The following is a 144,179-nucleotide window of genomic DNA, read 5'->3' on the forward strand; positions in this document are numbered from 1 at the left end:
TTCCACTACATCGACTGGCGCTTACTGTGCGGGTCATAGGTAAAAATCCATGTCTCATCACATGTTACAACAGATTTCAACGAATTTTATAAGAAACTTGATGTTTATTCGCTGTTCGGTATTTACGTCAGATATTTTTCCGGCAGAATGCAGTTGCACGTGTTCACTAAATAACGCAATACTTCCAAATGGTATGACCGATTTAATCGAAATTTGCAACATGGATAGAGGAAGTATTTGGGATGATGCCACAAAAACAATTGTTGCCAATTCCATTGTTTCTTCAAGATACACATCGAGTCTCATTTCTTTTGGGTCACATCTCGTATACCTGAGTATGTCCTCCAAGAGAGCTAACCCGATTAAAAAGTTGTTTGAAATCAGACTCCTAAGTCGTCTCTAAGTTCTTGGAAAAGTATCTCGAATATTACCTTTAGAAACTATGCTAGGCCAAAAAGATTAACGCGCCACTTCCTTAATTCCTCTGAAGAAAAAGCCGGGATATTAAAGATATTCGCCTAACTTATTAAACTGGTCCTTTCGACCTTCTCAGAACCTCAAATAGTCTAATGAGACGTTCACCAAGAAGAAGAGACCAGATTTCTGCTATTTCTAGTGAAAAGACCTCGTTCTGGGCTAAAATTAAGTCTAACTCCTTTAATTTTTATCCGATTTTGCTGAATATTGAACTTAAAATAGTTTTTATTTATATCTTGAAATGTGTGAAGTTTCAAGGCTCTATCTATGATGATTCTCGAGAAAAGTGCATTATATGAATCGAAGTATAGTCTCCGCTCGGCTGCGCCTCGCTCAGGCAACTAAATGAGACGCAACGCAATTATCCTAACGAAATGTGACGCGATAAAACTCAACGAGTCGCGACAAAGGGCGACGAACGCAATTATTCTAAGCGCACGGAATCTAACGGACTTAACTACACGCGACGCGACTTATTCTTACGCACGAATCGATCTGTATCGACGACCGTCTAGAGAAAGAAGGTGAGAACTAGCGCGACAAACTACGAAATGTCCGATACAACAAACATGTATTTTTGATCTGCTCCCGTGGTCACGGGATCATGGTCATGAGAATACGAAATCGAGACGTGGGAGGGCACAATATTGGCGCGAGACAAGGTAAAAACTAAATTGCGGCTTACGTGGTACCAATCCCCCGGGCCAGGTTCAGTGTCCCGCCGAGTGTGGCTTTTAGAAAGATCGAGAAGCGATCTTTCTGTTTCACGATACTTCCGGAATTTCCCCCAATTAACCTAATCTAATTACTAAGTAGCGCTCAACGCCGACACTCCAGTCACCTTTTACAGAACCGGCCGGTGATTGGCACGTCCGGTGATCGACAACCCACGGTACGTTATTCTCGATTTCGTATTCTTTACAACGATATAAGGTGCGGGGCTTACCGAGATGTCCGGGATTGGGCAACTATTTGCAAGTGGCAGCGGTAGGTCTTGCGATTAAAACTCTGACTATTTCGAAAAACACTTAGCGGGGCAAATGCCGAATACAGAATGTTGAACCGCAACCCCTTATGCCGGTATTCGGACACCTCGTGATCACCCCCACCCTAGGCCGAAGTCTCCGTCTTCTCGCGAAGGCATCTTCGGCAGGACCTCTTCCTGCTCCGCGGCCTCTCTTGGTCTATTGCAGGGTCCAAGCGGGGAAGCGGCAGGGTAGCGGTGCGTTCCCTCGCCGTACGTTGTTCCTTCCCTGGTGGTGACGTCATTCCCCGGTGATACATACAAAATAAAGCGGCGGCAGATTTTGTTCGTACGATATTACGTGCGCTTCGTTCTCTTTCTAGACGGTTTTTGCCCCTTATCTAGTACCTGTCCGGTCCTCCGGGGAGGTTCCTTGTGACGGGTATAAAATACCACGTCACAACCTATTGGTCCCCGTTGTCGTCACGCCTAATAAGCGAAAGCTGATTGGACCGTGACGTCGACACTTACCGCGGATTCCCGAATTCAGGTGATCGCCCGACTCTCGCAAATAGAACAAAAGCAACCGTTGTCGATACAAGACGTGTCAACCCGAACAGTAACCACACGTTGCGCGAAAACGAACTCTCCTTTTCCAGTATATTTTTTCTATTACTTCTTCGTATCGTCGTCGTCCAAGTGTGCATGTGGTGTGTTAATTTCGTTTTGTGTATTACGTGTAATAAACAGTGCAAAATTCATTCGAACGGGTTACTTAAGACCCCCCCGTTTCCCGAGTTCATTTCACCGATTACCGAACAAAAGGAAACGTACGACACTCACAAATGAAGCTCCTATGTACAATGTAATTAAACTTATCACTATTTTATACAAAAATATAATACAGTTTCTCAATTTCTTTGCACTTTACTTTCGATACTACTGTGAACGCGCGGCAAGTCGAAACGTTTTCTCGTTAAGATTTTCAAGACGTCCTGGTCTCATGCTAGCTCGTACTAGAGTGCCGGTGGAGTCTTCAAAAAGGGCAAACGGTTCGCCGACAAATCGCCTTGTCCTTCTCGAATATTCTACGACAAATTCACAAGTGTATCACGCCTACGACATACATACGAACTTCATATGTCGGGTAAGTGCGACAGAGAATTCGATGAGATGTCCGTGAGCATGAGTGCGACGCCGCATGTTGATGTTATTCTTTCGTATTCGAATTGGCTCGCGTCGTAGCACGTAGTAACAAATAGTCTAATTATACTAGGGGGCGATGCCCCCTGGCCGCTTCGCGGCCCAACCCCCCGTGGCGCTTCGCGCCTATTTCGTGTGAATACGCTTCTAAAGTGACATGGTGAGTGGACCTTGGACTGTGGAGTAGAAGGGGTAGCGATCCGCGTTACAGCGTTACGCATGACACCGTTACCTTATGATTTTATACTATAGAGTAAGATTAGAGATTTCCGAAGGGCCTATACGCCGCAAGGCCAAGTGGCTAATTGTCGCGACCAGTTCGCTGCTGATTTGATTGGCAGATGACGTGACGTTACGGGTCCTTCAACGAATCCGCAAAACTACATTTAACATCTTTTTTGATGAATAGGAAAATTATTTTCCATTCAAGATCAGTAAGGTTGATTTCTCAATAATTATTGTAAGCACTGCATGTATGAGCGTAACACGGTTGTAATCACCTACACAAAAAACGTTTGTAGCCAATGCTGGTCTTGTATTTCTACGGCCGAATAGTCTTAAATTCAAAGACTTACGAACCTCGTTTATTTGTTAAAGAAATTAATTTAAAAAAATAAATTAATTTAAAATTCTAGAATTTATGTAGGAATGGATCGGAGGGACGGTCAAATTAAGATGGCTCACTTTTAACAAGAAATGAATTTAATATAACGAATATGAATATTGAGGACAATAAATCTGATAGCTCTTTACAGGAACGCGTCCGAAACAGGTCTGTTCTTGTCGTAGATCGCCTTTTTAGCCATGCACACTCTTTTGTCAATTTCACGCGTTCTTTTGCACACGCACACATACTCACTCGCAGTCGTTCGTACTCTCTCTCTCTCACACACTTCCACGTATACTCTCTTTCGCCCTCTCATTCGCACGTTCATCCATGTCGCGTTCCCTCATTTATGTGGCATTAATAAACTAATTTAGTATGGAACAGTTCCTCTCTAATTTGATTCAACATCTATGTTTACGGCCTTTTCAGTTAGGGTATACACTGACGCCCAATATCAGATCGCATAATTGGGGAGCCCGTTGTACACTGGTTACTAAGCGACCCAACGATATCAGAATCAGAAAAACAGCATACATCTAACAGGATAACAAATTAACAGTGATTCTAATTATTAAATGCAATTACTGAACTGTCATCCAAAACACACGGGCTTCAGGGACCAAACCGCTCAAATGAGGAGCCTGCAATTCGCTGGCTACGAAACTACCCAGAGCGAACTCCGAGAATCTGACGGCGCGTTAGCAGTCCGATGAAAAATCAAGTGTAACGACTCTGGAACCTAAGTTCAGATAGTTACTAGCGCTAAGAAGGTAAAGAGCGGCTTTTACCAATTAAACGACTCGTTTTGGAAAATAACTAAATCTAAAGATTGTGGGATTCGTGTGGTGTGCGGTTAAGGAGTGAAATCCACAGGCCAATATCTTTCAACAATAAGGGTTTATTCAATAAAATAACGAAGATGATGAATTTAACAGATAACAAGTAACAAATAACAAAATATGAAAAGTATACTGGTTTGATTAAAGAAACTAGAATAGACTTGATATAATATTAATAATAGAAATAACAGAACTTGGCAAATTAAGCAATACGTAATAGATAATTATGAATCTAACTAAATGACTCTCGCTAGGTAATACTTTATATTAGATCGTACCTAAGTCTGTTTTCGGATGAAGCTAACTTCGCTTTTATATAATTAATTGAATTCAATATTCTATATTATTCAGTTCTCGTCTCGAACGCTATCGCAATTACAAAGTTTATATTGATTAATACGTTTATAATTTATATAATGAAAAGTCTTTTACGAAATTATTAATACTAGCGCGTGATAGTCTACCGCAGCGAGGAACACGACCTAAGTGTGATTCTCTAAGTGTACCTAAATACGCTTTCGCAAAGTTAGACAGATTAATGATTTTATCTGATATCTAACGCGGTGTAGTCGACTACTGAGATTACGCTGATGACAGAACAATATTCTTTTATTAATTCAAGTTCAAAATTTGTTTGAATCTAAATGAATTATTACCTCGGAACAGTTACTCTTTTAGTCTGGCTCGACAACTAATTGTCCATGACCCTTTTTGTCAAAACGAACACTGACAGCCAAAACCAGATCGCTTAATTGGGGAGCCTGCGTTAGCTAGCTACTAGAACGACCCAACGATACAGGAAAAGGGTGAACAGTATAAGTTGACAGGGTAGCAAATCAATTGATTCTAATATAAAATCGTAATTGCTGAACTGCCACCCAAAAAACACGGGCTTCAGAGACCAAGCCGCTCAAATGGGGAGCCTGCGTTAGCTAGCTACGAAACGACCCAGAGCGAGCTCCGAGAATCTGATGGCGCGTTAGCAATCCGATGTAAAATCAAATATGAGTAGCTGAGAGCTATCCTTTCGATATCTTAGCCTTTCTTGGCGCAAAGTATAGCACTCTCCTAGCGGAGTTTCAGATACGAGACCATTTGAATGGGGAGCCTGCGTTAGCTAGCTACTAGAACGACCCACGACCAAGTATCCAAATGGCGTATACCCGCTTTACCAGTCAAGTATTAAGAATCGTTGCGGCTCTTCACAGCGAAAACTGTTCCGGTTATACTTATCTGAAGACTTCTAGCTGGCTCGACTTCGAAAACTGTTCTGCGATTTTGGCGAGCTCCGCTCGGCCTTTTATACTCGCCAGCCTGGCGAATTCTCGGAAAACCCCCATAACATCGAAATATATAATTGTCTTATAAATTCGTAATTAGACATTAATTGTACAAACGAACGGTTTAATTACATTATTAATATCGCATTCTACATAATGATTTATATTCCTGATATAAAAATAGTAATTTAATAGTGTTTTAATGAAATTGCATTTTCTATCTCTTTCTATGTACTACGCACGACTTCTATACGGATCGGAGCTAAATGTATAAGCATAGGATGCTTCTAGAACATTCCATTGAATAATATTATAATTTACAACATATATTGCAATAAACTAACGTTTGACTTTAATTCTGGATAACATAATATTAGTACGCTTGATATGTAGTAACTGATTTGTTTAGCTAATAGTTTTTGATAATTAATAATATCGCAATTGTAAAATGTATTTCTATCCTTCTCTAAGTAACGCTAGAATTCCAGGAAATTCGGGGCTAGCTTCGCGGCACGTAGGCACATAGCATTGCGGAATACATTTATTACAATAGCCTATAAAATAATACATTAACTTGTTTTAAATAAATTAACTTAACATTTGATTAATTTAATGAAACATATTACTCTTTTTAAATTAGAAACATAAAATAATTATTAAAATTAAGAATATTGATATACGAGGTGTGACACAAAAGTAACGAGACTAGTCCAATAAATCATTGTACCTGCAGACTCAGTTCTCCGTGACATTATCACCTTCAAAGTAGTCCCCTTCAGCATTCACACACTTTTGCATTTGGTGCTGCCATTGCTGGTAACAATTCTGGAACGAGGTTTTTGGAAGTCCCTTTAGGAGATTCTCCGTTTCTGCCTGAACCTCTTTAACTGAGGTGAAATGAGTTCCCATTAAGCAAAATTTAACTTTAGGAAATAAAGAAAAGTCTCATGGAGCCAAATCAGGTGAATAAGGAGGATGCCCCATCACAGTAATATTTTTACTGGTCAGAAACTACTTGGCAGACAGTGCCGTGTGAGCGGATGCATTGTCCTGGTGCAACGACCATCCATCGCTTCATAACTGTGGCCTTTCTTTCCAAATTTTTTCACTAAATCTTTTTAGGACTTTAATGTAATAGTGTTGGTTAACAGTCTGACCACTGGGAAACCACTCAATTATTACAATTCCATTAATGCGGAATTTTGATTTTGACGTGCGTGCTTTTTTGGGTTTTGGGGATCCTGGAGACTTCCACTCCATTGACTGGCGCTTACATTCTGGGTCATAGGTAAAAATCCAAGTCTCATCACGTTACAAAAGATTTCAACAAATTTTACAAAAAACTTGATGTTTATATGCTGTTCGACTTTTACATTAGACATTTTTCCGGCATAATGCAGTTGCACGTGTTCACTAAATAACGCAATACTTCCAAATGGTATGACCGATTCAATCGAAATTGGCAACATGGATAGAGGAGGTATGTGGGATGATGCCACAAAAAGCAATTGCTGCCAATTCCATTGTTTTTTCAAGCTACAGACCTAGTCTCGTTACTTTTGTGTCACACCTCGTATATATATATCTAATGATTACCGACTGTCAAAGCTAAATACACAGGATAACTAATATATAATGTACCGTCGGTAACAGTTTATTATTGTCGGTAACTAAACTATTGGTGGGTAATTGAATTGAGCACAGAACTGTCATGTTGGTGATGAAAAGTAAAAAAAACTCTTCCAGGGATGTTACACAAGTATGAGTAGCTGAGAGCTCTCGATTTAATGTCTTGTCCTTTCTTGGCACTAATTGTAAGTATAGCACTCTCCCGACGGAGTTTCAGATATAAGATCGCTTGAATGGGGAGCCTGCTGGTTTGTCGGTTAGGTTTGTCGGTGAATCGTTTGCCTTTTTTGAAGATTCCGCCAGCGCTTTAGTACGAGCTAGCGTGAGATCAGGACGTCCTGAAAACTTTAACGTGCGCGTTTACGGCAGAATAGAAATCAAAGTGTGATTTCTGTCGTGGAGTTGAATTACATATATTCTTGTATAAATTAGTGATAGGTTCAATTATGTTGTGTATAAAAATTCGTTTGTGAATGTCGTGTGTCTCACTTTGTACATAAATCAAGTCGTGTTCGTGTCTAAAATTTAATGTACTCAAGTTGCCATTCTCAGACTTAAACGAGAACATATAGCGATTAACAAATGCATTAACCCCCGTCTACGATAAATGATTAAAACATGTAGAAATAATTTATATCAGACTCACTTATTATATGAAAACAATCTTACTCAGTAAAAGTGTGTCCTTGTGCCTAGGTTGTTCTATCGAATTTGACCCTTCGTAAAAAAGAAACACTGCGTAACAGTTGTCGCGGCTAGGTCAATGAACTCACTTTATTTCACGTTTCATTACCACTTTTCATTGTAACAATTTTATTCAGTAATCGGTGAAAGAGACTCGGGAACACAGGGCTTGAACAACTCATTCGAATAAATTTGACACTGTTTATTCATATTTCGTGATCACTTTTTCCGACGAGTTTTCTCGAGTCGGTTGATCGATTCTCGGATCGCTAATTCTATCCTAGCGAGGATACGGAGCACAGGATGTTTAGGCAGAGTCACGTGAAGTTGTTAAAATAAAATAAAAGATATAACTTTAAATGTTCACAAAATGGTTTATTTAACACTTCACTCGCACGCTCACCCCGGGACAATGGACAATTATAACGATAATGCAACTGGTTGAAATAATCGGAAAAACGGTTGAAATTTAGGTTGCAATTCGCTAATACGTTTGCTTTCGCTGAAGGTTCACAAAGATCTGAATTTTAAAATCGGAACGGCAATCGTTTGAACAATCGATCCGATCGATGGCGTTGCGATAGGGCTAATCCCGTGCGGGAGGGATTAGTGCCTGTACGCAGCGACGTAATACGGCACAGAAGTGCCGCGGTCTATTATTATTATCTTTATTTCGGAACACTCTCGTTTTTTATTCAACAAATTCGAGTGCAGCAGGTTTTTTTACTAACCGAAAAGTTTCGAACTGACTGACTTTGCACTCGAACTGATCGCAGCGCCACGTGTACCACCGGTGGTACACGATGTGATAACTGCTCTAAACAAGAGAACTACTTATGTATTGATGATATAATGAAATATTGTGTAATAATATATCGATCTTTAGTCAAAATATCAAATGGCCTGAACGACAAGTCAGGCAAAAATGGCTTGGCACGGAACGTGTTAATCGTCCCCCAACATGAATTAATCCGTCCGCGTCAATATATACATTCAGCGATATAAGCGCGCTGTTTCGAGGAAGCGACTGGGTGTTTTGTAAACATTGCAATTCATTCAAGAAGAGGCTACGCTGAATGTATTTCAACCAGAATAGATGGGCTTGTTGTATCTCACACGGATTTAACACACCACTATCACCTTTACCATGAATGGAATCACGTGAGACAATCGTCAGCTTTGGGAGCGAGGACAGTCGCCTTAATCTGGTGATAAATCTGAAAATATATGCGGTGACTCGTATTAATTTTGTCCAATTGGAATATCGGTCGGCAAGATCCCATGCTGGTACGGGGGCTGCCATATTTACAGGGAAAGAACGCTCTTCCAGCGAGGTGGACGCGATCACGGAGGTATCATGTGGCCAGTCAGCTGACGAAAGTTTGAGCCACAACGGACCAGTTCACCAAATGGACTGGAAACCTAATTGTTCGCAATTTAATCCTCGAAATGAGCAGTCCGCTGGGTTGTCATCAGTAGTCACGTGGTGCCATTTTACATTCGGTATATTGGTTTGTATCTCGGCAACCCTGTTAGCGACGAACGTTTTCCAACGGGATGGGAGCTGACATACCCAAGCTAAAACTATTGTAGAGTCTGTCCAACAATAACTAGTTACTGATTGAAGTGCGAGCGTCGATTTGACAAACACAAGAAGACGCGATAACAATACAGCGGCGCATAACTCAAGTCGAGGGATACTTATAGATTTAAGCAATGCAACTTTAGATTTTGCTGTTAAAAGCGATATTGTGACGTCTCCTGATAATGTTATAGTTTTTAAATAAACAACGGCAGCATAAGCAGAAGATGAGGCATCTGCGAAACCGTGTAATTCGTATGACTTCACGTACGACCCGTAATTTACCCATCGTGGTAGTGAAAGTTGGCGTAAACAGGGGAGTTGTTTATAATACGAAATCCATTCATCAAGGATCGCATTTGGAATGTTTACGTCCCAGTCACACTTAAAGTGCCACAAATGTTGCATGAGAATCTTCCCTTTAATAACCACAGGAGTGACCCAACCCAATGGATCAAAAAATTTAGCGATAGTGGATAAAATGGTGCGCTTCGTTTGAGGCACGTTTTCCCCAATAATGATATTGAACTGGAAAGAGTCGACGTTAGGGTTCCAGGACACTCCTAATACCTTTAATTCAGGTTGCAGAGGTTTGTTTGGTTGCAATGTTTTAGTGCTGGTGACGCTGTGGTCATTTGGATTAATGTTGGATAATAGTGCAGGAGTGTTACTTGCCCATTTGCGAAGGGTGAATACTGCACGATTCAGGAGCGAAATCAACTGTTTTCGAGTTTGTCGAGCGAGGTCGACATCGTCAGCACCAAAGACACAGTCATCGACATAAATTTGATTTTGTAAGACGGGCACTGCCAATGGATAATGATTTCCGTCATCCTCTGCAAGCTATCGAAGTATGCGGAGTGCGAGGTAAGGAGCGGGAGCAGTCCCATACGTAACAGTGCGAAGACCAAAGTGATGGAGAGGTTATTGCGGAGATGCACGCCAAACTATACGTTGGTAATCGATGTCGCAATTGTCAACAAGGATTTGGCGGTACATTTTTTCAATCTCCGCAAGGAAAACGTAGCGATGTAATCGCCATTGTAATATGACTGCGGGCAAGTCTAATTGAAGTTTTTGACCGGTAAACAAGTGGCCATTGAGAGACGTACCGTTAGAGGTAGAGCTTAAAAAAACACCTAGGCATAATAATTGCAATACTTATTTACAAAGATACCGTAACTTTTGTAATTTGAGGAAAAAACGCCGCTTTTTGACGTTTTGTTACATCAATATTAGGCATAAAATAAAACATTTAATCAAAAACTGATATACCCATCTTAAAGGATACATTCTCCGCTGTCTGGAACCGTATTTACAATTTTGTAACGTCCCTGGTTCTTGAACCTGGTATTTTACAGCGCTTATGAAGCAAAGAGCGGCTTTTGCCTATTAAGCGACTCGTTTTTACTATAACTAATTCTAAAAGAATGCGGGATCGTGGTGGCGTGTGGTTAAAGAGTGAAATCTACAGGTTAATACCTTTCATTAATTAGGTTTATTCAAATAATGATGAGAAAAAGAGTTATAATTAACAATTACTTTAGTAAATATAAAAATGTATATGTGACTGAATTCTATAAGCAAATTGGAGTATAATAGACTTGTTATTGACGCAAATCGCAGAACGGTAGCTAACTACTTCAATTACGTGATTTTATAATGGTATACGCAACGCAAAAATATAACGCAATTTAATAATGGATCTAGATCCTAACAAAACTGACAGAACAATAGTTGGTTAATTACAAAAACTCTAAAATTTGTATTAAACGTGGAACAGTTACTCTTTGTTTGACTCTAAACTAATTAGTTCATGGCCCTTTTTGTCAGAGCACAAATCGACACCCAAAACCTGATCGCTTAATTGAGGAGCCTGCGTTAGCTGGCTACTAGAACTACCCAACGATGCAAGAATCAAGTGACCGACGTGTGACCAACAGGGTAGCAAATAAAAATGACTCAACTTTAATTATTTATTGAAATTACTGAAACGCCACCCAAAAGACACGGGCTTCAGAGACCAAGCCGCTCAATGATGGGGAGCCTGCGTTAGCTGGCTACGAAACTACCCAGAGCGAACTCCGAGAATCTGACGGCGAATTAGTAATTCAGGAAAATAAGAAATATGTATGAATGACTGGCGAGCTCTCGTTGATGTCTTAGTTTCTTCTGGGGCTGAGCATAGCACTCTCCTTACGGAGTTTCAGATACAAGACCGTTTGAACGGGGAGCCTGCGTTAGCTGGCTACTAGAACTACCCAACGATCGAGTATCCAAATGGCTGATACCCACTGTCCAGTCAAAACTAAGAATCTTATAGGCTCTTACCAGTTAAAACTGCTCCAGTTAGTCGCTTCCTAAGAGGTCCGGGACGTAGTACTTCCAAGATTGTTCTGCGCTCGCAGCCGCTGCTGCACGCCCTTTTATACCCAGAGAATTGTGGGTTTTTTCCGCTCAAAAAGTATTATTATTTTATTACGCTTTATTTAGTAGCAAATATATATTAGTTTGATTAATAAAAATACGCTTTGATTTATTATTAATTAGTTTTTCACAAGTTTTCTCGTTAAATCGTATTTTTAATAATTTTTAGATACGCAAATTATAAGTGTTTTAATAGAAGAAATAATTAATCGCAAACAATACATAAAATAATAGCTAAAAATATAACGTAATTTATAATGAGTGAATAATAAATAATATATATAATATAAACATTTAAATAATAATTTATAATAACTGTGTTTCGAAGTATATCTTCTGTCTCTTTCTAACTAACGCGCGCGCCATCGATCGGTGATCTATTCTAAACAATGTTGCACGCGTGAGCTAACCCCATCCCATTACCATGCGAATTTTTATGACGCGGTCGGTAATTTGCGGTCGGTAATACAATAGAAAAAGATATTAGAATTAAAATGCTTCTCTGTTTATCGGCTGGATGATGTACCCGGGGATGTTACAATTTCTGTTCGATCGTGGGTTCATGGGATAATGACTACCAAAGAAAAAAGCATCATTTCGGCTTTAGTAGCTCATAACTTTGCGACCGATCGTCGAAACGAACTTTATGGACGTGTAAATTATAGGGGAAGGAACAGGGAACAGTAATCTAGAAGTACCATTAATCAAAAAAATTTTTCTGTGTCTACAAACCTTAAAAAAAAAGAAAAAAATTCTAAAATTTTTTCATCGCGATTTTTGTATCTTTTGTTAATGATAATAGGCTCAAAAACTTTTTGAGATAAAGGTGCGAAAACTAGAGACCTGAAGCTTCAAAATGACTATTCTGGATGTCTTCTACGATGAATATCAACGGAGGCAGAGCAATTTTTCTGTTCCCTTAATTTTTTTGACTAGTGTATTTCGTTGAATATCGAATGTGTCACTTCAAAGGTGATTTTTGGAGTGAACCGACATCTGACGAAATATTGGATGTCAATCGAGGTGCCGTAATGGGTACCATACTGACGGGGACCGGATATACGCAATTAGAAGAATCGTTAGTGTTTCGTATTGTAACCGGCGAGCGCAGGCGGCCCTGAGTCGTCCAGTTTTCTGTGTGTGCGTGGTAATATTCAGTGTCGTTAAGTGTTAAGATTAAATTTAGTTAAGATAAACTATCGAGTTCAGCTCATTGAAGGAACCCTCACTAGTCCTGCATTCCCAAACAGTTAGCTGCAATAGATGTAAAATGCATGAATAAAAATACGTTTGCCAAATGCCAAGATGAAATGTGCGAAGCTTTAGCCGCCGCTGCAGAGAAAGAAATGCAGGAGGCTGCTAAAGTGGAAAGACAATTGGCAATTGCAAGAGATGATGTCACTGACGGTATTCCATATATACCTGTGATAACAGACGGTTCCTGGATGAAAAGATCGTACCGCAGTGGCGGTTCCCGGGGGTTCTCCATCTGGGGCGGCTATTATCATGGGTTATCATACGAGAAAAGTTTTATTTGTCAGCCTGCGAAACAATTATTGTTGTATTTGCGCACGCGCTAGTGAATTAAATGTTCCGGTACGCGAATACAAATGTTACAAAAACTGGGAAACTAATCACAGTTCCACCAGTATGGAAAGTGACATCATCCTCGAAGGCTTTCGTTGCAGCTTAGAAATGTAAAAAGGGTGACTGTCATATTTGATGTTTTCCGTATAATAATAGTACAATTTTCGGAACCCACACTAAACAAACACATAATCACACAAGCACCACGATTGTCCAGTCCTTAGTATCGAAACGTTAAAAATATCCACCTTTTTTCCACATCAATTCGTTTACGAAAGTTCCTCACCATGTACACATGACACATTATGCGCGATGAGTAATTCAAAGAAAAGAATCAGTTATTGCAAGATGTATTATTGCGATCGCACAACACGTATCGATAATATTAAATTTACTATAATGTTTGAAATGTGCACCATTCTCTTCTAAGCGCACCCGTTCGATTATCGACAACCAACTGACGTTTTGTGCAGAATTTTAGAAACAAAGAACTCGCATTGGTATTGTCTTCCCACTATACCCCCCACCCCCCTCAGGCTGATCATGTTACATTTCTCGACGAGCGAGCTTTTTAGGTTATTGTGGAATCTTTTTCTCGTTGAGAGGGGGTTACTGTTTTGCTTTTCTTTTGTTGATGTTTATTCGTTCTGAGACTATTGTAAAACGTTCGGTCAAAATACGCATCTGTGCATATTCGTTAAAAGTAATTCGTGTCGTAAAGATAAATTTTTCGACGCATAAAAATAAATTAAGTAAATTTAATATTGTCGGTAATACGTGTTGTGCGATCGCAATAATACATCTTGCAATAACTGATTCTTTTCTTTGAATTACTCATCGCGCATAATGTGTCATGTGTATGTCACGCCAGATAACAACGTCAACCCAAACTCAACAAGATAATTCACAAACGATAAATCCAAAACTTCCAAAAACACATGATTCATTCCATAACCTCCAAAACTACATGATTCACAACAAATAAGCCAATAACCCCGAAAACAACTGACTCACTCAATGCATTATATATAATCCCCGCCTTTGACAAAATAAAGTAGTTCTTCCCCAACTTTCAAAACCGAAGCTCTGACTCTCAGTTACTCGACGCGTATCCTAAAAAATCGAAAGTTAACTTCAGAAACCGTAGATACGGTTGTACTAGTTAATTTATTTCAACCACGGAAATACTCCCGTGACATTTTTGGCGATCCTGCCAGGATACGTGTACGATCTGGATTCGAGGACGATTCAGCTGGACGGTCTCTGAGGATTCCTAAACCACTGAAGGACTGCGTGTGCCAGTATCTCGAACGACATCGTGGAGAACCAGGTAAATAATTTCCTGAAATATCGGGAACCATTACCAATCCTATCTTCGAGCAACGAGACCATATTCTGTGCACCAATTAACATGGCAAGAGCAACTTCTCCTTCTCGTGTTAATATGGAGCAAATGATGACTAAAATGTTTCAACGACTGGAAGAACTCACCATTACGGTTAACAATTTAACAGCTTCGAATGAAAGTCGCGTAAAAGAAATCGAAACATTAGCCAAACTAGTTCATAAAAAACCAGTGATTGTTACCGATGACACTTCATCTGGAACGAGAACGGGAGTACAACCAGACTACTCTAGAACGTCAAGGGACGGAAGACCTGCGGCTCCTTCGGACTCTGAGGACGACGAAGAGATACCCGAAAGGCAATCACGGGGAAATCCACGAGGATGTAAGGCCACCGACGCTTTGCAAATGATCAAACCCCTCCGAGGAAAAGATGACTGCGGAGTTGAAGAATTCATCGAATCGGTACGTTTCGCAAAAAACAACTGCAAGGAGCCTGAAATACTGTTGCAAATGATTAAGGTGAGTAAAATAACTGATCATGCCGAAAGAAGCATCAGATATTCACCGATGGCAACATATGAAGAGCTCTTCGAGACGCTTAGGAGACAAGTGCAAACTCCCCAAACAGTAGGAGGATGTAGGCGACAACTCCAGATGATCAGGCAAGGAAACACCGAAAGTGTACAATCCTACAGTTTAAGATTTAAACAAACACTCAGCGAACTAAAATATGCTATCCAAGCGAAACGTACAGGAATTGCGAGAAGAATAGCATTAGAAGAGGAAGAAGAGGAAGCGGTACGGACGTTCTGCATGAACCTAAGAAGAGAGATAGGACAACTGGTGTTACCATCAAAACCCAGAACACTGCACGAAGCCCAGGAAGAAGCGATAGATCGAGAACTGTGGATTAAAGAAGCCTACAAGTTACAGCAAAGAAGTGAGCAGCCCAGGCCAAGACCTACCAGTCAACCACAACCAGCATCATTTAGACAGCTAAGTAACATGCCTCTAATCGATAGAACACAATTAAAATGTGAACACTGTGGGAAAATTGGACACAACAGACAAAACTGCTATCAGTTGAAGTCGAACCAAAATTTTCGCATAAGCCAAACAGGGAAAATACCACCACGGATAAACAACACCTTAGAAGAAATCAGCCAAGAAGAATCAATTATACCCCAGGAGAATTACAACACATCAGAATCACCCTACGAGGAATGTCAAGAGGAGGAAAACTACTGGTCGACACTGGAGCAGGAACAAACTTAATTAAAAAATCTTTTGCCGAAACAGTCCGATTAATCAAACCCAGACACATCATCCTAGGTAGAGACAAACATACGATCAACCAATCCGCTATCTTAAGTATTCATAACGTAGATCATGAGTTTCTTGTTATCCCCGATAATTTCCCCCTCATTGAAGATGGACTAATAGGGTTACCTTTCTTACAGAAATACGAATATAAAATAACAAATGATAAATTGACACTTAACAATATTCCCATAAACTTAAATTTTTCAAAAAACATCGAGACACTTACACCAGGGAACTATACGATAAAAATCTGCAACATCAACAATGAACCTACTACAGTTTGCTTCTTCAATACTGGTGAGCAAGAAATCTATACAGTTAATAAAATTGAAAACGAAAATAATTTAGAACGAATCCATGAAATTGCAAAAAGGTTACGCCTTGACCATATAGATCCTCAATATAGAGAACCCATTTCAAAAATTGTTAGCATATATCAGGACATATTCTCACTAGATACCGAAGACCTTCCTTGTTCACCTATCACTAAACATGAAATCATCCTAAAAACCAATAAACCCATAAACATAAAATCCTATAAACCCCCAGAATGTCATAAACAAGAGATACAGAGGCAGGTTAATGAAATGTTACAAAAAGGTATAATAGAACATTCAGATTCTCCATATAATGCACCGGTTTGGGTAGTACCAAAGAAAATAGACGCTTCAGGAAAACGAAAGTGGAGAATAGTAATAGACTTTAGGAAACTTAACGAACAGACCGATCAAGACGCATATCCATTACCTGATACTGAAGACATAATATTACATTTAGGCAACGCAAAGTTCTTTTCCGCATTGGATCTTTCATCGGGATTTCATCAAATACCGATGGAAGAAACAAGCAAAAAATACACTGCTTTTTCAACCCCTGAAGGACACTTTCAATACAGACGCATGCCCTTTGGATTAAAAAATGCACCTGCACCCTTTCAAAGAATGATGGATACAGCCTTACGCGGACTAATAGGAAAATATTGTTTTGTATATTTAGATGATATAATAATATTCGGACAGACTATACAGGAACATAATCAAAATTTAGCTACGGTATTCCAGAGGATTAGAGAAAAAGGCCTGAAATTGCAAGTAGACAAATGTGAATTTTTGAAACCAGAGTTAGAATATTTAGGACACATAGTCACAAAAGACGGAATCAAACCTAACCCCAAAAAAATAGAATCAATTAAAAACTTTAAAAGACCCCAAACACCTACTCAAATAAAATCATTTCTCGGGCTAGTAGGATATTATCGAAAATTTATTAAAAACTTTTCAAAATTAGCTAAACCACTTACGGACTTAATAAAAAAAGACACTGAATTTCACTGGACTGACAAACAAGAGGACAGTTTCAATACACTCAAAAACAAATTAACCCATGAACCTATATTAGCATATCCAGATTTTAACAAGACCTTCACATTAACCACTGACGCTTCAAACGAAGGATTAGGCGGTGTACTTTCGCAAGATGGAAAACCTTGTAATTTCATTTCGAGAACCTTAAATTCAGCGGAGAAAAATTACTCAACTACTGAAAAAGAATTGTTAGCAATAGTTTGGGCAATTAAAAGATTAAGACAATATTTACTAGGACGAAAATTCATAATTCAAACTGACCACCAAGCATTAAAATGGTTACATAATATAAAAGACCCATCTTCACGACTTATGCGTTGGAGATTAAGGTTAGAAGAATATGAGTACGAAATAGAGTATAAAAAGGGAAAAGACAATGTAGTAGCAGACGCACTTTCAAGATTACATCCCACTAAACCAATAATCACTTCTGACATTAAAATCTTACCAGACGGTAGTATGATAGAAACAATACCTCAAGAACTTATATCTTCCCCAGAACATGAATTAGGCGACTTAAACACCTTCGATAACATTGACAAAAGCCTAACACGACAACACCCGGACGATGAAAAATTTGTAAAAGAATACTACTCTTGGAAAAATTCAAAAGGAAACATAAATTTCAAAACAGTACCTAACCGAAGTAACTTCACACAAGTAAATAAAGATATGTTAGGATCTTTTGACATATTCAGGTGGTTACATAACTTAAAACATTTATTAGAATTAGAAGATTCAGACAAATTAAGAATAGGAATTTGCGATCCATTATTCACAAATACAGAAAAGTTAGAATTAAAACTAATGATCAAATTCTTATGTGAAAAGGAACACCCGGAGAAGAAAATAATCTTAGCAGAAAATGAAATTAGGGAATACACTGAACAGGAAAGAAATGACATAATTAGGGAAGCACACAATGGAAACACTAGTATGCACTTAGGCGAAAATAAAACTAGAGAGAGAATTAGGGAAAACCACTATTGGAGTAGTATAGATAGAGATGTAGAAAACTTTATAAAAACCTGTCCAATCTGTCAAAAATATAAATTAACACGAATTAGACCTAAAGAAAATGCAGTAATAACAGATACCCCTTTAGAACCAAACGAGAAAATAGCTATGGATATAATAGGCCCTTTTCCTAGAACTCGACAAGGAAACATTTTCATATTGTCAATTCAGGACATGCTAACCAAATACCTCATCCTTATTCCTTTAAAAAACCAAAGAGCCGAATCTATCATTAATAACCTGCTAGAGCACTATATTTATATATTCTCTTCCCCGAAACACATCCTAACGGATCAAGGACAAAACTTTGTATGCAAGTTAATGGAAACATTCGAACAAGCTTTTAAGATCAAACATATTAAAACCACTAGTTTCCATCCTCAAAGTAACGGAGCATTAGAACGAACGCATTCAACTGTAAAAGATTTGTTGCGAACTTGTATCAGCGAAAAGCAAAACGAATGGGACGAAAATTTAAATTTAATTTGTATGGGTTATAATACAGCTATTCACGAATCTACTGGTTACACACCATTTGAATTAACATTCGGACACAGAGCTAATATGCCTTCAGCAATTTCAAACACTACTAACATTACTAAACAAGAACTATTTAAACTTTGGAAAAAACGACACGATAGTTATTTGAAAAATGCACAAATTTTCATAGAACGTAGCAAAAGAAGAAATAAAGAAACACAGGATAAAAAGATTAAAATTTCTTCAATTCTTAAGGACGGTGATTTAGTTTTACTACATAACGATCATAAGAAACATAAACTCGATCAAGAATGGCTAGGACCCGCTAGAATAACTAAAAGCTGTCCACCAAATTATGAAATTCTATTTGAAGATACTAATTATAAAACTAAAGTGCATGGTAACAGATTAAAATTGTATAATTCTATTTCAGATACTAACGCTGGAAACAATTAACACTTTAGAAGTTAAGGAAATCGGGAATAATAACATAATATCAGAAAATTTAGGAACTTGTAAATTATACTACGATTCCATTAAACTTAACTTTATAATAGATCCTAGAAAACATTTCGACACTGTAAATGTTATACAAAACGAAATTAATCGACTCGAAAACTTTTGTAACACTCAGAAAGAATGCACTCTTAGCAAACATACACTCGCTAATTTAAGACACCGAATTTATAAAATTAGGAAAATTAACAACCTAACTAAAGTGGCATTACATTATAGATTTAAGAGAGGACTTTTAAATATATTAGGATCAGTATCTAAAACTCTATTTGGAACTTTAGATGAAAACGATTTACAATTAATAAACCAAAATATCGATAAATTATTTGATAGTCAAAATAACCTTACACAGGTAATCGCGAAACAAAACATGATTATTAAAGGTTTAACAGAAAACGAATCATTGAACACTATCGTAGAAAATATGAACAAAAACGCGGAAATCTTGTATAGAAATAAAAACCAAATAGCTTTTAACACTCATGTAATATTATTAGAAAGTTTATTAGAAGATATGACGTTGGAAACCAAAACTATGTATAATGGAATAATGTTAGGAAAAAAAGGAATAATCGATACAACCCTCTTGAATATTACTCAATTTATAGAAAGTTACAATAAAATCATAGATGCGAACTTGATCCACACTGAAATCAAAGGAACATTAGACAATTTTCAGTTATTGATTGATATCAGTACGCTCACATTAGTAATTCATGATCACAAGATTATATACCAAATAGAAATACCAATACTAGAAAATAACGAATGGAAAATTGTAAAATATCATTCCATCCCAGTAAAACAAAACCAAGTATTCACAGCAAAATTGTTAACCTACTCCTTAGTATTGATAAATCAGGAACAGTTTATGGTTATAGACAATGAATATTTGAGCCAAAATTGTAGAAACACACCGCTAGAACAAATTTGTAAAAGAACACAACCAATACACATCAACAACCCGGAAAATTGTAAAGAAAAATGTACAGTCGCAGTATTTAAAATTGAAACCATTGCTTTCATACCTTTGCAAGGACAAAATCAATATATTGCTATTCCAAGACAAGAAACTACTATTGATGCCTTATGCAAAACCAATAACAGAATAGTTATAAAAGGACCTTCAATACTCTCTAGTAGAGAAGACTGCACACTTTTCTATGGTACCGAAATCATGAAAATAGGAGGAACAGCAAAAGAAGTTAACATCACACTATCACAACAGAATTCTACTACAAACATAGACCTTAGCGACATTGCTTTATATGAACAACATATTCCTTCAATCCCTAAAATAACTAGAAATTTGAACGAATATAGAACCGATCTAAACCATTTAAAAAATACTTTAAGCGCACTTCGAATTCAACACAGAATACACACTACTGCTGCTATTGCATATAACATACTCACAATATTAGGATGGGTAGCACTCGGAGCGATAACCTTGTATACATTAAACAAAATAGGAATTTTCTCTATATGTACTGCTCTGATACCAAAACCTTTGTGCTTCAAAATTTGTTGTAATGAAGTACAAGTAAATAATTCGAACAACCCTGAAATCTCAACCGACCACAATGAGTCATCAACTGAGACACATCCACCCAGCAACAACGAAGCCAGGCAAAAGAACTTTGAACTCACACCACTACGCCAATACCGAAAGAAGAAAGTTGGATTCAGTCAACCATAGGAATTTGGAGACCAAATTCACTCTAAGAAAGGGGGTGTCACGCCAGATAACAACGTCAACCCAAACTCAACAAGATAATTCACAAACGATAAATCCAAAACTTCCAAAAACACATGATTCATTCCATAACCTCCAAAACTACATGATTCACAACAAATAAGCCAATAACCCCGAAAACAACTGACTCACTCAATGCATTATATATAATCCCCGCCTTTGACAAAATAAAGTAGTTCTTCCCCAACTTTCAAAACCGAAGCTCTGACTCTCAGTTACTCGACGCGTATCCTAAAAAATCGAAAGTTAACTTCAGAAACCGTAGATACGGTTGTACTAGTTAATTTATTTCAACCACGGAAATACTCCCGTGACATGTACATGGTGAGGAACTTTCGTAAACGAATTGATGTGGAAAAAAGGTGGATATTTTTAACGTTTCGATACTAAGGACTGGACAATCGTGGTGCTTGTGTGATTGTGTGTTTGTTTAGTGTGGGTTCCGAAAATTGTACTATTATTATACGGAAAACATCAAATATGACAGTCACCCTTTTTACTTGACAATCCCATAGAGCGGGTATCGATATGCTCTTGTGGATTTTAGCGAGTAAATAGGTTTCTTGTCATACGACGATGTACTTCAAAATTAATGAGGAATTCTCGCATCGTAAATTCACTCATGAGGTAAGCGTCCGAGTATTCTTTCATTTTATGTCGTTAAACAAATAATCATTTTTTTGAATTACCTAAAGAAACTGCGCTTGATCTTTACCTTTATTTTCGCTTAATCCGTACAATTAGTTTCGTTAATAAATTTATACTTATTAATAGTTGTGAATTTTATAACTACTTACCGGCTGACGTATTACCGATGATGGTAACTATGTTACCGATATCGCGGGCCTTGTTTGTTCACGACCAGGGTCAATCGTCACGCTTGCACCCGTCGCTCTCGCATCTGAGCGCGCGCTATTCTCGCGCTCTGATTGGTCAATGTTTTTCATTAATAATTCAAAAACTAAGCTTTAACCAACATTTTGGTAAAGGCAAAAGTTGTTCAGAATCACCCCAGCTACCACCCCCTAAAATTATGCCCACCAGTAGCCGAACACCCTGTATAACGCGGGGTCCGCATGCAAACTCGCAGTGGCATTATACACGTCGAACGCTGTTGACTGCATCGAATTTTTCGAAAATTTGTTGCAGAAGGGATATCACGTCGTGCAAAAGTCTTATAAAAAATATTCTTTACCCTCCTTTAATTAACCAGTCTTGCAATTAAGTGGGGTAAAGAAAAAGAGATTTTAGCACGACAAGAATTGGAGGAGATTTTAGGAATCAATATCAATGAGTGCGGATTATTCATTGATTCTGAATTCCCATATTTTGGTGCGTCGCCTGATGGCATTGTTGGAGAGGATACAATCGTCGAAATTAAATGCCCTTATGCAGCACGACAAATGTCTCCAACCGATGCAATAATAAATAAAGTCGGAGAAATGTATCGAATTTTTAGTAAAAACAATGACACCCTCATGAATGAAAAGCACGGGTATTATTATCAAATTTAAGGGCAACTGCACATTACGCGACAAAAATATTGTATCTTTGCGATATGGACGCCTTTCGAAATCAAGCACACAATTGTTGAGAGTGATGATACATTTTGGCAAATGAAAATGTTATCACCGCTTAAACAATTCTATGAGGAGTGCTTGGTTCCCGAACTAATTGATAGCAGAGCGACAAGAAACATGCCAATTCGGGAGTCGCAATTCTGTCTTAATGTACAGCGAGCGACTAAAAAAAGGAAATTGAACGAATAAGCGCGATAACTTGCATTTCAATTATATTGCGCTGGCTCGATAAATTTTCGAGTCGCTTGGGAAGAGGTGGTGGGCATATTCTGCTTATTACTGTAATATTTTTGTAACATTGATTTAATCATTTTTTATGATCATATTTTTTCTTATACTTATGATTAATAATAATTACTTCTAAAAGTTATTAATACATGAAGGAAATGCATTGTAATAAAGATCGCAGTTTGAACTGGCTTAATGATCGCGTAGCAAAGTACTTCTAATATACATACAAACTGCAATGTGGTATTTTCATGTACATACGGTAATAAGCAGATATAAAAATATACAGTACATAAGTACGTATAACAATATACAGTACAAAGCATTTCTTACACTGCATGTTATATTTTCTTGCAGCATTTTTTATACTTCGTGCTATATTTTTAGTAGTAGGTGTCATACCTTAATTTCTGTAGTAATAAAACATACAATGTTTTGAATTCTGTAAATTTAAAACGCTCTTTAAAATAATATTGTACTAATGCATCTATGCAATCTGCGTAGTAGGTTTTATTTTTACAGATATTTAAAGAAATATACGGTTACAATCAGCACATCTAACCATAAGAGGGCCATTGTAGCAGCTGCTTTGAAAAGAAGCAAAAGAGAAAGTGGACGAGGAAACAGCGAGAGAATAAGACAGAAGAATGCGAATCGGTAGGCAAGGAAAACGCGGTGGGCGGATTAACATAGATTTAAAACGTTGAAAGGAACAATGTAAAAATTATCGATAATTGTAACATCAGTTTATATTATCTTAAATTCCAAATTCTTTCTCTATTAAAATGTACAACATAATTATTACAATTTTGAATAAATGTTTGAAAATCTATAATATACTGTGGTAATACATTGTATAACTCGTTTCAATAAAATGTAGCGCATACTTGATATCGAAATCAAGTGTGACTTTATAAATGTATATTACATACAACAAAATGTATTGTGATCGTCTCTTTTTGTGACTTCGTATTTCCTTGTAAAATACAAACGTAGATACTCAAACATAAAAGCCAGACCATTAAAAAACTCTAAAGAAAAAAATGTTCAGTTGAACATGTGTGCTTTGACAATGTACTTTCTCTTTATTAAAGTTTTTCGTTAACCTGAAGGTTGAAGCGTTGCTTTTGAAAAGACCAGGCCATGTGGTAAAACATTGTCATCCGACTGATCCTTGACTAGAAGTGTCATTTGGCGAAATAAACACAGTTCAACGTCTATACGGATTTTATTTCTTATACCTAACCTTTGAATATTTTTCTCTTGCAGGAATAGCATTAAAGTAATCACATAAATTATTTTTGTACATAACATTCTTTTATCATTAAATCTTGTGACGGATCGGTGGGGGAGGGGGGGGAAGCCCGAAGGGGGTTCCCTAGAGTGGGGGCAGTTAGGGAAAACGGCCCTTCACGCACCGATGCTCACACTCACGGCCGATTTATTTAACGGAGCGCCAGTGCCAATGAACTCGTCCGCAGTAATCGCCCTTCCGGCTGCTCTGTCGGGAGCGGGAATCAGAGGGGGTCAGAAAAAATTAGTAAAAGACCCGCGAGTTTTTATCCAACAAAGAAAAACTTTTATTCGGGCCTCCAAGTGGGCCACGTAGACGGAACCAAAAAGAGAATTCTAGTGGGCCCCACGCGTTACAAGCAACGGTCGAGGAAAAAGGTGTCGACTCGCCAGTTGCGTGGAAGGCTTTCGCGGCGCGGGGGCACACGGTACGTGCGAGTAAGTACATAAAATAATTTTCAGAAAAAAAATACGCCGACTTCGAAATGCACTAAAAAGTATAAAATAATTTCTATTTCCTAATGAAGTAATTTCTATTTCATTCAATCATACAATTACGTAACAGATATGAATGAAACCTATTTACTCGTTAGGTATTATATTAAATACATTTCAACCTTTTCGGAGGCGGCGCAAAATTAAAAGATTATTTTGAATATGTTATTTAATTTTGCGCCGCCTCCGAAAAGGTTGAAATGTATTTAATATAATACCTAACGAGTAAATAGGTTTCGTTCATATCTGTTACGTAATTGTATGATTGAATGAAATAGAAATTACTTAATTAGGAAATAGAAATTATTTTATACTTTTTAGAAGTCGGCGTATTTTTTTTCTAAAAATTATTTTATTTCACGCTTTTTATCGGCCGGCAAGACGTGTTTGTAGAAACAGTAGAAAATCGGCGACTGCATGTTGACTCATACACCACCAGAGACACGGAGGCATACGTAGAATTCAATATATTAGTAACAATAGTTTTTCGCTAATAACTCGAAAACTAAAGCTTCCCCTTAATTGTGGATAAGGAAAAAGTTGTTCAGAATCGTGTCCCTGATAACATATTAAAAGGACATGAAAATCGTCCAAAGTTGATTTCAAAACTTTTCAACAATTTTTCGCTAATATCTCGAAAACTAAACCTTTCCGCGAAATTGGTATATGAACAAAATTGTTCAGAATCATGTCCGTGATAAGATATTAAAAGCGCACTAAAATCGAGAAAAGTTTATTTCAAAAGTTGCCGGTTTTTTTGCAATAACAATACTTTGCAATTGAAAAATGAAAAATTTTTTGATAATGGTACCAATGGGGAGTCAGAACCTACCAGATGCAAAAGGTTTCGTTCCGATCGGTGCATCCAGCTAGGCGTAATCGGCGGGCACACATAGAAAAAAAAAAAAAAAAAAAAAAATATATACTGATCAAATTGAGTAACCTCCTCCTTTTTCGAAGTCGGTTAAAAATAGAGAAATACAAAAAGAATGCCGAGGTATACGTCCGCGTAGGAACACGCCCTCTTAGGGGTCGTGGACAACAAGGGGACGTTGGTCCTAAATACCAAATACAGCGAAAGAAGATAGATTAGGGGGGAACGGTGTCGTAGTAGACCGTTCGCGGCCTCTAAGGTCCTCGTCACTGGGGCCAGGGGTCCTATCGCCCTCGCCCACGCAAAAATGGATAATCAAAAAAAAATAGGTAAGGAGAGAGCTCCTACCTTTTTCGCAGTGGTATCTGTTAAATAATCAGAATTATGGAAAATAACAAAACTAATAATACACTTTTGAACACGAACAAATTATTTAATATAAAACACAAACAACAAACATTTTAACTTAAAGATTAACCATTTAAACAGAGATTACTTTTACTTCAAATAAAACATCACGAACGCTTACATTTTCATAACGACAAGACGGAAGTACAATATTCAATTATTCTGTTTCTAATATTCAATTATTCTGTTACTAACATCGCACATCATTTCTAATACTGTAAGATGTCGCTATATGCTAAATTTATTAATAATTTAACAGTATCCCAAAAAACTCCACGCTAGAGCGGCGACGAATAATCCACGCAAGCACTCTCACACACAATACAAAAGAAACAGAATACCGAAACAGAACGCACTACTAAAAAAAAAAACTACGACGTAAAATACAACAAAAAGAAAAAGAAAACGGGCTTTTAATTCTAGCGGGGCTTTGGCGGAAAACGGCTTAATCACGCGGCAACTCGCTAGCTTCTCTCTTCCTCGTGATCTTCTTCCCCAGTTCGCGGTATTCCCCCACCCCGAGGATTTCGGCGTCGAGGATGGGCCATTCCGTGGTGACGTTCGGTGGCCAGGTCCTGGGGCCCTCTCGAGGTGGCAGTTGGGGGTGGCTCGTCCCCAGGCCTGGCGTTTCCTGGTGGTCGGCTGCCGGTCGCCCCCGCGGAGGATGACGGGGTGGCGCCGCGACCGGACAGCCGATGTCTTCTTTGGTGGACCCATCCCGCGCATCCGTCGCTCAGGGAGAGGTTCCTCCGCGACCGGGGACGACGACGGCTCCTTCCTGGGGGCTAGAGGGTAGAAGGGGGTGGAGGAAGACGTGGCGTCCGAAGTAAAAAAAACGGGGCACACTCTCACTCTCTCTCTCTCTCTCGTTCCTGCCCCAGCGGCAAGGGGTCCGCTTGGGCGGAGGAGTGGGGCCGGCAATTCGGGAGGATCCTCGTAACGAGGCATAGCAACCAAAAAAAAAAAGAAGGTAATCAACTAAATGAAAATATGCCTCGTTACAATCTATATCTATCTTACAAAATATATAGAGTTACTGCAATTATTATAAACAGTGCATTTTATTAAAAAAAAGTCTTTTTATTACGCATATGCTTTATTTATACATTTTTTTCTCTTCTATTTATTTTTTATATAACTAATTATTTCGTCTCGTAGTAGCAATCGATTCTTCTCTTGTATCTGCGTTATTTCTTCCGAGGAACGCCCTAAATGTAATAAACATCTTATATTGCATGCGATACGGTATCTTCTTCGAATCAGTTTAGCATATATGATTTTAGACTAAATAATAAACAAATTATTCATAAATACTGCGCCGAACGTCCATCGCAGCCAAATTTATAATCAGTTATACGTGAAAAAATGACTAATTTTCTGATAAAATAAACTAACAACTATTAACGATTATTAACAATATATTCCTTTATTTCCCTAAAATTACAACAAAAAATTACATGTGCATACATCCGCAATATAAAAAATTTTTAGAAATTGATGCCGCGGGCGCCCGCCGACCTTGCTACAGCACCATCGTTTCGCCGTAGCGTGCCAGAAAACGAATTTTGCCTCGTTTCGTGATAAGAAAAATACGTTGGAGAAACAAGGATCTATCTATCCTTGTTTATAGCTTCCCAGTTCGCCACGAAAGGCCCCCATTATCGGATCTTGAGTTTCTTGAAATCATAATTTAACGTTTAACAAACTTACGAAGTTTCATTAAAATTGGAGGGGGACACTTGCGTGCCTTTCCTTGTTACTCCCCATAAAAATGTCTCCCAGACGCCTTCTTCTGTATAAGAAGAGAACCAATAAAGTAAAGTAACTTTTCAAGAAAAAAATTTTCGAAAATTTTTCCCTCGCCATTTTTTATTTGTTTTATTAATAACAAAAGGGTCAAAAGAAAATATTGAGATTAAGGGTCAAAAACTAGAGGCTTGAAGCTTCAAAATGACTATTCTATGCTTGCTGCGATGACTTTTAGTGGAGACAAAGCAACTTGAATATGTCCTAAAGATTTAAGGAATTTTTCTGTTCCCTTAATTCTATTGAGTAGTGTATCTTTGAAGTTCAAATTATTATAAATTTATTTAAATTATACTATTTTTTAGACAATACAATATAAGTATGATGTAGATATAATAGGATTTGATTCTCTAATTTTAATCATATAACACTATGATAATGCTATAATGGGAATCAAAAACATCACATATGTGGTATTGGTACACCAAACTTGGTAAATTATAACAATTTTAACACTAAACCTACCATCGTATATGTACTTAATCTGAGATGAAAAATGGAGTGAAAAATGAATGATTTATGTTTTGTCGTTTAGTACACACACTAATTCTTTACCTTGATGAAGATCAACACAGGTATCAGAAGAATCAATACAACAAATTGTGTCATTTATAATAAGAATCTTGTGAAACGGTCATTTGACCAGTTTGGTAGTTTTAGTGTTAAATAATAAGTTATGGTGCAATAAAAATTGGTTTTATTTGAACATCAATAACTGTATTTAAAATTTTCAAATACAACGAAGCATTATAAGTGCTTTAGTTTTTATAAAATTTATTGAAATACAATGTAAATTGTTCATTTTAAAAATCTGATTTTCTTCGACACATCTTGTGTAAAATAAGGCACAAAAATAATTATACTTTTGTTTTTACAGTATTTGTATGATAACTAACTTATTACACAATTATCTGGTTTTACAAATTTCATAAAATGTGCAGTTTCTGTAGATACTGTGCCAGCAGACGTAACCGAATCTCGACGTGAAACGACTGGATGCATCGTGGTAGTAGTATCCAAAAATTCTTCATCGTTATCGGAATCAATATCTTTATCTTTTGATTGTCTTTTTTGTTTTATGTCATGAGTATATTTTTCAATCATTTGCTGATTTTGAAATGGAAGCACATTGTCGTTATTTATTACATACGGTAAACTATCGTTCATTTCCTGTTGTTGTTTGTAAACCGTTTCAATATACATTCGTTGCAATTCAGCCAATGCTTCATCCATGAATCGCACATTTTGTTTACGATCTGGTAAAGTATTACTATTGAATTCACTTGGTTTACTTAATTCACAATTTAAATCTTTATTCCTTAAATTTCCAGTATCTAACATTGTAGTTGTAAAACCTATAGGAAAATTAGGTTTTTTATTTATTATGCTAGACAAAGAATTGTATGTTGTTTTAGGTTCATTTTTTATGTTTGATATCCAATTTTGAACATAATTCTCGGTAGTTTCTGTTTGAGTTTCTCTTGATGGAATTTTGGTCTGTGTTGAAGTAAATGTCTTATTATAAGTAGCTGTACATGCATCCTGATGTTCTTGTGTGTTTAATTTATTTGAATGTCCATTTCGTTGTTCACTTTGCGCAATAGTCTTTTTCCAACTATCTGTATTCATTACAACCTGCATTAATGGCTGAATTGTTTGTTTTGCTCCCACCGTACATGTTTCATTGGTATTAAATGCAGTTCCAGGTTTTGCTGGTGTAGATGTACTGCAAGGTTCGTCAAGCGCATATGCAGATTGAATATTTAACTGACGCAAACGTTCAAAGCTTTCTCCTTGTCCTGCTAATAAATTATCATGGATAGTTTGTAAATTTTCATCACATCTATTTGGACCATTATACCAGTTGATAAACTGTTCTGAAGCCCGGCATTCGTTTTCCAAAAAAGCTGCAGTCAGTATCATTGCTGTAGTAGGCTCTCGTTGTGTAAATAATTTTTTACGTGCACTTAAATTTTGACTTATTATTGTTTCAAGACGAGCATTTTCTATTTTCTCTTCCAATTGTTTCTCTGCTTCCAAAAATTTTTTAGTTTCGTACAATATAGCTCTTATATCCATAGCTTTGTCCAATTCTTGAGCTATGCGTCTTTCAGCAGAGGACTGAGTACGACTATCCACATTTACAATAGGTTGAAAACCTAAGCGTTGCTGTGCTTTTACGAAAGGAGATTGTGATACTGGTCCTAATTTTGACCATATAGTACCAGGCTTTTTTACTGGACTAGTTATAGGCGAAACAATACCAGGTCTAGTTGCTATAGGATTGTGATTAATTAATTCAATATTAGAACTTGGCATTGTACAAGGTACACGACAAGGTTTTGGTGGCACTAAATCTAATTTTGGAGGAACAACTCCAGGTTTAGGAGGCGGTACCAAAGACGTTATTACTGGTGCTGGTGGTACTGAAGACATTCCCGGATCTAATTCTGAAGGTTCTTTCATTTGTGTAGAAACATGAATAACTTTCAATAAATCGTCTAAACGATTTTCAAGTCTATTTTGGCGATCTCTATCTATATCTAAGAATTTTGTTACCATATTATTTTGCGCAGTAAGAATCTGAAATTATATCGAATTTATAAACAATTCATTTGTTTTATATAGGCTCACATGAAAAAAGAAATTAGTATCTTACCTTATTAACAACTTCATTTTGGGAATTAATAGCACTTAACACAAGTTGCTCTAATTTTTGAACTTTTTTCTTTCTTAATGGAACATATGGAATATCATCTGTATTAACAGCAGTATCTTTACATTTATTATTATTTTCTGATGGAGTTGGTGAATTCATTAAAAGTTCTAATATGCTGTCATCATTGTATGTTGCATTATTTGTTATTATAGAAGCATCTGAATTTGGTACTGTTAAAGGATTTGCCACTTGTATGCATTTATTGTAAGTTTCATTTGTGTTATCAATTTCTTCAGTGTTTTTTGACTGACAAAAAGCATCATTTAAATTTTGCGACACATTTTGCGAACAATCGGAAGACAATGATTCAGCTTGTTTTTTATTTGCAACAGCAGGCATATGAATTAATAAATTACCATATTGCTGTTTGTACGCAGATGTTAAATTATGCTCAAATGAAACCTTTGTAGGTTCTTGAGGCACTGCACGATTATTTATATCTACTAATTGTTGAAACTGATTCTGTCGTTGAATTACATGTTCTAACCTAGGATTTTGTATTGTTACTGGTTTAATTTGTATGGGAACATCTACAGATTGGGTTGTTAAGCCTTGATGTAAATTTTGTGAAAGATTTAAATTGTTTACCAACATATTTTGTTGATCATGCATACAACTTCGTTGTAAATTTTGATTCTGCTGCAAATTTTCTTGGTTTATTTGATTTTGCTGCATATTTTCTTGAATTATTTGATTTTGTACATTTTGCACTGTATTTTGGAAGGGTATTTCTCCATAGGAATAATTAGATCTAAAACTTTGTTTATAATTTGCATGCAAAGGTTCTTCTGATAGAAAATTGTGTTGGGTTGATTTACCCACTCCCTGAATTAACTGTTCGCCAGTGTTAATAGCTACATCTCTTGTAGGAGAGAAAACTCTGTAAGGTCGAGCTATTACAGTTTCATTTGATTCGGGAGAATCTGGATATTCATTTTCACCTAACAAAAAATATGCTTGAAATATTTTGTAATGTTCAAAATAATAAAATTAATACAGAAAAGTATAATCTTTACGTGTTAAAGTCCAAGTTGGTGATAATGTTTCTGAACGATGAAATGTTTGTATAGGGTCTTGGTATTTATATCTCACTTGTAAATTCTTGGTTGTTTTGACTTCTTTTGGTGGAGATCTCACATTTATTGCAGTATCTAGAAAAAAGGAAAAATATAAAATATTTATAACAATTCATTTAAACTAAATTAAATGAAAGTGATTCTTAAAATTAAAAAAAGCAAAGATAAAATAAATGATAACGAATAATATAAATTTTAATTCTTATAAACAATATATCTTACCTACAGTATCTATACCATTTACATTATTTTCTTCTAAACGTTTATTTTTAAGGACTTTATCTATTGATTCGTAATACTGTTCGATACCTGCTCGAGTACCAGCCCTTTTAGCTTCGCGATAACAAACCAGAACCTGTTTCATTCGAGATCGACATTGTTTACCAGAAACGTTGTATCCCTTTTTTTTCATATACCGCGCAATATTTTCCCAAATAAGTTGAGGTTTTGATGCATACTCCAGTTGTTTCTGCACCTGTCTATCTAACCACACTGATACTAGCAATGCAGTACTTTCAGGGCTCCATTTATACTTAATATTATCTCCAGAATCGCTCATTTTTCAAAGAATGAATTGAACAATTTTAATTTAGTATATGAGTAACAATATAACATACGAGTGAAATAATGCAAAAAATTTGATTAAAAACGCAATATCAACAAGTGCACTTATATACAAATTTATGTCCAATCAAATGACGACAATTTTTACCAACACGTCCAACGCACACACAAGAATTAACTGAACCAACGAACAATTCAAATTTTAAAGCACTGTGCAACAGGTGGTGGGAAGAAGTGCATTCCATAAAGTGCGCAACTTGCAGTGAAAGCAAGTCTAATACAATTATAAAATTGTACATATAATGGTAGCTACATAATAAATATAATTATAATTAAATTAATACTGAAATTAAATCTAGCGAAGGTAAAAAAAATTAATTCCTAAATATAATTTTTTTTACTTGTGACGCGACAAGCGCACGTGCCTTGCTGCTAGAGATGGCGTGCAAATCAATAACGATGATTTATCACAGTAACCGGTAGAATCGTGCTCCTAATTTTCTTATCTTAAATAACTGATTATTGTGATAATAATTTTTATTATATCTTGATCTTGATGGAAATATTTTTTAAATGAATTCTAAAATGTATACAGATAGCATAACTTTGTGTTCTGAAATATTAAAAATAGAAAGTAATTTAACTTACTGTTCCTTATTTTATATCTTAATAGCATAAGAAAACATGTATGTTGCAATTATATATATGTTACTTTCCACTTTGATTAGAATAGAGGAATATTTGAAATTATATTATAAGTATATGTGTTCTGAACATGCGACTGACATTCTTTGGTGACATAAGATATTAAAGAACTGTAGACAGACACTTGAAAATGTTTTGAGAAATTTGAAATCAATACTTATTCTATATAGAACTAGTCTTTTTTGAGCAGTGCATATGACATATTGAGTTCTGTAAAAATAAAAGTAAATTAATTATTCAAATAAAAGTTTTAATAAAAGAAAAATTTGTTGGAAATCCTAACGAACTATCCGACTTTCTCTTCTACATCTGGCTCTTCCTTTATTTCCTTTACCCTATTGTCCACTTTCTGCGCTTTCCTGTCTGTCTAATATCACCAAAACATGCCTCTTTAGAATTTCCTACAGCTTCAAGATTTTTCCAAGGTCCCGCTAAAGCACTTCCACATTTCCTAATAAATCACTCCTTTTTTTTAGCCACCTCCTTCGCAAATAACCTAGCCAATGACTTTTCCTGTTCCCACACCCTTATCCAAAATATCAACCAATAGTTTCCTTCCAATAGTTTACATTTTCCTTCTCAACACCGTTTCTCATTAGATTTTATCAAAACTTCACCATGACAAGAGCAACTTATAAAACTAGAGTACTAGAATAAGGTTTAGCTAAGAATACTGTTGAACAATAAATTGTTTATTGAATTCACTTCGAGTTATTCCTGACTCTGGAACTCCAACAAATTTATGTTCATAAACTTTTACATTAAAAATTATTGAACGTAGAATGGATGAAGCATATTTCAATATGATTGGAAAATAAATTTACATAAATTATATTAAATTAAATATTGAAAATATTAATAAGTATTAATATTGTAAATATAAATAAAAATAACTGATAATAATAAATCTGTATAAATTCATGATTGTATATTTCTTTGTTTAAATCTTAAACTTCAATTCTAATGATAATATAATCATTACTATTAATTATTATTATTATTATTATTATTATTATTATTAATCATCAAATAGTAACATCACTGATCTTTATTTAAAAATATAATTTTTACATGTGTAAAAATCCTGAAAATCCAGATATTTCTTAGACTTGGTTCAATCTCATTACCATTTTAATCATCAACTATTCAATATAAATTTACGATATTTAACACATCCAAATAAGCCAACAACAAATTATTTTTATATTTATTTTAATATTTTCTTTTTCTTAATTATTTTCATAATTTTTATATTTAAGCATTAAATTTTTTACTTTCTTATCTCATAACATAATAATATTCCTGTTTTCCCACTTTAAAATGTTTTATTTTTTGGAAACTAACTTTTAGAGTAACATTGCGTAATTTTGAAGAATGTGAAATATAGAGGAATAGCTTTAGTTAAAAAAAATTTATGGAATTAAATGATGTAAATTACAAGTTAATGCGTGAATTACATCATAGTTAAATTAATTTATCAATCAAATTCAGATTCTTAGCAAAATCATAGATATTATAGTATATTAGCTGTCAAACAAAAATATAGTACATTCTGATTTAAAAAATAAAAATTGATTCTGCAAAAAAAACATTCTGTACTACAGTTATATTTATATTTTATAAAATGAAGCCTAAAGGAATTCAAGATTAAACTTACATTTGCAATTCATAACTATTAATTTATGTATTTTTTTTTATTATTCCTCATTATTTCTGTACGTTATACATTGTTAATTGTATCTTTATTTTGATACTATTAAAAAAAATTATTAATATATTATTTTATTAGATAAGGGTAACAATCATTCTAGATTCTGGGTATAAATCGACAGCATCACGAATTACCGTAGTAAGAGATTTCTTAAAAATAATCAAAATATATTATGCCCACTGTATTTAGCTTCGCATCAGCTTCTTCGTTACAAACAATGCATATTCGGTATTTAATAATGTTTTATTCAATATGTGCATACTGCATATACATTTATATTTTCTTGCATTGATATTGTTGCGATTCTTCGCGTTGAATTTAAGGATTTCCCGACGTAGTCCAATACTCAAGTAGCGCTATGGGCGCTTGGATTGTTCTGCGATTAAATCAAATCAACAAAAAGGAAAATAAATAAAATAATTTTAAGAAAAAAAAATACGCCGACTTCGAAATGCACTAAAAAGTATAAAATAATTTGTATTCCCTAATGAAGTAATTTCTATTTCATTCAATCATACAATTACGTCACAGATATGAATGAAACCTATTTACTCGTTAGGTAGTATATTAAATACATTTCAACCTTTTCGGAGGCGGCGCAAAATTAAAAATACCTGACTAAACGTTGCTGGCAATAACCAGTTGATTGTGGTATGACGTATTGGAAATTAATAAATCCTGAGAAGGAATACGAACCATTATAGATTCATCTGGTAATATACGTAAATGTAACGACTACATCTTCATTCCGCAACGTTTCTGATATAAATGAAATTGAATCGACTTCGTTCGCATGTGGAAGCCATGGATCTAAGAACTTATAAACGGAGCCCACGACGCGGGAATTACCAAATTTGCGGCAGATAGGCTCTACCTTTATAGAATATGCGGCGATCGAGTCTTTCCGTCGCATACTCTATGAATCTAGATAGACCATAGTTGGATTCTATACGCAATAACACCTACTTCACGACGTGCTGTTGAGTTATATGTATAGAAAAAAAAATTGCTATACAAGCTTTGCCTATGTTCGGCTGTCCAAAGGTTGATATATCCAGGAAAACATTTTAATTTTGCGCCGCCTCCGAAAAGGTTGAAATGTATTTAATATAATACCTAACGAGTAAATAGGTTTCGTTCATATCTGTTACGTAATTGTATGATTGAATGAAATAGAAATTACTTCATTAGGAAATAGAAATTATTTTATACTTTTTAGTGCATTTCGAAGTCGGCGTATTTTTTTTCTAAAAATTATTTTATTTCACGCTTTTTATCGGCCGGCAAGACGTGTTTGTAGAAACAGTAGAAAATCGGCGACTGCATGTTGACTCATACACCACCAGAGACACGGAGGCATACGTAGAATTCAATATATTAGTAACAATAGTTTTTCGCTAATAACTCGAAAACTAAAGCTTCCCCTTAATTGTGGATAAGGAAAAAGTTGTTCAGAATCGTGTCCCTGATAACATATTAAAAGGACATTAAAATCGTCCAAAGTTGATTTCAAAACTTTTCAACAATTTTTCGCTAATATCTCGAAAACTAAACCTTTCCGCGAAATTGGTATATGAACAAAATTGTTCAGAATCATGTCCGTGATAAGATATTAAAAGCGCACTAAAATCGAGAAAAGTTTATTTCAAAAGTTGCCGGTTTTTTTGCAATAACAATACTTTGCAATTGAAAAATGAAAAATTTTTTGATAATGGTACCAATGGGGAGTCAGAACCTACCAGATGCAAAAGGTTTCGTTCCGATCGGTGCATCCAGCTAGGCGTAATCGCCGAACATACATAGGAAAAAAAAAAAATATACTGATCAAATTGAGTAACCTCCTCCTTTTTCGAAGTCGGTTAATAAACTAATTGATACTTTGAAATGAATTAAATAAACTAAACAACTAAATTAAATTTTTGAACTTCTTTAATAAACTTTAACAAAAATTAACTTTTAAACTAATAAAATGAAACTGAATTAACAAAACGAATTCTAATATATGACTCTACTAAGTGAAGAATACGTGCGTTACTTTCTAGCTCTGAGAACTGAATGACGAAATCAGATTTCTAATTGAAAATCAAGAATAATTATGAATTTGTTTTACAATTTGTTTCATTTCCTTCAATTAAATTAATATCTATAATTAAAGAGTCATTAATCGGCTGCCTTATCATCCTTCACTTATTAGATGAGAGTATTTACAAGTTGTCTATGATTTCAGTTTACCATTTATTAAATTCATTCTGTGTTCTTCTTCAACTGAACCTTTTTACAATCTAAATTTTGCGCGTTTAGAAGTTTCATATTTTGTCGCAAGATGGAGCCGCTTATACATTATGTGTGGCGTACTTGCTCAGTGGGAGAGAATAAATTAGACTGTTTTACGATTATCCGGAGACTTTTTATTCGACACCTCTGTACACGACGCGTGCTCGTTTTATTCTCTTGTTTTTTCCCGACTTTCGAGAAGGTTGGGGGCGCACCGTCTTTTACCAAGCTTACCAACTACTATATACAAAACTTACAAACTAGTGACTATAAGGAAAACTTAACCTAACTAAAACTAGATGGCGCGACTATACATTTCTGGGCGACTCTGGTCGCTACATCACTCCCCTCCGAGTGAGTTACGCTATATATTTTTACTCACGCAAATCTAACTTTCTTCGTGGTACATATATGTTTTTGGTTCTGTCGCGTCGGTATCGCAGGTCTCCTGAAATGCCGGTTTGAGCCTGTCTACGGATATGTTTGATTCTTTACCATTTGCATTTAATTTGTATACATGCTCTGTTATGCGTTCTATAATTTGAAATGGACCTTCGTACGGAGGTTCTAATGGTTTCTTTGCCCTGTCAACCCGAACAAACACATGTGTACACGTATTTAAATTGTTATGTATGAATTTCTGTGTCTTCCTGTGATGCATGACAGGACGGGGTTTAACCAGTCTGATTTGCTGACGAAATTTATTGAGGAATATGTGTGGTTCAGCTTCTGTGGGTTCGCTAACAAAAAATTCTCCAGGTAATCTTAGCGTAACCCCATAGACCATCTCAGCCGCAGATGCCTTGATATCCTCCTTGTAGCTGGTTCGGAGTCCCAACAATACTGTTGGCAGGATGTCAACCCAGTTGGTATTTTCGTGGCACATTATTGCTGCCTTTAGAGATCTGTGCCACCTTTCAATCATTCCATTTGACTGGGGGTGGTACGTTGTGGTCCTATTTTTATTGCAGCCTATTAATCTAACTAGAGACTGAAAAATTTGGGACTCAAATTGAGATCCCTGATCTGTTGTGATCGTTGCTGGGGCTCCAAACCTGGATATCCAACAACCATACAAGGCATCTGTCACCTTTTTAGCTGAGACGTCTGACAGTGGTACTGCTTCAGGCCACCTGGAAAACCTATCTATTACTGTCAGACAAAATCGATATCCTTTAACTGTGGGTAATGGTCCTATGATGTCCACATGTATGTGCTCAAATCGGCAGGCTGGGATCTCATTTTTTCTGGTACCGGTCTGCTGTGAGGATGAACCTTGGCTTTTTGGCACTGCAAACAAGTACGCGACCACTCGGCTATATCTCTGTTCATTAAGGGCCAGATGAAACTTTTTCCTATTAATTTCTTAGTTGTACGTCCACTAGGATGTGATAAATTGTGAACTTGATTAAAAATGCTTCTTCTTAAGGATTTAGGTATATAAGGTCTGATGTTATTTCTTATGATATCTCCATACAAGTATTTGTCTGAACTGTCCAAAAATATTTTTTGGAAGTTCCACCTGTTGGATGTTTCTGTCAATAACTGAGCCAGTTCTTCATCTTTTTCTTGTGCCTGCATTAACTCCTCTGTTGAGATAATGACGGGCATTTCTATAACCTGAACTCTAGATAGTGCATCAGTCACTGTATTTTCTTTTCCCTCTATGTGTACTATTCTAGTTGTGAACTGACTAATAAAATCTAACTGCCTCATTTGGCGAGGACTGGCTTTGTCTGCTTTTTGTTGGAACGCGTATATTAGCGGCTTATGATCCGTCTGAATTAGCAATTCCCTGCCCTCTACAAAATGTCTAAAAAATTTGAGGCTCTTATAGATGGCTAACAGTTCTCTGTCGTACACGCTGTAATTCGTCTGGGCCTTTTCTAATTTTCGGGAGAAAAAGCCGAGCGGTTCCCACTTACCATCTACACACTGTTCTAAGACAGCTCCGATTGCAATATCCGAAGCGTCTGTGCGCAGTGCGAGTATCGCGTTTTCTTTCGGGTGATGCAGAAGGGATGCTGCGGCGATTTGTCTTTTTGTTTCCTATTCTGCCTTTTCGGTTTCATCGTCCCAGCACACCGGCCTTTTATCCTTTTTTTTCGCCCCCTTGAGTAGGTTATACAAGGGTGCCAGCCAATCTGCAGCTCTGCGAAGAAATCTTCTGTAAAACCCTACGATTCCTAAAAACTGACGTAGGTCCATTATCGTTTTTGGCTTTTCATATTCTACTATCGCTTGGACCCGTTTGTCCAACGGAGCGATACCCTTATTGTCTAACTTATAGCCTAAATATTCAACGGATTTTTCAGCAAATATACATTTCGATAGGTTGATTTTCAGTCCGTTCTCTTTTAATTTACTAAATAATGTGTGCAGATGCCTCTCGTGAGTTTCGATATCCGGTGATACCACAATTATGTCGTCGATATAGCAATAACAAAATTCCATACCGCGAAGTATCGAATCCATCAACCTTTGAAAACTCTGGGCAGCATTACACAGACCAAACGGCATAACCGTGAATTCGTATAGGCCAAACGGGGTTATCACTGCTGTTTTAGGGACATCCTCTGCCGCGACGGGTATTTGATGATACGCCCTTGTCAGGTCGATAACGCTAAATACGGAACATCCGTCGAATCTATGAGCTATATCGTGAATATGCGGCAAAGGGTACTTGTCCGGCACGGTCACACCATTTAATCTGCGGTAATCCCCACATGGTCTCCATCCACCCGATTTCTTGGGCACCATGTGGAGAGGGCTGGCCCATTGGCTATCGGACGGGCGGCAAATGTTCTCTTTGAGCATCTGCTCAAATTCCGCCCGTGCGATTTTTAACTTTTCTGGAGGCAGACGCCGCGCTTTTTCCGCGATAGGCAAAGCTTTGGTTTCAATTCTGTGGAAGACCGCGTGTTTCACGTTTCCCTTGGCAGCTGGGTTTGTGATTTCTATAAACTGTTTTAGTAATTTTTTGAAAACGTTGGCCTCGTCGATTGTCGATATAGATAGTTTGTTTCCGTCTGTAGCTGTGACGTTTCTGTACAGTTGTGTCTGTCCGTCTAGTAATCGCTTTTTACGTAGGTCTACTAATAAGTTAAAAAAATGAAGGAAATCTGCCCCTATTATGGGCTTCGAAACGTCTGCTATTATGAACCGCTAAGAGAAATCGCGACGAAGACCTAAATTTAATGATAGTACCTTGTCTCCGTATGTGTCTATTACGGCCCCATTTGCCGCATACAATTTGAGGGCGTCCGCCTTCAGGTCTCTACCTGCTAGATTTTTCGGAATCACCGAGACGTCTGCACCCGTGTCAATCAGGAACTCCATCCTCGTCTTACAGTCCCGAATGCTGAGGCGATTCCGTTTCGGCGTGTCCGCAAGGGTCTCTACTTGCGACGCCGCCTCTAGTTTTCCAGACGCCTCTTGTTCGGGCCCGTTCAGGAGCAGGGTGGCCGGCAGCGATAACATTGCTCCCTGAACCTATGGTGGTAAAAACAGAGACCGTCTGTATTAGCGGGGTTTCCCCTTGATCCGCTTCTTTGCCGGAACTTGGATCGGCTGCTGCTGCGCCGTCTCGATAGCCGCGTCTCCAGCCTCGATAACCTCTTCATGATGGCGGCCACGTCGCCATCTTGGTTCCTTGGCGTCGATTTCGGAAGGGGTTCCATCATGGCGGACCGCTTGGCGTGGGAAGCGTCCGAAATTGGCGCCATTTCTGCTATCTCGGTCCTCTCCGCCGTCTTGTCTGCTAACTTGGCTAACTTTTCCAGGTCCGCGTCGTCGACAATCGTGAGGATTTCCTGTAGCCGGATGGGAAGCCTCTGAATCCAGAGCGTCCGCAATGCACTTTCGCCCACGTTTTTCCCCGCTAGCTGCGTCATTTCTCGCAACAGCTCCGAGGGTTTCCGATTACCCAACTCTATTCCTGTGAGCAGTCGTCTTAGATTGGCTTCATCCGACCGAGAGAGCCTTTCTATGAGTGCCTGTTTAATGTCCTTATACGTCGATTTCTCGGGAGGCGCCTCGATGATGTCCAGGACAATTCTCATTGTCCCCTGGTCTAGGTTTCTAATTACGGCTGAGCTCTTTACCGCATCCGCCTTTATATTATAAGCGGCGAATTCTCGCTCCAACATAGTGAACCACAAACGCGGCTCTTCTTTCCAAAACGTCATTTGTACTTCGGGCTTGGGCTCGGAAGTGACGCGTTCGTCTTCGGATGCCATTTTTCGTATTTTTTTTAAATATTTTTTAACACCACTTCAATATTTCACTGTCGCGCGGGTTTCGGCACCAGTTGTGGCGTACTTGCTCAGTGGGAGAGAATAAATTAGACTGTTTTTACAATTATCTGGAGACTTTTTATTCGACACCTCTATACACGACGCGTGTTCGTTTTATTCTCTTGTTTTTTCCCGACTTTCGAAAAGGTTGGGGGCGCACCGTTTTTTACCAAGCTTACCAACTACTATATACAAAACTTACAAACTAGTGACTATAAGGAAAACTTAACCTAACTAAAACTAGATGGCGCGACTATACATTTCTGGGCGACTCTGGTCGCTACTGTAACGCGAGCGTACTTGTTATCATCCTGAATATAGTCAGTGTAGTATGGCAACACGACCGTGAGAATATTTACAGAGCGCATCTGTACTTTGTTATATCGATGACCATAAATTAAGAGCGAAATTTAAACTATCTGAGCGTGTGATCATGTACAATAGACAAAGCTTATATTGTCAAAGCCACTCGACGTGGGTGTTCGTGCTAGGAAAAGTTTGGGAATCTAGAGAATAAACATAGCTTTATTCTGAATGTCTGTAGAGATTAATTTATTAGGGACCGTATCGAATTCGTTGTTTTTGACTAAGTCGCGTTCGGTTCTGGAAAGCTTCGAGATCTCCTACGAATGTCTTTTCATGCACTCGAAGAGGGTCGTAAATTTTCGCCCAGTACAAGGACTTTGTTTTCGCGTTTCTCTGAGTCCCACGCTTTCTCTAAGCACATGTTCAATGTTACGTTCCCGCGTCTTGGCGGAGCCTCCACCACCACGCGGCTGAGGGTAGACCACAGCCAGGAGAAGGGGCCCACATCGGACGGGGGTGGACTCCTCCACCATTGGACAAGGGATGATCCTGAGGGAGGATCCAGCGAGGAAGGGGCATCGATCCGCATCACCCGAAGATCTCCTCCGCCAAGCGCAGAACGATCAGACTAATTTTGTATTTCATACGCTCCAGTTCGCTCTTGTAAAAAGTACTTTGACAATTATCTGAATAAATAGTTGGACTTAGTCGTTTTCCATCTTTAAATCTGTTTCGAATCATTTCTACACACCGCGAGCAGAGCGCTCAGCGCTCCACGGGTTAAGCGTAATGCCACAGTATAAGAAAGCACAGTAGGCTCACTCTGCCCAAAAGTGGCCCAAAAGTTGTCACTCGCGCATGACCGAATCGCACAACCAGCAACATGGCGGTTGTGAATAGCTGGTAATAGCACATATGCTCGTTATTTTTATCACCTACTTTTTTAAATAAATAAATAAATATATATATAAAATGTGAAGCAAAATGGTGTTGTATAAAAGGCTATCAAAGTACAACGAGTGAAAAACGTGGAATAAAAGAAACTTTGTTTAGATTCCCGAAAGATGTAGAAAGGTTAGTTTATTATGTTACTTATCTTGTATTTATTATAGCTTTTAAAGGAGAGTGCATGAATTTATTATTTATTCATTATATTAATTAATTAATATTCATAAATATTTTTAGGTATACATCAATCAACTGAAATTAAGAAAGAAAAAGAAGACTTCAGCATCTAGATCAGATGACTGATGGATCAAGGATGGATACACATTTGTCAATATTATGATTATCAGATTATATTTTTCTAACGTCGTTTATAACGTATTTATTAATTATTGTATACTAGTAGGCCAATTAGTCGTTGACTGAAGTCAACAACGATTAGGTTTAAATTTTTGAAAATCATCTATTACTCCTTTATCATTTATTAATGTAATTTAAATAAAAATATTTGCCGCCAACTCTCTGTTCTTGTTTGTTGTTGGTAAGTGTGTGTGCTTGCTTGCTTTAGCAGTAATGTGGTTTTGGTGGTCTGGTAGGTAGCGAGCGATGGTGATGATGATAATAATTATTAAATAATAATATTGGATTTGGAAGAATATTATAAAAATGTGTGTGGTGGTGTAAGTATTATTATGTAGTTGTTTGTTAATATTGTTATTGTTGTTGTGGTGAAGCAGAAGAATCTACTAAAACAAAAGGTAAACAAAAGTCAGGAAGAGGATCTCACCACGTTCGCTGCAGCCAGACAACTTCTTGGCTTTATTATTATATAGAGATAATAACTGTATTCTTATACAATGATTTTGATGAAATTGTATTTTAATTAAAAATTGTAGCCATCTTATACGCAGGATAGAATATTCGGACACAAGGAAATCGTAAGGAAATCAGGAATTCTGGAAAATAGGAATATTTATTCGGAGATATTAGGAGAGGCATACAAGAATTAACGGAGTTACAAATTTTCTTTCGCAATTCACGTAAAGAACCTACGATTACATAACTCTCTCTCTCTCTCTCTCTCTCTCTCTCTCTCTCTCTCTCTCTCTCTCTTTCTTTTTCCTTCCCTATATTTTACTCTCTATCTAATCTTTTCCTTTCGTCAACCAGGCGTCCAGGAGTAACTCTGTTCTCTCCCGTTCGAATGGCGTCCAGGTATTCTCTCCGAACTCTCCATTCCGAACGGGCGACCAGTAGTTTTCTCCCGTACTCTCCTGTACTTTACCTGGGGCGTCCAGGAGATGCTCTGTCCTCTCTCAGTCGACAGGCGTCCAGGAATATTCGCCGAACTCTCCATGTCGACCGAGTGTCCAGGAACAAACTCCCGTACTCTCCCCCTATTCACCAGGCAGGCGTCCAGGAGGGTTTCGCCGTACTCTCCTGCCTGGGTATCAACAGTTATCTCCGGGTGGGCGTCCAGGAATTATCGCCGAACTCTCCCACCAGAGTCTCTTAAACTTTACCCCACGGCAGGCGTCCAGAAGGGGTTCGCCGTACTCTCCTGCCGGGGTCTTAAACCTTTACCTCCGGTCGGGCGTCCAGGTATTATCGCCGAACTCTCCCGCCGGAGTCTCTCTTTACTCTGCTCCAAGCAGACGTCCAGGAGTGTTTCGCCGAACTCTCCTGCTGGAGCTTCCTCTACTTCTACTCTCCGGGCAGGCGTCCAGGTATTATCGCCGAACTCTCCTGCCGGAGTTTCCTACTAGCTACTCTCCGAGCAGGCGTCCAGGTATTGGTCGCCGAACTCTCCTGCCGGAGTTCCCTACCAGCTACTCTCCGAGCAGGCGATTGGTCGCCGAACTCTGCTGCCGGAGTTCCCTAACAGCTATTCTCCGAGCAGGCGTCCAGGTATTGGTCGCCGAACTCTCCTGCCGGAGTTCCCTAACAGCTAAGTTCCTTCTCCAGCAGGCGACCAGGTATTTTCGCCGATCTCTCCTGCCGGAGTCCCTAGACTAGTCCGAGAGCGGCCGATGGTACTTACCTCGTCCTCTCTCCCAGACTGCCAAATAGGCCCGTTCCGGGCGCGCGACTCTATTTTATATAGGCCGGTTGCTATCCTGCGGCCGAGCTATCAACAACGCGTCGCCAAGTTCCGCGATCGCTGCTCGCGGCTCGCGGGTCGCGCCTTGCCTCTCGCTCCGCTGAGCGGCCAACGAACTCTCGCATCGCGACAGAATTTTCGATTAGTCTGAAGTATTCGCTTTTCTCGAATGTTCTCGACGCTAAATATTATTTCCATCTATTCTATTATATTTCGCAAGGGAATTCTAAGGATTTTCTTGTCTGATTTCTCTTTGAATACAATTAATTTATTTGTCGCACTTTACAATTATTCCTGTACGCTACAAAATAAATTAATACATATGTACAACAAAATAAACACAAAGGTGTTAATTATTTGTAAATATACACAATAATTTATGTACCATATAATTACAATAGCTCTAACTTTCTTCCCATCAAGTGAGTTATTACTCTAAAGTCTTATTTTCTTTTAAAATATTTAGTAAAATTCTTTCTTTCTGTTTGTGTCTTTCAAATTAGAGCCCGCGCACAACCAGCAACATGGCGATCTTTTGGTCATGAGATCAAAGGTGCCGACACGGAGTGAGCCTACTGTACTTTCTTATACTGTGGTAATGCCATGATTTTCAAGAAAGCCAAAATCCGATAATGGGGACCTCTGGTGGCGAACTGGGAAGCTATAGACAAGGATAGATAGATCCTTGTCTCTCCAACGTATCTTTCTTTTCACGAGGCGAGGCAAAATTCGTTTTCTGGCACGCGCGGCGAAACGATGGTGCCGTAGCAAGGTCGGCGGGCGCCCGCGGCATCGATTTTTAAAAAATTTTTATATGCGGATGTATGCACATGTAATTTTTTTTTGCAATTTTATGGAAATAAAAGAATATATTTTTAATAACCGTTTATGGTTGTTAGTTTGTTTTTTCAGCAAATTAGTCATTTTTTCACGTACAACTGATTCAAAATTTGGCTGCGATGGACGTTCGGCGCAGTATTTATGAATAATTTGTTTATTATTTAGTCTGAAATTATATATGCTAAACTGATTCGAAGAAGATACCGTATCGCATGAAATGTAAGATGTATACACATTTTGCGCGTTACCGCTGCACGTTCCTCGGAAGAAATAACGCAGATATAAGACAAGAATCGATTACTACTACGAGACAAAATAGTTAGTTGTATTAAAAAGAGAAGAGACAAAAATTTATAAATAAAGCATATGCGTAATAAAAAGATTTTTTTAATAAAATGCACTGTTTGTAATAATTGCCATAACTCTACATATTTTGTAAAATAGATACAGACTTAATGATAAAAGAATGTTATATACAAAAATAATTTATGTGATTGCTTTAATACTATTCCTGCAAGAGAAAAATATTCAAAGGTCAGGTATAGGAAATATGTAATGTGTTTCGGGTGATTAAAATTTTTAACGTGAAAGAGATCGGCAAATGGAAAAGAAAAACAGATAGAATGTTGAATCGGTCGGCAAACAAGAAAGACTCGTGCGTGTTTTGTCTTTTGCATTCAAAAATCAAAATTCTTTATTTTTGGTTTTTCGTGAATGAAACTTTGATCATCGTATTCGTCTTGTTGTTCTAATTAAAATGAGACTAAACACGATATAATTTGAAGCATAATTACTGGTTTAGATTTGACGATAAAAGTTTCTGACGTAGAGGAGGATAGCGAGTGAAGAAGAAAGAGACACTGCGGTCGTGGCAGTCGGCAAAGATCAAAAGTCTGTTCAATTGTTTGCAATGCTTATGCATTGCTAACTTTTTTATTTTTGATCTATTTTGTATACAACTTGTTTCATCATATTCGTGACATTTTCCTGATTAAAATGAGACCAAACACGACGTAATTTCAGTTATATGTACTTGCAATATCTTATTGGAGTAAAGTCATCGATGTACGCGTAACATTTTACGTCGTAGTCCGTTATGTGTCGGAACGTAAGACACTTTTTGAAGTAAACAATTGGCTGAGAGGTGAGGAGTCCTGCCTCGTAATCTGTACATCCTGTTTGTCGTAGGTTCGATCCCACTGAAGGTGGTTTCTTTTCATGTTACGTTTTTCATTTTTTTTCTTTTGTAATTGTGAAATTATAAATAAATATAGCATGTGGCGTCATCTTGCAGTGCGAGCAATGCATTTCGTTAGAAATGCATAAAAAAAATAATTGAAAAATGCACTTCCTTCTCCTTGTTCGTAAAATGAAAACGCGCGCGGTGTAAATTGGTGTATGAGAAAGTTATCCCAGCATTATTAATTAATCTTGAAGTTAATATGTGTATTCTTTGTGTTTAACGTTAAATAATTAATTTGTAATTGGAAGTGTGTTATTAGTTTTTGATTTTTTCCGCTCCTGATTATTTAACAGTAATAATATTAAAATAAATTCAGTGTTTTTAAATAATTGTTATTTACAAGATATAAAACATTTGCAATTAATAGTATACATGTACAATAATATTTAATACGTGTAATAGAGATCCTTTATCATGTACAATACTAACTACGTATTATAAAAATAAAAATCGAAATAGTGAGACAGATTATGACTGTTCATGTGTTGTGTACAAATGCAATTCCCCTTCCAAAGAGACGTTTCTTCGCAGTAAAGAATGAGTGTGTCATCAGAATGCATTGTGTCGTTGACGACAGTTCTGTATCGGCTATTGCTACCAAAGAATAAAATAAAGAAGTATAATATTTTAAACGTGCTCACTTCGCAATAATCGATAGAAAAGTGAACGAAGAGCAAGGTGTAACCGAGTGTCATAAATGATTTTCAAACTTTGTCGTAGATTGGCGCTCCATAAAGATTGTTCTTTATTTTTTACTATTATTTTTATGATATCACTTCGTTAACTTATTAGTGTGTTAATTTCATTATCTGTTCGTTATAATTTCCTATTCGTTCAAAAGGAAATAATTATATATCATAGAAAAGATCGGGAAAATTGTTAAAAAAACATAAAACATAACTAATTTATTATATATTATTTGTGGAATTAATATTTTGTGTTTGCACATGATACATTTGAAAAGAGAATATCATGATACGATTGCTATCATCTATTAGTTTTGATGCAGTGTTTTTTAATGGTGGGCCCTTTTAGCGGTACCCTCTGGGGTGCCATATGTATGTACGTATAGCCAGGCCTGAACGCAGTCAGCACCAAGCAGCGCGATATCCCAGCGGCCATGTTGTTATTCAAACGACTCGGATGTATTGAATTCTCCCAACCAAAACTTCTCTGCGAAGAAGTAATATTTCGACAGGATTTCTTTTGCATACTATTCCCAGAAGTTTAATCTAGGTCGGTACGGAGGCCTATTTTGCAATTTCGTCCAAAACAATTTTATGAACTGAAAACTAACATTTCTTATAGAAGAAAATTTTTCGCGTCCCACTTTTCCAAAAACGGCCTCCGTACCGACCTAGATTAAACTTCTGAGAGTAGTATGCAAAAGAAATCTTGTCGAAATATTACTTCTTCGCAGAGGAGTTTGGTTGGGAGAATGTGTGTTTTGTCGTAGCATCCTATTTACCGTCCTTGTCTCTCCTAACCAAAAACACAGTTAGTAGACAGAGAACATTCGACGAACTTCACACCGCTCGATCTAGTGAATTTCATTACGCTTAAGTTGGCAACGAATCCCAGCACACAACCACACAACAGTAGATAACCCATTCAGTGGAAAGCAGAAGGTAACTGTTGACTGCAATTGGTATGGAGTCATCTGAAGCTAGTAGAGTTCTAAAAATCCTGTCTTCTAATTGGATGTTGAGATTTTGTATTACAAGATACGATTGGTTGGAATAGGCATTATACGAACTTGATTATGGTGAGATGATGGAAAGATTGTGTTTGTAAGACGTAAATGGAAAATAAATATTGTTTCATGGCGGGAAAAATTCACGTGGTTGTGTATTAATTTTTAAGTTGTTTGTGATAATTAAAGAGATAAAATATCAATTACTAAATCCTTTATATCAAGTTACTAACTGAGTTTCATAATAGAAATGTAAAAGATACTTTGTTTCCGCTATAAAATCTAAGTCGGTCAAGTTTATTATATTACTGCAACGTAATTTGTATTCTATAATGTTATAAAATATGTTAAAACAAGTTCATCAATTGTCGTAAGCATTATTTTATGTGTATTTAATATAAAATTAATATTTTTGAATGTTGTTTAATTAGTTTTACCTATCGATTTTTTAGCAATATTTTGTAATAAACATTGTGATCTCTTGGTTGTTTAAAATAAGTAAATTATCTGATTACATCTTTTGATATTTGTCATAAAATACTCAAAAATCATAGGAATCATTATAGTAAACATACTGTTTGGCTAATAAGTTGCAATATTTTGTATAAAATACGCATTTTGTAAAACGTATTTTGTTATATTTTAATTAATGAAACAGTATAATATTTATTTATTAAATTAAGGTAATTTATAACAAAATTAATAATATCTATTCATTTACAATTTTTATACAAATATATACATTTTTTGTGTAGATTATATTTATATAGTCATGGGGAGTGACAGAAGCAGGACAAAAAGGAAATCTGGCGAAATAGAGGAATATCATTCGAAACGTGCAAAAGGAAAAAAGAATGGTTTTCATTTTACGGAAGAGGTAAGTATTTTTTATTTTATAATACTAAATTTACTTTTTAATATATTGATGACATTGCACAAGATTTAGTACTATATTATCTTTTAGCATTTTGTTAGGTAACATAAACACTATGTCCTTTTATATTAACTTTATAATTTTTGTTGATTTTATTCACTTTTCAATATTTCCTTTTTAAATGTTTGAAAGTTTCTTTGTTTATTCTACATAATCTTAAATTCTGTTTGTAGTCGCAACATTTATTGTTTATGTTATTGTTTATGCAGAAAGCAAATGTTATTATAGGTTACATTCTTATATTCCTTTTTTAATATTCACAAGGGAGATGTTTTCCAGTAGAAGAAATTAAATTCCAAAATCTCTTATATTTTATTATCTTTATTATCTTTTTTCTTTTTCACCTTGATTAGCTATAAATGATTTCTCAAATGATATTGTTTCCTTTCTTTTTATTTACTTTGATGTCAATTTATTATCTTATTTAATATTTTTTATATACTCTTTTAAAATCGTATGGTTGGACTCATGTATTACTTTTCCTTAAAATGTTTCTTTACCTATCTGTATTCTCATATTGTTTCTTTTTCTTACTTTTATTATATACAACTCCATCTAATTCTAAGGTTCACTATAGGCATTTAACCTTAATTGTCTCCAACCTTTCTTATATTTTGCAGTCCTAAATTTTTACTCCATATCATTATCATTGTCTAATCATGCAAATATCTTCATTGTAATGGGTTACCTTTTCTGTTGCTCCTTTTACTTTAGCATTTTACTATGTTTTTAGATTAATGTATTATTACATACTTATATTATTTTACAGTGTAAAACTGGCAAAATACAGAAAATTCTAATACGAAATTTTATGTGCCATGATGCTTTGGAAGTAACATTAAATCCAAATGTAAATTTTATTGTTGGTCGTAATGGAAGTGGTAAAAGTGCGATATTAACAGCTTTGACAGTTGGTCTTGGTGCTAGAGCAAATATTACTAGTCGTGGAGCATCTGTTAAAAGTATAATTATTTCAAATGGTACGAAGTTTCTAAAATTATGTTTTTGTTATGCAATGTTTTTATTTATAGATTTTATAAAAAAAGGGAAAAATTCTGCAATAATTGAAGTAATGTTACTTAATAAAGGACCTATGGCTTATAATTCAGATGTTTATGGTGATACTATAACAATTGTCCGCAGTATTGGAAGTTCATCAGCTTACAAAATAAAAAATTGGAAAGGTTTACAGTTATTTCAATTAATCATTATTTAAATGATTATTTATACTTTATTTACTTGATAAAAATATGTATTAAATCATTTATGACAGGAGAATTAATATCAACAAAACGAAATGAACTAGATAATATATTGCAAGCAATGAATATTCAAATAGATAATCCTATTGCTATATTAAATCAAGATATATCAAGGACATTTTTAGTATCATCTAAACCCGAAGAGAAATATGAACTATTTATGAAAGCAACACTCCTGGATAAAATTGGTAATAATTACAAAGAAGCTGAATTAGTATGTCAAGAAGAACATGAAAAGTTAAAACATTATACAGAAGTATGTATTTAATATATTTTTGAGAATAATTATTTTATTTTAAAGATACTGTTAATGTATTTTATGTAGACTTTATCTGAGGCAAGAAAAGAAGTGGAGCAACTTAAACTAAATATAAAAAGGGCAGAGGAAATTGATAAATTGCGCGAAGAAGTTGTTAATCTCGACATGGAATTATTTTGGGCTATTGTAAGTACTAAAATTAATGTATAGAAATTTCAATTCCTTATTTATGATTTTCAGTAAACGACATAATATAAAATAGTATAAAATGTATATCTTCTAATACAGGCCATAGTAGAGGAAACGAAATTACAACAAGTTGAGAAAGTTTTTAGAAAATGTGAGGACAATTTAAAACAACTTCAAGATACTGAATCATCTACGGAATTAAAAGAAGACGAAATAAATAAAAAAATCCAGTATGACCTTTTAATAATTATTTGTGTTGGTAGTTAAATGCTAGTTGCCTTTCTACATGATTTTGCATAACAAAATCTATTCAAAAACAAAGCTAGAGATTTGAGGTAATTGTTTAGAAAGCAAACGGCTTCTACGATGTTGACGATTTTTAAATATTCGCGATAAAGTATCCGTAGTATTACATTAAATTTTTGTTGTACGCTTGTATTTGTGGCAACGTTTGTCGTGTACTTGCTCTTTTTGTAAATAACAGCGTAGCGCTCGACAAATGATGTATGCTGTAAGAGATAAAAGATCGAATGTAATCAATGTCAAATGATTTGAAATGAACAAATTTAGACTTGAACAGCTCATCGCCCTATAGATTTTGTTTTTTCATGGCTATGGTTATTCAAATATTATTAAAACTTAACCTAATCTAATTCACTAACTGGACTAGAGTAGATTATGTTACATTAATATGCACCGCGAAACAACTCGCCATCTAGAACCAAATTAAACAAGATGGAAATTAATTACACTTAATGTTTTGCAAATACGTAAAATTATCCTACATATTAGAAGTGAATATTTAAATCATGTTCAAAATCATTTGAGATTGCTTAAGTTGCATGTTTAAGACTATCCGTTATACGTACATTGGTTGCCGAGTGTTGTGTTGTTTAGAGAACAAGCGATAAACATCAAACGCATACGGACGCGTAAGCTGTAACGTATGTATAGATATGTGTATGGGGGAAAGTCAGTATAATTGTATCAATAGCTTTTGACTAATGTTTAACTAACAAAGGACATCACCCAAACGTTACACACCGATTTTAATGAAATGTTTATATATTGTAGAACTTGAAAAAATATTTGACACGTAATTTTTTTACGTGTGAATATTCACTTTGAAGTGGTGAAAACCCTCAAAGTTAGAGTTGAAAAAGCTATTTTCACAAATATTTTGGGAACTATTAGCCCTAGATAAAAGATTTAAAGTGCAAATTTTTCGGTTTTGGTAGGCCAATAATATGGCGTAAGTGGGTTTCTGAAAAATATGTTAATAATTAACATTATTTCAAATTCAAATTATCAAATTTCGCATGCATAAGGTCGGAGTTATATGCACATTTTATACTTTCCCCCCGGTGTATGACTGATTTCTATACATAACATTCTATCAACTCTATTACATTACATTTGTTATACTAATTTATTGAAAAAAAGAACTTAGGAGTCTATTGGTATTCCTATAAAATATGAGGCCCGAGACGTTTGACCCGCGTTATAGGCGTGTACTAATGGTAGTATTCAATGAATGGAGCATCAAATAGTACGTATTGTACTTGCATTAAGTGTGACAAAGTCGTCATTAATTTAGATCAGTGTTCGAAGTTACTTGCACATTTCGGGCCGATTCCTGAGTACAGTATTCTCTCCGTAAATGTTACAACTGCCGGTCTCGATTGTAACATTTATGGAATAGGTACTACATTCTTTGTAGTGAGCCGAATATAGAAAAAGACAGCAACACAAAAGACAAAGAGGGACTGAGGTTCGGCAAACATGAAAGACTTGTGCGTGTTCTGTCTTTTAAATTCAAAAATCAAAATTCTTTATTTTTGGTTTTTCGTGAATGAAACTTTGATCATGGTATTCGTCTCGTTTTTCTAATTAAAATGGTACCAAACATGGTATAATTAAAATCATAATTACTTGTATAGCAAGCCGTTAGGAGGAATTCGTATCTCTGCTGTAAATGTAAAGTTTGTCGTAAATGTGAAAATCCGAAACTTTTATGGCTTGTTACATAAGTAATTACGATCGTAATTATATTGTGTTTGGTGTCATTTTAATCAGAAAGACGAGACAAATACGACAGTAAAAGTTTCATGAAAAAATAGTAAGAAATAGGAAAGTTGCAATCTTTTCCTTTGCTTGCATTAGTATGTTTATCACCGATATTCGTTCCTCATCGTTTCGGCGACTGATCGTGTTTCATTCTTGACTGATTTCGAGGGGGATCCCCCAGTAGTGGGGATAGAATTTTAATATTTACGGTAGAGATCTTTTTAGCATTTACGGAGGAAATACTGTAAACGCCTTCTGTACTCCCACTACTGATCTAGACTCGACGGCCGAGCCTCCTATCGCACGCGTGACATAGCGTCTCAGGAACGTCCTATGATACATACGAGGTGTGACCCAAAAGTAACGAGACTGGTCCAGTAAATCATTGTACTTGTAGAATCAGTTCTCTGTGACATTATCACCTTCGAAGTAGTCCCCTTTAGCATTCACACACTTTTGCGTTTGGTGCTGCCATTGCTGGTAACAGTTCTGGAACGAGGTTTTTGGAAGTCCTGTCGGGAGATTCTCCGTTTTTGCCTGAACCTCTTCAACTGAGGTGAAATAGGTTCCCTTCAAGCGAAATTTAACTTTAGGAAATAAAAAAAAGTCGCATGGATCCAAATCAGGTGAATAAGGAAGATGCTCCATCACAGTAATATTTTTACAGGTCAGAGACTGCTTGACAGACAGTACCATGCGAGCGTGGTGCAACAGCTTTCAATCGCTCTACAACTGTGGCCTTTTTCCCCTAATTTTTTCTCGAAGTCTTTTTAGTACTTCAATGTAATAGTGTTGGTTAACAGTCTGACCGCTGGGAAACCACTCAATCATTGCAATTCCGTTAATGTCGCATTTTAATTTTGACATGCATGTTTTTTTGGGTTTTGGGGATCCTGAAGATTTCCACTGCATCGACTGGCGCTTACTTTGTGGGTCATAGGTAAAAATCCATGTCTCATCACATGTTACAACAGATTTCAACAAATTTTACAAGAAACTTGATGTTTATTCGCTGTTCGGTTTTTACGTTAGACATTTTTCCGACAGAATGCAGTTGCATGTGTTCACTAAATAACGCAATACTTCCAAATGGTATGACCGATTCAATCGAAATTTGAAACATGGATAGAGGAGCTATGTGGGATAATGCCACAACAACAATTGCTGCCAATTCCATTGATTTTTCAAGATACACTCCGAGTCTCGTTTCTTTTGGATCACACCTCGTACATATGACTGGATCCATTCGTGATTATAAATTTCCGTAGACTGTTAATAATTTTTATTTTTCCAGATCTCTAAAGCTATTAATGTTATTTTTACGTTTATGAACATCTTATAAATATATTATAATTATAATTATTATATATATATATTATATATAATATATATAATAACAATAATATATGATATAATAATTATAATTTTGTCAATAGCTTTTCACATCACGCAAGAGGTAGTACTGTTGATTCGTGCTTTTCTTTTAAGTGGCTTTACCCGCGGATATATTCCACTAATTCCTAATAAAGATAATAAACTATGTCACTCGGCAGGAAAACAAATCGAAACCATAAGCGTTTTAATTTTCAGTTGATCTGGGTCATTTGCACGGATAGTATCTCCACAGATAATGTAGAAGAATTAATTTGCGTCAACGAGGATAATGATGCATCGCTTAAACACGAACATTTTTCTGCTTTTATATTTTTCTTGTTAGAAAATGAACATTTGCATAAATATGTGAACCCCAATATAGAGAAAATTCCCGCTATTGACAAAATTGTAATTATTATAACATGTGTTATTGTTATCTTACTCTTCTTACTGTATCTTCTCTTCTATCTTTTTCTTCTATCTATCTATCTATCTATCTATCTATCTATCTATCTATCTTTCTTCTATTCTTTCTTTTCTTCTCTATAGTACAAAATCATAAGGTAACGGTGTCACGCGTAACGCTGTAAAGGGGTTCGCTACCCCCTCTACTCCACAATCTAAGGTCCACTCACCATGACACTTCAGAAGCATATTTCACACGAAATAGACACGAAGCGTCTCGGGCGGTCGAAGCGGCCAGGGGGCACCGCCCCCTAGTTATATGTATATATGAAAGATGTTTATAGGCGTAAATATAGTATTAGTAACTTTAATGATCTGTAAAAATACAAATTATTGGCAGTGCAAGGAAATTTTTAATCACGGATGGATTCGTACATATCTCTTGTAGGCCGTCCCTGAAACAAAATGTCTCACGTGCGATCAGCGGCTCGGCCGTCCAGTCTAGAGCGGAAGTGGAGGTATAGTAGATGGTTACTCAGGAATCGGCTCGAAATATGCAACTAATTCCGATCACTGATTTAAATTATGTGTAATTAAGATTATGTTCCACGTTTTTTGAAAAATATGGTAATTCTGAAAAGACTTAATTTTGTTGAAGTTCTAAAGAGAACTTTGAGATTGATTGATTGTGGCCCTGAACAAGCACGTTTGTACCTTGACAATATATGTATTTGTATAAGAAGCAGTTATACGCCAAAGTTTAATCATATCGTTTCTTAATAGTTTCGAAGGCCAATTCAAAAAAAAAGTCTTGAAATGATAAAAAAATAAGCTATTTTCAGAGTTGCAACAAAACCAGTTCTTTTTAGAGCTTCAACAAAATTAAGTCTTTTCAGAACTATCATATTTTTCACAGACGTTTGGGTGATGTCCCTTTTAACGCTAATCGGCGGTTATACGTATCGGAAAAGGTTGTTTAAAATATTGATTTCTGCAATATATTAAAAAATCACTGCTTTCTAAATAATTACAAAATCATTATTTTCAGGAATACCCCACATATAAAAACAATTCATGCAGTAGAACTATTCATACTTCATTTTTTAATGTTATTGAAAAAATATAGACTGGAAAACTTAATTTATTTAAAAAAAGTATATATCTATTGTTATGCCTTTTTGCAAGTGTTGGTGTGTTTTAGTAATTTGTTGCAATCTACGCGTATACGCTATTATTTCACTGCATTTTAAGACAGCAAGCCTTAGTACATAAACTTTATATAAGGCATTTCTTATAGAATAATTTTTCAACGTTTCGATAACATTGCAGTTAGCACTATCAATCTATTTCCAGATTCCTGGTAAAGCTAGTTGTACTAACCTGGATGCACATGTTTTTCAAATACAGAGACGAATTTTTTCTTTATTAAGATTCTCATGTTTTTAAATCTGTTGAAACTGTTAAATTTAATTATAAATTAATTAAGTTCGTTAAATAATATGTAGTTTGTCGGAGCATGTATTTTGAGTCATACAATGCTTTTTGCAACTGGGTCAAGTTGCAAAAGTGTTTCAAGTGAAGTTGGAAAACATAAGGAGACGATCCTTCTATGTTATATAAACTTTGTAGTCGGATTATGATTTTTTTTCGTAAGTGCATTATTACATTTGTAGAATATAAACACACGTTGCTTTTATGTAATTTTATTTTGTGAATCATATCACGCTAGATCGACCACTTTTTTATATTTATGTCAGGAGTTTTGTTTATTCTTGTTGTTTAAAAGGTATGAACCTTTGAATTCCAAGATTTTTTGACTATTTTGGTTTAAAAGTTATAATTACATATTATTATAATAAGTTATAAATTTGACAATTTATTTTGGACCAACGACAAACGGGAAAGAATTTTTTCAGAGAGTTTATTTAACACATATTAAACTACGAAAAATAATTTTTTTATTGTCATTTCTGTACAAAATGGGGGCGACAGAGCCCATCGGCGGAAACAGCTTTGGTAAAAACACCGCCACGGGGGGACGGATTTCTCGCCATGTATAAGTCGCGTAATGAAAAATCAAAAAAATTTGGAATTTATGTACAATTGACTTTGAAAGTACGTAGGGGTTTTTTGATTAATCAATTTTTGTAGAAATAATGTGTTTTTTAAGAAATGAATCGATTTTTTGCATGAAAAAAGAACATTGAATTGTTTATAAAAAAAAAAGTTTACATTGAATCAAAAAATAGCTACGTACTTCCAATATTGTTGTGAACTTACTGTAAAAAATTTAAATTCAATCCATGCAATAGTTACCGAGAAATCCGTCCTCCCAGTACGAACAAAGTGGTTTCGAGAAAAACGCGTTTAAACTTTTGTGAACATTTTAATCATTTGAATTTTTTGTTCATCTTTAATCTGCAATGCCTGCTCCATACATTTGGCTATCCAGATTAATGTTTGCCACCTCCTCTACTTTTCTGGATGCTTCCGTTTGTTTTGTAGGTAACAAGTAAACTTATTGTTTCAAATGGTAAAAGTAATACGAAAGCGATGAATTGCAGCACGCCACGTGAGTACTCAGTGCCGCGCTCTGAAGAGCTGCGGAAAAATTGATAATTGAACCATTTAAAATTTGTTTTCCATTATAAATCAAATGACATTCAATTCTTAAGACCCTAGAGCAGCGTTTAAGCCAAAAAAAATTGAGTTTTTGAAAATTCTAGAGTGGTTTTACCCCTTAATAAATAAAACATCGATTCTTTTGCACCTTATTGAAGCATTAATTTTTAAGACACAAACTTAAAGAAAGGTGTTCGTTTTAAATAGAACTTCGCAAAAGACAGTTACTTCTTTGATTTTAGCCTTTTAGACGTTTAACCATCACGAAAAAATTTACAGAATAAGAAATTCTTTACAATTTTTGATGAAATAAATTTTGTATATAAAAATTATTCCAATACGTCAGTCTATCAAAATTAAGAAAAGATGATGAAAAATGTATTAATCCACAACTTCACATTCATGGACCACATTCATTTTGTTTCAGTGGCATTTAATAACTTTTGTATGAATAGTTTTTTTTACATTCGTAATGATTTGACAGAATGTAACAAAAGATTAGTCTTTTGCTATGATATTTGCAATTTGAAAATATTTTCATAGATAGATACGAAAAAAGTATTAATGCATGATAATACACCATTATTGTTTATCTTTTATAGATCATTGGAACAAGAAATTGAACAGGCAGCACAGGAAATCAGCAATAGTTCTGAGGCAATTAATAAAGTAAAACAAGAATGCGTTGAAAACAGAGATGCGTATTCCAATAAAATACGCGAATGGCGTTTTGCACAAAGTAAAATTAAAAGATTAGAGGATGATATTAAGATGATCCAAAAGGAAATAAAACGATTAGAATGGTTTACATCAATTTTTGTATTTTTTGAAGACCGATAATTGTCTTTGTGACCTTGCTATATTTATTTTTTTTAATTTTGTAGTGGAGATAATGCCGAACAGAATGAAAGGAAACAAATGAAACAACAATTAGCAGATTTAGAAGAAAAGTTGGATGAGATTGAGGCGTTATTACGGACTAAGGGAAATTTTCAAATGCATTTAGAAAATGAAAAAATGCGTCTTTTGAAAGAAATACAAGTTTCAAAACATGAAATTAACAACTGTGAAAATCGAATGCGTAAGTATAATATTATCATTTGTTAGAAATGTAAGAGAATATATAAAAATAAACAATTGGATTAGTAAAGATTAAAGGATTTAATTCTATTCTAGAAAAAATTAAGCGAGAATTAAATGCAAGAAAACAATATACTGATAATGCGTTCGCTGTATTTGGCCGAAATATACCACGGTTATTGAGAAGGATTGATGAAGCATTTGAAATTGGACAGTTTAAAGAGAAGCCGCGCGGACCATTAGGTAATACGTTATATATTTTGTTTGGATTAGAAATTTCATTCGATTTACTTTATAGTTTACTCGTATTTTAGGAGCGTACATAAAAATGAAGGATTTAGCCTGGGCTCCTGCCGTTGAAAATTATTTAGGGCCTGATATTTGCAGCACATTTTGTGTAGATAATAGTCACGATGCTAAATTATTAAATTTAATTATGCAGGAAATTTATCTAAATGAAAGAACCCCGCAGATAATATGCAGTAAATTTTATAAATCGGTAAGAAATTTTTATATAAAACTTGTATTATGTTACGGATAACTCAAAATTTATATAGTACATTGAAAGTTTAAATTATAGTCAAAATTATTGTATATTTATTATTTTAGGTTCATGATGTTCGTGCTCATTGCGTTTCTTCGCCTAAGTATTCTAACCTTCTAAATGTGATGGATATATCAGATCCGGTTGTTACTAACTGCTTAATTGATCAACGCGAAGTTGAATGTGTTTTGTTAATTCCAACTAATGTTGAAGCAGCTGATATTATGTCAGATGTTACTAAGGTACCACAGAATTGTAAAAGAGCTTTTACTCTGACAGCTGATACCTTTTATCCTGACCCTTGTTATAGAAGTTATGGTGGACCTCATAACTTAAAAGCTAACTTTCTTCAGGTGTCTGTTAGAGATACAATTAAGTATGACTTCTTCTATTATTTTTATCTTTAATTTTTGTCACATATTTTTGTTATATGTGTATTCTATTGGTTTTTAAACAGTGCACTGGAAGAAGAGTTTCGTACTATAGATAACGAAAAAAATACTACGATGAAAACATATACCACAATTTGTGAAAAAGAAAAACGTATAAGTGCCGAGTTAATATCTGTTAGTGCATCAATTACAGAACTTAATACTGCTCAGGATAAATACAAGACATTAATTAATGATTTAAAAGACAAAATTGAATCTAACGAAACTGTTTCTATCACTTTATTCGTAAGTAATTTACATGAATATCTATATGATGTTCGAAGATTATATGAAATATTTTATTTTATGTAGAAAAATGAACTAAATGAATTAGAAAAAAAGATACAAGAGGAGAAACGTGTAGAATCACGTTTAAATAAAGATGTTAATAAACATAAAAAAAATGTTGAACGTTCAGAAGAAGAAATTAAACGTTCCAGGGAATTAAGACAGAATTTGGACTCAAAAATTAATCTTTTGAAGGAAAATATAAAAGAACTAATAAATGAAAAAGAAGCGATGCATGCAAAGAGCCGGCATGCTGCAAAAAAGTTAGAGGCATTACGACATGCTTTACAAAATGCAACAGCGGAATTTGAAATACAGCAAAGATGCACAACAAAGGCAGTATCTGATGCTACTGCTCGATGCGCAAAAATAAATACTAAAAGGTCCATAATGAAGTTACATGATATATCTATGGTTTGGTGCAAGAAGTATCACATACATATAGGGTGCTCACGCCTGAGTGTGATAGCACGATATTTCATGAACTATTTCATGAATTATTGATGACACGAAAAAGTGTTAATATGGAAATTGCAGGATAAAAGGGGCTCTGTGTTTTGGCGTAAACAAAATTTTTTTAATGTTATTAATATAAAAGATATTTATATTAATATTTATATTAGGTTAAGTTTTGTTTTTTAAATGGAACTATGTATATATTTTTTTTTTCGATCACGCAATAGTGCTTTTCAAGACGAATTCATTAAGATTTAGTTTATTTATCCGATTTTTATTACTTTTCGAGATATAACGCTTAGAAATTTACGGATTTTCATCAGGGACGTCTCGATTTGAGTAGAAATAATAATCACGGTCTTATTGTTACGGTAAGTATGTACCGCATGTTTGACTTTGCCTGACAAAACCGATAGCCGGGCTCTACGGTCCCGACGGTAAGTCCAAAGAATAAGAAACGTAAAAAGAATTGTGCATCATCTTTGATGCGGAAAACTTAGACCGTAATGGACAATACTTTCCACGTTCTTTACTCTTCGGACTTGCCGTTGGCAGGCAGAGTCAAACATACGACACTCACCGCAACAATAAAACCATTTTTGTGACTTACTACTCAAATCGAGACGACTCTGTTTAAAGTCAGTAAATTTCTAAGCGTTATATCTCGAAAACTAATAGAAATTTGGTAAATATGTACATTAAATATTAATGAATTCGTCTTGAGAAGCACTATCGTGTGATCGAAAAAAAAATATGTAATTCCATTTAAATAACGAAACTTTACCGTCACATCTTTTAGATTAATAACATTAAAAAAATGTTATTTACGCCAAAACACAGAGCTTTTTCATTCTGCAATTTCCATATAAACATTTTTTTGTGTCATCAATAGTTCATGAAATATCGCGCTGTCACACTTAGGCGTGGGCTCTTTGTATTATACACCTTATTACTGAGAATTTCTTGCCATTAATATTCTTTGCGTGAAGTTTATTCTATAAAACATTTTCATGTTGATATATACAAATATCATTATAATAATTTCTGTACAAAATTTGAAATTGTTTTTTATATAGAATTTACAGTTGTTTATTAACTAAATACTGATTTTAACTCGTTTTTATAAAACTATGACTTTGATATTTCGTGTACCAAGTCATAATATATATTATATTAACAAATTTGTTGTTGCAAGATTAAATATTTAAGCTTGTATTATGGTGCCATAAAATTGAATATTTTTGTAGATCGGTTAATGAACTTGAAAGATTGTCTAAAGATTTGAAAGCTAAAATTCGCGAAATAGAGTTGCGGTTTGGAACTATAGATAAATTACGCAAAGAATTGAAGGATAAAGAAGCAAAGATGGGTAAAAATTTAGAATTGACTAATAAAATTGAGAAAAATTATAAGGTGAGTTATAAAATACAATGTTTCAGTCGTATGGTGTTTAATGTATACAATGCACAAATTATTATTATAATGTTGTCATTAAAATAATTATCACATGTATATATTGAACTATAGTTACATCTTCAACGACTGCAAACACGGAAAGAATCATTTTCTAACTTAAAGCATATGCATGGAATAAACATTCAAAATTCATTTTCAAATGTACTCGCTTTACGAAATAAGAAGGTACAAAGATAAATTCTTTATTTAAGAACTAAAAAAGAGTTTTCTACTTCATATATTAAGGTTTATGTTGTTTTCGTACATTAAATACTTTGTTCAGGGTACTATAAACATTGATCATGGCCGAAAAATACTTGAACTTGTAGTGAACTCCCAAAATGATAATAAAAAATCAATAAATGATGCAAGATCATTGTCGGGTGGTGAAAGGTCGTATTCGACTGTTGCTTTCATTTTAGCACTTTGGGACTGTACTAATTTACCATTTTACTTTCTTGATGAATTCGATGTTTTCATGGTAAATATATTTTGTGAATATGATGCTTTTTTAACGTTTGTATAATGTCCTTTGCGAAATCTTTACGGGCAATTTTTTTAAACTAGGATAAAGTAAATCGACGAGTCATAATGGACATCCTTTTGGATCATGCGAAAACGCATCCACAAAGTCAATTCATATTTTTAACTCCGCTAGACACGTCTAATGTGTTAGCTGAGGATTACATAACAATCCATCAGTAAGTGTAATTTAAATCAAATTCAAACTGTAATTGCAAATGTACACCATATTTACATATACGAATTTTTAGGTTAGCAGAACCAGAAAGAACAGGGTAAAATTTATATCAATATTTCATAAGAGAAATGTTACTTCTACAATAATAGATACATAATAATGCATAGAACTACGTAAAATGTTGTAATGATTGATACTGTTACAAAAGTTTATAACTAGAAAAGTAAAAATAAGTAAAAAAAATATATTTTTGTAACTTTACGATTAACGTTAAGAAACAGTAATTTAACAGGTTTAAATTGGTTTTTGTCATAATTGTTAAGTTCAGGAAAATTCAGGAAAATAATTTATTTAAAATACATGTAGTTTTATTTATCAAGTTATATGGTACTTTATTCTGTAGAAAAAGATGTACAGATAAGTAGTTTATAAATAGTGATTTTATACGAAATGTTACTTCAGTATTTTTAGAATTCTTTTATTACAATATAATAATTATAGTATAAAACTACATACAAAATTTATGCAAAATAAAAAACAGATTATAAATACAAATGTTTTATTTGCTTTATTCGCATCTTATTTATAACGTCTCAAATAATTTAATTTGGTTGTTATATATCCAACTATGAATGTAATGTATAAGAAAATAAAAGAGTGCCAAAAAAGTCAGGTATACGAGACTATAAGTAGATCAAGGTTTGCACCTTCGAACAAATCTGGTTTGTCCCGATTAACGCAACGACTCATATTACATGCATTACACATAAACAGTCCAATAGGTACGAGGCGTGGTTACGTTGTGTAACCGGCAACATTGGCACTGGCAGAGAAAGTGTTCGAACCATGAAGTCTGTCCGTGAATTGTAAATGAAATTCAGCCTTCTTGACAAGCAATAGGAGCAGTTGAAAGTGTGGACATAAAAACTTTGTCATTACTTACATGTTTTTTCTCATGCACCATGCATTTGTAATGTTTCTCTCCGTATATGTACTTGATCAATACTTAAATGCTCCGTAATTTAAATAGGAATTCATTGTTTAAGCTACTTTATCAGTTTATGAAAATTGAGCATAAACTAGTTTATGGTAAAGGTAAAAATATTTTTTGCACTATTTACTTAATTCTTGCGGTATTGTATATCCATACATGAGTTTAAAGATAAATAACCACGAATATTGTTTTTTTTTTTTAATAACCGGAAAGATTATCAGTGTAAGTCTTGCCGTGTTAAGAGATAGAAACATGGAAGGTAACAGAGTTCAAATGAATTGAGAAAACAGTAACATAACTATTTTGTGCAGTTGCTAAAAAACCGTAATTTATTTGAGAAACATTATTCCTAAAGACAACAGATCGATTCAGTGGATGTAGGCCGTGGCTGGGGCAGCATAAGCAACAGGAGCGGCGGCATATTTAGCGATGGGGGCAGCGTACGTTACAGCTGGAGCAGCGGCAATTTTAGCTACTGGAGCAGCGTAAGCAACTGGGGCAGTGGCGATCTTGGCAACGGGGGCAGCATAGGCAACTGGAGCAGCGGCGATTTTGGCTACTGGTGCAGCGGCGACTAGGGGAGCAGCAGCAGCTTCTTTGCGAACGACGGCATTGAATCCATTAACGGGGTCAGCAGTGTAGTCGACGATGCGTTTGGTTCCGTCAGCCTCGAGAAGAGAATAGCTGCCTTGAACTACGTCTCCGTCACGGGTTTCTTGCTGGCTCTTAGCATCACCGGTCAGACTGTCGTGTACGTCATAGGCATAGCTGTATTGGGGATGGGGGTCGTAGTCAGCATCTACTGCTTTAGCCACGGGAGCCGCCACTACCGCCTTAGCTACGGGAGCCGCTGCTACTGCGACTGGCGCGGAGTAAGCCAATGGAGCGGCGTGCGCATAAGTTAAGGGAGCAGCGGGAGCATAAGATAACGGAGCAGCTTCCCGTAAAATTCCGGCGTTGGCGGCTGCTACCAACACGGTGAATGCGATAAACTGTAAAGAAACACATATAATATAATTAATTGAATACCTATAATTGTTAAATATACGCATTCCAGGCGAAAAGCATTGTAAATCAAGTGTTTTTTACTAAAATTTTTAAGTAGATGATGAAAGTTTCACGAAAATTTTTGAGTTAGGTCACGTGCTCTACTTTCAAATCAAAAATCATATAACGAGAAGAAACACTACTTTAAGAACTATTACATTATAAATTAGTGCGTATATCAACAATACAATATATTACTATTGGTGAAATATGTTTCAATAATTAAGGGAGCAAAGTTGAAGGTACCACTGAAATGAACTACGAGTTATTGTTCGTTATACCTTGAAGGCCATTACTGCTTGCTTGATTGGAAGATCTCTCGATCTGTACGTCTGTAATGCGAATGATACTACAGACGGGTTGTTTTCGGCTTTTATACTGTTGTGAGCAGGACCTACGGGTACGCTGACGTAACTGGGTGACGGTACCTTCGATGGTCACCCGACTTGTGGCTGCAAAGTGGCACAAAATTGAGCAAGAAATCGGACCACACCCAATACGAACAATTCGATCAGTGACGATAGTCGTTGGACCATCATGAACACCATCGCCATGTACTAGGCCACGTCCTTGTTGTACGTTACTTAATCTGATCTGTTTTTGATTAAGGAAAATATGCCAACTTCCTTTTTGCATATATTTTACGAATGAGATCTGTGAGTTTCTTTATTTACAACAACAAAAATATAATGCATAAATATTATAATATATTACTATTAGCGACATATACATAAACATTATGTTCTGTATCATGTATAGTTAGACTATCAAGTCAAAAGCTTAAGTTCTTTTGTTCCTATATATTTACGAAATTTACAACTATTAAATATGTAATGCACTTACGTGTTTATAGTCGCACGTACTTTTTATCATTTTTTCTTATACTTACATTATTTAAAATTAACACAATTAATTATTCTAATGAAATGTATAACAATATTAATAATGTCATTACTTCAAACTCGAAGTTAAATAAGTATTCAACAAGTATATTATATACATTTTTCAAAGCATGTATTTATGAAGTATATAAAATAATAGATATTAAATATACTGTATCTAAACGTAACAATTACTTATTGATAGTTGGGAGATGTAAACTTCTTTTTTGGTTAATTGATATGCTCTTATAAGGAAATAAAAGTGTCTTATAAGGAAACAAAGGTGAAGACCTGTACATAACTTTAATTGTCATTAATTTAATGTTGCCTTTTAAACGTTATAAATTAATTTATAAGAAGTAAAATATAGTTCAAATACTGAAACTACGATCGAAACTTTCATAAATTTTTGATATACATATAAATGTTATAAATAACATTATCAAATATCAATTTCAGGTAGTAATTCACAGTTTGATTTTTTATTAAAAATTGTATCATATTGAGATCGTAGCGAATAATTTACAAATTATCTTCTTCTTACAGTGAAATAATTGTAAGGTGTAAAAGCTGCACTTTGATAAACTTTGTGTTAAATAAAATTAAATTGCAAATTTTTGAAAATTAAAGATTGATAAGGAATAATTTTTAACCGATGTTTATGTGTAATTTTTCATAATAGTTAGAAATAAAAGTTTTAATTAAAATTTGTAACATCAATATTTTATGGAAAATTAATTTTAATTATTAACTATTCGTTTTTAATAAAATATAGAAAAATGGCAGGTGTTAAAGACCTTTACATTTGTTAGTGTTCATTTAATTTTATTGAATATTTCAGTTCAAATCTGGAAATAATTAGAAGAACAATTTTTCACATACTTAAAATGAAATCTAACAATAATTTTCTAAAAACTAGTATTTTGTGTACATTACGTATAAATCGGTATAAATAATTTGTATATACTGATTTAAAAAATGGTACGAATGATCACTTATTAATATCGAAAAAGTCTTGCGTTAAAATTGACAAATTTCAGTTTTAGCTTATCTACAAATTTCAAGCATCCGTGTCTCATTATTCCCAGAAATCTAAGAAAAAGGATCGGAAATGTTAATCGCAGTTATCAATGTTATTTGTCACATGATGGCCTATAGGTTAGTAGTGCAAAAAATTTTGTTCAACAACCTTGAGTTCTTCCATAATTGGCGGAATCAACTGGTTTTTTTCGCGGTATAAAAAAATAAGAAAAGAACGAGGTTAAGCGTCGATGATGTAAGAAGTTAATGACGTAAGAGTGATCAGATTTTTGTACGATTAATGTGATGTAGCGAAATTTTCATTGGAGTTCAAATATTTCTCTATCCTTAATTCTATAGCAAGCATAAAGAAATTAACCGCGGAAGATTCTATTCCTATGTCTTAAAACACTTATTTGGAATTTTACACAGCAGTTGGAAGTTTTTACGATTTCACTGTTATTAAAAAAAATTATAATTTTATGTAAATATATGTATATGTATACTAATTATAACGTATATCAAATTTACAGAGAACAGTTGTAATGTAATTATAACCGTGTAAAAAGATGTTGGAAAAAATTAAAGATATATTAGAGAAAGAAATATATTGTTGCCGTCCAAAAGTACAATTGGTCATGTCCAAAGTCTCTTTGGTATGTACAAAATTTTCAAATAATTCAATGGTTTCTTGTTTGATCTATAAGTAATGAAGATAGGAAATATTGCGATATTATATCAATATTTTGTGTAAAAAATTTGTAATAACTTTACTTCGGTTATGTAGAATATTCTAAAAAGATGGAATTTGAGATAACAGATAAGAAGAAACTATATTAAAGATAACAATGACTTAAGTTTTACTTAACGAATGTTAAATGTTATTGAGATGTAAGACAAATCTTCTGTACCAACCTAATAGTAATTAATTTCAATATTTATTATACTATAAGGACGGACGACATGAATTCAAATTGACATTGATTTCACTTGAACCTTTCTGTCGATTACTGTGCGAGATACTTATTCGAAGTGAGTGACAGACATCATGCAAGGTATAAGTCTTGATTTTGGATCTGGATCAGTATATTTCTCCAATGGCCTGCGGCTATCAATCGATCGAGACGGACCTCGCGATTCGGCTGGCCCACCTATTTTTTTGTTTCATTATGAAAGTGCTCCACTTCAGTTTGCCAGTAACGTTAGATGTGACGCAACGATCGACGTAGATCAGGATACACGGACTCGAAAGTTTCACAACGTACCTGTACTGACAAATTCTTTTTATCATACAGTGTTTCACACAGAATTTGGAGAAATTTAGAAAATCGATTTGTAACTGGTACAATTAAATTTCAATCAACGTCGTACAATGATACGAAATGTCGGTGTGTCCAATGTAGTAGAAAAAATTCATGAATTAAAATGTAAGACAAATTTGTATGCATGTGATGATCAGAGTGTAGACAGAAAAAGGAATTTAATTTCTATTGGCCGATTAACTATTTACACATCTAGACCTCAGAATCAGAATTTACGTTTTATACAAAAATTCATTAACTTAAACCTTTTATAAAAAAATTACATATTACGTATTCTTTATCTCAAAATTTTTGCTCTTTCTGATGAAAAAATTGAATTCATCAGTTTTCTGATAAAAATAATATTAAACCTATATTGTTTTGCACATTTTCTGTACTATTCATTTATCTACTGTTTTTTTCATGTTTGCAAAGTATAATACGCTTTAGTGATAGAGACAATGTGTACATAATTTGATTTTTGATGATGTTGGAATTATTATTTTTATTATACATCTGATTCCTGTATCATTTTTTTGAAGATTTGTGAATATCTTGTATTAAAAATATTTATTATAAAAAAAAAAATGGAAAAAATATTGTAAATTTATATTTTGGAAACGAATAATAAAGAAACTGCAAACATGAAAAATAAAAAGTGTTGTCAGTAATTTCGATAATTATAAAATTTACTACTCATTTACGTTTGACAAAATACGAGGTTTTTATAGCATATTATTTTATGTATTTGAATAATATATTATGCATTTAAATAATTTACACTTGTGGAATGTTCGGTAAGAAATCGTCGAAATCATCAAGATTGCATAAAAGTAAAACTTTACATGGCGAACAAAATAATTTAGGAAAAAGAGTTGATTAACATTGTAAACATGATATAGAAATAACGTGTGTCAGTCAATGTTAGAAAATTAGAAACGCATTTAAGCGTTTTTATTTACGTGAAACGCTATCAATTTGAATTCGTTTAATACTTTTTTTAAAAAGTTTTGTTTAATTGTATTTTTTAAATACAAAAATTAATCGGAAATTTCTATTAAGCTTCATATTTGTCAGTATATAATCTGTAAACCATTTCAACATTTCTAATAAAACATTTTTATTGTCTATAAAAATTACTTTATGGACAAAATAAAGTGTTTGTCATAATTTTTGTACTGTTGGTATGTAAGTTGTATTTAAGTATGGAAACAAAGAAGTATAAGTCGTAAAGTGAGTGCGTTTTATGCGCTAATAAAATAATTTAAAAAATGTTATTTTAATTATTCACAATTTCTATTTAACAAGGAAGTTAGTAGTAACTGTTAATTTTGTAAAGAAAATTGAGATAAAAAATAAATACTGTTAAAAGCTAGTAACATGAGTGCCTACTATTGAACAAGTTACTTTGATAATCAGTATGCAATATTGTTCATACTATCTGTTAGTCTATGTAACTTTATACTAGAAATTTTGAATGAGGATGTGAACGTATATGTATTTGCAAGAGCCAAGTTCAAGTACGATAACATTCAATACGATCTGTTACCGAACTTTGAAAGCTTGGCAAAACCCGACCAATTTGGTGGGGGAGATCGGTGGTAAGAGCTCGATCACCGGTATATAAAGCAGTCCGAATAAACGTTGGACATCATCAGTCGCTCAGTCGATTCAAATCAACCTAATCTTTTCAACAATGGTGTTCAAGGTGGGTGATGTATTTTGACTTTCGGTTTATACAAAATCGCTAAGCCAATACGAATGACTAAGAATTCGTTTTTACTAAGTATCACTTAATAGAGTTTATAAGAATTTTTAATGATTACTTTCGTTATTACAGTTCATTGCCTTCATCGCCTTCGTGGCCGCCGCCAATGCCGGAATTTTGCGTCAGGGTACACTAACCTATGCCCCCGCAGCTCCATTAGCGTACACTCATGCCGCACCGTTGGCGTACTCTGCACCAGTGGCAGTCGCAGCTCCCGTAGCTAAGACGGTGGTAGCTAAAACAGTGGATGCCGACTACGACCCTCATCCCCAATACAGCTACGCTTACGATGTACACGATAGCTTAACTGGTGATGCTAAGAGCCAGCAAGAGTCCCGTGATGGAGATGTAGTGCAGGGTAGCTATTCTCTCATCGAGGCTGATGGAACCAGACGAACAGTTGACTACACCGCTGATCCAGTCAATGGATTCAATGCAGTGGTCCGCAAGGAACCAGCCACTGTCGCCGTGAAAGCTGTTGCCCCTGCTGCACCCCTGACCTACGCTGCTTCTGCGCCAGTTCTTGCTGCTCCAGTTGCGAAGTACGCCGCCCCCATAGCACATGCTCCAGTATACACCACGAAAGTTGCTGCCCCAGTTGCCGTTGCCCATGCTGCCCCAGTCGCTGTTGCCCATGCTGCTCCAGTCGCTGTTGCCCATGCTGCACCTATCGCTTACTCTGCTCACCCTCCTACTTTTGCCAAGTACGCTGCTGCACCAGCCCTGACCTACGCTGCCCCAACGCACTATTTGTAAATGTACTTCCTTCGTAAAATCGATGTTCCGGACTCAGGCTGAATCTTTTATTTATTTTTTTAGCAGACTTGTTTGTGATCGATTAAAGTCGTTACAAATGTATATGAATTTTCTTCTTTCCTGTCTTCTTTTATCCATTTGTACGTTTTTCCTTTGCACTCTACCTACGTATATATATATATAAGGATATATATATATATATATATATATACATACGTATATATATATATGTTAATGAACCTTGTTCATTAACGAGTTATAAAATATTTATGCTTCAATGTCATCAGAGCGAAAATTATACATTACTTAAATATATAGTAATTATTGATCTTACACAGATCGTTTATCAAATTGTTCTTAAGTATCACCAAAACAGATACGATTTCTTTGGTTTCTGAGTCATTTTTGTAATCTCATCAAGGTCGTCAAATTTCCTCTTTGTTGTCTACGGATATGTATTCGTTTTATGTGAACTTAGCAATAGTAATGTAAGCTATGTTTAATTTAACGTTAGTGACCAGGTATTTAAGACTAATCGATAGCCATCATTATACTAAATGCATTACTATGATATGATACTTATTGGCAAATATGTATTGTTACAATCATTCTTAATAGTAGATTTACACCATTTAATAAATTCATAATATTTTCTAGAAGTTATAAATTATTCCTTAAAAAACAAAACAATATTACGACAGGTTCAAAATTTTACTATTTCGCAATAACACGATTCAAAAGAATTGTAGGAGGAGTAAGCGTTTAGTATTGTAGGAGGAAAGCGTTTAAATTCCAAAATTCAATTTAAATTATTGCATAATTAAGGAAAATTAGAATAATACAGTCTTCCGAAATTGAATACATGATTAGTAATTTATCAAACAGCAGTTTGAAGTCTTTTAAAATGTGCATTTATGATAAATGAATAACAATAGTTATTTAAACAATGGACTATATTTGACGTGTTGCTTTATGTTACATGTTACTTGAATTGCGCTACTATTTCTTATATCACTGTAGAAAGCTTGATAATGTCCTTTGTGTAATACTGTTTAACTGTCTACAAATAAATTGCGAGAGAATTTTAGGATGTATTAGTTTCCATTGTTATGCGCATAGAAACGCCTGGTAACCTTTTAATCCATAAAAGAAAGACTCACTCCAATCACGACATCATATGCAGTTGTTTCTACTGTTTACGTGACTTGATTATCAAGCACCGATTGATTGCTCACAATGAGGTATTGAGACCGTCTGCTTTCACATTTATTTTACAATACCAAACTATTGACGATTGTGTCTGTTGAAATTTTTATCAAAATAATCGTACATGTTGCATAACATTACTGCTCGTAAATAATTTTTATAAAAATAAGTATTTAATATGTTTCTACGTTATGTCCAGCTTTGATTCAATAGGCGAACAAAATTATTTCTTCCAGAAATAGCGACCTATAAAGAATAAGTAACGAAGAATAGAATTTTTACTAGTTTGTATATTTAAATATGCAATAAGATAAGAAATTTTATATCTTTATTGGACAGTTTCGCAAAGTAGAAAGAACAAACTGTGATGCTAGAATAATTCATTCGATAATCAATTAATACAAAAACATTTTTTTAACGGTTTTACTATTAGCATCATTGTTTTATACTAGACACGATAATTTGAAGATAAAAAAATGTAGAAATTTGTGAATTTGGCGATTTGGCAATGGAAATTTAGAAATTTGTGTAATTAACAAATTTCAAATTAGGAAACTTGTTCTATTATACATTTTTTGTATATGATATCTTACGTCCTACTTATTTTATCTTGCGAAAGAAAGCTCACTCCATAAGGTACTAATTCCATTCTAATTCCAATCTAGTTACGCTAATGCATTTATCTTTTATATAAGTTTACACTTTAAAATTTACATTCTGAAATATTTAAAAAATGTTCAATTATTATTATTTACGGCATTATTGACACCATAACCGTTGTACTAAAAGTAATGATTCTAAGCATGACACCGAATAATAAAATTAACGCATAAAGTCTCTTGCCGCATTTTAAATTAATACGACGCAAAATAAAATAAAAGTATGATAAATGTACAATATTTTCTGCAGTGAAGCACTAGAATTTAATTTTTTTGTCGGATTTTAATGTTTTATATTTATTTAATAGCTTAATTTTGATAATAATTATAATTTTCTTCATTTCTGTCAATATTTTTCGTTACTAATTATTTGATATAATTTAATTTATGATGTCAGTCGTATATTACCTTCATGGCAGTAATGGGACAAATCGTTAAATTGTTAATGAAAAGATGAAAAACATAAGGATGAAACTGTTTTATGCTCGTTTCTTAATTAAAATTGACAAAAAAGAGATCGACGTTTTCGCTCAAGGCGATCCATTGTCCATTTGGTCGAATTCTTTCCGCGTAACCGGTTTGCCAAAAGTGAACCGGTTTCTTGTGTAGCCAACTACGTAATACAGGGCTCGATTACGAGAGGCCACATCGTGACATTGGGCGCGGTACTTTGATGGCCGCGAATTCAGCCCTGGTTTATTCGGTGAAAGTTGAAACTATACGAACAGATATGTAGTCGAATCAACAAGATCAAGACTTTGTAGACTCTTTTACCCTTCAACAATTAACACTAGGATACACGAAACGTTTATTCACGGCATGGCAGAATTTGTAATATAAGTGAAACAACAATAGTCTCTCGTTCAAGAATAAGTCAAAATTACAAAAGAAATTTATTTATACATTAAAATTATATATTTTTATCTGTATTTATTATCTTGTTATTTGGACATTATAATTTGTTTGAAATAATTAAGTTGTCAACGTTCTTATTTTAACATCGTACTGACATTATCTGTAATCCTTTCTGAGAAAAAAATTTTTATGATAATACATAATTATTATAAAATTATGTTGCATTAATACAGTATTCGCATTATAGTAATATAAATTATTATATATTACATTATAGTACTACTATTATACATTTGTGTAGCAATCCAGTGATTAGTGTCTGCATGTTTTGCTTGCTAATGATAGGTTGTTACTAGTTCAGTATGTAGCTGTTCTCGTAGCTATTAAATTTGATATTTTTTCTTGTTATATCCATTTTTTATGCAGAACATTTCTAACATTGTGAGTTTATATTGTCCAAATAAAACTATCCGCATGTATTATTTTCTCGAAGTTCTTTCCTTTGAAGATCCCTTTTTCGAGAATGTGTGTACCTGTTGTCATTATTAATAAACATCTTGATATATATTCGCATTTTCAATCGCGGTATAGGTATCAATATGCCTTTTAAAATTTTTACAATTTCAAACAAATTTGCTGTAGTGAGTGCGGTAAGCTGCTAGGTGCCAAAAGTGCTTTGGAAGCCAAATTTTTACATTGTGTGTGCAAAGTATTTCGGAAACGGTTGAACCTATTCACTTAAAAATAAGCACGTTTATTGTAAACGGTAAAAAGTTAATCGTTCCTGTCAGTGTTTTCTTTCAATACAATAATTCTTTTTTTGATATACCACAAAACGAGTTTTTGTAATTACTTGGTACTTCAAAGGATTGGACTTCTGCAATCACTTTAAAAAATAACAAATTTTTGCGAATTTATTTGTAGGTAATATCAATATTTTTTGTATCACCTTATTTAGTAAAAGTACAGACATGTATAAATAGTTAACACCACAATTATCGGTATTCAAGATAGTTTGAAAATATTATCCTAACTAGTTTTGTAATTTAAAATAAGAAAACTGCAGACTCGCCATTTTATCGTTTTGCTAGCTCTTTTATTAATTATTAAAAATGATTTTCTCTCTTGGTCATATCAGCCTTTCTAGAATGTAAGTGTAATCTAACAAAGCGTAAAAACTGAACCGTTCTTATTTTGAGTAGACATTGATTCTTTTAGAATTTATTTTATTTAAACACGGTATTAGGTAATTTCAAATCTTTTATGACTAGTGCGCGACTTAAAATGGAAGAAACAAATTTTTTTGAAATAATAATAAAGTATGCGATGCGAGTAAAAAGGTTTCCTGCGTAATATAAACGTTCTTTCTTTCTTGTATCTGGAACGTTCTCGTTTACCTTTCTTTTCGTTGCACGACAAGGTACTATATTGTTATTAAGAACGAGTCAAGCAGTAGTACATATTTCCATTTTATCCGTAACAGCAGTTGTGACTTATTCGAGCAAGGCGATACAGTTTCAAAGTGAAAACGTATGATACATGTAAATGGATATTGCAAAATATTGTGTAAGAATTCGAATACCATCTGACACATGTAAACATGCGAGAGACATATACGTATATATATATACGTTACCATAATTGTGAACGTAACATTGATGTACTCCCAAGAAGATAGTAAAATAAAATAACAGTTTAGATTTAAATAACAATCATAATTTTGTTCTTAAATTATATACCTAAAATATATTGTAACAGTATAGTTACTACTAATATTTATTTAAAGCATCGTTGTTTAGTAAGAAGAATTTTTAATTAAAAAAGTACGACCGAGTTTAACAAAACTATTATATTAAACGTCAGTAGTTTAATCTGCTTAGAAACAGTCACAGTGATAGTAACCAGTAATATGTCAGGCCATCATAAATTCTCTTTTTTTGTTTTACGATTATTGCATATTAAATAACAAATTCTAAAGTATGAAAAATTGACATGATTTTATAACATAAAAGTAGCATAACTTACCATTTTTTCTATGTTTCCATGTTTTTACGTTTCTATGTTTCTATGTTTCTAGTGCAACGTACCACGTCTTCTTATAATTTATATAATTCTATATAAATTATTCAAGAAAAGTGCGGTTAATAATTATTTTAATATGGAAGAAATGTATCTCGAAAGTAAGTCATATGTTTGGCTCAAATTAACAATTACAATCAAATGAAATATAACACTTTAACACAAATTTGCAAGTAACAAAATCCGACAATTTTGTAACTTGAACAGTTCAGAACTTATAGATGGTTTGTAAATACTGATAAATGGTCTGCAGTAGCTTGTTCGGTGTTTTGCCATGGTGATTCTGTCTTCCTTGGTCATATTTTTAACCGACTTCGAAAAAGGAGGAGGTTACTCAATTCGATCAGTATTTTTTTTTTTCTATGTGTGCCCGCCGATTACGCCTAGCTGGATGCACCGATCGGAACGAAACCTTTTGCATCTGGTAGGTTCTGACTCCCCATTGGTACCATTATCAAAAAATTTTTCATTTTTTAATTGCAAAGTATTGTCATTGCAAAAAACCGGCAACTTTTGAAATAAACTCTTCTCGATTTTAGTGCGCCTTTAATATCTTATCACGGACATAATTCTGAACAATTTTGTTCATATACAAATTTCGCGAAAAGCTTTAGTTTTCGAGATATTAGCGAAAAATTGTTGAAAAGTTTTGAAATCAACTTTGGACGATTTTCATGTCCTTTTAATATGTTATCAGGGACACGATTCTGAACAACTTTTTCCTTATCCACAATTAAGGGGAAGCTTTAGTTTTCGAGTTATTAGCGAAAAACTATTGTTACTAATATATTGAATTCTACGTATGCCTCCGTGTCTCTGGTGGTGTATGAGTCAACATGCAGTCGCCGATTTTCTACTGTTTCTACAAACACGTCTTGCCGGCCGATAAAAAGCGTGAAATAAAATAATTTTTAGAAAAAAAATACGCCGACTTCGAAATGCACTAAAAAGTATAAAATAATTTCTATTTCCTAATGAAGTAATTTCTATTTCATTCAATCATACAATTACATAACAGATATGAATGAAACCTATTTACTCGTCAGGTATTATACTAAATACATTTCAACCTTTTCGGAGGCGGCGCAAAATTAAATAACATATTCAAAATAATCTTTTAATTTTGCGTAAAATTAAATAACATATTCAAAATAATCTTTTAATTTTGCGTAAAATTAAATAACATATTCAAAATAATCTTTTAATTTTGCGCCGCCTCCGAAAAGGTTGAAATGTATTTAATATAATACCTAACGAGTAAATAGGTTTCATTCATATCTGTTACGTAATTGTATGATTGAATGAAATAGAAATTACTTCATTAGGAAATAGAAATTATTTTATTCAATACATGGTATGTCCTGAAAGTAATGTCAGTGACTTTATTGTAACGCGACTTCACGTCGGACAGCGATTTTTTTGGTTAAAATTGGTAGTACGGGAACTCAGCTAAATAGATCTCCGCTGCTGAAGGTGCTCCGAGCATCCGAAGAGTGAGGACGAGCCTATCCATGAAAATTGTTTTGTGTCACTGTACAAGTCAAAATGCAGCCCTCGTTAGAACAAAGAATTGCGATCAAGTTTTGCGTGAAACTTGGAAAGATCGCGACGGAAACGGTTGCTATGATCAAGTCAGCTTATAAAGAAGATGCCCTGTCAGATCAGCAAGTGTTTCGGTGGCACAAGGCCTTTTTGAAAGGCCGGGAAGAGGTCGATGACGAGGACCGTGCCGGGCGGCCATCCACGACCACCACAGCCGACAATGTGACACGAATGAGGGAATTGTTGAATTCAGACCGACGATTAAGTGTTCGTTTAATGGCCGATATGCTAAATATTCCAAAAACTCAAGTTTATGACATCGTCACGAACCATATCAGTAGACAACTGGACGTTTCACTACGCTCCGGCCCATACCGCCTTTATCGTCTCCGACTACTTGGTTAAAGCAGGGGTGCCAACGATTCCCCAGCCCTCGTACAGCCCGGTCATAGCTCCCCCCGACTTTTTTTTGTTTCCACGAGTCAAAACACCCATGAAAGGCAAGATTTTCGGGACAGTAAACGGAATCAAAAGAGCTTGAACGGCGGCATTGAAGGAAATTCTGGAGGAGGCCGACAACAATGCATTCGAGAGCTGGAAAACTCGCTGGAGTCGATGTATAGACGCAGAAGGAGCCTATTTTGAAGATTTTTAATCATTTGTAACGAGCAGTTCAATAAATGATTTTTAATTGACTTACTGACATTACTTTCAGGACATACCATGTGTAGGTATTGGTTGATGAAAATTCTGCATCATATCGTGCGTCTGCGTTTTTTTTGGAAGTAGTCCATATTCTGCTACACTCCTATATATCGATGTGGAGGAGATCGATGACAAGATCCCGGTGTGGGACTAATCCCTCTACTTCAACGGATAGAAGAAATATTGCTTCTTTGGCTGCTATGTTGCCTTCTTTATTACCTGTAATCCCTCGGTGGGTGGGAACTCATATGAAAATCATCTGGTTGTTACTTTTGACAAAATTTGTATATATTTCTGGAATGTCCAATGTGATGTTTCCTATGGCACTGATTACACGTATGGAATTTGAGTAGATTATGAATTTTTGGAAATTCATTCATTCTACGTGGACGAGTGCTTGGAAAATTGCGTATGCTTCAACGGAGAAAGTAGATAAAACTTTAGAGAGTCGAAATCTTTTTGCTATATTGTCGTATCTGATAGTAATTCCTACTCCTTTGGCGCATTTTAATTTATCGGTTTATAATTTTTTGTGATTTGAGCATTTGTTGTCCAACTCTTAAAATTCAGTTCTACTTTGCAGGCTGATTTTAAAGTTTTAAAGTTAAGGGCGTTATTGTACCGAAGCTGTGTGTAATAATTCGTGTTGAATAAAACAGGGACGGGTACATGGCCGTCCTACGACGACCACCACGGGGTAAAGGCCTGACGCTATGACATCCGGGCCATAAAACAACCCTGGGGCCTCAAGTTTCGCGGATTAGGAAACCTCACGGAACGGGAAGAGGGCATTTGTCTAGAGACCTTTGGAGGACATACTTCTCTCGAGGACACTAGTTCGCCCACGGAATCGGCTTATAGAAAATATATAGTATTTTTAACCGACTTCGAAAAAGGAGGAGGTTACTCAATTCGATCAGTATATTTTTTTTTTTTTTCTGTGTGCCCGCCGATTACGCCTAGCTGGATGGACCGATCGGAACGAAACCTTTTGCATCTGGTTTTGCATCTGACTCCCCATTGGTACCATTATCAAAAAATTTTTCATTTTTTAATTGCAAAGTATTGTTATTGCAAAATAACCGGCAACTTTTGAAATAAACTTTTCTCGATTTTAGTGTGCTTTTAATATCTTATCACGGACATGATTCCGAACAATTTTGTTCATATACAAATTTCGCGGAAAGGTTTAGTTTTCGAGATATTAGCGAAAAATTGTTATTAACTTTTGAAATCAACTTCGAACGATTTTAATGTCCTTCTAATACGTTATTAGTGGCATGATTCTGAACGAGTTTTTCCTTATGCATAATTGACGGAAAACTTTAGTTTCCGTGATATTAGCGGAAAACTATTGTTATTAATATTAGTGGAACGCCCCGTGCTATGCACGGGAAAGACAAGAAAGGGCAATTACAATGCACTGTACCAAAACACTAACTAAGCTTTACTGCTCTGACACGCGACTTATACAGGAAGATGAGTTCATGTTGACGTTGGTGTATTATTCCCATTGCTTGGTACAGTCTCCGTATCGTTCTGAAACTGCATCAATTTGATTTGTTAGGAAATTTGTTGCGCAGGATCTGCTATTATTTTACGGATACTTTGACCCTTGCGCAGTCCTAAACCGTAAGAGATACACATGCGCAGTAAATTTTTGCAAAGAAAGTTAACAAAGAACAAATGAATGAAGCACCCTCAATCATGATGTAATTAGTTTGTACTTGTCCCTGAAAGAGAGTCCCTTATTTTTTTTCTATGCATGTTCGCCGGTTTTTTCCTAAGTGGGTGGTCCGATCGGAACAAAGCCTTTCGCATCTTGTAGAGTCTGACTCCCCATTAGTACCATTACCAAAAATTTTTTCATTTTTTAGTTGCAAAGGATTATTGTTGCAAAAAAAATTGAAAAACGAATATCCATGTTGTCTTTTACTTAATTATGCTCATGGCATTTACGCAGACAAAAAAAAAGCACGGGCAGAACTGTCTCACAGTATCCTATACAATTATCCCCATTCCACTAAAAAGCGTTAAATAAAATAATTTTCGGAAAAATAATACACCGACTTCGAAATGCACTAAAAAGTATAAAATAATTTCTATTTCCTAATGAAGTAATTTCTATTTCATTCAATCATACAATTACGTAACAGATATGAATGAAACCTATTTACTCGTTAGGTAGTATATTAAATACATTTCAACCTTTTCGGAGGCGGCGCAAAATTAAAAGATTTTCTTGAACATGTCATCCTTTGGACAGCCGAACATAGGCAAAGCTTGTACAGCTATTTTTTTTCTATACATATAACTCGACAGCACGCCGCGAAGTAGGTGTTAGTGCGTATAGAATGTAACTATGGTCTATCAGAGTCTATCTAGCCCTTTGCGGACGGGACGGTTCAAAGTGAACCGTACCGTGGGGCCGAGCTCCTGCCGCGATAGTCATTAAAAATTGCCAGCGCATATTTCTGCTTAAACGCGGTTTTCATTCATAGCATTCCAAGTCAAATTCTGGACATATTATATGTACATGCACAGATTTGCGTGCATGCACACATGTACGGAACGTACATGTTTTAATTTTCGCGGAACGCATAGTTAAGTTTGTCGGCCATAGCCACGCATTTACGTGGGACACATATATGCGTTTCTCGGCTCAATCAACTGTTTTTGCCAAACGCATATATGAGTTCTTCGGCCAATTTGATGATTTACGCAGAACGCATATATGCGGCGGTAGACCGCAAAGGGCTAGATTCATAGAGTATGCGACGGAAAGACTCGATCGCTGCATATACTATAGAGATAGAGCCCATCTGCCGCAAATTTGGTAATTCCCGCGTCGTAGGCTCCGTTTATAGGTTCTTAGATCCATGGCTTCCACATGCGAACGAAGTCAATTCAATTTCATTTATATCAGAAACGTTGCGGAATGAAGATGTAGTCGTTACATTTACGTATATTACCAGATGAATCTATAATGGTTCGTATTCCTTCTCAGGATTTATTAATTTCCAATACGTCATACCACAATCAACTGGTTATTGGCAGCAACGTTTACTGAGGTATTCTTAATTATGCGCCGCCTCCGAAAAAGTTGAAATGTATTTAATATACTACCTAACGAGTAAATAGATTTCATTCATATCTGTTACGTAATTGTATGATTGAATGAAATAGAAATTACTTCATTACGAAATAGAAATTATTTTATACTTTTTAGTGCATTTCGAAGTCGGCGTATTTTTTTTCTTAAAATTATTTTATTTCACGCTTTTTATCGGCCGACAAGACGTGTTTGTAGGAACAGTAGAAAATCGGCGACTGCATGTTGACTCATACACCACCAGAGACACAGAGGCATACGTAGAATTCAATATATTAGTATAAATAGTTTTTCGCTAATAACTCGAAAACTAAAGCTTCCCCTTAATTGTGGATAAGGAAAAAGTAGTTCAGAATCGTGCCCCTGATAACATATTAAAAGGACATTAAAATCGTCCAAAGTTGATTTCAAAACTTTTCAACAATTTTTCGCTAATATCTCGAAAACTAAAGCTTTCCGCGAAATTTTTATATGAACAAAATTGTTCAGAATCATGTCCGTGATAAGATATTAAAGGCGCACTAAAATCGAGAAGAGTTTATTTCAAAAGTTGCCGGTTTTTTGCAATGACAATACTTTGCAATTAAAAAATGAAAAATTTTTTGATAATGGTACCAATGGGGAGTCAGAACCTACCAGATACAAAAGGTTTCGTTCCGATCGGTCCACCCAGCTAGGCGTAATCGGTGAACATACACTACCGCTCAAAAGTATATGGACACTTCTTCAATTCTTTTAAATGCCCGAAAAAAGTTGTGATATCTTTGAATTATTTGTTTATCTTGTATGTATTCCGCTTCCTCCAGTGTTAGACGACATATTGTAATAATAATTTGTTAAATATCTTACCGATAGTGATGAAATATGTTTATATTTTCCTTTCGTTAACATATTCACCGCGTGATGTAATTAGCGCATTTTTGTGTCGTGGCATCCTGGCTATGTAATCATGTTTACAAATGTTTACGTTACTGTTGAGAAGGCAAGAGACCTCACTTACGCGATGCAGTCATTGCAAACTGCCAGAGAAAAGACCAACAAGCTCTAAGCGCGCAACGCAAAATAACACATATATTTATTTCAGAAAGTTGAATAAATAAATTGATAATTTAGTATTATTACAATACATTACATTCATATTAATACTAGAAATTATGAACGATTTTGTTTAACAATAAAAATATATAATATGTATCCAAAATTCAAGAAAATGTAAGTGTCCACATACTTTTGAGCGGTAGTGTACATAGAAAAAAAAATGTACTGATCGAATTGAGTAACCTCCTCCTTTTTCGGAGTCGGTTAAAAATGAGTCGCTTAAGTAAGTAACCGCAGTATTTTTCCAAACGAAATTTGAGGATCGATTCATATACATATAATATGGGCTGGTTTTAGTGCTTTTGACACCACAGAAATTGCATTTGTTCCACAAAACATGAATAACGTAGCATATCAAACAATACTTAGGAACAATTTGCTATCGTATATTTGGTGCTTTCCAACCGTTAAATTTGCCTTTTAACAAGATAATATTATAGCATATGCAAGTACAAAATAGTGGATTGTAGATCTGAATTTAAAAGTTTTGGACTGGTCATCTCGTTTTCCAGATCTAAATTAAATAGAGAATTTATGGGGAATTCTTGTTCAAGATGTATACAGTGATTGTCGTCAGTACAATACAGTTGCAGAACTGAAAAATGGCATTATAGCGGCATGAGCGAGAATCAAGCTCAAAACCATGCAAAATTTAATTACGAATATACGAAATAGAACTGACCCAACTACATGTATATTAATTATACATATTTGCTTTTTTTTTGTTATAATAATAAATTTTTATTAAGTGCGTCTAAACTTTTGATACGGTCGTTTTTCGCCTTTAAGAGGCAAAAATATATCCCTCTACTGTTGCATATGAATATGTTTTATGGCAATCATAATTTTTCAGGATCTTCTACACATACGATAAGAAAAATAAACCAGATTCATTAGGAGGTATGTTTTTGAAACGAATAGGGTGTGTCCAAACTTTTGATACGCAGTGTACCGTGTCCCGTCGCACGATCGGAACATCGTGAAAAATAAAAAATTACCATTTACCTATAAAAACTCGAAAATTTTATAAAATACGATAAAAATATTATTTGGTTTTATGTATCCTTAATATTACCACAAATTGAAAATAAATAATAAATAATAAATAATAAATAATGAATAATAAATAATAAATAATAAATAGTAAATAGTAAATAGTAAATAATAAATAATAAATAGTAAATAATAAATAATAAATAATAAATAATAAATAATAGTAATAATAATATCAATAATAATAACAACATTTAAATAAATTTCAAATGGAAATTTTTTATATTCTGTTTCTTTAATTTTATCTTATTCTTTTATGTATTTTATTATTTTGTGATGTTTTTTATGCTTTTAGTAAAAATAACATATTCAGAAACATATTGTTAATTTTTTTGACAAATAAAAATATAATCATTCCTCATTTTTTGCAAAAATTTATAGTAGGACCATTTACCTTGCGTTTGACGTGTATAACGTTACCGTGAAAGACCGAAATCTGGAGAATGTCGACTTTCACCGGTGAATGTCAACATTCACATAGTCGCTTGGTGTATGTCCGAAATATTTGCTAAATAGCTTTATTTCTGACTTACACCAGTAAATGTCGACATTCACCATGCTCTAATGCTGAATGTTGAACATATCGGAGATTTATATTTTCTTCTCCGTAATTCAGTCGCTATAAAACGTCACAAGGGTGACGTAACTTTTTCGCCTCTCTTTCTGAGAGGAGAGACCAAGAATTTAAAACACATAGTACATTCTAAGCATACGTGTTCTTCCTCCGTGGCCTATTCTGGCGTGAGTTTCATATAGTATATTGAACAATTCTTCATTGGTAACATAATACTGTATATTCGTTTCCCCTGATTTTAATGGTACAATTAATTTCCTTTCATCATTAATTTTTAAAACGTCAAAACGTTTTAATCGTCTGTAATCCAAAGGTGTGTTGCACTTAGTTTTAGCAGAAACCACTTCAGAAAGTATTGTAGAGTACTTTTCTTGAGAAAAATAAAAACAATTATCTTCTCGTTTACTCGCAATTAATGCATTTAACTTTTCAAGAAAAGATCACAATTTACTGCAGTATCCATTCGAAAAAAAAATTCGCATGCAGTATCCGGTATTGGAAAAAAAATTAAGAAAACGTTGCTTGCATTATCAAAGCTTGCATAAGATTGACAAAGCTGACTGATTCCCAGCAGAACACAGGATTTGGCGGGAGAGAGCCAGTCGCTTCTTTGTCGGCTCTTCCCTTTCGGACCTCCACCAGAGCATATCTGTGATTGTCGACATACACCTGTAACATCCTTGAAGAATTTTCAAACTTTTATTGCAGTGTCATTTCTTCAATTATCGACTGTATTTCTCCCGTACCGACCGCGACATTAGACAAATCGAGTATCATAAGAATTCAGTAAACTGTCGGTAATAAATGTATAATTCTATAAGGAAAATTCCGCAATGCTATGTGTTTACGTGCCGCGAAGCTCGCCCCGAATTTCCTGGAATTCTAGCGTTGCTTAGAGAAGGATAGAAATACATTTTACAATTTCGATATTATTAATTATCAAAAACCATTAGTTAAACAAATCAGTCAATATACAATATCAAGCGTACTAATATTATGTTATCCGGAAATAGAGTCAGATGTTAGTTTATTGCAGTATATATTATAAATTATAATATTGTTCAATGGAATGTTCTAGAAGCATCGTATGCTTATACATTTAGCTCCGATCCGTATAGAAGTCGTGCGTAGTACATAGAAGGAGATAGAAAATGCAATTTCATTAAAACACTATTAAATTACTATTTTTATATCAGGAATATAAACCATTATGTAGAATGCGATATTAATAATGTAATTAAATCGTTCGTTTGTACAATTAATGTCTAATTACGAATTTATACGACAATTATATATTTCGACGTTATGGGGGTTTTCCGAGAATTTGCCAGGCTGGCGAGTATAAAAGGCCGAGCGGAGCTCGCCAAAATCGCAGAACAGTTTTCGAAGTCGAGCCAGCTAGAAGTCTTCAGATAAGTATAACCGGAACAGTTTTCGCTGTGAAGAGCCGCAACGATTCTTAATACTTGACTGGTAAAGCGGGTATACGCCATTTGGATACTTGGTCGTGGGTCGTTCTAGTAGCTAGCTAACGCAGGCTCCCCATTCAAACGGTCTCGTATCTGAAACTCCGCTAGGAGAGTGTTGTACTTGGCGCCAAGAAAGGCTAAGATATCGAAAGGATAGCTCTCAGCTACTCATATTTGATTTTACATCGGATTGCTAACGCGCCATCAGATTCTCGGAGCTCGCTCTGGGTCGTTTCGTAGCTAGCTAACGCAGGCTCCCCATTTGAGCGGCTTGGTCTCTGAAGCCCGTGTCTTTTGGGTGGCAGTTCAGCAATCACGATTTTATAATTAGAATCAATTGATTTGCTACCCTGTTGAACTTATACTGTTCACCCTTTTCCTGTATCGTTGGGTCGTTCTAGTAGCTAGCTAACGCAGGCTCCCCAATTAAGCGATCTGGTTTTGGCTGTCAGTGTTCGTTTTGACAAAAAGGGTCATGGACAATTAGTTGTCGAGCCAGATTAAAAGAGTAACTGTTCCGAGGAAATAATTCATTTAGATTCAAACAAATTTTGAACTTGAATTAGTAAAAGAATATTGTTCTGTCATTAGCGTAATTTCCGTAGTCGACTACACCGCATTAGATATCAGATAAAATCATTAATCTGTCTAACTCTGCGAAAGCGTATTTAGGTACACTTAGAGAATCACACTTAGGTCGTGTCCCTGGCTGCGGTAGACTATCACGCGCTAATATTAATAATTCCGAAAAGAATATTCATTGTATAAACTACAAACGTATTAATTAATATAAATTTTGTCATTGCGATAGCGTTCGAAACAAGAATTAAATAATATAGAATATCAAATTCAGTAACTATATAAAAGCGAAGTTATCTTTATCCGAAATCAGACTTAGGTACGAAATAATATAAAGTATTAACTAGCGAGAATCAGATTTAGTTAGATTCACAATTATCTATTACATATTGTTTAATTTACCAAGTTCTATTATTTCTATTATCAATATTATATCAAAGTCTATTTAGTTTCTTTTGATCAAACCAATATACTTTTCATATTTTGTTGTTATTTGTTACTTGTTATTTGTTAAATTCATCATCTTCGTTATTTTATTGAATAAACCTTATTGTTGAAAGATATTGACCTGTGGATTTCACTCCTTAACCGCACACCACACGAATCCCACAATCTTTAGATTTAGTTATTTTCCAAAACGAGTCGTTCAGTTGGTAAAAGCCGCTCTTTACCTTACTAGCGCTAGTAACTATCTGAACCTAGGTTCCAGAGTCGTTACACACCGGTGAAGGTCCGAATGTACAAGAATGTAATAAAATATTCGATCTTTCACCGACGTATTTGGTATGTGTTGACATTCACTGGTGAAAGTCGACATTCTCCAATTTCGGTCTTCACGGTAACATATACCAGGTATCCTATGGAGATCTTTCGAAACTAAATTCCGCAGTTAACACGGATCGTTAGTGAAAATCACATAGGCTGTTGCAAAAATTACATAGGATTTAATGCAGAAGACTATGTACATGGGAATGCTAAATATGAGAGGTGATCATTAGGTTCCGGGATTGTGTCTGCTGTGACCAAACGAATGATACGATTGACATGCGCTCGCAGAACATAAGAATAACAATCTTCGAGACATATGATACGAAGTTTGGAAGCGATATCTTCATTGAATCCTATGTTATACAAGTTTATGTTAGCATACGCACGCTCTCCTTTGCGAGATCACGTTGGACTCCAAATTGGAACAGAGGGACATAAAAAAACAGAAACATGGAAAATTGTCGTCCTTCCTCACCCTCCGTATTCATCAGACTTGGTACCCTGTTATTTCTTTTTGTTTTCCAAAATGAAATTAAAGCTCAAGGATCGCCGATTTGACACGGTGGACGAGATTCAACGCGAATCGCAGCAGGTGCTTGACACGCTTCAACAAGAAGACTTCTAGGAAGCTTTCCAAAAATGGCAGAGGCTCTAGGATCGGTGCAGAGCTACACAAGGGGACCACTTTGAAGGGGATAATAGCCAAATTTGAAACACGTGACTTTATCTGCATATACGGGACCAGTCCCGGAACTTAATGATTGCACCTCGTATAGTAAAGAGTTCGTGTGCCAAGTATAATTTATGTTGAATTTTGAGTTATATTAACACATTTTCATAAGCTGAATTAATGTTGAAATGTACATAGAAACTAAGAGCAATATGGGGTATAATATCGAGGTGTCCCTGTGGTGGAAAACGCTTCTGTTGATGTGAAGCGAGTAAGTGAGAAGGGGAAAATTCCCAAATATCAAACACCATCCGCAGTAGCTTATTAGTTTAGGATATATTAATTCAAAACTTCTGGCATAATACATAGAAGAAGTCTTCCAACATTAGATGTAATGTTGGAGACCTGAATTAAGATTAACTGGAGTTAGTAATACTAAAACGTTTATTACGTAACAAATACAAAGTTAATCATTAATCTAGCTATTTACTTTTAAAAATATATGTTAACACGGTGAGTTTGGAATAAAATCTGAGAGAAAATAGCGTGGATAAGAAAAACGTAAACTTTAGGAAAGGGACTCTTGGTTGATTATGGAATAAGGGTGTGGGAGCCGTAAAGTTCTTTGGTTAATTTTGTAAAAAGAGAGGTGGTTAAAAATTGGAAAATTATGAAGTAGAGGGAAGTGATTTAGTGGGTCCTTGGAAAAATCTTGAGTTTAACGAAAATCCTAAAAGAGGCATGTTTGTGTAATATTAATAAGACGAGAAAGCTTGTATCCGTGAACAATAGGGTAGAGGAAACAAAGAAAAAAGAACTGCATAGTAGATAGTTATGTATAGGTAGAATTCTATGTATTATGCTGAATATTGTTAATTAATATTTTCGCAATTAAAAGAATGTTACGGATGCCCCTTTGGTATTTGAGGCTTACTACTCCTTCCTCTTAATGCCGTAGAGTTGCTCTTGTTGTTTACGGCTATCTTATTGTTTACATTAGCATCTGTCTCCACCTTGCACTTTCCAATATTCGAGTTTATTAAAGTGCAGTATTTATTGTTATCCGAAAATACCTGCCTTTTGTATTGCATATACGAGATAAACAAGTCGATTTCATGAAGGGGTAACGCCACTCTAGAATTTTGAAAAAATCGATTTTTTTTTTGCTTAAATGATGCTTTATTATGTGTAGAATATGAGAAAAAAGTTTTAAATGTGGGGCAGGTCGGAAACACGAATTTTTTTAAGTGAACAGCAACCACTGTGTGGTAGGCTCAGCGTAACTTGCGGATACGCGCGCAATAATCAGCGTTGAGAACGGTACCTGGGTAAAGGCAAAAGGCCTGATTCAGTTAGGTTAATAAACAATGACCCCCAATTTGAAAAAATAGACAAAGGGTCTTGATGGAAAAGGAAATTTGGCGGGAAAACGCATTAATAAGTTGAGTAGTTATTATGGTTTAGCCATCCGTCGACACCATGAATCCAGTGGCAAAAATGTACTTGACATATCCGCAAATATCGTTATTTACATATTGCATGATGGACTATCCATTATAATAGAACTAACGAAAGCCTTGGATATGTCTGTCGGAGAAAATTGTTACAATTTTTGCCTACAAGCCGACGCCAGATGCATAGAGTTTTCAGAACGATCTTTGAATGAAGCTTCAAAAATGTCGAGATTGAATCTTAGATCCAATAAGAAGGAAAAGAACGTGGAGTATGTTAATATAGGAGGCCAAATATATGGTGCAGGCTTCGCTGATTAAAGTTATATAACAAATTTTTTATGCTGAATGGCAATCAAAACTTTAAACGCGTTTTTCTCGAAATCACTTTATTTGAACTGTGCGGACAAATAACTCGGAAAGTTTTTAACTAATCGACTTGAAATTTCGTGGAGAGAGGCAAAATAATATAACGCTGTGAACATCGTACGGATTTTTTGATTAATTAACTACTTAACTTTTTATTAACAATTCAATGCTGAATTTTCTGCCGTTTTTCGAAACTTTTTGTTCATATCTACACCAAATTAACAATTATTAATAATTTTTAATTTCCGTACGATGTTCCATAGATTTTGGTATATAGTATGAGAAACTTTTTGATTTTTTGTCTTAGGACCATGCGTTAATGAAAAAACAGTCCGCCCGTGTAGCCCTTTCAAACAAATGGTGTTGTTGCTTGCCAGCACCTACAGCCGCCATTTTTAATCCAAATTATTTCTAAAAATTTACAAACCATCTTCAAAACATATATTATAAGGCCTTTTCTATTCTGACCTTATAACTTGTACGATTATTACTTTAAAAATTCCCGAAAATTACCTATTTTTCTGACTTCTAGAGTGGCGTTACCCCTGAATTCGAACATGAAGCTCAATGATTGCAAAAATGAAGTTTTTACTAGTGCAGCACTCACCATTAGACTTCGTCACAAAGGAATCATGTATTTTTGCGCAGCAATAAATACCGCATGTTTAATAAACTCGAATTTTGGAAGGTGCAAGTTTGAGACAGATACTTATGTATACAAACAAGTGCGACTCTACGCCGTTACGCATCTAGGGCATGCGTCGATCAACCATCGAAGAAGTTCGATACTATATCCGTAATATAATTGTAATGTCCGGGAAACTTAGTCGTGGTTCATTAATAATAAGATTTATTATAAAATATATTAATACAAGAAAACGTGGAACAAGATCTCAACTGACTGCGAGCGGAATCGGCACTACGCACCCTCGAGCCCCCTCTTAACCTACACAGCACACACACGGCTCGGCCCGCGGATCCACGACATCACACTCACACTACATCACAACTCTCCCGCCTTTTTAATTTGAATTCTGTTGAGACGTGGAGAGCGGCGCAAAATCGATTCATCTGCTTTACCTTTAATTATTTGGTCAACATGGCGCTTTTGAATTACATTTTTGTCGGTTCGCACAGCATATGTAGATGGCGAAATCTGTTTCACAATTTTACCGGCCGTTCGTTTACCAGCTCTTACACTATAATCATTTACCATAACGTCGTCACCTACGGCTATCTCTATTCTACGTTTACCAGGTCTGCTAACAATCTGTGCGCGTTGCTTTTCTTCAACAGCTTCAACTACATTTGGTTTTAACAGATCAAATCGAGTTCTCAGTTCGCGACCGTACATCAAGAATGCTGGACTCCTACGGGTGGTACAATGCTCGATACTACGATAATCATACAAAAACATATCGACAGCTGTGTTCAGCGTCTCTCCCCCTTGAACGATTTTTGAGACTTTATCCTTAAATGTTTGCACAAAATTTTCAGCGGCCCCGTTCGTTGCTGGATAGTGTGGAGGCGAGTAAGTATGTTTTACTCCGTTTTTTATCAGAAATTCATGAAATTCTACACTTCTAAATTGTGGTCCTCCGTCTGTGACACAATGTAATGGCAACCCAAATCTCGCAAATAACCCTTTAAATTCCTCAATTAGTCTGTATGCTTTTGTATTATTCTTAAAATTAATTATCTCAGGCCATTTAGAATACGCATCAATTATAATTAAATACATGTTTCCGTAAAATGGTCCCGCGAAATCACAATGTATGCGGCTCCATACCCTTGACGGCCACGGCCATGTTGTTAATGGCATATGCGGCGGTTTCTTAAGCTGAATTAAACAAATTTTGCATTTATTGACTAAAGCTTCTATGTCAGAATCTATTCCTGGCCACCAAACATACGAGCGAGCAAACATCTTGATTTTTACAATTCCCAGATGTGTAGCATGTAATTCATTCAAAATCAAGGTTCTCATGCTTTGTGGAATAACGGCTCTTAGACCCCAAAATAAACACCCTTTTTCGACTGTTAATTCTAATCTCTTTGAGTAATAGAGTTTTTCATCATCCTGTAATTCTTTTACATCTGGCCAAACATTTAATACGTATTTAATTACGTTACTAATTGTTTTATCTTCTTTATTTCTAGTAGCTAACATTTTATAATCAAAAGTCTTAATCCCTTCTTCAAAAAAATTTACATGTAAAAAATCAGGTTCTAATTATAATAGTAAAATATCATTTCTTTCATCTTCAACAGGAAGTCTGGATAATGCATCACAATTTGCATTCGCTTGTGATCTAACATGTTCAATTTTGTACCGAAATCCTGAAAGAAAATAAGCCCATCTTTGAAATCGATTATCGGCTGTTATTGGAATCCCTTTACGTGGTCCTAAGATCATCTGTAACGCTTTATTATCAGTCCTTAAAATAATTTCTTTCCCAAAAATAAACTCATAAAATCGTTTAAATCCAAAAACTATAGCCATTGCTTCTTTGTCAATTATTGCACGGCTCATTTCTTTTTTCCCAATTCTCTTTAACGCGTATGCAATTGGTTTTTCGGTGCCGTCCTTATACCTATGAGAAAGTATAGCGGAAATTCCATAGTCTGACGCATCACATGCTAAAATTATTTGCTCGTTCGGATTATAATACGCTAATGTACGAGGTGAAATCAATTCATCCTTTAACCATTCAAATGCATTCGTACATTCTTGATTCCATTCAAATTCCTTTTTATTTAATAATGTGTATAACGGTGCTAGTTTCGCTGATCTATCTTGCAAAAATCTAGAATAGAACGTTACCAATCCCAAGAAAGAAGCTAGTTCTTTATGATTTTTCGGTTGAGGAGCGTCCACCATTGCGCGCACTTTTGATTTCGCTTTATGTAACCCGTTCTTATCGATAACATATCCTAAGACTTCGATCCTATCCTGCATAAATTTACTTTTTTCTTTATTAATTCTTAACCCGCATTCTTCCAGTCTCGCACAAACTTTCTCTAAATTCTCTTTATGTTCGTCTTCTGTACGGCCAGTTACGTAAATATTGTCAAGATACGCAATCGCGCCCTCGATTCCCATTAGACATTCATCCATTTTTCTTTGTACATCTGCAGGCGCCGGTGAAACGCCTTCCGGAATATTTCTATACCTAAATAAGCCTTTGTGAGTTACGATTGTGAGCAAAGGTAAACATTCTTTAGCTACTGGGAATTGCATGTACGCGTGTTTTAAATCCAATTCCGAAAAAATTACACCTCCTTGGAGGCTTGTAAAAATCTCATCAATAGTGTGGAGTGGATATTTATCGACAATTATATACGGGTTTACTGTCAATTTAAAATCCCCACAGATTCTAATATCACCGTTACTTTTGAAAACCGGTACGATCGGCGTTGCCCATTCGCTAACTTCAATCGGCTCCAGATGGCCCAAACCCACTAATCTATTTATTTCTTTTTCGATCAGTGGTTTCAATGCATGCGCGACATGTCTACATTTCATAGCCACTGGCCGCGCATCATCTCTTAGGTGAATTTTCGTTTCGCTTTTATTATATTTTCCCGGAGTATCGCTGAACAGTTTACTATACTTTGTGAAAAAATAGTTTTTAACGCTTTCAATATCAACCTTATTTATACGATTCTCCTTTACCCCGCTTAATTTTAAGGGCCATAAATCGAAAGCCTGTAGCCACTGTCGGCCGATTAACGCCGGTCCCGTACCGGGTAAAACAAAACATTCTAATACTTTTTTTTTCATTTTTTAATTCAACAGTTAAATTCGGCAATTTACCAATCGCTTGCAAAATGTTACCGCCATATACTTTGAATTTCCTATCGGATCTTACTATTTTAAATTGTTTAAAATAATCATTATAAATTGTTTCCGACATTATCGTGGCGTATGTACCTGTATCTAATTCCATTTTCAACTCAATTCCGTTCACGGTCAATTCAACAAGCATCGGTTGCGCATCTCTGTCACTCGCATACATTATACTCTCATACTTATCGCTCGATTTGATGTTGTAGAATTCGTTGCGATGTGTAGTCGATTCTGGAACCGGTGATGTCTTGTTCTCCTCTCGCATTAGCTTGACGTCACGTTGGTTTTGAGATGATCCGGCAACAGTCCCTTTCCGGCACGCTCGCTCTATGTGACCTTTTCTCCCGCAGCCGCGGCATATGCAATCTCGATATCTACAGGGTGTCCGCGCCAAAGTGTTACACCTTAATATCTCATGAACTATTGATGTCACGAAAAAGTGCTTATATGGAAATTGCAGGGTAAAAGAGGCCCTATGTTTTGGCAGAAGCAAAATTTTTTTATTGTTATTAATGTAAAAGATATGATGGTGAAGTTTCGTTTTTTTAAATGGAACTATATTTTTTTCTCGATCAGGTGATAGTGCTTTTCAAGACGAATTCATCAAGGTTTTATGTACTTACCCGATTTTTATTAGTTTTCGAGATATAACGCTTAGAAATTTACTGATTTTCAGCAGTGACATCTCGGTTTGACGAGTAAGTCATAAAAACGTTCTTATTGTTACGGTAAGTGCCGCTGGTTTGACTCTGCCTGCCGAAACAGATAGGCGGGGTGTATGGTCAAAATGGCAGGTCCGAAGAGTAAGAAACGTGAAAAGTATTGTCCATTACGGTTTAAGTTTTCCGTATCGAAGATGATATTAATTGTAATTTGGAAGGTTGGGACATTTATTTAAATGTTTCAGTACAAGGTAGGTATAAAGACAATTTAACAAAAAATAATATGCAAAAAATTTTTTTCACATGCTTTCCGCTATTTGAAATACAAGTTTGTATACGTTTTACAAATTCGTTCTCGACGTTTTCCATAATTTCGCACGGGATATTTACGCATGCATTGTGTATTCTATTTTTCAAGTCAGTTATATTGTTAAATTGTCTTTATACCTACCTTGTACTGAAACATTTAAATAAATGTCCCAACCTTCCAAATTACAATTAATATCATCTTCGATACGGAAAACTTAAACCGTAATGGACAATACTTTTCACGTTTCTTACTCTTCGGACCTGCCATTTTGACCATACACCCCGCCTATCTGTTTCGGCAGGCAGAGTCAAACCAGCGGCACTTACCGTAACAATAAGAACGTTTTTATGACTTACTCGTCAAACCGAGATGTCACTGCTGAAAATCAGTAAATTTCTAAGCGTTATATCTCGAAAACTAATAAAAATCGGGTAAGTACATAAAACCTTGATGAATTCGTCTTGAAAAGCACTATCACCTGATCGAGAAAAAAATATAGTTCCATTTAAAAAAACGAAACTTCACCATCATATCTTTTACATTAATAACAATAAAAAAATTTTGCTTCTGCCAAAACATAGGGCCTCTTTTACCCTGCAATTTCCATATAAGCACTTTTTCGTGACATCAATAGTTCATGAGATATTAAGGTGTAACACTTTGGCGCGGACACCCTGTACACTGCCTGTTTGTGTGATTTGGTTTTCCACAGCAATAACACACAACATTCTTCGAATCCCCTGGCTGCTTGGTATGTTGTTGTTTTGAACTGGCTTCCGATAATTTTGCACTGCCTTTCCTGTTGTTCCAATTTTTCGGCTTGCGAGAATTTTGAAACGCGTATATTTCACTTTTGCCGTTTTTATTTTCCAGTACTTTTAATGTATTCGTTGCATTTTTCTCGGCAGCTTCCCGACATACGGCCTCTTTAAATGCCGTTTCAAAATCCAATTTGTCTATTCGAAACAGCGCTGCCTTAGTATCGTGATTCCTTAATCCACTCACAAATTGATCACGGAGTGCCACTCTTATATCACTAAAATTGCACTGTGACGATAACTTTTTTAACCTTGCTGCAAACTCAGCCACTGATTCACTTGGTTCCTGTTTAGCCACATTAAATTTGCATCTTTCCATTATTTCCGATGGCTTTGGATTTAAATGTTCAGTCATTGTTTTAACCAGATCATCGAATGTTTTAGAATTTAATCTGTCTGGTTGCACTAACTGCTTCATTAGACCAAACGCTTCTTCATCTAAACGTGTCAACAAATGTGCGGCTTGTTTTTCGGCTTTAATGTCTTTAGCTATGAAGTATAGTTCTAACCGTTCCACGAAATTCTCCCAGTTGTCTTTATGTAAACAAAATTCTAATCTGATACCTTCGTTTGCCATGTTGTCCTCCGGGTCACTTTCTGCTTCGTTTTCGGCTTGACTGTAAACCGCCTTGCTGGATGTACTTTTGTTCAGGTCAACCTTCCCTTCGTCGATCGGGTTATTGTTTATATTACTTGTACGAGCTCTTTCTTCAGCTATTTCTTTTCTCACTGTTTCTCTCAGTAATTCGCGTAAATTTTCAAATTTGTCGGTTTCAACGAATGCGATGCACCTTTTAATTAGTTCTTCTTTAATTTGTTCCTTATTAAGCTGCTGAACCCACGATAGTCCTTTTTGTTCTGACATATATTTAATTATTTAATTTCACTGCACCTTACTACAGCGTATTAACTTTTTGATCGGTTGGACCTGCTAATTTATTACGTAAATACGACGTTTAACTGCGCACATAGAACGAAATGCGGCTCGCGACTCACCTTCCCGAGTGACGACCGTGGCGTTCCACACGATAATACTCTTATGTGTATATTACGCACTTTTATTTGATTGCATCATTTGCACACCAGATCCTTATTTCGTCGATCCTCGTCGCCAATTGTAATGTCCGGGAAACTTAGCCGTGGTTCATTAATAATAAGATTTATTATAAAATATATTAATACAAGAAAACGTGGAACAAGATCTCAACTGACTGCGAGCGGAATCGGCACTACGCACCCTCGAGCCCCCTCTTAACCTACACAGCACACACACGGCTCGGCCCGCGGATCCACGACATCACACTCACACTACATCACAATAATTTATCATGATTTTGAATTATGTACTGTAAGGTGTCAGGGAATGTTCCTGCGGCTAAATTTTCAAGATTATAGGCAGGGCCTGGACCTACCATGGCTATGGGATTGAGACGCACGCTGCAACAATAGCGGAATGGGATAGGGCCCGAAAGTTTCCCGAATGCTTAAAACGGATACATCACAATAAATTTTCACAAAGTAGAACGAGTTTAGTTTCCTCGACAAATCATTGCATTTAGTTTCTTTTTGTCCATTTTTTATTATTTTTCTAACAGTACCTATAGCTACATTCTAATAACGCATGTTGTATGTATACTAATAATAGCTCTGCAAACTTTGGTCGTACATCATGTTATATTTGCTATATTATATTACGTTATATTATATTTCCATCATTTCAAAATAATTACTGGCTATTTTTGTTAAAATTCTGGTGTATAATTAATGACCTCAACGATGCTGTAAGAAGTTTGTACACGTTTCTATTTGACAGTAATGTACAGAAAACAGTAAGGTTTCTATTTACAAATACAATAACGGACTTGTGCATATGTGCATGTGGCTGGAAGCTTTTTTGACGTAGACAATTATGTATAAAATTTTGAAAGTAATAGTATGTTTTTGCAAAACTTCATTTTTTGTAAAAGAATTAATATTTTTATGTATGCATATGTAGAATAATATTTAATAATTAAATATAATGCATGAAATTTATTAACAAAATATTACTGGGTATAATTAATGAATTGCAACACAAAGATGAAACTTCTCAAATTACAAAATTCTCACGTCTTTTCCTCTCAAACTCTCACAAAGCAATCCCCATCAGCTTCTTCTCAAAACATTCAATCGCACCCAAAAGACAATCTTCTAGCAACCTTCATTGCATGCAAACTTCAATCATATCATACGCAAGCTTCATTCATATTATGCACCCATGTCAAACACACACATACCATACAATTACAAAGTACACACACACACATACCACACACCACACTCGGCCATCCTGCAGCGATATCTGTCCTCAGATATCAGATATATTTTCATTATCAGACAATAAATCTTCTAGATCCTCGAACCAAGATTTCATATTCTCTACAGCAGTCGACGTTTGTTTAAACCTGGTTCTAATTGTGTTCTCTTGATAGCGACCAAGTCTCCTTCTTGATAATGATGAGCTTTTTTTACAATGCCGACTGAAATTTCGCCTATTTTCTTGATGTATCTTAAAAATATTAGCTTTTTTACGCTTTGACGAACGAACATGTCCATCCTCAATTATATGACTTAAATAATCTACTTTACACTGAAGAAAAAGACATTTTTTCCAATTTAAACTTAAACCATAATCGCCCGCAATATACAAAATTTCCCGTAATCTCGATACAACTTCACTTTCGTCATTCGCAGGAATTATCAAATCATCTGTTAAAACGATACCTGTCTTAATCGGATTTCGAAATATGCTATTATTATATTTCTGAAATACGGCCGGAGAATTACAAAGACCGAAGAGTGTTCTTAAAAATTCATAACCATCTTTTTTCTTAACAAGAACAATCGGACTAGCATACTCAGATATACTTTCTTGCACAATACCTGCTCGCATCCATTCATCTACTTGTTTTTTAATTATTTCCCTCTGAACCGGTGCTAATCTACGCGGAGGTTGATACATAGGTATATCATCTTTCAATACTATTTCCAGCTTAACGTTAGACTCCTTAATTGCTTTTGGTTCATAATTGTTTATAATATCCTCTAATTCTTGTTTAATACTTTCATTTTTGATATGCTGTAAATCTATTAATGAATTTGTTAAATTGTTGCTGGACTCATCGAAGACGTCAATGGAAAATATTTCTGGAACATCACAAGAATTAGTTACATTATTTTCAAGCTTCGTTATTTCAACATTTTTGCCATCTATAACCAATTTAGCCTCTTCTAACAACTGTGAACCAATCAAAAAATTGTGTCTTAAATATTTATCTGTTACAACATGAATCAATAATCGGAAAGTATTTTCATCGATCTGTACATCTGCATAAAAACTGCCTAATGTAGTAACTTTATTTAAACCGAAACCGATGCAAGAGATTTCTGAACCGTGTAGACTTGGGCATCCTAATTTAATATATTGTTCAGCTTTCATTATATGCAAATCACTGCCCATATCTAAAAATGCTTCTACTTGCTTAGATAATAAATTTACAGATTTGTATACCTTATTATCCCTGACAACAACTGCTGAACATCGTTTACCTGTCCTTTCTTACAATCTACAGCTCTATGCCCAAACTCTCGACACGCAAAACATCTTGGACCCTTGCTCTTAACCGGGCAGTTCATCCCCAGATGATTCTTGTCGCCGCAGTTAAAACATCGTAATTCATTATTTGTCACTTCTTTTTTATCTTGCATCCTGACTGGTGACCACATGATCTCCTTAGGTCTAGTAACTGGAGTAAATGGCAACGATCTTCCTCGAAGAGAAATTCTGTTGAATGCCGCTAGCAATTCTCCTTTCGTCGCAATATTTTGTACCCGTGCAAGATCCCTTAATCCACGATCAGGTATTCCATCTATTAAATACTCTACAATTTCTGTGTCACTAATTGGCACACGATTTCCCAAAATAACCTTCTGATGCACGTACTCGCTAAAACTCTCTTCCTTTTTCCAAATACGTGCCTCAAAACGTCGCCTCATTTCAAGAACATTCTCAGGGTGATAGAACATTTCACGCAAATTCTTCAGTAGCTCTTCAACCGACATCGCAATATGTTCTGATTTCGAATGAAACCATTCAAATGCATTTCCTTTATGATGTGATCCCATTAATGATTTTGTCATGTCATCTGTCAGCTGGTACGTTGTTTTTAGAGTTTGAACTTGACGCTCCCATATAATAAAATTATTATCACTTCCATCAAAATTACTTAATAAATCTGCAATAGCAGATATGTTTACAAGCGCCGGTCGTTCTTGTCTTGGCAATGATCGTGCCGAATCTTCCGCTTCGCATTGGTTAGAATTAGAGTTTACACGTTGTATCCTTTGAAGTAATTCAATTTGTTGTCGCGCAAATTCGAGCTCTCGTTCCATCAATTGTTTTTCTCTTTTCGAGAGTTCCATCTCTCGTCGCATATATGCCAACTCATCAAATCCTGATGCATTTTCACTTGCATTTTCTTCAATTTCATCACTTATACGCACCTTTAACCATTCTCCCGTTGGATCGGCGTCAGACAAACGCTGAATCAATTCTGCTTTCAACCCAGAAGTTTGAAGTCCCATTTCTCGCAATTTCTCTTTCAATTCTGCGATGCAGAAATCATTTGGATTTTTAATTACCCAACTCATTTTAACGATCTCTTCAATAATAAACTATCACTTCCAAACTATACTCTCAATTAATAGTACTCTAAATGTTCACACAAAATGTCTGCACAAAATGTCCGCACAATTGCTCTGATACGACTCGGTTTAAATTCTTATCCCGGCTGAGCCCCCAATTTGTAGAATAATATTTAATAATTAAATATAATGCATGAAATTTATTAACAAAATATTACTGGGTATAATTAATGAATTGCAACACAAAGATGAAACTTCTCAAATTACAAAATTCTCACGTCTTTTCCTCTCAAACTCTCACAAAGCAATCCCCATCAGCTTCTTCTCAAAACATTCAATCGCACCCAAAAGACAATCTTCTAGCAACCTTCATTGCATGCAAACTTCAATCATACCATACGCAAGCTTCATTCATATTATGCACCCATGTCAAACACACACATACCATACAATTACAAAGTACACACACACACATACCACACACCACACATATATACATATGAGATATACATATATTTCATATATACATATACAGGGTGTCCGCGCCAAAGTGTTACAACGTGATATCTTATGAATTATTGATGTCACGAAAAAGTGCTTATACGGAAATTGCAGGGCAAAATATAGTGATCGAATTGAGTAACCCCCTCCTTTTTCGAAGTCGATTAAAAAGAAACCCTATGTTTTGGCAGAAGCAAAATTTTTTTATCGTTATTAATGTAAAAGATATGATGGTGAATACAAGTTTGTATACGTTTTACAAATTCGTTCTCGACGTTTTCCATAATTTCGTACGGAATATTTACGCATGCATTGTGTATTCTATTTTTTAAGTCAGTTATATTGTTTATTGGCGTTCTATAAATCTCTTGTTTAATGTAACCCCACAAGAAGAAATCGCACGAGGTTAAATCAGGTGACCGCGGTGGCCAAGAAATTGGTCCACTACGGCCTATCCATTTGTCGTTGAATACTTTACGCAGCCACAAACTTGTATTTCAAATAGCGGAAAGCGCGTGGAATAAATTTTTTGTTAAATTGTCTTTATACCTACCTTGTACTGAAACATTTAAATAAATGTCCCAACCTTCCAAATTATTAATATCATCTTCGATACGGAAAACTTAGACCATAATGGACAATACTTTTCACATTTCTTACTCTTCGGATCTGCCATTTCGACCATAGACCCCGCCTATCTATTTCGGCAGGCAGAGTCGAACTTGCGGCACTTACTATAACAATAAGACCGCTTTTATGACTTACTCGTCAAATCGAGATGTCACTCCTGAAAATCACTAAATTTGTAACCGTTATATTTCGAAAACTAATGAAAATCGGGTAAGTACCTACATGAAACCTTAATGAATTCGTCTTGAAAAGCACTAATCGCCTGATCGGAAAAAAAATATATAGTTCCATTTAAAAAACGAAACTTCACCATCATATCTTTTACATTAATAACAATAAAAAAATTTTGCTTCTGCCAAAACATATGCCTCTTTTACCCTGCAATTTCCATATAAGCACTTTTTCGTAACATCAATAATTCATGAGATATCACGGTGTAACACTTTGGCGCGGACACCCTGTGTACATACTATATGTACATGTGACAAGGGATACATGACCGTCCAACGACGATCACCACGGCGATTAGGCCTGATGTTATGACGTCCGGGCCATAAAACAACCCCGAGGCTCCAGTTCCGCGGGGGCTAGGAAACCTTGAGAAACTTGAGGAGGATCATTCTTTAGAGACCATTCAAAGACGTGACTTCACCCTCGGAATCGTCTTTTTAAAGTATATTATTTTGTAAAACGAAATTAGAGTAACGTGCCTCTTATTTTCATCCGTGTCTTACACGAGAAAGTCATATATTGATAATTTTTAGTAAAGCTAAGTGAAGAAATATTACTTTTATATGATTTATCCTTAAATATGTTTGAATGTTCAAAAATGCTTACGGTTTCATTTACTGTAATTTTTAAATTTTTGCTTATGGAATTGTAGAATTGTTACTGCAATTCTTATACAATTTATCACGTTGGATATGCCACGTTCGTTGGTAGGCGTACAACAAAAATTTTGAAAATATTTTTAAGCAGTTTTAATTATTTTTTAATCATTGTTCATTTGTCTCATTATTAGTTTGACGAATGGAAATTTGAAAGTAATATATGAGTTTTTGATATGAAGTAGTCTAATTTTTTAAGGATCTTTATACGCCAAAAACATTCAATTTTTGTTGAAACATTTGTTTTTAAAATATTTTCAAAGCTTCTAAAGTTACCTGCCTAAAAGTAAAATTTTGAAGAATAGTTTCACTCCTTAAATTTGAGTTTCACTCCTTAAACTTGAATTCGCAACTGAAAAGAATATGTATTTATTATTTTCAACTGTTTTACAAGTTAGACAAAAGTTCATTCAAATTGGAGTCAGCAGTTTGTGATTCTTCATTTTTACAACAATGAAGAAAGTATTTTTCCCAAATAATGAGATGTTAAAATCATTTATGAAAGCTTCATTACCTGATGCAATGACTTAATATTTTTGCTGTATATTGATCACACCTCTAAAAGCTAACCAAAGTTGTCGAAACTTGGTACCACGAAAGTGCAACACGGTCATGCGCGATATGTGCAACTCGTAACACATCTAGTTTGTTACGTAGCGCGTAGTCGAAGGTCGTCTCATATTACGAGTCTGGTCGGCTACGTATGTGCAGTACGCAATTTTTTCTTGCGTAAAAGCTGAAATACGACAGCAACGTAAAGGCAGCTTACGTAACGGTGAACGACAATGAATCAAAGCTCCACAATTGAACGTGATGAGAGAACGAACTGCGTCCGTTTGTAATATTGATCGACGTTATTTGCGACACTTTTACTTATTATGCCTACGAACGATCACGTAGGTCATTAGACCTATTATTTCAAGAAACTGAGATTACGCAGACATCAGCATAACTTCTATATTTATTCTAAAAATAAATTTCGACCTAATCAGTAAATTGCAAATGTAATCTTATAAAAGCATGTACGTTATTTTCTAGAGTATTTATTACGAATTATACGAATTATTTTGATGATTTAACTGGTACAAACACTAAACTGTTTATTAGCAGTAACTGAATCTTTATCAGTTTTTCTTTCTACACTCTTAAAGTATACCTTTAATTGAATTGGGCACTTTGAAAATTCTTCCGAAACTTCGTTTTCCATTGACTTTGTACTTCTCAATACACCGTAAGACTTACAACGATTATTTTTGCAGATTATTATAAGCATTTCATATAAGCATGTCATATGTAATTCTCTTTAATAATATATAATTGCTGCTATTATTTTTTCAGAAATATAATACGATGCAATGTATTTCTGTTTCTCTTGCACAATTTGAATAAACGAAAATGACTCCTTTTCCAAATGTTCGATTCAATTGCATAAGTATCTTGAAGATCTGAGGAACATGGAACAATGATATAGATCAAGTCATTTTTAACAATTTATTGTAAAATATGTATATTTATTGCAATTTCTGTAGTTTCATTAGAAGGGCGTTGTAGTGACAGTATTAAATAAGTAACAGTTTAAAGGAGTGCGGTAGCAGGAGCATAGGTGAGACCACCGAGGGGTGCTGCGTAAGCAAAAGGTGAAGAATAGGCGGCCGTATAAGCATATGCGTTAGGATACGTAGTATAACTTGTGACAGCTCGAACCGGCGACAGGCCTACGAATCGTTGAGTTTGTGTTGCTCCCTGCGCTGATGTAACAAAAGCTTTCACTGGTACGCCTTGCTGTTCTTGTTGTTCTTCTTGCTGCCGTTCTTGCTTTCCCTCTTGTTCTGGCTGTATCTTTTGCTGTTGGCGTTGTTGAATCTGTTGTTGCAATTGCAACCTAGATCGTTGCTGAAGTTGTTGCAGCTGTTCTTGCTGCTGTTTTTCAATTTCTTTCAGCTGTTGCAGTTGCTGCTCTTGTTGCTGTCGTAGCTGTTTGTCACGATTGGTTGGCCTTGCTGTAACAAGAGGACCGGATCTTGCTTCGACAACTTCTACATCGGAGTCCGGACCATTAGCTGGAACAGCCGGCGCTGGTCCAGCTGCGGCTGGCAAAACGGGTGCGACTGCACTGGAAGGTGCGATAGCAGGTGCATAAGGCAAGACAGGCGCGGCAATGGCTGCTACGGCGGTTGCTGGTTCGCGACTGACCACGGCATTAAATCCATTTATAGGGTCCGCTGTGTACTCAACGATGCGTCGAGTACCGTCTGCCTCGATTAGACTATAGCTACCCTGCACCACATCACCATTTCTCGTCTCGTATTGGGCCTTTGAGTCGCCAGTAACTGCATCCTGAACGTCGTACGCGAAACTGTATTGAGGAGCTGCATCTAATTCCTCGAGTTTCGCCGCCGTTACACTTGTTACGACGGGAGCAGACGCCACTGCTGACGGTACTGCTGGGACCACCGCCCCCTTTGAAAGAACTGCCAAGCTTAAGAATACGACGAGCTGAAATCCATGATAAAGAATTAATTTTAGACTCACACGAGTACCGTAGAAGATTGCATTGTTTTAAAAAATAATAGAAACATCCTTGGCAAATTAAGTTTTCAAAGGACGAATGTGGACTTGTAAATCTGCTTAGAACTTGTCGCATATCTCTTGATTGAGAATCGAAATGGACTAAGCTTTCCTTACCTTTCCAACCATGTTTGTTTGTGAGAGGATCGCCAGAAGACTGATGTCTCGGTGTAAGATTCCTCGTACTTTTATATGCGTGATGACCGTCGATGTTTTCGTATCATTTGCTAACAATAACCGAGCTATTCCTTGCACCCAAACTTACGTTAAGTCACCCGCCTTACACACACATACACACGCCCCCACTTAATCTCTCCTTCTTTTATTCAGCCTACCTAGTCCTCTTTCCTTTACCATCCGATGACCTCCTCATAAATGTTGCGATATACGACCGACACAACTGTTGGGTATGCACGTTTATGTTTCTTCATATCGTCGCGCGTATACACGCGACTTGTATGCCAATATGTCAAAGATACGGGGAGTTGTTCGAGGTCGTTCGACGAAACCGCGAACGCACCGTGAACTCCAGCGTAACCCTCTCTCTCAACGAAAGGTAGGCGCTTCCAAAAGTTTACTAATATTACGTGATCTTTATCGCGTTAACATTTACATTGCGCTACGACGTCTTGATTAAGACTTCGAAAAGGGTTGCTTAACTGATTGGACACTACACACGTTAGGTTCATTGATTATTCATGGATTCGTGGATCTAGTATTTGTGAACGTCCGTTGTAACTTAAACCGAGATGACGAAATTAAACGCATTTCTTTAGTTCTATTAACACATTTTGAATGGCTGAGTCAACCATGGTGTGTTAATTTTATGAAGAATATAGATTTTAACTAAATTTAATTTTAAAGCTTTAGTCAATAATATAATAAAAGTTTATTATCAGTGATACTTTACAATATTATTGATACGAATATTAATATATAATGATATTAATCTCCTATTCGATTATACCATTAGGTCAGAATACTCTGTTCGGAAATATGCTGGAAGACGAAAAATCGTGCATGAAGTTCAACGATTCTATAAGGAATTAAAAAATTTTTTAAGGAAATCTATCAATTATCAGGAAAATATACAAGATTAACCAAAAAATAGTTGTTTCCTTGTACTATATGTTGAATTATTAGAAAATGTGACACAAAAATGTGTTATCTTAAACCTTGTAATAGCCAGACTATAATTCATTAATGCAAATATATACAGAAAATTAGAATATATGTGTTCATTTTAAATATTGATATACACATATGTTTATTCATTAACATTATGTTTATCCTTTTATCCTTTCTTCATTGCTTAGTTTCCCACAAGAAAAATTCAATTTTAATGATTTAATTTTACTCTCTCATTACTTACCCTCATTGTGGAAAAATATTCATAACGGAATAAAATATTCATTTCTTTCAAATGATGAAATTGTAGTATAAAGTATAAAATTCTCGATAATAATTTATTCTGATTTTTATACCGATGAAACAAAATATAGAAAGCAAGTTAACAGAACAATGTCCACTTTCATAGCAATCAAGGAATTATAGTATAGAGTCTAACATTTAATACTAATTTAATTAAATGTTAGTATGATCATCAGATTAAAATCTTATAGACAATGTAACAGGTATTATATGTTTATGTCAATAATTGTCAGTCCTTCAACAGTTCTGAATGGTAAAAAGCAATTATTGACTCTTAAAATCAAATGGGGGAAGAAACTTTACTCACTTGTGGAAACGTACTTATTTTATTACACTGTACTGTCTAATGTCCCTTTATATAATATTCGTAACCATCATTATTTAACACAACAGACCTCTGGGAAATTATTACGCAGTATATGTACATATATCGTTAATACCTCAGAAGTTTGAACGATCAATAACTATACTACTTAAGTCAATCATTTAAATTATTAAATGTAGACGAAAATAACTAATGAAAGATAATGTAATTGCAAGACAATCACTTAGTAACCACCTGTATCCTAATAATTTATTGCAGTAATGGAAATGTCTGAAAAATTCATTAAAAATCTATAAAAAATGAAAAAACTGAATAATTAGAAATTGCGTCCCAGGCCACTTAAACAATCACAAATTTTATTTACATACAACACTATTACGATGTTTTCATTAAAAAATTTCATCAAAAGTATTTTATCAAAAAACTGAACAAATTTATTCATGAAAGGTAGTTTAGAAAACTAATGGGCAGATCCAGTGCGCGCCCCTAGGCACGGGCCTTGTATCGATAAGATATGTGAAAAAACGGAAAATAAACATTACATTCACTTTCTCTCTCCTGACCACCTTACGAGAACATATTAACATTTTCAAATTTTAAAAATCACTTATTTTCAAATCTTGAAATGTTCAAAATCATAAATTCTTAAATTTTCAAATTTTCAAATTGAAAAATTTAGAAACTAAGGAATTTTCAAATTTACGAATTTGTAGTCTAAATGCTGTATGAAAGAACTGACTTCTATATTACAAATTTCAAGAATTTTCCGTTTAAGCATTACGATGCTTTTGATAAGCATTAAAAATTCAGAACATAATACAAATTCGATATCTACAAGATCCCTTTTCTCTTGCCACATTTCCTGAAAAAAGATGTATAACATGAACGTACACATTACTGAATTAAATCACCCCATAATAAGACCATGTAATAATGAAACTTTCAAAAATCTCATATACACTGCTCAAAAGAAATATGGCATAGAAAAATTTTAGGCAAAAATTGGCCAAATTTGACTGATGATAACTCCGTGAAAAATCATCGCAAAGTTATGCTCTTTTTTTCAAATTAAAGCTTGAGATCTCTACTTTAAGACCCTGTAGTTTGATTTTAGATTTGTTGCATCACTACCACAATAACACCGTAAATGTGAGATCATGTTTGCAATATTGAAAATTACAAAGTTTGACGAAATGCATCGACTTGCTACATTTTTTTTTTTGTGATACTGTTTACAGCAGCATAAAGTACAAACCTTCATCTTTAATTTCCAGTATGTGAAAAACCGCTACCATTTTTTCCCGCAAAGATACAGAACTTTAAAAAAACCCTTGCATTTATGGCATGTACCGTCGGCATTAGCATTACCCGACATGCACCTCGGAGAGGTTGCTGGACAGATTTTGCACATCATATGGCTCTGACAAGAACCTATTTTTGTATGTATTTGTGTGTGAGTATCTGTGTGTGTGTATGAATTATCGTCGAGAAACCTCGTTGAGAATCACTCTCGAATTTTGCAGTCCCAATTCAATTCGATTGCTTCCACATCCTGCATTAAGTCCAGATTTGAACCCTACAGAAATTTAACAAGACAACCTTCCAATCTGTAAGACTTGTCTCAAGTCTTAACTCAATTTTGGAATGACATTCCACAAAAAGAAATTAGGGCTTGCATTAACATGAATAATAGGCTGCAAGGGATAATTCAACAACGCGGAGGAAACACGCGTTATTAGAATTCAAACATACACACACACAGATACTCACACACAAATACATACAAAAATAGGTTCTTGTCAGAGCCATATGATGTGCAAAATCTGTCCAGCAACCTCTCCGAGGTGCATGTCGGGTAATGCTAATGCCGGCGGTATATGCCATAAATGCAAGGGTTTCTTTAAAGTTCTGTATCTTTGCGGGAAAAAATGGTAGCGGTTTTTCACATACTGGAAATTAAAGATGAAGGTTTGTACTTTATGCTGCTGTAAACAGTATCACCAAAAAAAAATGTGGCAAGTCCATGCATTTTGTCAAACTTTGTAATTTTCAATATTGCAAACATGATCTCACATTTACGGTGTTATTGTGGTAGTGATGCATCAAATCTAAAATCAAACTACAGGGTCCTAAAGTAGAGATCTCAAGCTTTAATTTGAAAAAAAGAGCATAACTTTGCGATGATTTTTCACGGAGTTATCATCAGTCAAATTTGGCCAATTTTCGCCTAAAATTTTTCTATGCCATATTTCTTTTGAGCAATGTACATATATAACTTTCGATTTTTACCTTTTGCAATGTGCAGCGACGTAATCAGTACTGGTTTAACCTACAGTGGATCACAAAAGTATTCGTACACGTGAAATATAGAAATAAAACCAATAGTATCTTCTATATTATTAAGTACACTTAATCATATATAGTTGTATATTAAACATTACACTTGCAGCAACAAATGATCCAAAACTGAAAGCAATATCAGCTTGTAGTAACTTGACATGACTTGAAGTTCACGAGACTGTAAGAAATCGCCGGGACAAAAGTATTCGTACGCTTAATTATTGCTGTAATTATTATAGCAAGAATTTTATAAATTAATATTTTATATGATAACTTCCGGCGAATCACTTCACGTAATATATCAAGCATTGATAACACCAAACTGTTAACGAAGTCAAGTTCTATATTACACCATTCACTTTTTAATATTTCTTTCAAGTGTTCTTTTGACGTTATATCATGTTTTCGCACATTTTTTCCTAGTTTCGTCCATACATGTTCGATAGGATATAAGTCAAGCAATTGTGGAGGAAATGCTAACCTGTGGGGAGTATTGGTATTAACAACGACTGACGCACTATGCATATAACCTGTATGTTTCGCGTCACAGTCTTGCTGAAAATAAAATTCGTCTAATTCATTCTAATTCATCTACACTATTTTGAACATTTTCTTTTAATATATTTAAATATATATGTTTATTCATTATTTTATCTATTAATACTAAATTGCCGTCTCCAGAAGCAGCAATACATACCCACACCATTACAGATCCACCTTCATGTTTCGTTGTCGGTTGCATATTTTTGAAATCCAATTCCTTATTAGCTTTTCGCCATTTTACTGCCGTCCGACTCAAAAATATTAAATTTTGACTCGTTGGAAAATACTAAGATTTTCAAGAAGTCGTCATTAGCATTTATATATTGTTCTGTGAATTCTAATCTCTTTTTTTCGTTTACATTGCTTATGAGTGGATTGTTCCCTGCAATTCTACTGTTATATCAGGCCCAATGCAGAACTCTACGTACTGCTTTAGGGTCATTTTCCTTCAGCATATATTTTTAAGGTGTGATGCAATTTTAAACTGGTATCTGGTTTTTCTTTAATAGTTCGGACGATTTTACGTTCTTACCTCGTAGTTCATTTTTGGGGTCTACCGGTTCTTTTTTTATTTCGGAATATTCTTTCATTTTTGTACTTGTTTATAACACTTTGCACAGTCGATCGACTTCTTTTTAGTATTTATGATATATTCCCATATGATTTACCTTCTTCATGTAACCATATAATAATTTTTCTTTCTTTTATTGTTGTTTCTTTGCGTGTTCTCCCCATACTGCAAATATTAGTGTTAAAGTGTACTCACTAGAATTGCTACTGACTACACTAACAGAACATCATCTAATGTAGTGGTCACATTAATCAGAACGTCCTGATACCATTGCAATTGTTGTATTTATCAACATAAATGATAATGTACGAATACTTTTGTTCCGGCGATTTCTTACAGTCTCGCGAATTTCAAGTCATTTCAAATTATTACATGATGTTATTGCCTTCAGTTTTGGGTCATTTGTTGCTGTAAGTGTTACGTATAATATATAACTATATATGATTAAATATACTTAATAATATAGAAAATATTGTTGCTCTTATTTCTATATTTCGAGTCTACGAAAACTTTTATCCTACACTGTAGAAGCATGAGCAAAGTAGACGAGCATTCAGAGTATCAGGAAAAGAAGGGTACACCATAAAAACATACTGAATTGTATAAAGTTATATTTAGGAGTATAGAAATTATAAATATATTGTATAACTTAAAACAATAGAAAATCCTAATTATTTATCGAAAAAAATTTTTTATAATTTTGTGCTTAGGGCTGTTAAAGTTCTTAATTTGGTACTGCTGGTGTTGAATAAAAATCGGAATAATCATTGTTCGTTTAAAAAAAGACGATAGAGGATTAAAACAAGCTGTATATGTATACACTAAAATCTAATCAAGAGCAGCTCGTTCGTCCTACGTACACGTCTCGTATACACATGTATTACTAATTGTGAGTAATAAGTACGGATATTCGACTTTGCAACTTTTTAAGTATTTAAATGTCCAAATTCATAAAAATCCTTTTAGAATTTCAAAGATTCTATGTGAAAAAATAACTAAAAAAATTTGATATAAAATTTTTTCATTCGATTCTTCCATTTATGAGAATACCGATTTGAAATAGATTCAATTAGATGCACGCGTGGTTGAATACTTGTTGGCAATCAACGGAAACTATGAAGAACTGAATGATACCACAGTTATGCTTCATAATTAATCTTCTCGAAAACAAGGCATCGAGCCAAAAAAACGTCATACTACATTTTCTACTTTCCGAATGCGATCTTATTATCATTCCATATTGAGGTACCAGCAACAGAATTTTATTATCATTTTTTAAGCAAATGTATTAAGAAAAAAACCATAAAAGAGGTGAAAACAACTATAGTTCTCTTGAAACTGTTCATCCGCTCGATAAATATTGCGTGTTATAACAGGAAAAAAAATATGACATTAAATGTAAAGTTCGATTTTGGGAGATCTTTCTTACATCTTTGCAATTTAGGGGTACAAAATAACGCAACGTGTAATTTTCGAGCACCATGTACAAAATGAGATTCATATATCAATTTATTTTTTAACAGCTGATTAAAATTTTCAATTGAAGTATTGCAAAATCATGTTTTTCCTTCTTACAAATTTTATATTGATAGTATTAAGCGTTTCTAATTATTAATTTGTGAAATGAAATGTGATATAAGTGAGGAATTTAAAAGCATCGATGCTGCACATTTATTATGAATTACAACAAACTTTCAATTATATGTACATAGTGAACGATCATTCTTTTATTTGTCGAATTATCCATAAAATTATTTAAATGCAGATATATCAGTTTGACAAGGAATTAACTTTTAAGAAAATGATTTTACTTTTCTATGTCGTGCACAATTAAAATTCTTTGGAACTTTTGTATTAATGCTAATTTCTATAATTTAAATTACAGATATATTGCAAGAAATTGGTAACATTATAGTATACTATTAATTCTTCAATAATCCCATCATATAATATTCATGTAATAATGTAATAGCATTTAACAATGCGTTCGAAAAAATTACAACATATTCCTTTATAAATTTTTATAATTCCAGGGAGTAGATCTTTTAAATGCTAAAAGATATACGTTTACTTTTAATTAAATTTCTCAGTAGTGATTTTCAAATTGATACTTAAATATAAATAAACAGCTATAAAAAATATCTGTTGAATATTGCAAAATCAAAACATAATGAAATTGATTGGGACAAATATATTTATTCTTTCTGTATCAATTGTGTTTATTTGAAATTTGATGTATGACGATTGAATTTTAAGCGCAAATGGTGTTAGTATGCGTGTCATTTGTATGCCGATATGTCAAAGAAAGTTATTCGAGGTTATTCAACGAAATTTCGAAAGGGAACGAATTCTATGCATACGTCCGTTGTGTCTTTTCATTCCTTGCTCAACGTCTACTATATTTCCATTCATTCGACAAAATTATAAATTTCAATAGTGGCAAAAGCAATGCCAGTCTCTTTTACAAAATCTATTCAAATTTCGAGAGAATATTCTATATACTATCATAAAGTGAGACTTCTTTTAATATTTAATGAATATACGAGAAGAATATCACATTGTGTGTAGATTTTCGATTCAGATTAAGGTCATTTTTTTTGTTAAGAAAATGACAAGAAATATTCATACTACAGCTAATTTTATGCTACTTTCATGTTGCTTATTTTCAACGTGTTGTAGGAAATCAAACAGCATTTTTTCAGCGTTTATTTAAGACAAGAATAAAGACACTTTTTTTTTAAATACAAAAATAAATCTAGTTGTTGCCATTTATGTAAAAGTTGATTAGTAACAAAATAGTATAAACCAATATATAAGTAATTGTTTTGTTTAAAAGTCGAAATACATGATCTTATAGATCTACCTACGTATTATCATATTTCGTTAAATTAAGTTGAAAACTGGAGGAGAAATTTTTAAACTGTCAAAATATCGAAAAATTGAAAGATCAAAAATGTTGGAAGTTAAGTTATATATCAGCATTGTGACTTTCCGATTTTCTATTGCATTAATGTTTTAGTTTATTTTTTCAATGTTTCGAAAAATTGGAATTTAATTCTTTAGGACTGATATGAATGTAATGGATATTTGTGAAGTTATCACTTATAAATTATTTGTCATAAAACTAATTATAACTTTGATTTTTGTATAGATCTCTGCGGTTGGCTCATGCGTACTTTTTCTGCAGCAACGTCAGTCTCGTTATTTAATAGCTATATCTCGTGTACACACTCCTTCATCCGGAAATTATAAATGTAGGGTTTTTATTGAAAATGTTAATGCAAATTTTCTTATAATTTTTCCACAGTTACAATCGTTTTTCCATTAATTATAACACCACAAGTAATTCATATTACATAATACTCTAAGATAAAAAAAACTGCAAAAGGCTTACTAAAAGTTTTCTCCTAAAATAACTGTTTAACTAATTGTCTGACAAGGGAACATATCCAACTCCGACACGCCGATTTTGATGAAACTTATGTGAGATATAGTCCTCAAAAAAATATTTGATACGTATTTTTTTTAACGGCAATCGTGCATGTTGAAGGGGTGAAAATAGCCCTCGAAGTTGGGGTTGAAATCATATTTTTGAGAATATCTTCGGAATTAAAGAAGATAATTGGATTCTTCTTTTTGTAAATTGTTCGTCTTTAAATAGGGAACTTTTGTGCATAAAAAAATTTCAATAAACTTTATTTGTTTAAATAATATTTCGAAAATTTATAATTTTTGTTTTGTAGGATGGGTTTTTTTCTTGCTTGGATAATTGCAAAGGAATACTCTTAAAGGAATCTGTGGAAATAACAAATAACAATATTTATTCATCTTTGCTTTCATACAACACAACATAAAATTTCAAAATCTGTCAATTAAACAATTATACAAGTACAAAATCAAGACAACGGAGAACGGTTCGGGCGGAAACGTCGTTTACGGAGTTTTACAATAATTTTGAACAATTTTTACTAGAGGCGTCCGGGAGATTCTTCCGGCCATTCCCTAGAAGGCGACCGGCGGATAATCCAGCCGTTCTCTCCATTCCAAGGGCGGCCAGGATAGAATTCCCGTACTCTCCTCGTTAGCAGGCGACCGGCGGCAAGTTCCAGCCGTTCTCTCCCGAAATACAATATACTGGGCGACCGGCGGCGAGTTCCAGCCGTTCTCTCCCGAAAGACTCTAAACTAGGCGACCGGCGGCGAGTTCCAGCCGTTCTCTCCTATTTAACGCGAACCAGAGAGTATTCTCCCGCTTACTCCTCCTGGATGGCGACCGGCGGTAGGTTCCAGCCGTTCTCTCCAACCCAGGAGATGCTCTCTGGATTCCCTCGGGCGTCCGGGTGGTTCCACCGTCCATTCCCTGGTAGGCGACCGGCGGCAAGTTCCTGCCGTCCTCTCCATACCAGGGCGGCCAGTTAAGAGCCCCCGTACTCTCCCGTGACTCTAAAGGGCGACCGTGGTAATTACCTCGTTCTCTCCCAAAAGAGCACAGCAGGAATCTGCCGCGATCGCGGCTCCGAAACCGATATTTATATTATCGCGTTGCTATAGTCCGCGGACAGTCAACAACGTCGCGTTGCTATGCTCGGCCTGCTCTCGTGGCTTCGCGAACGTTCGGCGGCTCCGCGGTCGGCGAGCCACGCGCTCGTTTCGGAGTTCGCGAATGTTCGGCTCGGTTCTCGAGCTCGTTTCGGAGTTCGTGAATGTTCGGCTCTATTCTCGACGGACGCTGCTCCGTTTCGCGAGCCGGTCTTCTCGATTGTTCTAGGCGGTCGAGAATGTTCGGTGTTGTTACAGTTTAAATTTTTGCACTAAATGTTAAATAGAGGATACGTGTTTTTGGAATTTGTTGTTTTTTGCGATATTTATTTGTTATATAATTTAAAATCATCTCCTGTGAAGAGGGGCAATCAGCATTTTTATTAAAAATATCATTATTTTTACAATCTTTTACTATATTTTAGACATTTTATACCTCTTCATATGCCGTTAATTGATTTCTGAACAATTTTTGTAAGCGTCGCAGGTATGAGCATGACGCGGTTATAAACACCGCCGTAAGGAACATAGACTTTTATGGCCAATACCAATAAAGAAAATACACAATTGTTTAAAAAAAATGGTTTGAAAATTTATTTACTTATTTTTTTTTTAAACAATGTATTTTCTTTACGCCAGTCAATTTATCTCATTATTCCGTGCATAAAAGTATTAGGGTAAGATTATTGAAAAATGAATATTTTGTAAGATATTTTGTAATTTGTCAAAATTATTGGAAATTTCAAACCTTAATAACTCAAAAAGTTTTCAATCAAAAAATACTTTATCATAGTGTGTTAGAAAGCTCTCAAGGTAAGCTACAAGAATATGCAAAAATATATAGGGTATTCCATTTAAAAAAATTGAAGTGACCTTCACGTGACCTTCCAGTGACTCTTCAAAGTCAAAATGATATTGCTAGTAAATAGAACTTTTCAAACCCTACAACTTTTATCTGAAACATTTTTTGATAAAACTTATATTTTTCGAAATATTCAAGGGTTTCGACCTTTTTCATACACCCTGTATATTACAATTTAGAGTTATTATAATATTAATTATAATAGCGTAAAATGAAAAATACATTGGGCCTTTAAGAAAAATCCATATAAATGATCTTAACGGGTGACGAAACACAATACACGGGGATTTCGTAGGTAGTTCATGCTGGATCCGGGACGAACGGTTATTTTTGAAGGACAGAATTTCGTCATCGTCGACAATATAGTTTCACCTCTTTTTTGTAACAAAGTATTTAGAATTTCTAATTTTCATTTTCGTCATCAAAAGCCACGTCCATCATAAATGGGATTTTTTCCGCAGGGTACCGAGAACAGTTTTCGGTCCTTATGTATAGTAGTATTTTTTGGACAACGTTCGTGTCGTTTAGAAGAAAAAACCCCGGCATTGCTGAACTTCGAAATCCTAATGTAATCATTAGTATCTTTCCCAACCTCTTCCAATAAAGGCGCACTAAGAGGAATGCTGATTGGTAAATTAATACTAGGAACGAAAAGCAATTAGTATGCTCCATTAAATTTCCGACTTGTCGCGGAAGTGCAGACGAGAACGACTGGTGAAAATATATCATAGCGTTATCTTCATCTGACGCACTTTTATTGTTAAGGACACATCTTTCAATATTTCGAAGCGTCGGAATCCCGTCCGAAGTGATGGGACATGATCAGCTAGTGAGGAGAAGACGTCACCCCTTGACTTTATTGGTGCGTAAGGAATTTTAATCTTAGTTCTCATTTTATTTTATTGAATTAGGAATCCCTCAATAGAGTTTAGAGAGCTGTGGTATGAACCTAACAGGTCGCGCCGCTTAGAAGTCCGAACGACCGTTCGAAGAAACGAGCGATCACCTATATCCTTCCTTACAACGCGGACACTGTAGCTTGACTTCGATGATAGGACAAAAACCAGTATTTCCTACAGGGCTACCTCATTGGGTTATCCATTGTCATATTAACATTCGGATATGATTAGTTATAAACTATTGTTTTTAACAATAATTTCTTTTGAACAAACTCGTGTTTCTGTTACATTCACCGTCGCTTATAAAGTACAAACATTTTTTAATTACGACGCAGTGTTGATGAACATACGCGCATCAACACAATAACCTTGATGTTTTATTCAAAGAAATAATTTTTTGATAATGTGTTATTTAAATTTTGTGTCAATTTCTTATATGAAAAAATGTTTTAAATAAAAGTTACGTAATATTCAGAGGAATACATATAATTAAAGAATTTGTTGAACGTTGAGTAGAAAATTATGAGGTCAAATGAATCCAAATATTAATACTTACTGTTATACTCTTCAAGGAATAATGATAAATTTCATAAATAAAATCCTTATAGCACTTATATTGTAAATAATTTACTGTATCTAAGAAATAATATCTTAGGAATTATTAATTTTTGGTCCCAAAATTACTATCAGTGTTTTATACATTTAATGTATCACCTCGTACGGTACAATCAATAATATTTTTATATTATGCGCAACTGACATGTAATTTCGCCAATGTACTTACAAGGGACATCACCAAGGTGTTACACGCGGATTTTAACGAAATTTACATATGTGGTAGCTTTTCAAAAATCATTTGACACGTATTTTTTTATATCTGCTGACATGCATGTTGAGGGGGTGAAAATAGCCCTCAAAGTTTGGGGTTGAAAACATATTTTCTTTAATATCTCGGAAACTAGAGGGTATAGGAAGGTGAATTTTTTTTAAATTGTGTAGTTTTTAGTCAGGAATTTAGTTAATGACGAAAATTGTGAAAGAAAATATTTATTTAAATAATATATTAAGAAATTGGATTTTTATACCAATTTTTTACCCTAAATGCAGTTCGATTTTTTTGCATATTTATAAATGAACGAAAAATGTGGATGAAAATAGGGAATACGTGTTTTTGGAATTTTTTGTTTATTGCAATTTAGCAATAATTATTACATATACAATTTTCTCCTACTTTTTACGGAGAAATGAGCTGAGATTTGTTATGTCATAATTTGTCACGTATTTAACAATTAGACAATATTAGATGTTTATTATTCCATTGGTAGCCAGGGAAGGTCCAGCGGGCAGGTATAAATCCGCCGCGGTATCAGTCGTCGCTATACGGAACATAGGTTTCTATGGTCAATGAAACTTTTAGCCGAAGATATAAGTTTATTTATTTGACTTTTAATAATGAATTTCTTCATTGAATTTTATTACTGTGCACACTATATAGCATAATCTTCAGAAGCAAGCATTCAACTTTAGCTTAATCAATTTTTATTACATTGTCTTTTGTAAATAAATTTGTATCTAAATTCAATAAAACTAAAGGATTAGAAATTTTATGAATAAAATTTTTTCAACTTCGAAACCTATTAACATTATATGGTTGAACAAACGGTAGGGTATTTTTTGCTATTTTTAATATTTCCTGTATTTTACACTGTTTCTTACCTAGGGATTGATCGTCATAACTTCTTCTCGCTATATGTTTTCCATGAATCAAGAAGCAAAACAGTATTTTCTGGTTCACACGGATCAAAAAAATATTGGCGGGTTTTTAAATAAAAGGTTGTTCCATTTCCTCTTAATTCGCAAAAATAGGCAAGATTTAGGCATACGTCAAGTCATTAAATATAACCTCTTGTTACATTTCTATATCCGTATATGCGCATTCTTTATACACGTCGATTGCATCTGTTATGCTTTGTGCCAGTTTAACTTTGTTTCGATTTATATGTGCTTCCTGCTTATTAGAGTTAAATATTTGCATTAAAATGTTTATAACATTAATGGGATTAAAATCCATACTTATAAAAAATAAATTTTACAAATGTTCAAAAAGGGAAACAATAATACAATTACCATATACTTATTTATACCCGCTTTCCTGCAACAGTATATTTTGGAATAATTTTAGTAAAGAGTTTCATTGGCCATAGAAACCTATGTTCCGTAAAGCGACAACTGGTACCGCGACGGATTTAAACCTGCCCGTTAGACCTTTCCTGGCTACCGATGGCACAATAAACATCTGATATTGTCTAATTGTTAAAAACGTAACAGATCATCGCATACAAAGGGCTGACTCTCGAAAACAAATCTCAAATTATTTCTTCGTAAAAAGTAGGAGAAAATTGTATATATAATAATTATTGCTAAATTGCAATAAATAAAAAATTCCAAAAACACGTATCCCCTATTTTGATCCATATTTTTAGTATACAAAGCTGCAAAAAAATCGAACTGCATTTAGGGTGAAAAATTGAAAAAAAGTGCATTTTTTAAATATATTATTTAAATAAATAATTTCTCCCGAAATTTTTGACACTAACTAAATTCCTGACTAAAAACTACACAATTTAAAAAAAAATTCACCTTCCTACACCCTCCAGTTTCCGAGATATTAAAGAAAATGTGTTTTCAACCCCGAACTTTGAGGGCTATTTTGACCCCCTTAACATGGATGTCCGCAGATATAAAAAAAATACGTGTCAAATGATTTTTAAAAAGCTACCACATATGTCAATTTCATTAAAATCGGCGTGTAACACCTTGGTGATGTCCCTTGTCAATAAAATCAAGAGACTGATTATTACATAAATTATTTTTAAGTATTTGAAATTTAGTATTCATTATTGAATTTACTATTAAAACTTAATGAAGATATGAATCTCCTGGCAGATTGATTTTTCTTGGATTTTAAGAAATATTTGTTGAATGAATGAACAAAAAATATCTTCTGTTTCGTTTTTTTCAGTAATGACGATACTGTTTGGTTACGCCGAAAAAGGTATTTTGTTTTATATTTTAGTTGAAGGAAGGTACGAATCAAATGTATAAAAATACTGCGCAAAAGGTTTTGATGTAAAGTTTGTATTACAAAGTGATTGGAGTATGTACAGTGCAATATGACTAGGCGTATAACACGTGATGTAACAGAAAAACATGTTTTCTATTTCATATTTTCTTATTGTAAATTGCTTTAAAATTTAAGAAAATCGTCTACTCTATTATTTATTATAATTTTGTATCATCGTCAGATCCTGTTTTGCTACGTAACAGTTTATTTAAAAGGATATTTCAGAATTTTATTTGGAAGCTATTGTTATAACCTCCAAAATAGCACTATTCTCAAACATAAAATATCAATAATCGTTTACTGTGTGCTACATATTACTAATCTAATACCTTATCGACATGTCTATTGATAAACCTTTTGATGATACTGATTGCTGAGCGAAAATCTATTAATAATTCTTTGATGAGTCTAAACTTTAATAATCGAAATGGTGTATTTGGACTAATTCTTTCTATTTTAGTTACTACTATATTATAGAGCAATAGTACTTATTCATATTATTTACATTCAAAAGGTAGGATGTTTATAATTAAACTTCGCAACCAGTTATGCATCTGAGTCGAACCAAAAAAATTAATTAAAACTAATGTAACAAAGATAACGAAGTTTACACATCATAAGAGCAAGAATAAATAAAATTAGCAACTTGTCTTAAGGAAAAGCTACTGGAGCGACCTTAAGGGCTGGTTTAATCACAGCTACTGGCTCTCTGTGTACAACTGCGTTGAATCCATTGACAGGATCAGCCGTGTATTCAACGATTCTTCTGGTTCCATCAGCTTCAATAAAACTGTAACTTCCGCTGACGATGTCGCCATTTCTGCTTTCGTGCTGAGTTTTTGAGTCTCCTGTTAAACTATCTTGTACATCGTAAGCATAAGTATATTGTGGATGAGGATCGTAGTTAAGTCTTGAATTTAGAGGTGCAAGCTTGGCAACAGGTGGAAATGCTGGAACAGGAACTGCAGCTCCCTTGCACGTCACGAATACTCCTATTGCTAGTATGACAACTACTTTCTGTAAAAATAGGAAATAACAGCAATTATAATAATGACAGTATAATAACATTTCTTTTGAACCTGCGTGATGAATATAAAGTGACAATTACATTTAAAATACTAAAGTAATTTTAAATAAATGAATACTGAAACTTATAATTTGACTTGTTTCTTTATATAGAATTTCTAATAAATAATTTTAATAAATATTTAGTGTGCACATTATGTAGTGTTATAAAGTAAGCTTTGCTTGGCTAAGACCAACGTCACAGGAAAATCCTTCCCACCATTTGCCTTCTCTTTTGGAGAATCAGATATACGAACTTGAAAATTTCCAAACTCTGATATTTCCAAATTCGTAAATTTTGCAAATTTCTCATATTTTTAAAAATTCATGTGTAGCTACAAAAACAATACGAACGTTCAAACCTAATTTTTCGATTAGCTCTTGCCTTATTACCAAGCAATTTATTTATTTAATAATTCCTGCATTTTCTTTGAATACATCTTTTTATTGGAAAATAAATTGTCTCCCTTGCTCCGACTGACTATGCCTCTATTATTCGTCCCAGTTATTCAAACGAAATTTCATTCAATATCTAGGATTACACCAGGATATCCTAATAAAGAACTTGAAATAAATTTAAATATAAGTTTTAAGATATCATATTTTTCTAGACATTGTTTCACTGTTATTCGTATGTCATGCAAATATACAAATAGAATACGATATTATATTGAATATCAAAATAGACCAAAACGTACAAAAAACGCACGTATTTCTTGCATACATAGGTAATATTTATTATCAGAATGAACAAAATACCATTCATAAATCATTAAATACTCAATAATGTCAGTTGTATCTACATGTACAGACGAATTTATAAATGTACAGTGGAGAACAGAAGTATTCGTACACTTAATTATTGTTACAATTATTTTAACAGGAACTTTATCAATCAATATTTTGTATGATAACCCTTCCAGCGAATTACTTCACGTAATATATCGGGCAATCAAATATCTATATTTGAAAATTTCAACACCCAAAAATTTATAAGTTTTTAAATTTTACCCACGAGTAGTTATCGCATATTGTCATCTTCCCTAAATAAGCATACCCTCTTCACCAGTATATTTGTACGTAGACAATACATATATGTATATATTATACACCAAGAACTTCAGTCGGTACAATTTCTCAAGAAAAATATACATGATCAGTTATGATTTAAATATTTCTGGTCTAAAGATATTGAAATGACAAAAAATTAAAGAATAATTTTTATTTTGTCAGTATAATCAATCATTTTAGTACATTTCTTCGAACGACTAATTAACTTTGTATTCCACTAAACAAATAATATAATTATTTGTGCTTAGAATGGTCTAATGGACCATCTGATTTTTGCTAGACTCTTGTCTTCTGTCGTTATAACTTTACTAATCACACAATATTGAGGCTTAAATATTTAAAAATATTATGCAACATCATTTCAATTGTTGATGATAGCTGGAGTGCTACTGATGCTAATGCTGCAAGATTTTGACTGAAGCACAATACATAATGTGTCGAGATTAGACCTACACATGTTTATTCTAATATGCATTTGTATTGGAAACCTTTGGGAAAAAGTTTGTATTGCATAATTGTTATATGAGAAATCGTATTTATTGACGTTTTAGACATTGTAAGCAGACTACAATCTACGCACGTGAAGTTTTGTGGAAATTCGAAGAAATTTGTGTGCTGGTTGAAAAGTTGAACCGATCGGAAGCCTGATGTGTAGTCCCTACACAAATGTTTCATACATCTATATGCACATACATGTATGTATAATTATAGTTTCGAAAGGTTATAATTTTGAAAATAGAATTGTTGAATGAAATAATTACACAAATCCATGTATCTATTATACATACTATCCAACTATCTCTCGCTAGTATATATATGTCATATATACTTTTATTTGTTCTGAAAAATGTAGAACGAAAATGGCGTTTTAAATAACTGAGAAATAAATTCACAGTCGCATGCAATTTTTTAGTTAAATGGTCGAACCCTTTTACACCACATATCCATTTATACTTTAATATAGAAGTTTCAACAGCTGCTGTGAAAACTTTTGACAATCAGCCTTTCGAATGTTATCTGATTGTTATTATAATCTAATAAGTATTATACATACATGTGTAAAAGAAACACATAACTTAAGTTGTACTGTATAGAACAACTTACATACTACACTGTACCATCAAGTTGTTAACGTTCATTTTCGCAAATGTGGAACATTTTTTTTTAACAAAAGTATACAAATTTAGAACAATGGGACTATTTACAATTGACAGTAATAGAAAATCCTAAACTGGTTTATGATATCGATGAATGAACAATCGTAGATCTCAAAAGTACAAAATCCGATGTATAAAAATCAGTATAATATTCTGCAGGGGCAACGATCTTTAAGACGTCAGAGAATTATTCAGATTTTTTTAGATACAGAAAATTGTAACAGATAGGACTGATAATGTTTTAATACGACTGACTAAGACCATACAAGGATGCATTTGGTGGATGTAAAAATGTTTTTAGTCCGTTTTATTCTAATGATCCTGCATCTGCAACCACAGTTTCGAACATGAACTAAATGTACCCAGATTTTTGTGCGACGATGTTTGTACCATACAGAAATGTTTTTTACTTACATGAATCAAAATAATTTCATTTGATTTACGCTTATGCCATTTCAAAAATCAAAAACTTTAATCCATTACACTTCATAAAAAAATATATTAAAATACGAACAGAATTATGTTAAACAAATTTCATTTCTTTTCGTGAACATTTCTCTGTGCCACTGTACATAAAAAATGATATTAAGCCACAGATACATAACCCATTATACAAGGTATCTCACAACTAGTGTAGGTCCCAGAAACGGGAGGTAGCTAACGTTATTCTGAATAAGATTTCCCTTTGCAAAAATAGGGTTTGAAGCTTCGGTTTTGAATTATTACGGAAAAACACGGACCAATCAGAGCGTGAAGATTATACGCGTTCAGCCACTAGACTTGAAGCTGTCGCTCTCGTGTCTATGCACACGTAATCCTCGCGCTCTAATTGGTCCATGTTTTTCCGTAATAATTCAAAAACAAAGCTTCAAGCCCCATTTTTGCAAAGGGAAATCTTATTCTAAATCACGTCACTTACTCCCCATTTCAGGGAACTACAATGATTGTGAGACACGCTGTACATTTCTAATTATTCATGTTATCAGAGTCGGCTGTACTTCCGAATGGGCCCCATCGAATGGACCCCTTCATTGCTGAAATTTTTTTGCATATGTTGTTTTCTGTGAGCGTGTCCGTTCTCGAAATCAACGGATATCTTATGGTTCGCAAGATATTCGCGACATTTCAAGTTTATCCCAGTGTTAACACGTTGAGCGCTTTTTATGCGCCTTTTCTGCATTCTTTTGAAGTTTGTAAAGAGTTTACTTGTAGCGGCATTACTATCTCAATTCGATAGAAATATAATAAAGAGTAAAGTCTCGTAACAAAAAATATGACCTGGGGCCAGTTTCCTGAATGAGTGTCCGTAGGTGTAAGTGTAATGCTCTCATGCGGTGACTTGTAGAAGTTCTGCCCACCTCAGAAATCTAGTGCATTAAAGATCTTGATTTTGGAAAAATGGAACGAGAAAAATTTTCTTCTATAAGAAACTTTAATTTCCAACTCATAGATTTTTTGTTTACATAATTGCAAAATCAAGATTTTTAGCGCACTAAACTAGAGTTCTGAGAGTAAAATGCAAAAGAAATCATGGCGAAATATTACTTTTTAACAAAATACCATTTGCGTTTAGAAATCGTGTTTTCCACATTTTTGAAAAATACATATCTATTATCCTTCTCTCTTCTAACCAAAAAAACATAAGATAGACAAAGGTTAGGTTATGTTAGGTCAGGTTTTGATACGTGTATTTCACTCTTGCATTAGTGTTTCAATGAACAGTCATATAAGCAATTCAAGCATTCAAATACGAATATCTATCGAACCATAAGAGAACCATGGATTTTGACAACGGATATGGAATGCTCATGGGTAGTTGTACATGCAAACAAAATTTTAGTACTGCATTCCATGGAGGTCATTCGGAAGTATATCCTCAGAGACTATTGAAATATTACTACTAACATTAATAGTAACTTATTGTAAACTTACTATATTTCAAAGTTTATCTCAAAATTGTGTAAAATATATGTATATACATAGAAAAAACGGCAGAAACTATGATTAGTAAAATTAACTCAATTGTTTCGAAAGATAATTGATTCATACTATTCGTTATCTAAACAACACTCTCAGCAATTACTGCAGCAAATAGTCGCAGGAAAACAAAATATGACAATATCTTAAATGTCATTATAATTTTAACAAATAACATATAACTGCTAATGCAATAACTTTTATTAATATATTTAATTTTTAGAATCATACAAAACTAATTTTTTTCAAAAATTGTTACAATATTGCTTAAAGACTGCATACTTTTGTTCAATAAAGCATGCTGCGTGTTTTCCCACAGTAATATTTTACCATACATTTCAAAAGTTGATTAATTTACTAACAAAAATTAATAACTTTTAAAACGTTTATTAAGCAAATTCGTCAAATAAACCTCTTCTCACCTTAATAACCATGTTGATCGGATTTGAAGTAACGATACGATTGAAGGAAAGTTTAGAACAGTACTGACTTCAATTTGCACTGACAACCGTATTTATAGGTACTCGATTGTTATTCGTCCAACGTGAATCGATGCTCAACGTGTGTACGTGATACTTTCATTAATGTAGGAAAAGTTTCGATTCCAAAACTATATTTATTAGTTCACATGAAACGGACACCTTTAAAATTGCATTTACGTACCTCTGCGGTTAAATTATCTTATAAATTATCCATAATACAAATTGTTACAATTAAAATATTTTTCCTTCCAAATTTTATAATAATAATATAATATACATGTATTTGTATTTGCTTGTCAGTTGTGGTAATTCGTTTATTTCAGTATTCCACAGTGATTAGCCGAACATTAAGCTGCTAGTACAGAAAGATATGTATCTTTTATATGTATATTGTAATTATTCTAGGGACTCCATATTCAAGGCAATATAGACTGAGTCTACATTAAACAATTAAAAACCCGAATAATACAAAAAGATCTTGCAGCCTTTTTACACTAATTTTATTTTTTATGTCTAAATCTTTCTCTGAAATCTGTTCCCTTTGTGGTTAATAATGAAAACAAAATACAATAATAGTGTTCCTTGTTGGAAAATGAAACCGATGGCATTATGTAACCTCAAAATCCTTGTAAATGATAATATGAAATTTATATATTAATGAAAGTTATTTTATAATGAAACATTAGTTTTACAGTAAAAGTTGACTGATTAAAATAGTACATAGTTGACTGCCGAGATTATGACATCTTATTCTTGAAATGACATTGCATAAAAAATGACAATTTAAAAATAATAAATTATTTTATTTTATTGGACATTCAAAATTCTGACTGTTAGTGGTAATGCATTTATGCACGCGCACGATAAACGATGAATGATGCTCGTAATAACCACATGGAGATTTCTTTGTGGCTAGATGTTTCCTCTAAAACTACATTCTTATCGATATGTCTTATTTTTAATAGCAAAAATAGTAGGTTAATACAAAATTGATTGCGATTTTGGCTATTTTCATAACGCGAACGTATCAACGAAAGATTACTACGATTAATTATTATTACTACGTTCGCCTTATTTTGAGTACCAGCGAGGGAGTCAAGTCTTGGTCTTATGCGCTGTCTAGTAGCAATCAGCGTAGGAGTAAAACCGCCACAAGCAAAGTAAGTAGATAATGACGGTTCTTATCCTAATTAATAAAACTACACATAAAAATTGCAATTATTTTTACATCAACCCAGTGATTCAGATATTAGACTTAAGTAAGCACACTATATCGTACATGAAGTGCCCTACATTTTTATGAAACATTTATATTGTATAAAAACGAAAAGAATATAAACATAAGCTCATAAGTAATTTATTACGAAGTTACTTTAGTTAATAACACTGAATTTTTACTTAAAAAGCATTTAAAAGAAAAAATTATTAGACGTAAAAGATTTTCTAATCATAATTAATACAAGAAAATAATAATACGATTCTGAACATGGAAAGAAATCAATAAAAAAATCGTAATGTAGTAAATTTAACTTTTCATGTATGTTAATTTTACATTTATGAAAACTTGTCAAATTTTGAAATGCAACTAACTAACGCTAAATATTACTATCTTGTTCTTTTATTATATTACATAGTACAAAAAACAAGTTCGTTGATATTATTACATATCTCATAACCTCATCATATCTTAATAACCAGTTTTTCCTTTTAAACTAAGAATGTACAATTTAAGGGTATAAAAGAATTTTTTAATTAAATAAGTGATTTAAATAATAAGGACTTAGTGGATTTGAAATCGCCGTGAATATAATGTAAAGTATTATGAAATTAAGAAAAACAAAATCAATTCAGGCAATACATTTTTTGGTTTACAATAAATGTACTTTCACTGCTGCGTAATCCAATGCGGTTTTAATTTCAATTGAAATTGTAACGTTTCTGTCACGTCCGCGCGATCCTCAATGAATATTAAAGATTCGATACAATCTACTTAACACGTTTGCGCGCACATGGATAGGTATAGCTCACTCATGCCAGAGAGAAAGCCATTTTAAAGAAATCATAATTCGTCTTGATTAAATAAAAGTAATTTTATATGATAAATTTTATGAATGAATTATTTTTAGGTCTTTAAAAGTAACGAAGACAATTAAGACAACTAAAGTTATTAACCAACTTTTTTTTTATGTTAGTGTTTATAGTTGCATCAACCAGTGTTTAGGTTATTAGCGACTTAATGATTCAGTTTTCAGTTTGTTATATAGTCTGGTGTCCTTCAAAAAGTTGAGTAGGTTCTGTGTTGTTTTATTGTTCTTCGGTTGTATTTGTGTCTGTCGGCAGCATACTTTGCGTATTGGATGATAAGGTGGTCTACCGTTACGTTGACCTGACATAGGTCGCAGATTGGGGGTTGTTTTTTAGTGAGGAGGTACTGGTGTGTGATTCTTGTGTGACCAATTATAATTCTTGTGATGACAACTTGGTCACGTCTTTGCAAGCAGCTGGTAATAATTTTCTTGTAAAACTTACTTTCTATTGTTGTCAGTCTGGGTTTAGATTGCATAATCCATGTGTTGTCCCTGTTCTTTTCTAATTTCTGTTTAGCATTGAGGAAGGATACTTCAGGAGACGGGTGATTTGTATAATGATCAGAAACTGAAGAGTTCGCTGCTTCTTTGGCTAGTTTATCCACTGTATCATTTCCCGCGATACCTACATGGGAAGGAATCCAGATTATTGTAATTTTATTGTTTCTTTGCGTTGATTGAATATAAGCTAGTTGGCATTTTTGTATGAGGGTGTCGTTTGTCCATTGATTTTGGATTGTGAAGATGGCGGTTAGAGAATCGCAGAAGGCACCGACTTAATGCGATGATTTCGCAGTCAAGTATGGTTGAATATGGATGGAGTTTGTTACTTATTACTACTTGTTCGTTAATTATGGCGTACCCGGAACCATTTGCAATTTTTGAACCATCGGTTCAAAATTTTTTGAATGATTTCTGAATGGTTTTTGAATGATTTGAGTAGGAATTTTTAAGCTCTTGGAATATTGTCTTCAGAAAATCTTGATTTACTTCTTTCAAGAGGTTTCTTAATCTTTGATAGAAGGGAAAGTGGAATTTGTTCCTTTGTTGTAAGGGTTGATTTTGTTTGAAGATTGCTTGGTGAACAGGGTTTTATGGAATAGAGGCGATTTTGGTTGCAAATTCGATGCTTAGTAGTTTTCTTCTAACGTGTAGCGGCGGTTCTGTTGCTTTACTGAGGATGTCATTAATTGGGCTAGTTTGAAAGGCACCAGTTGCTATTCTTAATGTGTTATTGTGGATGACATCTAATTTTTTCCAGTACACTAGTATTTGCGGAGTTGTAGATAATTGATCCATAATCTAATTTCGATCTGACTATTGCTTTGTATGTTAACAATAGGATGCTTAGGTCAGCTCCCCAGTTGTTTGCTGCTATTGTTTTGAATATATTTAGGCGTTGAAAACAATCGGCTTTCAGTTTGGCAATATGGTGGTCCCATATCAGTCGTGAGTCGAAGGTTAAGCCTAGTAATTTCATAGAAGATGTTTCAGGGAGAGTTTGGTTGTTGAGTGTTAGTTGGATTTTTATTAGGCGTTACATTCTATTAAAGACAATTATTTTCGATTTAGAAGTACTTAGAGAGTTTGAATCTTGAAATAAGGCACCATTTCTGAAGCTTGTCTAATATCTCCTGGAATAGTACTTGAGAAGTTAGGGGGTTTCTCCCTCTGCATATTATCGTAAGATCATCTGCAAATAGTAGACCTAAGGCTGGACTTAATATGTGCTTCAGGATGTCATTGATGGCAATTAGGAATAAGGTGACACTTAGGACGGAACTCTGGGGAACTCCATTTTTGACTACTTTTGTAGAGGACAGAGTGTTGTTGACTCTTACTCGAATTGTTCTGATAGACAGAAAGTTTTTTATGAAATTAAAAATGTTTTTCTCCACCCCTTGATTTTGATGGATTTTTAAAATACGATTTCTCCAGACCATATCATAAGCCTTGATATAGATGAAGGCATACAGCGATTGCATGTCGTTTGTTGGCAAAGGCGTCTAGTATTATCGTCTCTAAGTTAATAAGATGATCGTAGGTTGAGTGAAGTTGTCGAAAACCGTTTTGATGTTTAGAGATTAGTGAATTGACTTCCAGGAACAACCTGGGTCTTAAGTTGACGATTTTCTTCATTAACTTGCACATTGTATTAGTTAGAGCTATTGGCCGATAGTTGTTTGTGTCTAGTGGGTATATATGAATTTTAGAATAGGGACGATTATAGCTTCCCTCTGTCGGGAAGGAAAAATGTTGTGTATCCAGATGCAGTTCAAAATTGATATCAGGTGTTCAAGTGCAACATGAGGCAAATTAGTTAGGAAACAATTTGGGATTTCGTCAGGACCAGGGCTGATATTTTTGTATTTATTCAGGATATATCGAAGTTCGTTAAATTGTAGCGGAACATTTCAAGCGGATAAATCTGTTGTGACTTGCACTGCTCCTGAGGGTTGTGATGAGTTGATGTCCGTTTCTTGTTTGTTGATTCGGAACTCTTTCGTGTAATATTGTCGCTAGAATTTTTTTGAAATGTTATTGCTAACTCTTCAGTAATTTCGTTTAGGTTAGTAGTGGTTGTGTTATCTTCTTTGATTATGGCAGGGATCGTGAACTGGCCGTGAGATTTTTTAAACGCATTTATCCTCTTCCAAATTGTAGGCAGTGGGGTGTATGGATTAAATTATGAGACGTATTCTTTCCACGTTTGCCTTTTGCTAGTCTTTATGATTTTACGGGATATGGCTCTAAGTTTTTTGAAATTAATGAGGTTTTCAAGTGTTTCATGTTTTATATATCTATTGAATGCGTGTCTGCAGTTTGCAGTAGCTTTGGAGCATTCCTCCACTTTGGAGGTCTGGTGGGCCCACTTCTTGTGTTAGTGTTGTATGTTATTTTTATAGGGAAGTGATCACTATCATACATGTCATTGAGAACACACCATGTAGTATTTTGCGTGATTGATGGATTGCACATCGACAGATCAATTGCACTGGAACTGCCAGTTGCGATGCAAAAGTGGGCTTGTTTGTTGGTATTTAAAAGATTGAAGTTGGTTGAGTTTATTATTCTCTCAATCCTAGAGCCTCGTGCGTTAGTCTTATGGGATCCCCACAGGATGTTGTGGCTATTAAAATAAAATTAAATGGATTAAGTCTCCCTCGTCTATGCGTTGGCTGTTTGGTATGTATATGCTACCTATGTATTGGCTCGTAGAAAGTTCGACTTTAACGACAATGGCGTCGAGATTTATAGCAATCACTACTTCTTGGCTGTGGATAAAATTGGTTTCTTGTAGGCATATTATATCAGGTTGAAGGTCGTTGGTTAATAATTGTAAATGCTCAAGGTAGCTGTAGAATCCATTAAGGTTCCATTGGATGATTTGAAGGGACATCGTATGTAGTTGGTTGCACGTTACTAGGGATCGGGCTTTGGTTTGGGGAAGTCCAGGGGCGTTCGTTGGTGAGGATAGTTTGTAGAGAGATAGATGATAGGTTGCCTGCTTCCAGTTTTTTGATTAGGCGGTGGAGTCTATTTTTCATTCTTTGGTCGTGTATTAGCAAGTGAGTTGTTTTGAGCATACTGATCAAGTTAATCATGTCAGAAGTGTAGTCTTTTGCAATTTCATATGGATTTTCGGTACCGATAATGTTTTCTAAAAGACTCTTAAATTGGATAAAGTTGAGATTAAACTTGTTTACAGGGTCTTCCAAAAAGGGTTTAATTGGTCCTATTATGTCATCTAATTGGTCAATAAGTCTAGTGAACGACTGACTGCGTTTGGTGTTTTTCTTCATAGTGATAGAGACAGTGGGTTGGTTGTCTGGTTTCAATGTGTTGGGAGAGTAAATGTAATACATACATAGCTAGTTATATTCATAGAAGGAATCTACCTTATCACTCTATATATGTAAGCGACACCTCCATGTAAACATGTAAAACTGTATATATATTATGTTTCTATTGTTCTCATTGTTGTTCTAACAGTCCTTGTAATAAAAGCATAAAGGTAATAACGTGCGTTATTGAATATCAAGTAAAAACCTCTAAAAGTAAAAACTAATTAATTAATAACAGGTTATGGGCCCAGTCCCAGTAAAGAAAATTTAAATTTAAAAAGTAAAAATTAAAAAAATTGAGTGATCGCAAAGATAAAAATAGATTCAGAAAGCGTGGTCGTGAAACAAAGAAAATGGCTACAGGCAACGGTTATAGCAATGATAAAATAATTCAAATTGAAAAATTAAAAGATGAGTCCAACTTTCAGTTCTGGAAATTTCAAATAATAATTATATTTAAATCCATGAGTGTTTATGACATAGTAAACGGCGAAAATATTCTTGAGATAACTGAAACAGGTAAAAAGAAAACAGAATGGGAACTCAAGGAGGCAAAGGCTCAAAGATTAATAATTGCTTCGACGGAAAAGAAACCTCAAATGCATCTTCTATACTGTAAGACATCTAAAGAAATGTTCGACAAAGGGTCTGAGCGCTTAACGGCCCCAGGAAACAAGATTCAAAAAAACCATATGGATCGTGTAGCCTGCTTCGAGTAGACCACACGTACCCATGTTTGGAGTTCCAAATCACCGTCGTCGCTCCAGAAGAGGAGGAAATGTCTCCCGAGCGGTCGAAGTACATCGGACATACGGCGACTTGAAATGCTCATATCCCACCCGCGTTTAGGGCTACAGAGCTAATCGAGTGTTCTTTGGAAAGCTGGAGAAACGTACTTTCTGATGCGTGTATCAAGTATTAAGAAAGCAGCGATGAAGATGCTACCGAGTGGAGGAACTGAAATTCATTGATTGCACACAAATGCATTCGACGGACCACTCCAGCTACACGCTCAATGTGTGCCCCCCTTCGAGGCGAACAAAATGCGATATCCCAATCGAAAATCCATTGGGGGCCCGATACTTTAATTTCGAAAAAACCGTAGATGGTCGCACCCGATTTTACAGATTTCGCACACCTACCTCCATATAAGCATGAGAAAGCCGTTCTGGAAGCACTTAAGCCTCGCTGTCACTCCCTTCTGCTTCCGTTTCTTCTCCGGATGGTACTAAGAGCTCCGTTAACTGCGCAGCCGGGCGCAGGATCTGCGGGAGGTACCGAGCATGGGCCAAGTAGAAGATGGCAGCGGCCACATGTGAGCAGCAGCCTACTGTCCGGTTTCCATTCGGGCACTCACACCAATATCACCGAATTCCTTCAACCTGGTCCATTTTCGGTTCGTAATGAATATAGTGCCGGTAAGTTTTTGCGTTCACGTGTCGCGACTTGATTTCTAGACGGACGATGTTCGGTGTTTCTTTTACAAACATCATGAAGACATTGTTGGTGTCGATTTGATATGGGCCCAAGGTCAATAGCAGTAAGTGGTCTCGAGACAGTTTCGGGAAATCGGTCAGGGTGGTAGCCGAAGTAGGTGGTGGCAATAGAGCGCAGAAGCACACTTCTGTAACGGACTTCGGCCACCACCCTGTCCGATTTCCCGAAACTGACTCGAAACCGCTTACTCCTATTGACCTTGGGCCCATATCAAATCGACACCAACAATGTCTTCATGATGTTCGTAAAAGAAACACCGAACATCGTCCGTCTAGAAATCAAGTCGCGACACGTGAACGCAAAAACTTACCGGCACTATATTCATTACGAACCGAAAATGGACCAGGTTGAAGGAATTCGGTGATATTGGTGTGAGTGCCCGAATGGAAACCGGACAGTAGGCTGCTGCTCACATGTGGCCGCTGCCATCTTCTACTTGGCCCATGCTCGGTACCTCCCGCAGATCCTGCGCCCGGCTGCGCAGTTAACGGAGCTCTTAGTACCATCCGGAGAAGAAACGGAAGCAGAAGGGAGTGACAGCGAGGCTTAAGTGCTTCCAGAACGGCTTTCTCATGCTTATATGGAGGTAGGTGTGCGAAATCTGTAAAATCGGGTGCGACCATCTACGGTTTTTTCGAAATTAAAGTATCGGGCCCCCAATGGATTTTCGATTGGGATATCGCATTTTGTTCGCCTCGAAGGGGGGCACACATTGAGCGTGTAGCTGGAGTGGTCCGTCGAATGCATTTGTGTGCAATCAATGAATTTCAGTTCCTCCACTCGGTAGCATCTTCATCGCTGCTTTCTTAATACTTGATACACGCATCAGAAAGTACGTTTCTCCAGCTTTCCAAAGAACACTCGATTAGCTCTGTAGCCCTAAACGCGGGTGGGATATGAGCATTTCAAGTCGCCGTATGTCCGATGTACTTCGACCACTCGGGAGACATTTCCTCCTCTTCTGGAGCGACGACGGTGATTTGGAACGCCAAACATGGGTACGCGTGGTCTACTCGAAGCAGGCTACATGATCCATATGGTTTTTTTGAATTTTTTTTTCCGGGGCCAAAAAGTGTATCTTATGCGCCGAGACCCTTTATATGGAAAAGACACGGAACAAAAGAAATGCTCTCTACTACAGGAATTCTTCAATTACTCTTTTGAGAAAGGTAGTGATATAGCAACGCATGTAAGTACATTGGAAAATTTATCCTATAGACGAAATGCATTAGATCAAACAATAGATGATACTATGTTAATAACTAAAATTATATCTACATTACCAAGTCAATATAGACATTTTGTCAGTGCCTGGGATTCCACAGCATCAGATGATAAAACTCTAACTAATTTAATAACCAGGCTCCAACAAGAAGAAAATAGATTAAATTCACATGAAGCATTAGAAGAACAAGTAGCTTTCAAGTCGACAATAAGAAGATGCTATAAATGTAATAAAACTGACCATTTGGCTAAAAATTGCAGGTATAAACCGATGGAAAACAATCTTTACAGAGAACATCCTAATACTTATCCAAAAAGATACACACAAGGAAACACATATAGATGCAGTATCTGTAAGAAAAATAACCATATTGATAGGGGCTGTTACTTTAGAAAACGTAAAACGTATTCTGCAGAAAAATCTACAACAGACAAGGTATGTTTCTCAACTACTGACACCGGACGAGATGAATGGGTCGTCGACTTAGGTGCGTCGAATCACATGGCTAACAGCATTGAGCATTTAGATAATGTAAAGCAGATAATTACAGAAATAGGAACAGCAAAGAAGGACGTAACAATGAAAGGAGAGGCAGTAGGAGAAATTAATACTCAAAACTGCGTATTAAAGAAAGTTATTTTAATTCCAGAACTGACGAGAAACCTTCAATCTGTAAACGCAATAACGCAAAACGGTGGTGAAGTAAAATTTATAAAAAATAGGGTAGAAATATCTAAGGGTGAAACTGTATAGTCTTAGAAGGCACACAAGAAGAGGATGGACTCTATGTAATAAAATTGAACGCAGCAAGTAAAATAGAAAGTCTATTAACAAGAAACAAAGCTACAACAGAGTGGCACAGAAAATTGGGACACTTAAGTTTCCAAAATATAAAGAAATTGATCGGTTTAAGCGAAGGTATAAACTTATCACCAGAAATTATTAATAATCAGGAAATCTGCAATATATGTACTAGAGCGAAACAGACAAGGAACCCGTTCTTGGAAGAAAGAACAAGAGCATCGAGCCCATTGGAGATTATACACTCAGACGTACATATGTATGTGGTCCAATAGAGCCTAACACATGGGACGGAATGAAATATTTCGTAACATTTCTTGATGACTTCACGCACTTTGCAGCGGTGTTTCTCATAGCAAGCAAGTATGAAGTAACTGAAATAGTAAAAATGTATATAAAACAGTGTGTAACGAAATGGAATAAAAAGGTGCATAGATTAAGATGCGACAATGGCAAAGAATATGCGAATAATGATCTTCAGAATTGGTGTAAGAATAATGGTACTATCCTAGATTATACAATTGCATATTCTCCACAATTAAATGGAAAAGCGGAAAGGTAAAACCGAAGTATTCTAGACAAAACAAGAGCTTTACTAATAGACTCTCAATTAGACAAAAATATGTGGGGTGAAGCAGTTCGCACTGCTGTACAGTGTACACCTACTAAATCGAAGAAATCAACAAAAACGAGCAATAGGACACCGGCAGAAAATTGATTAGGAAAAAGGCCCAATCTTTTGAATTTACAGGTTTTTGGTTGCGATGCCTTTGTAAAAGAATTAAAATATCTAAAGAAATTAGATGAAAGAAGCAAAAAGTATACATTTGTTGGATATACAACATGCGGCTATCGCCTTTGGGACGAAAATAACAAGAAAATAATAACTGCGAGAGATGTCATCTTTAAAAGTAAACAACAAGCTCAAGAAAATGAAGAAAAAGAAGAAGAACGAATAAGAAATAAAGTAAAAGTGAATCATGAGATATTGGAAGAGATTAAAGAAACAGAAACTACCAATGAAGAAAGGGATGATGAAGAAGAAGAAGAATTAAAAAATGTTCAAGAAGAGGAAGAGAAAAACGAAGAGTGTGTTCAAACAGAGGGAGAAAAACTAAGAAGAGGAACAAGGAAAAGAAATATTCCAGAAAGATATGGTGACTATTATGTACATTTAACATACAAAGAAGCAATTGAAGGACAAGATGCACAGAAATGGAAAGAGGCTATACAAGAAGAAAAGAAGTCACTAAAAGCAAATGAAACATGGATAGAGGCAGATCCAAATGCAATTAAAAATAAGAGGGTGCTAAGTACAAAATGGGTATTTAAAATAAAAGATGATGGAAGATACCGAGCACGACTAGTAGCACGAGGATGCGAATAAAAAGAAGGCTTAGAATATGACGAAACCTATAGCCCAGTACTTCCAACAAATGTCTTTCGATTAATAATGGCCTATTCAATACAAAAGGATTATCAACTAGCAAAATTTGATGTCAAAACTGCATTCCTATATGGAGATCTAGATGAAGAACTGTATGTGAAACTACCAGATGGCTTTGAAAACACAAACAAGGTATATAAACTGCAAAAGGCAATCTATGGCTTCAAGCAAGCACCAATAAAATGGAACCAACACTTCAAAAATTTTCTGAATAAAAATGGATTTACAACGATTCCTTCAGATCAATGCGTGTTCAAATCAAAGGAAGGATCAACAATACTAGCTCTATACGTAGATGACGGAATAATAATTAGCGATAGTAAAAAGGACTTAGATTATACATATACTAAAACAATTAGCGAGTAAGTTTAAGGTAATAATTTATAATTCATTCGAGAGTTTTCTAGGTATAAACATAAGTGAAGGTAATAACATAATAAAATTGAATCAAACTAATTATATTGATTCTTTGCTACAAAAATATGGAATGGAAAATTCAAAGGAAGTTACGACACCAATTGTAAGTATAGACACTACTACAAATTACAAAAACAAAAATTCAGAGGAAGTATTTCCCTATAGAGAAATACTTCCTAGTTAACAATACAACTACCAAAGTAGTTTACAATACTTATCGACCAGAACACGTCCAGACATAGCATTTGCAGTAAACTATATCAGTAGATATGTAGATAAACCAGAATTGCAAAACATTTATCAAGTAAAACGAATTTTAAGATATTTACAGGGCACTAAACACTTAGGAATACAGTATACACGAAATATATACAGGGTGTCTCACAACTCGTGTAGGTCCCTGAAATGGGGGGTAGCTGACGTGATTCTAAGCAAGATTTCCCTTTGCAAAAATCGGGTTTGAAGCGTCGTTTTCGAGTTATTAACGAAAAACGCGGACCAATCAGAGCGCCGGGATTACGCGCGCCGAGAAGCGGGAGCGAAAGCTTCGAGCCGGTCGCCGGAGTGCGAGCGCGATCAACTGAATTTTCCTCGGAACTGTCTTAACGTCTAATACGAAGTCTTTACATCGAAACTCAGTTAAATAACGAACAGAATAATTAAAAGTAATGTTCATTTATTCATTCCTCATGAAGGAGGATCAGAATTAGTTATGTGTAATTGACATAAAGTATGCAAATGGAATTTATTGAATACTGCAATTCGTTATCGACAAAGAATATGACAAGGAATATGACATTAAATATCGAAATTTTTTTGTTTTATTTCTGACAATAGTATTGCCCAACGAATTTACATTTTTGAATAGGAAATACTTATTCTGTTTGTGATAAAAAAGAGTTTCAATGTGAGATCTAGCAAATGTATTAACGTCTCTACTAATTTACAGGAAATTTATTAAAATAAGACACACCCATTCTTTGAAAATAATCCTGTTTGTTAATAATCCGAGAGTGAAAGTGATGGGGTAATTGCCACTGGGTCGTCCTGCCGATGTTGACCTGTCGCAGACATTGGCACCTTATAACACAGCTGGTGGCACTCACAGGTCACTGCACTGTCTTTACTTCAAAACACTTTTGTTTTCACTTTCACTTTCTGGAGAATCCCTGGTAAAAGGTATTGTCCTTTCCGATGCCTCCGAGGGTGTCCGAAAGGGGCCGATTATTTTAATATTGTCCTGAACTGCTCCTGTGATTAATAATAATCCTCCAAGATCCATGTTGAAAGCTGCAGGTACTGTGAAAAGTCCTCAGAATTTAGATTATGCGGCCGTATAAACTTATACGGGTGCATCTCGTTCTCTTGAAGAATTCGATGTACCGCGGAGCGATGCATACTGAAATAAAATACAGAAATGTATTAATAAATGAAGAAGGATACTTTAATATTAACGTTTAAATGCCATTAGCATTACTTACCCTAAACGGCGAGCGACGTCTCCTATGTTTAGCGTTCCATCTTCATGGAACTCTTCGACTACCTCGCGTTCCTTTTGCACTCGACGTGAAAATATAAAAAATATAAAATTCTGCGTTAGTCCTTTGCAGAGACATTTCGTTGGTTACTGTCCGGCAGCTCTCACGAAAATGCTCACGGGTCAAACATAGTTTTCTTTCCAAAACACACTCAGCCTTTCCCTACCCCATGGCTAGATATTTTAACAAAAGTGTGCATATTGTTTGAACAACTTCCCCAAGTCTGATTGCCATTTTTAACGTCCCCACGGGTTTTTCGAAACAATCAATTATACGACAGCCGATAGCTGCGAGACTCGAATTCACCTGGATTGCCCATTGTACCATTTAGGCTTGACCGTGCAATAAATTGTACGAAGGCGAACTAACGGAAAGCTAATTACCTTAGATGACCCTTTTTACCAGACATTAAACATTTTGGTATAGCACCTAGCAGCAGCCGTTTTACAAAACAACGTTCGGAGCCGTAAAACAATCCAATTCTCGTACCGACTGCTTTGTATTTTCGTGCTATCTGGCCAGGTATTGACGAACGGTATGTGACCAGTGGACAGAAAACCGTGTGCAATACCAAAATGTTTAATGTCTGGTAAAAAGGGTCATCGAAGGTAATTAGCTTTCCGTTAGTTCGCCTTCGTACAATTTATTGCACGGTCAAGCCTAAATGGTACAATGGGCAATCCAGGTGAATTCGAGTCTCGCAGCTATCGGCTGTCGTATAATTGATTGTTTCGAAAAACCCGTGGGGACGTTAAAAATGGCAATCAGACTTGGGGAAGTTGTTCAAACAATATGCACACTTTTGTTAAAATATCTAGCCATGGGGTAGGGAAAGGCTGAGTGTGTTTTGGAAAGAAAACTATGTTTGACCCGTGAGCATTTTCGTGAGAGCTGCCGGACAGTAACCAACGAAATGTCTCTGCAAAGGACTAACGCAGAATTTTATATTTTTTATATTTTCACGTCGAGTGCAAAAGGAACGCGAGGTAGTCGAAGAGTTCCATGAAGATGGAACGCTAAACATAGGAGACGTCGCTCGCCGTTTAGGGTAAGTAATGCTAATGGCATTTAAACGTTAATATTAAAGTATCCTTCTTCATTTATTAATACATTTCTGTATTTTATTTCAGTATGCATCGCTCCGCGGTACATCGAATTCTTCAAGAGAACGAGATGCACCCGTATAAGTTTATACGGCCGCATAATCTAAATTCTGAGGACTTTTCGCAGTACCTGCAGCTTTCAACATGGATCTTGGGGAATTATTATTAATCACAGGAGCAATCCAGGACAATATTAAAATAATCGGCCCCTTTCGGACACCCTCGGAGGCATCGGGAGGGACAATACCTTTTACCTGGGATTCTCCAGAAAGTGAAAGTGAAAACAAAAGTGTTTTGAAATAAAGACAGTGTAGTGACCTGTGAGTGCCACCAGCTGTGTTGTAAGGTGCCAATGTCTGCGACAGGTCAACATCGGCAGGACGACCCAGTGGCAATTACCCCATCACTTTCACTCTCGGATTATTAACAAACAGGATTATTTTCAAAGAATGGGTGAGTCTAATTTTAATAAATTTTCTGTAAATTAGTAGAGACGTTAATACATTTGTTAGATCTCACATTGGAACTCTATTTTATCACAAACAGAATAAGTATTTCCTATTAAAATACGTAAATTCGTTGGCCAATATTATTGTCGGAAATAAAACAAAAAAATTTCGATATTTAATGTCACATTCCTTGTCGATAACGAATTGCAGTATTCAATAAATTTCATTTGCATACTTTATGTCAATTACACATAACTAATTCTGATCCTCCTTCATGAGGAATGAATACATGAACATTACTTTTAATTATTCTGTTTGTTATTTAACTGAGTTTCGATGTAAAGACTTCTTATTAGACGTTAAGACAGTTCCGAGGAAAACTCAGTTGATTGCGCTCGCACTCCGGCGACCGGCTCGAAGCTTTCGCTCTCGCTTCTCGGCGCGCGTAATCCCGGCGCTCTGATTGGTCCGTGTTTTTCGTTAATAACTCGAAAACGACGCTTCAAACCCGATTTTTGCAAAGGAAAATGTTGCTTAGAATCAGGGACCTACACGAGTTGTGAGACACCCTGTATTCTCACAATGAAGAACTAGTAGGTTATTGTGATGCAGACTTTGCTGGAGACATAATCACACGAAAAAGTACCACAGATTACGTTATAATGTTCGGAAAGGGTCCGATCAGCTGATGCTCCCGTAAGCAGCCTATCGTATCACTGTCAACAACAGAAGCAGAATATATAGCAGCAGCAGAATGTTGTAAAGAATTAATATATTTAAAGAATATTTTAGAATCAATAGCTAATAAACAAGTAAAAGCTAAGCTTCTGATAGATAATCAAGGAACATTAAGTTTGATCAAAAATGGAATTTTACACAGACGTAGCAAACATATAGATGTCAGGTTTCATTTTATAAGCGAAAAATATAGTGAAGGCATAATAGGTATAGAGTATTGTCCAACTGAAGAACAAATAGTCGATTTACTAACAAAAACTTTAGGTATAGAAAAATTTAAGAAACTTAAAAATAAAATAATTTACGAATAAACTTACATTTAAGAGGGAATGCTGGGAGAGTAAATGTAATACATAACTAGTTATATTCATAGAACGAATCTACTTTATCACTCTATATATGTAAGCGATACCTCTATGTAAACATGTAAAACTGTATATATATTATGTTTCTATTGTTCTCATTGTTGTTCTAACAGTCCTTGTAATAAAAGCATAAAGGTAATAACGTGCATTATTGAATATCAAGTAAAAACCTCTAAAAGTAAAAACTAATTAATTAATAACACAATGTGTTACTAGTCGATCGTTTGGTTTTCAGGTGATATGAATTTATTGGTTGTTCTTCTGAGAAGGTAGATAGGAGTCTTTTGTTGTAGGGGAATTCGAGGTTGGTTTCATGATATAATGGGTTATTCAGTGAAGTTGAGTCGGTCGTGGATAAATCTGTGGCACTAGAATGGAGTCCTCGTATTTTTTGTCTTCTAAATTTTTAGTCTGGCTTCCGTGTGGAGGAAATGTCGTGTTTTGGGTGTTAGTGGAACAGAGAGTTTGTACTAGACTATTGCATGGGTGGCTGCAAGTTAAGTCCACATCTTTTGGCAGATTGGTGGTTGTTGGTTGTGCTGTATTGTTGCATTGATTAGCAATATGGCCTTCTTCCTTACACATGAGACTTTATCGATGGATGTGAACATTCTATACTGTGCACTGTCGTGAGTAATGACAAAAGATGCTGGGATGTTTTTGACATCATCAGGATTAATATAAATCTGTCTTTTAAAACTCATAATGTGAGAAAAACTAAATTCTTGTAGCCCCACTCGAAGAGAGGAGAGCTTCGATATTAGCCTAATATTGTGATCTCTTAGAAATTTCTCAAGGTAATCGCGAGGTATGGCAACATTGGGAAATATTGCAGAAGACAATTCTCTGTGACGGATTTGTAAGACGAGGTACAAAATGATTGAAACGCTGACTAAGTTCGATTTGAAAAATACTATATATTTTCTATAAAGCCGATTCCGTGGGTGAAGTAGTGTCTTCGAAGAGTCTCTTAGGAAGAATGCCCTCTTCCCGTTCTGCGAGGTTTCCTAGTCCTCGCGAAACTTGGGGCCTCAGGGTTGTTTTATGGCCCGGACGTCACAGCGTCAGGCCTTGATCCCGTGGTGGTCGTTGTAGGACGGCCATGTACCTGTCATCCCTGCTTTATTGGGGTCGGTCATTGGAAATTTTCTAACACATTGATCAAAGGTCTGACTACGGTGGTCGTATTGTCGATAGAAAGAGATTTGTGGTTGTTCGCAAAGGTCTTGGTGGCCGTTATACTGTCAAAATAGATGCAGACTCTATTATTAGCTATTCGTGAAACAAAACGGATAGCGTTAGGCCTGATGAATTTTGCAACTGTTTGTATATAATCTTTTAGGGGAGTACCCTCTATGGCGTCAATTATGATCGCTTGTTGTTTATTGGGTAATACATTCCATATTTAGATTGTTCTGGTCAGGAGGTTTATCACTGTTCCACTCTTTTCGGTTCATTCTACCGCCGTTGTGGCAGGACAACAATAAGTGTTGATCCGCGTGCCGACACGACACGATGAAATTGATTAAACTTTGATATGAACTACATTGACACTCGCGAGCAATTGTAACGTCCCTGTGACTAGACTTAGGTATTTTACAGTACTTATGAAGCAAAGAGCGGCTTTTGTCTATTAAGCGACTCGTTTTTACTATAACTAATTCTAAAAGAATGTGGGATCATGGTGGCGTGTGGTTAAAGAGTGAAATCTACAGGTTAATACCTTTCATTAATTAGGCTTATTCAATTAATGATGAGAAAGAGAGTTATAATTAACAATTTCTTTAGCAAATATAAAAATGTATGTATAACTGAATTCTATAAGCAAATTGGAGTATACTAGACTTGTTGATATCGCAAATCGCAAAACGGTAGCTAACTACTTCAATTACGCGGTTTTTATAATGATATACGCAACGCAAAAGTATAACGCAATTTTACGACGGATCCAGATCCTAACAAAACTGACAGAACAATATCTGGTTAATTACAAAAACTCTAAAATTTGTATTAGACGTGGAACAGTTACTCCTTGTTTTAACTCTAAACTAATTAGTTCATGGCCCTTTTCATCAGAGCACAAATCGACACCCAAAACCTGATCGCTTAATTGGGGAGCCTGCGTTAGCTGGCTACTAGAACTACCCAACGATGCAAGAATCAAGTGACCGACGTGTGACCAACAAGGTTGCTAATAAAAATGACTCGACTTTAATTATTTATTGAAGTTACCGAAACGCCACCCAAAAGACACGGGCTTCAGAGACCAAGCCGCTCAATAATGGAGAGCCTGCGTTAGCTGGCTATTAAACTACCCAGAGCGAACTCCGAGAATCCGACGGCGAGTTAATAAGTTAGAAAAATAAGAAATATATACATGAGTGACTAGAGAGCTCTCGTTTGATGTCTTAGTTCCTTCTGGGGCTGAGCATAGCACTCTCCTTATGGAGTTTCAGAGACAAGATCGTTTGAACGGGGAGCCTGCGTTAGCTAGCTGCTAGAATTACCCAACGATCGAGTATCCAAATGGCTGATACCCGCTGTCCAGTCAAAACTAAGAATCTTGTAGGCTCTTACCAGTTAAAACTGCTCCGGTTCGTTACTTCCTAAGAGGTCCGGCACGTAGTACTTCAAAGATTGTTATGCGCTTGCAGCCTCTGCTGCCCGCTCTTTTATACCCAGAGAATCATGGGTTTTTCCCGCTCAAAAAGTATTATTATTTTATTACGCTTTATTTAGTGGCAAATATATATTAGTTTGATTAATAAAAGTACGCTTTGATTTATTATTAATTAGTTTTTCACAAGTTTTCCCGTTAAATCGTATTTTTAATAATTTTTAGATACGCAAATTATAAGTGTTTTAATAGAAGAAATAATTAATCGCAATTTATAATGAGTGAATAATTAATAATATACATAATATAAACATTTAAAGAATAATTTATAATAACTTTGTTTCGAAGTATATCTACTGTCTCTTTCTAACTAACGCGCGCGCCATCGATCGGTGATCTACTCTAAACAATGTTACACGCGTGAGCTACCCCATCCCATTACCACGCGAATTTTCATGGTGCAGTCGGTAATTTGTGGTCGGTAATAGAATAGAAAAAGATATACGCAGTAGCATGTTTCTTTATTTATCGACAGGATTTAATGTGATGTTCCCGGGGACGTTACACAATAGTAAACACGTTTATTCTGTTTGCTTGTTTGAGAGCAATTCTGACCAACTTTATGAAACCTTTTATATGATAAAATAATTTTCAGAAAAAAAATATACCGACTTCGAAATGCACTAAAAAGTATAAAATAATTTCTATTTCCTAATGAAGTAATGTCTATTTCATTCAATCATACAATTACGTAACAGATATGAATGAAACCTATTTACTCGTTAGGTAGTGTATTAAATACATTTCAACCTTTTCAGAGGCGGCGCAAAATTAAAAGATTTTCTTGAACATGTCAACCTTTGGACAGCCGAACATAGGCAAAGCTTGTATAGCTATTTTTTTTTCTATACATATAACTCGATAGCACGCCGCGAAGTAGGTGTTAGTGCGTATAGAATGTAACTATGGTCTATCTTTTTTTTTTTTTTTTTGTTTTAGGAAGACAGAAATCCTAGTAACGGACATCTGGGAAGATAGCCCAGATAGTGTGAGGCTCCCGCTTCCGGCGCCCCTAGAAGAGGGGCGGTTTCCACGTCCTACTCACTAAAACTGTCTCCCGCCCCCGCCCCGAGGGACGGAGGGTGGCGGCAACCCGTACCGGAAACGGCATAGTCCCCTTGGTCTAGGCCATCGCTCGCAGTTGTGAAAGAAAGACTACCCCCCTCCCCCTCGCCCCCCACCCCTCGCGTATGTGTTCCATGTGTGGGGAATGGATGCTCTCAACCAAAGGGTTTTGGTCCTAGGGGCTGCGTCAAGATCTAGGGGAGGCTCCCGGGCAAAATGCGCTGACCTCCAGCTGACCTTGTAACGCCCCCTCGGCACCGCCACCCGGTGGGCTCGAACATACGGCAAAAACAGCGACCTCTCCCCACCATTTCCCACCTAAGTGTAATTTCTAGTTGTAATTCCCCCGCGTTTGCCTATTTCACCCCAGTCTTCTTCCACAACGCTACATGAGCCCATTGCTCTCGGTAAAAATTTCTCCTTCCTGTCTCCTGTCGATTCCACTCGGTCCCCGTTGTCGCCCCCTAATGGTGCCATGACCAGGCTGACGACTGGGTTCCTTGCTGAATCAACCGTTGATCGAAGGGGTGCTCAATTCGATTTGACCTCTCTCCCTCCTCTCCCCCGCTCCGTCGGTCCCCGTTTCGTGCCCCCTAATGGTGCTATGACCAGGCTGACACCAGTTTCCTCCTTTGCAGGTTTGAGTCGTTCGATCGATCGTGTCTTGTTTTCTCCTTCTTCTCTCCCGCCGATCCCACTCGGTCCCCATTGTCGCCCCCTAATGGTGCTATGACCAGGCTGACGACTGGGTCCCTAATTGAATCAGCAGTTGATCAGAAGGATCCTCTGCTCAGTTTAACCTCTCTCCCTCCTCTCCCCCGCTCCGTCGGTCCCCGTTTTGTGCCCCCTAATGGTGCTATGACCAGGCTGACACCGGTTTCCTCCCTTGCGGGTTTGAGTCGTTTGATCGGTCGTGTCTATTTTTGTTTCGCCGCTTCTTCTGCTCCTGCTCTTCCTCTTCTCCCTCTCGCTGTCCTCTTGCTTCTTTCCCTCTTCTTGCCGTTTGAAAAGCGCGCCGTGCCTCCGCCGTCTTGCTTGTTGCTGCATCCTTTTGCTTCACCCTTTAGGGCCGCTCTCCAAGTGTTTGCAGCGTTCCTTCCCTCGCCATGCTGGATATTCTGGATATTCTCAATGCGGCCCCTTTTCTCCACCATCGTTGTGTCTTCGGAGTTTCCAGAGTGCTGTAGCGTTTTCCGCAGTTCTTCCAGCACTTTTCCGTCATTTTCCCGCTTTGCACTGTTCCTCTGCACTCGCGCACGTGGTCACATATATTCCCCTGTACCCGCAACACTCCTAGCACTTCACTGCACTCTCACAACACTTTCCTAACACTACACCGAGTTAGTTGCCTATCTGTTAATTATTTATTA

General features: G+C 35.2%; 7 protein-coding genes and 1 long non-coding RNA gene across 16 annotated transcripts; 3 read left to right on the forward strand and 5 right to left on the reverse strand.

Moving 5' to 3' along the window:
• Positions 1–8,449: 8,449 nt before the first annotated feature.
• LOC105663836 (uncharacterized) lies at positions 8,450–10,544 on the reverse strand. Its single transcript, XM_012295530.2, has 2 exons — positions 10,541–10,544; positions 8,450–10,101 (listed from the first exon to the last, which is right to left on the reverse strand). Exons 1-2 carry the CDS (start codon positions 10,542–10,544, stop codon positions 9,086–9,088), a joined length of 1,020 nt encoding a protein of 339 aa, XP_012150920.2. The 3' UTR covers positions 8,450–9,085.
• A 17,903-nt stretch (positions 10,545–28,447) lies between these two features.
• LOC100878982 (uncharacterized) lies at positions 28,448–32,296 on the reverse strand. The gene is made up of 4 exons (XM_003707625.3): positions 31,785–32,296; positions 31,503–31,637; positions 30,427–31,427; positions 28,448–30,350 (listed from the first exon to the last, which is right to left on the reverse strand). Exons 1-4 carry the CDS (start codon positions 32,119–32,121, stop codon positions 28,659–28,661), a joined length of 3,165 nt encoding a protein of 1,054 aa, XP_003707673.1. The 5' UTR covers positions 32,122–32,296; the 3' UTR covers positions 28,448–28,658.
• Positions 32,297–32,339: 43 nt separating this feature from the next.
• LOC143265923 (uncharacterized) lies at positions 32,340–45,350 on the forward strand. Its single transcript, XR_013040710.1, has 2 exons — positions 32,340–32,431; positions 44,967–45,350. It is a non-coding gene; the product is annotated as an uncharacterized LOC143265923 (long non-coding RNA).
• Positions 45,351–47,030: 1,680 nt separating this feature from the next.
• SMC6 (Structural maintenance of chromosomes 6) lies at positions 47,031–62,860 on the forward strand. 9 transcript variants are annotated; one of them, XM_076540602.1, is made up of 20 exons: positions 47,031–47,163; positions 48,045–48,311; positions 48,995–49,116; positions 49,943–50,135; positions 50,205–50,357; positions 50,447–50,691; positions 50,761–50,880; positions 50,983–51,113; positions 57,954–58,154; positions 58,236–58,432; positions 58,528–58,674; positions 58,746–58,930; positions 59,041–59,351; positions 59,433–59,652; positions 59,719–60,077; positions 61,398–61,563; positions 61,678–61,791; positions 61,889–62,086; positions 62,173–62,306; positions 62,379–62,860. In XM_076540602.1, the coding sequence occupies exons 3-20, from the start codon at positions 49,012–49,014 to the stop codon at positions 62,404–62,406; spliced, it is 3,207 nt and encodes a 1,068-aa protein (XP_076396717.1). In that variant the 5' UTR covers positions 47,031–47,163; positions 48,045–48,311; positions 48,995–49,011; the 3' UTR covers positions 62,407–62,860. The 9 variants fall into 9 exon arrangements, with proteins under 9 accessions (XP_076396717.1, XP_012142312.2, XP_012142313.2 ...); XM_012286922.2 differs by having other exon boundaries at positions 47,073–47,691; XM_012286923.2 differs by having other exon boundaries at positions 47,073–47,608.
• A 740-nt stretch (positions 62,861–63,600) lies between these two features.
• On the reverse strand, positions 63,601–64,987 carry CPR1 (cuticular protein 1). Its single transcript, XM_012286927.2, has 2 exons — positions 64,628–64,987; positions 63,601–64,291 (listed from the first exon to the last, which is right to left on the reverse strand). The coding sequence occupies exons 1-2, from the start codon at positions 64,637–64,639 to the stop codon at positions 63,668–63,670; spliced, it is 636 nt and encodes a 211-aa protein (XP_012142317.1). The 5' UTR covers positions 64,640–64,987; the 3' UTR covers positions 63,601–63,667.
• A 3,141-nt stretch (positions 64,988–68,128) lies between these two features.
• On the forward strand, positions 68,129–70,174 carry CPR2 (cuticular protein 2). The gene is made up of 2 exons (XM_003703999.3): positions 68,129–69,256; positions 69,389–70,174. The coding sequence occupies exons 1-2, from the start codon at positions 69,245–69,247 to the stop codon at positions 70,070–70,072; spliced, it is 696 nt and encodes a 231-aa protein (XP_003704047.1). The 5' UTR covers positions 68,129–69,244; the 3' UTR covers positions 70,073–70,174.
• A 31,905-nt stretch (positions 70,175–102,079) lies between these two features.
• On the reverse strand, positions 102,080–103,403 carry CPR3 (cuticular protein 3). The gene is made up of 2 exons (XM_076540266.1): positions 103,288–103,403; positions 102,080–103,098 (listed from the first exon to the last, which is right to left on the reverse strand). Exons 1-2 carry the CDS (start codon positions 103,297–103,299, stop codon positions 102,178–102,180), a joined length of 933 nt encoding a protein of 310 aa, XP_076396381.1. The 5' UTR covers positions 103,300–103,403; the 3' UTR covers positions 102,080–102,177.
• Positions 103,404–117,801: 14,398 nt separating this feature from the next.
• CPR4 (cuticular protein 4) lies at positions 117,802–123,725 on the reverse strand. Its single transcript, XM_076540355.1, has 2 exons — positions 123,496–123,725; positions 117,802–118,820 (listed from the first exon to the last, which is right to left on the reverse strand). Exons 1-2 carry the CDS (start codon positions 123,505–123,507, stop codon positions 118,455–118,457), a joined length of 378 nt encoding a protein of 125 aa, XP_076396470.1. The 5' UTR covers positions 123,508–123,725; the 3' UTR covers positions 117,802–118,454.
• Between the last annotated feature and the right edge of the window lie 20,454 nt (positions 123,726–144,179).

The sequence above is a fragment of the Megachile rotundata genome, chromosome 15 (assembly GCF_050947335.1).
Source record: "Megachile rotundata isolate GNS110a chromosome 15, iyMegRotu1, whole genome shotgun sequence".
NCBI classification, from domain to species: Eukaryota; Metazoa; Arthropoda; class Insecta; order Hymenoptera; family Megachilidae; genus Megachile; species Megachile rotundata.

What these genes read in the sequence shown, in the direction of transcription:
- LOC100878982 (XM_003707625.3), bottom strand. Translation starts at nt 32,121, where the DNA reads ATGAGCGATTCTGGAGATAATATTAAGTATAAATGGAGCCCTGAAAGT. An exon ending in AAATGGTATAGATACTGTAG is followed by an intron (nt 31,638 to 31,784) that starts GTAAGATATATT and finishes CCTTTTTTCTAG; the next exon opens with ATACTGCAATAAATGTGAGA. An exon ending in AAAATGAAGTTGTTAATAAG is followed by an intron (nt 30,351 to 30,426) that starts GTAAGATACTAA and finishes ATATAATTTCAG; the next exon opens with ATTCTTACTGCGCAAAATAA.
- SMC6 (XM_076540602.1), top strand. Translation starts at nt 49,012, where the DNA reads ATGGGGAGTGACAGAAGCAGGACAAAAAGGAAATCTGGCGAAATAGAG. An exon ending in GAAATAAAACGATTAGAATG is followed by an intron (nt 58,155 to 58,235) that starts GTTTACATCAAT and finishes TTAATTTTGTAG; the next exon opens with TGGAGATAATGCCGAACAGA. An exon ending in TCGCTTTACGAAATAAGAAG is followed by an intron (nt 61,792 to 61,888) that starts GTACAAAGATAA and finishes TACTTTGTTCAG; the next exon opens with GGTACTATAAACATTGATCA.